Here is a 144,179-nt window from a genome sequence, read left to right as displayed (position 1 = left end):
TGCTACACGCAGTATTAGAAAAAAGAGGGATCATCTCTGATTTCTTAGACACAACTACCTTTCCCTTCTTTCCCATTGTTTCTAACAATTCTCCCAGTGGATTTATCCTGAAATGGAGAAAACGTTATCGGATAAACACAAGTAAGAATGAGAATGGGAATGAATGATATAGATAACCTGAAAAGCTGACAAGAAAGGAGTTTTAATCAAACACAGATGAAAAGATATCATATCACATCGAGCCACTTTTTAACATATATGCCATTAACCTATATTAAATAGCCACTAATGGTCCCTTATCGCTTCCTATATTTCTCATTAATGTACCACATCACAAAACAGGAAGGAAAACTTTTAAGGTGATCGACTTAAGTTGTGAGAATGTTGATTTTGCAATTGCAATGCAATATCGAAAATCACATTATCACATATTTGATTGTGTGCTTTCTCAAAGTTCTTTAGGATTCTACGAGATGTAGGATAAGCAATATATTCTTTTTCACTTAGAGAATAGCTTTTTTGAAAGAGTAATTACCTTATAAAGTTCTTTTCACTATGTGGTGGACTTAAGTACCATTTATGACATTGGCTTCTATCGGGTCTGGGATTTTATCGCATTTCACAACATCATGTAGTTCGTAAGATTTATACCTTTTTTGAAAATCTTGACGCGATGCGGTAAGGTTGAATTGTCCTATCGCAATATCACATTTTGCATGTTTCAACATGCATTGTGGGTTTGTGTCCTTTGTGAGTGTCAATGTGCGATACGGGCTTTATTAAATAGGAAATTCCATAGGTATTTTCTTTAAATGAAAATCCCAATGATATCTAAGTTAGGCGTGGTGATCCTTTTGATTGCAATTTGCAGGTTTTGCTTGTTAACAAGGCTTTTGACACACTTGGTTTAGCGGTATGCGAAAAGGTGAGAATTGCTAATTTTCAAAGGGTTTTGATTTGATATCTTGATTTATTCTTTAAAAGCTTAAAAGAAAGTGTCTCAGTGTTAAATTTCTTTTTGAAGGATTTTATCAAGGGTCCCTATTTATTAATAGAATATTAGCTATTACATCAATAAATGGGGGGGTAATTTAATAGCACGACAATTCCTCAAAAAATGGTCTAGTCTCTGGTCAATGATGGACACCAAGCTCACTAAGTCCATAGCTTTCCATCCACAAACTAATGCCCATACAGAGATTGTGAATAGGATGATCATACACATTCTATGCATGTACAACTCAAAGCATCCATGAACACGAGACGAGAGCCTCCCTTATGTCCAACACAACTATAACTAGGTTCTCCACTACTCGATTGGCCACAACCCTTTTCAGGTGGGCTTGGGATTCCAGCCAGTATGTCCCCTTGATGTGGCCATACCGTTTGTAACAACTCATGAAGATTTGGCTCATGTCTAGTCTGAAGCCAATAAGGAAAACAACTTCATTGAGAAAATATAACATATCCACTAGTAGGTCCATGAAATTCTGGAGAAATCAAATTCCAAATACAAGTAGCAACATGATCAACATCGAGTGCCACACAAGTTTTAGGTGGGTGACAAATTCTGGTTGCATTTGCAGAAGGAACACCTTATCGAAGCCTATCGGAAACTCAAACCACTCAGATATGTTCCTTACACCATTACCAAGGTTGTGGGAGATAATGCATTTGAGCTCAGAATTCCCCCATTCCTTGGCCTGCACCTAGTGTTGAATGTGGATTTCCTTCAACCATACTTCCCACCAATGCTAGACACATCAAATATTGTCGAGCAACTCACACCCATAGAGTTAAATGTAGATTGCATGGAATAAGCCATAACTGATTGGATCATTGACACACAGATCAAGAGCACCCGACAACAAAGGATCCAACTATATTGAGTTGTCAAAATAGGCCAATGCGTTCACCAGTGCAAGTGGCTCATCAAGCACCAAACTCAGTAGAAGTTTCTTCATCTCATGGAGGAACTCAACGCAATGGGTACCATTGCTTCCTAAGGGGGGAGGAATGATCCAGGTTGATATTGGTGGCCACCTGCCTATTCCACTTCGACCCCCACCATTATTTCTTTTAGTTTCCTTATTTGTAGCATAATTTACTATTTTTGGCAGTTTTTTCAGGTCCTGAACTTCCAAAACCTTTTTTAGGCTCTAAACAACGTTTCTGGGGGAAACTAGGACATATCAAAAGTTGTAGTCCTCGAATAGAGATTTCTAGCGAGGTATTGTGCATGTCAAACGAAGATCGTATGCCAAATTTATGACCCTAGGAAGTGGATGTACAAATTTACCCAAACAGGGCCCATAGTTTGGCCCTTCATCTCCTATGGTTAGGTTTTTGGATTTTTAGGGTTTTCCATTATTTCTAAATAATAAATAGGCCTTTGAGCTTCATTGTAACATAGTTCAGAGACAAGTAGCTGCCACATCTCTTCTCAAAGATAAGCTACCATTGCCCATGCTAGTCTTATTTCCATTATGTTTGTAAGCATATTTCAATATTTGATATTAATGAAATGAAGTGTTATTCCTACTGCATCCTTGTATTTATGGTTATATCTGTAATTTTTTCCATTCCTATTTAAATCTGGATTATTATGACTTGTATTGCAAGGACGAGGATAGTGTATACCTTGCATGCCTTGTTGATATGGCCTAGTGCCTTGTTGCCAACTTTGGTTGGTGAAGTAAAGTTACTCCATCCCTCCTTCTACTATTTTATACACCACTTTCAGACTTGGAAGATAGGGATATTTTTTAGTTGAATGTTTTTCCTCACATATAGATTATTTTTCTATAGCATTCAATGCGTACTCATTTCTATGGTGTCCCTTAATGCATCTAGGGTAAAATATGGTTAATTCCCTCTTTTCCTCATGTTTTTTCTTAATTTGCATTATGTCCATATGCAAAGAAAGAGTATGTATAATTTCACTTTCAAAATCCACTAACATACCTCTTATTTCTTTCTTAACAACTGAAGCTGAAGGTGAAGAACTTACCAAACTCTGACTGGATCTACCTCTTTTCCTTGCAACTCTAGAGAGGTTTTTTAAGACTGTCTTGATGTCTTAATAATTGAGCTAGTAAATATATCGATTAGACAACATGTTGAGGGTTTCCGTCAACTCTTCTTTGACCCCTAGGAGTAGTACTAGAGTCATATGTTCTAGATCAGGGGTGTAGTTAGCTCTCTTATAACTCAACTAAAATATTTCCTCAAATTACTGTAGGGACTCATCTGGCCCTTGAGTCATCTAGAATATTTATTCTTTTGTGTCCCTTGCCTTGCAATAATCTATGTATTTTGTGTTGAAATCTTGCTGCACATGAGGCTATGTAGCAATGTTTCCCCCTTCCAAACTCATGAACTAGCACAAGGATGCATCTTTAGGGGTACAAAGGAACAATGTAATTTTCCCCTCATCAAAGTTATAGTAATATGTCTTGTAGCCTACAACAAATTCAAACATGAAGGTTTCAATGTGCTCAAAACCCATTCCATGAAAGTGTGGGAGAGTGGTGGGGCTAATATTCTTAATTTTAGCTTCCCCATTTGTCTATTTGACTTGAAAAATTCAAATTGCCTATTTCCAGCCATATTTTATATGGATGATGGAAGTTCTTCCCCTCTGGGCTCCTTAAAAATATTTGGTTTCTCACCCAAAAGGTTCTCCAAATCCTCTGTGATCAGAGTAGGAGGTCCATAGTCACCAATAAGTGAATTTTGGTTGCTTGTATAAATGGGGGTCTTAGGAAAAAAATTCCATTATTTTTTACTAGCTCTATAAGGAATGAAATGAATGACTTTTTTTTTTTAAATAAATATTGATGCAATTTTGGTTTTTGTTTTTAGGAAATGCAATGAAAATAGAACAACTTAAAGCATAAAACAATACCTACTTCAACACCTCCTTGAAAATGGTGCCAAAATGTGATCAACCTTAGTATTACAAAAAGAATGATGCAACTACCAAGGCTACAAACTTTAATTACCAATATGGAGTTTGTACAAACTTAAGAGGTTTCAATACTATACACACAAGAAGAAAGATTCTACTTAATTTGATCTAAAGTAATGAAGTGAATCAAGATGCACAAAGACCACTTTGGGAGATTTAATAAATGGTAAACAACTTATATCAACTATGCAAGGAAATAAATGTCTATAATATATATTATCCCACTGCAGAGATTTAAACTACATGGAAGAAACCCAAAGTTGTTTGCATGAAAGTAAATTCCAGAAAGAGATTCTAATCTATCTTGCCAAAAATAGATGGGAGAAAAGTAATCCTAATCTATTTTGTAGAAAATAGATGACAAAAAATTAATCATAATCTATGTCATAGAAAATAAACCTATTCTATTGTAGAAAAATTAAATTATATTCTACTCGAAAAAAGACAATCAAATGCTTGAAGTTGCTAAAGGTAAATTAATTTCATTATATCTAACTCATAATAGAAATCATATAACTTAGTTGCATTATTCAAGCTACAACTATCAAAATAAATAATATAGGGGGTCTATCACCTTCTCAAATCCATATTCAAGGCTTAAAGGATGTTGTGGAGTGATGAGAAATGAAAGGGAAGATTTCAAGGAAATTCTAGAAGTGTTTTGAAGAAATTTGTGTACTACTATAGGTTTGGTACAAGATGCCCTGATTTGCTAAATGAAATAATCTGAGAGAAATCTTATGGGATCTAGGAGTGGTATGAAGATGAGAGAGGGTTTTGGGAGGATATGGAAGGGTGCAAGAGAGCTTATCAAGCCGAAGTTTACTCAGTAAACTAACTTGTGCAAGGAAGGAGCAGGACTATAAATCTATGGTAGCTTGGTGATGCAATTTCTAGCGCAAAGAGAGGTTGTAGAAATGAGGGGTAATAGAATGAAGGATGTTGAAGGAGGTTATGTTCATGCATGAAAGATGATGTCAATATAATATATGAACCAATATATTCCATCTACACACAAACCACATGTTTAGCTGCTAAAAACAAGATGATTAAATGACTATCAAACAACTAATTACAAAAAAATATGATAGCGAAAGGATGATTTGAATTTGGAACAAAATATACTTGTAACATAAAATAAAACTATTTTTTGTTCTTTTCAACATATGGTACACAACCAAGCTTCAATAGAGAGCTCACTTATCAACCTACAAAGACAATGTTTTTCTTATAAACTTGATTTGTAGAAAACCACAACTAAACATTGTGCATGCAAAATAAATGTACAAAGGAAGGGGATTGAGAACTTAGGTTGGATTGTAACAGAAGGAGACTTAGGTCCCTTGAATAAAACATAGGCTAAGAACAAAACTATGCCTCTCAATAACCTAAAAAATGTGTTAACATGTAACATAACAATGGAAATAGCAAATATATTCTCCTCCAATAACCACTATCTTTCCTCTAGAGTTTGAATCCCTACTGAGCTACTAATTTCTCTTATTTATAGAAAAAATTATTTACGGGAAAATTCCTTCAAGGGAGGACCAGATCCCTCCAAAACTCTTAAAAAGGTGGATCTGGTGTCTTGGTGTACTCGTAGGCATTGAGATGTAGTAATTGCTCATGAGCCAACTGAGTTGTTGATGGGACTATAATAAGGAACAAGCCTCCTTGGGTTTCTCTTGTTGGTCTCCAACCTATTCTGAAAATTAAATCCTCAACATCTTACACATTTAATGCAGTATGCCACAGGATATAACAAATATGTCCTAACTTTCCTAAGAACACATTATAACTTGAAAAATATATTATCAAATCCAAAAAGAGAGGTTAAAATGTGCCAAAGGATGGTCAAATGTGCCTTGAGTTATACCTATTTGGGAGGCCCATCATACATATGTATTTTAGTTTTGGTGTGGTGTGTCATGCGAGTAGTTTTCTATTATTATATATATGCCAAAAGTACAACAAAATTAAAAAACCCAAAAAAAAAAATATAGCCCTTTTTTAATCTAAACCATGTTTAGTTTGCTTCATTATGTGATTTAACTATGGGCCTAGCCTTTTTGGATGGCTTTTACATGATACAATGGAATTTTTATTGTAATTTCTATAAGACCTTTGGTGTGTTAGTATTGAACCTTACATGTAGGTGTAGGTTTCACATTACGATCATTGTTGCATTATAAACCATCCTCACCATTTTTTTATAATTTTCCTTAACTCCTATGTAGTCAAGTTGCGATATTAACATGTCTATTTGTGCATGTTGTAACTTGTAGGTGGAGATTTACTGACAATGGATGACCTATATTAACACATGTCTTCATTGTTGGTGTCCATGAAACATTATTTTCCCATCCAAAAATTCCTTCTTTTGTCCCTCCATGACTTAGAATCTAAGCCTCGTTTACTTTTCTTCATCATCTTCTGGCTTTTACTTCTTGAGGATTCCACTGTATTTCTACCTTGTGATAGTTTCTATATCTTAGCCTCTTTTATGCATGCTGATAGGCCCTAGTCTCATTCCACCATCATTGTTACATTAGTCTTGGCCTATTGGTTACTTTCACTTGGTGTTCTTACCTTTTGTGGAGGGGTTGTTGTGATGATTGGTATGCTTTTCCAACCTCTTTGCTTCTTTATGTTTAGGTAGGTTCCATTAGTGCATAAATAGTTGCTTCCCTTTATACCACTCATTCCTCCAGGAAAATATTCCTTTTTTTCATTCTCATGCTCGTTAAACACTAAAAGGTTCATAGTATCCTTTTATGTCTTTTTTTGGTTGGTTAAATCTTAACAAGAAAGGAACTACAAAGCTTACTTGTCTTCTCTTTCATGATCATTAAACTATGAAGGAGACTAAAAAGATAAAAGAGAAGGGATCTCAATTCATTGATTTATCAGTCAAAGTGATAATTTTAGTCATGTTTTCCTTAGACATGCCACAAGTTTATACCATTTTCTCAAAATTTGGTCTTGACTTGCATAGAGTCTATACCATACATATCAATTTGTCTACTCTTTTGGTTGTTTACTCTTTTAGTCACTATGGAATGTTCTTCAGTACCTCTTGTATTATTGCATGGTATCATGTGTTGCTCATTAGTCAATTCTACCAAGCCACTTTTGTGTTGTGTAGTTATATGTTCAAGGGAAGTCTCATCCTCAGTCAACCATTTATATACCTTATTTGCCTTTTTGTGTCTTCCATCCCTATTCATGACTTCATTTGTTCATATCATCTCTTTATTTGTTGTGTGTCAACTTATGGGGTTAAGGCCCTCCTTTGATGGATGTTCTCCTGTCAACTATAGTTCATTATCCAATAGCTTGATATAGGAACTATCAATACATTTGAGATTGTAGACCTTAGTGGAAAGTTTCCTTGTGATCAACAGTAGGTTTACCTCATTGAATCCTAGTAGGTCAAGTTTGTGAGTGTTCAATTCCATCTCATTTATTCACACTTAGTGGAATGTTATAGGTACGTTGGGGTCCATTGTAATCATTGTTGGGTCGTCTTGTACCTATTAATCGTATATATTAATGACCAATAATTAGGTGGTGTCTTCCATGATCAAAATTATCACATATATTTGAATGTTGTAGATTCAAACTGTCTGGGTTGTGTAGAATACCCTAAGATACCGACATATCACTCTTATATCAAACCTTTTAGACCTAATTTGCATTGGAGTTATGTATCATTTTATGTACATTCATGAATATTGTAGGGAACCTCTCTTATTTGTTTCCATAGTCCTATTCATGTATTCTATGACATAGATCTACATTGTATTTGTTGGTGCTATGATATTTTTAGTTTGTCACATTGATCCACATGTAATGGATCTGCAATGTATTGTTGACAACCATGTTTATTTTCTATTTATATCAAGCATGGGTATGCCTCACTTGGGGATGATAACATTATGGTTAAGGCTTTAGTATTTGAGTTGTTCCAATTTAGCTCCTTAGTCATGGATCCTTCCCTCCATTTTGAGTTCTATGGTTTTCATCATTTGTTTTGGCCATCGGTTTGTCTTTTCACCTCATGCATTAGGGAGCATATGTTATAGCCTATTTTACCCTCCTTATGTTAGCAAGAAAGACCTATGATCATTTCTTATCTTGTTGACCTTAGTGCACACTGTTTCCTCTTTTTATTTTCCCTTTAAGTAGGATAGTCACCATCAAGTCACTAACATCTTGCACTTAGTCATTGTCATGCAGCGTAGAACCTAGGAACTTAGTTGCAAGGCTTATTTTACTAGGAGTGGATTCAGTCCAACTTCTGGAGTTTTTCATTACCAAGGAGATTAGTTTGACCTACTTGTCCATGAGTTGGCTAAGGGTAAATTATTGTGGAGTTTTCCTAACTTCTTGAGCCCCTAGGTGTCTAGATACATTATCCTAGAGGACACAAAAATCCTATATAAATTGGCCATATCAAGAAGAAAAGAGTCAGTGGAAATTAGTTGAAGAGAGAGCTCAATTATGCTTCTGTGTGATGTGAGACTATCTGTTTCCTAAGAAGAGGCCAAGGTTGGAGTCTAAGGAGGAGAAATTAATAGTGAAGGTATATTACTTTTTTTTTATTGTTTAATAAAATTTCATGATTTCCATTCCATATATTTTGCGTTTATTAGATATATGTTAATGTAATTATGCTTTATATGCCTTAATTTTTCTTCTACAAAAAGAAAACATTTGTTTGTTTGGTAGTGCTTGTGTACAAATATTTGGATCCAAGTAGCTAGGAGTGATATCTTCATGTCGAAGTAGGTTCTCCAACATTGCTTTAGATCCTACATTCTTCACCAAGTTGTGGGCATTCAAGAACCCATATTTTGGCTCTCTAAGTTGAAATTTTATGCATGAGTTTGATTAGCATTTACAGAATTCTTCAGTCTATCCTCCAAACACCGTGTTGGGAGCGAGATCCACCAAGGGTAGTTTTGGGGATAAAAGCCCATGTTTTAGTCAATTTTTTGTAATATTATTGTAATGACTCCGCATTTTATGGTCGTGGAGTGCGAAGGTATTATATGTCACAAAGGGTAGACTACCCTTAGTTTTGTAAAGTAAAGTTAGCTATAAGAGAACTACCCATGGTCTATGGACCATGGGATTGTATAAAAAGAGCTAAGCTCTAAGTAGTTAGAGGGACATAAAAGGACAACAAAAGGAAGAGAGTAATAGATTTAGAGCGAGAAGTCTAAGTATTGGGTTGTAGTGTAGGTAGAGGATCTACAACTGAATGCACAGAGGCCTAGAGTAGAATTTTGAAACTAAGTGTGCAGATCACTGTAGCTGTGTGCGCAGAGTGGACAGAGTCTATAATACTAGGAGTTATTTGTTCTATTAATTGGTTTGGACATGTTGTGTATGAATTTCATTTATTATGCTTATATGGTGCATGAATGAATGCAATTACATTGAATAATTGAACACAATCACGAATATCTTCTTATGTGGTGATAACTTTAAGTATCTGACAAGATAAGAAGATCACTTAAGATAATTGAGGAATCTACATGGCACACCGCTATAGTAGTGTGAAAGTACTTGAGCTTGAGGTTAGAGCTACGCAAAGGTTGATTGTGTACTTTCGTGAAGGTATTAACAACCAGAACAAAGGTTTCTTCTTACAAGACCTAGGGTAAGATCACCTACACGAAGGCAGGGATAGAAGAGATCAAACGACATCACAACCATCTCAAGGGTGCGGAAACTTGGTTCCACCATCCCCCCATACTACTTCGGGTGAGACTTCGGTTCGTACTCCGTAGGCTAATGCCGAAAGGGCTAGTAGTGTAGGGATTTGTTTGGCTAATTAACGATAAACCTAGATTATACCCCCTTCAAGCCAATAAATGGTTCCATTGCTGGGACTGGAATCTGCATAAGAGATGTGTGATGTCATATCACTGGAAGCCAACTAAGAAGGAGATTGGAGACTGGTTGGATAGAAATATCCATGAATTTGTGGCACAGGGGAATAGAAACCTGTGACTATCGAAAAAATAGTGGTTGCACCAGTACCTATATATAAAGATCCATGAATTTTTTTTTTGCTCTTTCCATATTGAGCTATACAAGTGGATCGCAAAGCTAGTAGATAGCTAGGGAAGATTGAAACTTAACGGTCCTATTGTGTGGACCCTGTTATCACTCATAATTTTCCATAGAATTTATCAAAATAATGAAAAGATCGAGGTAACTACAAACCAATCTTTTAAGTATAGGCTCTAGCCAACCTATGACTCAGAGAGGGCTCTCTCTATATGTTTTAGCTTTGTTTGTTGAGATTTTAGGCTAGTTCTTAAAGTTCAGGGAGGTTTTGGATTTGTATTGGAAGTTGGATGGTGGAATCCTTAAACAGATGGAGAGAATGGTGTCTCTGGATATTGTGCTATGGAGTCAAAGAAGGGTAACAGAACTGGGATCAAATCATTAAAGGGAGTGTTCAATGGGCAAGCTAGTAGAGTGAACGACATATTTTCAGGTCGAACGGGTGAAATGATATTAACCAGGGTGAGAGGGAATTTAAGAATCCTCAAACTGGGACTAAAAGGAGGAACAGACGATGATCCTGAGCAAAGGGAAGTTAAAAATCCTTTACTATAGACCAGAGGGAAACTACCTGAACTATGGAGCAATCAAGATTTCCTTAACTCAGATAATTTTAGTAGAAAACATACAAAATGCCTAATAGTAAAAATAGAGTGCAGTGAAGCAAGTTTTAAGATATCATTCAGTATTAAAGAATTTAGATTTCAGATACATTTAAGATTATGGAAGAAATTTTAAAAAAAATGACAACACAAAGAAGATACTTGTCTGTATTTCACACTACACATGAATCTAGTGAAATGTTGTTGCTTTATTCAATAATCCAGCTTGCTGGTCCAAGAGCAATACAATAGCTTACAGTCTTTGATCTAGAAACTATAGAAATGTCTGAGAATCCACACTACATACTTCAAATTGTGAAGTATTTATACAAAAAATTATTATAAAATATCTCAAAACAACTTGAGATTTAATCTAGGAAATACAAATATCTTCTTGCAAGAGGATAGAGACAGCTAATGAATTGTTTCATGATGTCCCTTTTATTAAGGTTGTGTTGACCTTTATTGTTGAAGTGTTAGCCTTTTAATCTGGCTTGCAGTTGTGGAGTTTCATGCTGGAGTCTTATTTACTTTCATCTTTCAACTGATACTCTTTAACTCTGATACTCTTTAACCCTGCTACCCTGCTTTCACCTGTTTTACCTGGCTACCTTCATTTTTACTGTATAGTGAATTTCTGCTGTAAATTTATCATAGTAAATCTGTAATTTTCTCCCACCATTCAGAATATGGTAATTTCACATTCACCATTCTCCTGTAGATTTCATCAACCTCAACATACTTTGAAAAAATTGGCTTGGTGAGGAACAAATGTCTTACCTCATGCTCAAGCAAAAACAAGTTTTCAAAGGTGTCATATAATATTTTGCCTATTGGCAGGGCTTTTATGGATGAAGAACTGGCCTGTTCCTTAGCCAATTTTCCGAGTCTATCACCATAGTCCAATTGTGTCATTAGTTTATCATTGATGACCATAGGACTCAGTAGACCTTTCTCCCTCAAAATCTGGAATTTAGCCATGAACCTATCAATGGCTACCTGCATATTGTGGAACTTTTCTTCCAAATTAAGCATAAGGTTCATTTTAGAAAGGACCTTCCTTATTTCTAAAATGGCAGCAATCCTATCTTCTATACTTAGCTCTTGGAGCTCATATCTGTTCTTACTATTGAGGAAGTGCATGAGTGTATTTGCATCCTCTAGCTTATTTCCTAATTCCTCCTTCACATTCTAGATAGCTTCTGTAGCTATCTTTACCAGCTTTGTTTGTTCAAAAATTACTTGGATTGATGGAAAAATATCATTAACAGAGTCAATGATATTGGCCCACAACATTTCTTTAGTTTGTCCAAGTGGTTTCTCTAGTGTTAAATCCTTCTCTAGGATTTTGATTCTCTCACCAATTCTCAAGGCCCTTTGTGTTTCTTATTTTTGCTTCAGTTGGGAAAGTCTGCAGTCTATTTCCAAACTTGCAACCTTTTCTCTTAACTTGCTCATTTCAATAGCCTGGATAGACATGTCTTCCATGGCTTTGAAAAGTTCTACTGCTTTCTCCCCTGATGCACCTACTGCTGATGTAGAATCTGTTGTTGCTGGCAAGGCTGTTGCAAGTGGAGCTATAGGTGCCAAAGATGCTGCTACTGTGGATGGCACTGCAGTGGAGACTGTGGGGATAATATTTCTTGAAGAGGTGGCCACATCTACCTATTTTAATTGGATTAAAGCATCCAATTCCTTTTCAGTTTCTTTAAGTTGGTCATTCAATTTCAAGACCAAGTCCATTAGTTCTTCATGCCCCTGCTGGGCTTCTAGGACTTCTAATGTTTGTGGATATTGTAGCTGAGGTATTTATAGTTGTTTCTTTAATGCAGCTATGTCATCGTTCTTATTTTTTATTAGATGTTCTGTGGCTTTTATATCCTTGGGATCGTATCCCAATTCAATTACTAAGTCCTCTAAGGACTTGATCCTTGTGTCCTTGGCCTATGAGGAGGCCTTCTTTGACTAGAATTATGTTGAGATATTGTTCAAGGAATTCTGCAGTTGATGGGTAGTGATATCTTTACCTGTTAGGTGGAGTATATCATCTCTCTAGCCTATTTGTGCAGCTCAATCTAGTCTATGGGATGAATATCCCTTGCTAACACTTCAAAATCTACCCTTTTGAAATCTAATGTTGTCTTTGGTTGCTGGGATGTAGCCTTCATAAAGGTCATCTACAACTTCCCCTCTTTAATGTCAAAGGCTGACATCAACCATGTTTGATTGGTACGAGTCAACTTTAGATATTGTGCATATGTTTGGGCGTTAAGCCTCTCATTTCTAGCCTTGATTTCTTTATACCTTTCCTTGATATCTTGGTCTTTTTCAGCTGGCATTCTGAAAGAATACACTTCAGCACTAAGCTACCTTTCCAACATCTGAGTTTGTGATGTGGAAGGCTCTTGTCTACCTCCAGATGGAATGGTAGGACTAATTCTTTCTGCTCCTGTATTAGTGACCTCCGCTGAGTCTTCAGTATATTCTTCCTCAGAGGCTAGATTTAGCCTTTGCCTCTTGTTTTATTCCTACTAAAAATTAGAGGTGGCTCTTCCTGAAGTGGAAGCCCCTTCTCTATTTATTTTTGGGATCTTCTCCTCATTCTGAGGAGTTTGCATGACTAGAGGGGTGCTCATGGTAGTCTCTGGTCTTTCTGGTACCTGCAGAAAAGAGTTGTCATCAAGCTGCTTTTCTAAATCAATAAGAGCATTCTCAACATCTATTCTGGTGTTGTCCTGGTCTACTAGGGTACCTTCCACCCATTCTGTCTGATTTACATAAGCTTCTATCTTAGGTATGGGATGGTGAATGAAAGGTCCTAGATTGACCTTTTGTCTCTTCTTTGTGATGAATTCCAAAGGATCATATCTCCAGACAGAACTTCTTTGGAACTTCATATTCTGTAACATCAAGTCTGCCTCTTGGCCAACCTCTCTAGAGTTGCATATGAAGGGGCCTAGTTGGTCTTTTATTTTGAAATTGGCCTTCTTCTTGGCATTAACAAAGTTTATTTCATTTGCATTAATAATTTTCCTACAGTATTCTAATGCAAACAACCTCATTAGGAGATATCTTGGTAGCTTGTATGGTGCCAACATGCAACCATAAATCCTTATTTCTGTATGGTTCCGGTAAAGGTATGAGTCACCAACTTCGGTTTCTTTAGATAACTAGAGGACTCTCTTTATTTCTGGATTGATTCTTGGAGGAGCGCTTCCAGTCAACATTGTCATGACTGGGTGTACAAATAAATCAATAAAATGAGACTGAGTATGGAGACTAGTATTGGTGGATCAATGGGGTCCAAAAAATGACTGACCTGGGCTGGCCCTTGGTGTGCAGCTTTTGAAGGGTGAATGGGAACTTCTCTGATTGATAATATAAGAACATATGGTATAAAACTGAAGGTGACTACAGAGTTTCATATGGTACTGGTATAGACTGGTGAACGAGCTGGACTGTCTATAGCGTCTCTGGAGTAATGGCAGAGGTTTATGAGTAATTCAGATATTTGCAGGGGTCACAATGTATTTCTGAATTCTCAAAGGCAAAATGTGTGAAAATATTGAAAAGAGGGGTATACAAGATTTTATAAGGAAAATGGTTAATTTTGGCAGGTTTCACTATTTGATGAACATTGACGTTTTCAGTTAAAAAGGGGGCAGTGGTTTTAGGGTAGCCATCGCACCGCTTTTGTGGCGCAGGTGGTATTCGAGAGGGGTTGCATGATTCCATTCAATGCTTGACACGTAACGTCGAGGGCTGGGGGGAAACCGCCTTATCAGGTGGGTAAAAGGTAGACGTCAGGCTGGCTCGATATGCTTGTGGGGCATTGGATGTGGAGCAGGGATGATCGACAGTGATCGGGAGATGGGAGTTGCGCGGGGTTGAATGATGTGATTTGCCGGGGGGCTTGGGGACTTAATCATTGGTGGTATGGGATTAATTTAGAGCCTAATATCATCGGGGACCTTCTAACACAGGATTAAGGATCGAGGGTGGGTTTTTAAAAGTTTTTTCGGGATAAGGGGTAGTAACTTAGTTTATAAAATAAACTAAGGGGTGGGGCTATTTTATATAAGGGGGTTAAATATATATACAGGGTACTAGATTTTTTGGTAATTTTATATATTTAATTAAAAAAGTTAATATGAATTGAAATGAGTTGAAGGGGCATTGTTCCTAGGTGTATGAAATGTTGTGTATTTTCCATATACCTAGTACTTAGGATAAATGTATTTGGTGGGTTTTCTGTACATAAAACATCTTTATGAAAGGGTTTTCCTAGGAAAAAGAACTTAACCTTACGAAAAGGGATTTTGTGAGGGGAATGAATGAATTATGATGGAATTTAATACCTTCCCTTATTAAGTCATCAAGCTAAAGGTTTGGTCCCACCAGAAGTCAGAGAAATGCTCTGAGCCTTCTTGACATAAAAACTATAGGTATTAATATTTTTCTTATGGAAGGGGAGTTAGTGAGTGTCATTGGGGTTAAACTGAATGAGGGGATGTTAAGTAAACCACATTGTGAACCATTGCCTTGTTTTGTTTACCACTTATGCATATTTAAATGATGCATTTGGAATAATGACATAAGTGTTTTCTGTATCAATTACATGACATTTCTGCAACCTTTCTACTACTTACCCATTTACTCATCCTACCCTTTTTTCTTCACTTTAATTAGGTGCATATAGACTAGAAAACCATTATCAATCTTTTCTTTTCTTTACAAAATAAACTATCTAAGTCTAACACTATATCCTCCAAGGGCTCAAATTAAACTGATGAGCTCCTTTATTCATTCTACCTATCTAATGATCTGCCAAGATTACACTATTTGGTCAGATTTATTGACTACCTATGAAACATAAAATTGAAAGCATGAAATAGCCAAGTTTAAACATTTTGACTATTCATGGATTGTGGCATAAGTAACAAGCTGCACACAATAATTTGGTATGCATAAAAAGTAAATGGTAGTGGCTTTTTGACTTGTACACTTTCTGTGCTCTCTTTTGTCTTTTGGGGTTCATATATTTCATTTTTTTGACATATTTTCATTCTTTTGTCCTTTGATCATTTTTTTAGGACATACCCTCTTTACATTTTTTAATTTTTTAATATGGAAAACATTTGTAGAAAGCAAAGGTATGTACAATATTACAAGGCTTAACCTTAGTCAATCAAAATTATGATTCCTATTGGTATAGGAACCTAACAGACCCCAGACCTAGTGGGAAGACTGGAAGAATCAGAGGATAAGATCACCTGTGATGTCGATCATTGGCTTGATCACGTCATAGGGGGATTTGTGACTGAATTTGCAGTCAACACCTCAATCAGCTATAGCGAGGCGGAGCAAAGATTTTTCAAAGGATTGTGAGGTAAGTACGTAAAATATTTTAATACTTGGATTAAAATGTTGTTATGTGAAAAACAAGTTATGTAGCTACCTTGATGTTAGGGACTACGCAAAGTGGAAAAATTTACAAAAACAAAGGAAATAAGGGTCCGTAGTATATCCCCTTGATTTCACCTCCACGAAGAGACAAAGAAGGAATAATGAAGGATTCTCCACGAAGTTTTATTCAGTTAAATAAGACAAGGATTCCCGCGAATACCACCTCCACCCACACCATCTTCGACTTGACCACCATCACCTCCAACTTCACCCGTACCAACTCCACCTCCATCGCGGTTCAGTATGGCAAATACAATGAAGTTTCCCTTATTCAAAGGCTTGGGAAATGAAGACTTGAACCAATTCTGGTTCATTGAGAGGGTTGTATGGGAAGCTCAAGGTGTTATAGATGATCATATAAAGAAGGTGACACTGGTTAGTGCTCTACAATATCGTGGCTAACCAGGTATATTAAGTACTCTAACGATAACCTGAATGCTAGAGTAGCCAACATCCGGGCGGCACTAAATAGGGAATTTAGTAGGCCTAAATCTAAGGCGTAGTCAATTGTGGGGTTCAAAGAGATTGCGATGCAACTAGGTGAGATGCCCTGGGAACTAGATCAGAGGCTAAAGTGTACAACCTATGAAGCCAACATGAATTTGACAGATGGACAGCATGTGATTGGTTTATGGCTTCGCTACCACCACACTTACGGAGTGCGCTATCACATTAGAATATAAAAACTCAAGCAGAGGCCTTGGAGATTGCCATGAGACTACATGAGACTCCCATGTAAGATCGTAATCTAGGAGTTTCATAGATCCATGTGTAAATGAAGAATCTGTGCCTTGAGATGCAAAGTCTGATGCAAGACAAGATGGTTTGGCCAGAGGTACGCGAGGAGGTATGGTGCTTGAAATGCAAGAGTCAGGGTCATGATAGAGACCATTGCCCCGTCTTTGAAAATTACCTTATAGCAGGAGGACTGATGCCTTTAAGGCTAGAAGCTTAAGCTGGACCTAGTGTGGGGCCTGCCTTATGGTGTGCTATCTGTTAGGTAGCTGGAAAACATGCCACAGATAACTGTCACTTACTACAGATGTATGTGCAAGAACCACAAAATCTGTTCTGCAACTTTTGTAGGTCAGTAGGAAATGATGAGCGTACTTGCAATAGCTATGAATTAATGATGGATAGAACTCCCCCCTATAGGGTTCAGGCTGAAACATGGCCCCTTGACAAAAATGCAGGGATGGCATGGACAAGATTTCAACGACGTGGATGAGGCCGAGGTGGAGGAGGACTTGGTAGAGGTTGAGGACAGTTGATTTTCTATAATTGCAGAGGACTAGGACACTATGCCCACGATTTCACCAATCCAACGTGTCCGTCATGCAAGTATTGCACATTATTTGATCATGAAACATAAGATTGTCCTACACTGATAGCTAGGATATGTGACAAAGGGGCACTACCAGCTCTGCTGACTCAGAACCTGCAGATGATGAGGTCTAAGCCGCGTGAGGAAGATCCAAATGTAAATATAATACTTAGGAGTGGGATCACGACACGAGATGTCAAAGGGAAATAGCCAGAAGATAGTAGATAGGTTCGCAAAGCCCCGACAAAAGAGTTTTAGTTCGATTTGGAGTGCGCTCGTGAGGCCTTCATGGAAGCTAAAAATAGCTTCGCTGAGGCCTCCACCTCAGGAAGCAAGGATAAGCTTGAGCCGGAGATGGATCCCTCTGTGCTCATAACTTTCCTAGAAACCTGTATGAATTTACTACATGACAATAAGGATATGAAAGGTTTACAATAACTCATCAATAGATGCATTGGAATCACGCTAGGTGAGCCGCACGTAGTACGAAAGATTGGAAAGCATAAAACAAGGACAAGATATGAGATGAGACTGACCACACAAATAAGAGAATATGAAATGGATCAGGTAATTTTGGACCTAGGGTCAGATGTGAATGTCCTACCAAAACAAACTTGGAGCAAATGGGGAGACCTGTGCTGTAATGATCTCCGATTCAGCTAAGAATGGCTAATCAACAGAAAATCATCCCCATGGGGTAGTCGTAGGGGGTGACCATGGATATTGAGGGAGTGAGCATGCTGGCAGACTTTGAAGTAATAGAGATAGTGTATGACAGTAATCCCTACCCTGTGCTCCTGGGAATTGACTAGGCTACTAATATGAATGGGGAAATCAATATGAGGAAGAGAAAGATGATCTTTGAGAAGAAATTTGTATGCATAATAATTCCCCTCTATCCTATTGAAGGATCGCGCTATATTGAGCATGTCCATGATTATGAGATTGATGATGACCTGGACTATATCTATAAGATAGCAGCGTGAGACTAAGATTGGGTCAATCCCATTGCGGATGGATGGATCACATGGGATCAAGAGAGTTCTTGCACTTCGGACTCCGATGAAGAAATAGAACGCTGGTAGAATCGGTTACATGAAGTAACTACACTGAATTGCAACATGATGACCCTGTCCTTGCACTGTGTGTCATCAGAGGTAATAAACCTGCCTTCTTATGATGGTCTAAATGAGGTAGATATATTTTTGGATGCATTTGAAAGTGAGGTACCAGAAAAGCAGCGCTTCCGGGCCTTGGACTGGGCATTGCGCGCTATGCCCACGAGATGGTGGGGTACGCACAAGGTAAGATTTGATGATTAGCGCGAATGTAGGAAGATGGTGAGAAAAAGATTTTGGAAGCCTAAGATGCAACTGACAGAAAAGTATGATGGGAAGAATGATCCGCAGGCACATTTGGCCAAATGGATGCAGGCTTATGGAGAAAAGAACCAACCTGAGTGGGTGTACCTGTTCTGTCAAACCTAGGATGTTATCCAAGTGAATTGGTATATAGAAATAGAGCTCTGCCATGGGACAGGTGAATGGGATATCCTGTACAAAATATTCATGATGACATTTAGTTTTGAGGATAGATTTGATAGCATTGATGAAGCGCTACAAGAGGTGAAAGTATCCATCTTTAGGATACCACAGGATCCTTTAGACTTGATTCAGCCTAAATCGGATACTCAACTGAGTCATGTGCTCGAATGTTATAATATAACTACTGAAGTAGAGGATGAGGATCCGTGAAAGATTAACATTCTAGAAACAGAGGGACACCGCAAGGTTCAAGGAGCGCAGACTGAGAATCCTGATATAACCGCACCGGTGAAAACAAAACAAGTAACATCGGTACAGAGGTAGAACCTAAATTTGTGAAGATTGGAGAGTACTAGAATGATGTGATGGTGGATAAGGTCACTGAATTGCTCCGCGAATATCAGGACTTATTCCCTACCAAGTTTACATATCTGAAAGGATTAATCGGAGACCTAGGAGTGATGAAGATCACGTTAAAGCTCGACGTGAAGCCAATTAAGCAGAGGCCTTCCCACCTCAATCCAAAATACAAGGAGAAGGTCTGCTTAAAGCTAGACAAAATGCTAGCGGTAGGCATGATTGAGTCTATGGAAGAATTCGATTGGGTAAGCCCAATGGTGGTGCAAGAGAAGAAGTAGAAGGATGAGATCAGGATATACGTGGATCTCAGGAAACTTAATGATGCTTGTGTGCATTATGCTTTCCTGAATTTATTCATTGATGAAGTTTTGGACAATTTAGGTGGCCATGAAGCATATTCCTTCACTGATGGGTTCTCTGGGTACCACTGAATCAAAATCGCACCGGAGGATAGGAGTAAGAAAACCTTCTCGACTGAGTGGGGTTGTTTTCAGTACACTGTAATGACATTTGGATTGAAGAATGCACCTGCAATCTTTTCATGTGTGGATTTTTCAGAATTCAAGGAATTTATTCATAAGTTCCTGGAGGTATAGTTTGATGACTAGATTGTATTTGGGTTGGCTAAGCACCATGTAGCAAGCTTGCGCTTGATGCTAGATACCTGTCGAAGATACCAGATCATGCTCAATCTCAAGAAGTGTCTATTATGCATTCCTTTTGGGAACCTATTGGGGCATGTGGTTTGCAGACAAGGACTGATGGTAGACCCCACGAAGATCGCGATGATACTAAACTTGGAAGCACCAAGAATTGTGAAATAGTTGCATGCTACTCTAGGACATACGAGATATTACAGAAAGTTTATCAAAACCTATGCCTAGTTCACCATGTTGATGGAAAAATTGTTGAAGAAGTATGTCACATACTGTTGGAACGATGGCTGTAAGAAAAGCTTGGATATATTGAAAGAAAATATCATTACTGTGCCCATTTTAGTCTTCCCATATTAGAAGAAGGAGTTTCATGTACATGTCAATGCATCATGTATAGCGCTGGAGGTAGTACTAACATGGGATGGCAGAGAAGGTTTGGACCATCCTATTGCATTCGTAAGCCATAGATTATCCAAAGCAGAGAAGAACTACTCTACCACTGAATGCAAGGGGCTAGCTATGGTGTATATGCTCCAGAAATACTAGCACTGTCACGCGGAAAGAGTCAATTTTGCAGACAAAACCGACCTCCCTAGAAGCTAAGGCTTTCTAGTGACAAACAAGACAATTAAGCACTATCTTTCCCTAAATATGCATTAAAATACAAGCAACCAGGTGTTTAAAGCATACCTTTAGTCCAACGTTGTTTGTAGCAGTCCAGCTTTCTCCGATCTAGATGTGCTCCTCCTTCTCTTCGAAACCTGCATTCACTAACAAGCAAACGATTACATAGCACCTGAATAACTCATAAAATAAAACATATTCATCATAAAGACCAAGGAGTATATGAAACAAATTATATATAACAACTTGTTGAGAAAAATGAACTTAATTGTATTAAGTGGAAACAAAAGAAACCATTACAACCAGTGCCTTGGTGTTGTGCAGGTCCCTCCCAGGGTCCAGCAAGAGTTCCCCTTTACTTTGATCAGCTCACCCACTTCCAAATGAAGCTAAGAAAGGATGGGAATCTCTCCTCTCAAGCTCTATAAGGGAGTCCTAATTTCAGCAGCATCTACCCTTAGGAATGTTCAGCTTTCAACCTCCCCTCCCTCTGGCCCAATGCCTTTATTTATAATGTTTTGGAGGAAGTTAATCAGGTCCACCATCAATGGGATAAGCCCCTCTTTCAATGGGATAGCTCCCCTCTTGATGGGATAAGTTCCTCTTTCATAGGGATACATGAACCATCTGGAGGCACTCAATACACTTCAAACCATCTTCTAGAATACTCTAGATTCGACCACAAGTAACTTTTTTGAAGTAAAACTCACGCCTTTTGACCTTTATAGGAGTACGCACCCACCCCTTTACAGACAGAGCGTACAAATACGCAAGTATTGTGAACTTGAGGTGCGTACACGCAGGTAAGGTTAAGAGAAACTACGTAACCATAGTTAATTGACTTTTTAAGGACTTTCTCTCTTTCTTGGAGTTTGACATGAGGAGCAGAGGTATAAGACTTGCCAAGGAGGATAGTATGACAATTGATGGAGCCATACTAACTGCAAATAGTCATGGTGACAAATTTTAGTGTAACAGATTGCCCCCTAAAGTGCGAAGGCTGTAGTAGATTAGGGTTTCATATCATCTAGGAAGGGTGAAGTACTTTATCATTTCAAGGATTATCTTGTGGACAGCCCAGTCGGAACCTGCAAATATTCAACACAAAATACATATATAAGATCATATCATCGCTGAGGTAGGCATTCCCATACTCAGATTAAAAACTTTAACTAACAACCTAACTACTGCTCTGATATCGGAATGATTTCGCAGTACATCATAATCATAGACTCTTGTAGACACAGTATAGACGTAGCCATCTGTTTATGATTAGTCTACTATATAATGAATACAAAACTCCTCGCAGCCTGGATGGTGGAAACTAGATCCAGGGTCTTCATTTCTACTTCCCGAAATGGTACGATTCTATCCATGCGAATAAATGAGTTGATGTTAAGCATGGTAGAAACCACTTGATTACCAGTCGATGATGTAAACTGTTAACAAGTGTGAGAGAGACCACCAGTAATGTCAATGATTCTCAAAGTACCCAGTACAATCCATGAGATGTGAATGAATGTGTTGATGTCGAACATGTCACGGAATCCTTCGATCGAAAGTTAATGATGTAAACTGTCGTCAAAGGCGAGAAACCTGCCATTGATGCATGCAGATTTCAAGGTACTGACGATTTCTAGGTCATCTTTCTAGATAATGTGCTGATGTCGATAGAAAGCAACCCGTTGCAGGCAAGCCCACAACACGAAATCATAGATCAAGTTGAAAAAATGTAGCTATAAGGACTGACTCAGGGATGGTCAAAATGGATGACGGGTATTTTGTAGATGAATGGTTTATTTGCAGTGAACTCTTGAACACATAACGACACGACAGATGGCTTGGTGACAATTGACCCAAAGTTAATACCTGGAACTGGTTGAAGATTTTCAATGTGGTTTGATCAACTGTTAGGCAAAGGATTTCCCAACCCAGGTGAATGAAAAGTGTCGTGTTCAAGAGTGGTGATAAGGTTTCTTCTGAGACAAAGGATAACAAATAGGCTCATTTTCCTCTCTTTTCCCCCACCATTTCTGGCAAGTACCTCTTTATTTTTTACAAGCTTGAGGAGGATAACATATGCTTGATTATAAGCTCATCCTTTGGATGAGTCCAACTTAGTTTAGATTCGAACCCTAAGAAGGAGTGGTCCGTTCCTGTTTGTAATCGAACAGGTCCTTTACTGTGAAATTTTAACGAGTCCAGTATAGGAGAAACTCGGTGTTTTTCAATTTTAGAGAGTCTGAAAAAACTTAAGAAGACTCTAGGGTTGAACTTTTTCGTAAATTTGTGTCTCCCAAGCCCGAAAAAGTATAAAATAATACTTGAGAGAACCGCTTGATCTTTACGATCAAGGAGTGCTTTCATGATTAGTGTCTTTGACCTGAAAAGTAAAAAGCAATCAAGGACACGTCGTTTTATTTCCAGTATCGAATTTGAAACGACAAAAATCCGGCAATCTTTTCCTATTTTTACGGTCAGAAAAGGGCTATAAGGGGACCGTCTTTTAATCCTGTTTTAGCGAGTGTAAAAGAAACACTCGGCAATCTTTTCATGTTTTAGGAGTCAGAAAAGGGCTTAAAGATGACTCTGATGTTTTTGTTTGTGAAAAATGACAATTTTCCCTGAAAATCCTTTATCCTGCACAAAAACCAACACATTACTCATACCTGTTTAAGATAGATAAAAATACTTTGAAAAATACCTTTTCATGGTGAAAAATAAACAAATTTACCATTTATTTACCCAAAAAACCTGTAAAAAGGGTTTTTACCAATTCATTTTTACCATTTTACTGTTGAGGAGAGAAAAAGGGCTTTTGGCAAGAAACTTCCCGTGGACATTGCGGAGAATCCGATCGTCGAAATCGAATGCCGTCTCATCAGGTATTCCACATCATCCTCCTCTTCATTTCCATCCATTTAGAATTTGTTTTTAGGCCCTAGCTTCATTTTTTGGAGGCTTTGGGGTTTCAAGGTCCGCCTTTCGGGGTACGCAAGTGCTCCACTGGTGACCCGCGTACCCCAACATTTTCTAAGTTGGGAAAATGGTGGGTGTACACACCTTGCCTTAAAGGAACCCGCGTACCCACGCTCTGTTCCTAAAGGCGGGGTGCATACTTCGCGCAAAGGGTTTACAAACCCCAAATTCTCCAAAATGGACCAATAAATTTTGATTTTATGGATTCTAATGGATGTTTTCTGGTGTGTAGATTGCCCACCATGCTTGATTGGCGCGAGAGAGAGCACGGAGATGTTGATTTGGCCGCCATTAATCATCAACCATCCATTGATGCTTTGAAGGCATGCGGCCTTTACAAATACTGGGCCATACCTGGCATGAGGGCCCAGGTGCGCTTTCTAGAGTGGCTGGTAGAGAGATGGAACGTCCAGGACCAGTGCTTTTACATTGGAGGGCACCAGCTCGAGATAGAGCCCTCAAATATCTACTTCCTCACTGGTTTGCCCAAGAGAGGCGAACACTTGACTCTGTTCGGGACTAGGCCGGGTGGCCAGTCCATCGCTAGTCTCCGACAAGAGTGGTGTAACACTCAGTCTCAGGAGAAGGGGATAGAGATCAAAACTATATCCCGACCTGAACTTATGGTGATTGCTTTTACAGTTACCAGACTTTGCGGGGCTGCCGCTTTACACATTGCCACTGGATCCCAGATGCGGATGGCGATTGATTGCTATCGGGGCACCATTTTCAACTGGTGTGATGCTGTGTTGGCCAACTTAAAGGGCCAACTGACTAGAACCAAAAACAGACAGCTAAAGACTTTTGGTTATGGGCCTTTAGTTGTGAGTTTTGCCCTAGAGAGGGTTCCGATGCTGATCCCATAGCAGCTCACTGTTGAGGTTGGGCCTCCCCGAGAGCCTAAATTGATGCGATGGGTTGCGGTTATGGCCCGTCATCCTGATGAGGGCACGGAGGTTGTCCGATTTACTCCGGAGTATTTTCACTGGTTGGAGGACCAGATCTTTTCTATACAGGATTTTCCTTATGCCGGAGTTGATTTTCGTGGAGATCCGGACATGGTTCTTCCACCGGGAGAACAATGGGATGACACAGGTAATTCATTTTTCACAAGTTTTTAAATTATCTATTTTTTTTTGTTTTTTATATCATCTCAAAACTGACAGTAACAATTTTCAAAATGCAGATGCAGGCCCACGTCGTCCAGCCAATCTCCGGCCTTTCGAGAGGAGACTACCAGTTGCAGCGGCACCGGCCCCATGGGACGAGGCCACAGAGACCCTAGCTGAGTTGGAACAAGACCTAGAGCATATTACAGCAGACATACCAAAGACTACTATAGATGATATTCCTATCAGGCTACAGCGCTATGTAGTCGCAGTCCCAGGACCTTTTAGGAGGTTCTTGTGTAGGGTGGCTTGTGCAGTGGTGTCGTATAGAGAGCATCACCAGTGATTGGATGGTCGTTTTTGTAGAAACATGTGACATTTTGGTTTTTCGTACTCATCATTTTTGCCGATCATAAGGTGTTTTTCAACCTATGATCGAAGACGATGTATTTTTTAACACACTCCTATCTATATATATCATTATTACCGGCTTATCTTGTTAAACATGTGTGATGAAATGTTTTTAAATTTACATGTATGATTATTGCAAATGTCTGTCTAACATTCGAGAAGCGATTGCATCTGCTAATGTATTTAAAGACCTTGGAATATGCTGATATTCAATGTAATCAAATTCACGTTCTAAGAGACGCACTCTCAAAAATAACCTTAATAACACTAGATTTCTAATGGCATATACTCTATTAAGCTGTAATACAACGAGTTCAGAATCCAACCTCACTATCAAACTCCAAATCCCAAATGAAATAGATTCAGATAATAACTCAATCACTGCACTGTACTCTGCAATGTTGTTTTTTGTTTGACCGAGGCTTACCCCATGCATAGAAACTAACTCGTCAGAGGGAAAATAGATAACCCAAGCTGCGGAAGAGATATTCCGTGTACTACGACAAGCACCATCAGTAAATCCAATGTATGTTTGGAGAGGCATCGACATCTGCAAACATCAAGGGTAAAACCAAGATAAGCAGAATAATGACGAAAAACACGATGAAAAACACACTTTCTAAGCTAAGCACACTGTCTAAACTAACAAACACACCATCTAGAAAGAAAAACCTAACCTAACCTAAATCTCCATACCCATCATTTAAGCATAATACCTCTTAAGGTAAAGTCCATTTCTGGGTTTACCCAAAGAGTCCCCGTCAAAGTCTACCAGCTCATAGGCCCCTTTTGCTAGCTTTCGCTTGACAATGTAGGGCCCATGCCACATAGGAACGAATTTTCCAGCACCTAATTTATCGTTAGCTTGATCATATAATAGCACTAGGTCTCCTTCCGAAAAATTTCGAGGGGTCACATTTCGATCATACTGAGCTTTCATACGTTTTCCGTGAGTCTCGATTGCCAATGTAGCATCACGTCGAGTCTCATCTAATTGAGCTAAGTATAATAAACGCTTCTCCTCTTCGGAAGTAGCTGGAAGTAACTCGATGGCCATTTGAAGTGACGGGATTTCGCATTCAATGGGCAGCACAGCTTCCAAACCATAAACTAGTTGGAAAGGAGTGAACCCTGTTGATGTTTTCACTGAGGTTCGATATGCCCAAAGCGCGGAAAATAACATGTTGTGCCAATTCGACCGATGAATACCAATGATTCGTCGGATCATGATAACTAAAACTTTGTTGATGGATTCAACCAGACCATTCGCTTGTGGATAATAAGGAGTTGAACTATCGTGATGTAAACCAAGCTGGCCTGTAAGTTCTGTCATCATAACGTTTCGAAAATGGCGCCCATGGTCAGTGATTATCACTTGTGGGACACCAAACCTAGCAATAATGTGATTGAATATGAAAATTGCAACTGTCTTGCCGTCTGCCTCGAATGTAGGCATCGCCTCGGCCCACTTAGTAAAATAATCTACCGCAAGGATGATATATGCATGCCCCTCGGCCGAGTGAGGGTTACATGTAATAAAATCGATGTCCCATTTGGCAAAAGGACCAACGACAATTATAGGGTGGAGAGGAGAAGGTGGAGTGCGCATCTTGCGATCAAACACTGGACAGTTGTGGCATTTCCGGACCGCAGTAATACAGTCTTTAAATAAGGACGGCCAGAAATAGCCAGTGCGCAATATCTTTTGGGCTATGGCATGCCCAGACATATGACTGCCACACGCTCTAGAGTGACAGTCATTCAGAACCCTTTCAGCTTCCTCGTGAGTTAAACAACGTCGAAAAACCAAGTCCGCCCCACGGCGATAAAGAGTATCTCCAATAATTTTGTACTGTTGGGACTGGAATCAAATTTTTCGACGTTCCGACTTTGAAACTTCGGGCCGAAAGGATTGGGTCTGGAGATAGACGATGATATCTCCATACCACGGATCTATAGTGCTGATGAGAAACAAAGATTCGTCTGCAATGGGCTCCTCTACCACAGTTTCTGTGTCAGCACGCGGGAAGTCACACATTAACTCTGCAAAAACTAAAGATTTCTTAGACTTAGATTTCTCAAACTCCAAGTTGAACTCCTGCAGGATAACAATCCATTTGGAGTACTTGTCCCCCAACAATTGTTTAGTCAAAATGTAGATCATAGGGTTGCAATCCGAAATGACTGTAGTTTTGCGGAGTAGAATGTAGTGACGAAAACGTTGGACAGCTTGAACAGCTGCCAATGCCAATTTCTCCACATGTGAATATTTGAGCTCAGTTGGATTTAACGTCCGACTAAGGTAATATATCACATGTTCCGTTCCGAATTCATCTTCCTGAACTAAGACCATTCCGATGGTGGAATGGGCGGCGGCGAGGTACAAAAAGTAATCCTGGTTGTAGTTGGGAGGATGCAGCAACGGTGCATGGGTCAACGCGTGCTTGAGTGCATCAAAAGATTTCTGAGCTATCTCATCCCAAGAGAATTGAGCATTCTATTTCAACAACCAGGTAAAACCCTTGGTAATCTCGGCATAGTTAGGAATGAATCGTCGTAAAAAGTTTGCTTTCCCCTGCAAACTTTGGAGTTGGCGAAGACTCGAAGGAGGAGGCAATTTAATGATAGCTTCTACCTTCGAGGGATCGACGCAAATGCCGGCTTTCGAAACTACAAATCCTAGTAATCGTCCTTCTTCTATACAGAAGACACATTTGTGTGGGTTCAACCGAATATGATAATGCCTAAACCTCATGAAGGTTGCTCGTAAATGGATAAGGTGATCAGCTTGATGTAATGAATGAGCAGGCAAATCATCGAGATACGGTTGCACAATGTGTTTGATGTCATGAAACGCATAAGACATCGCCCTTTGAAAAGTGGCTCCGGCATTCTTAAGCCCAAAAGGTAATTTGCAATAAGCAAAGGTCCCCCATGGACAAATGAAAGCCGTTTTTGGTTGATCGGCAGGTAGAATATTGATTTGGTTGTAACCGAAAAAACCGTCCATAAAGGAAAATATTTCACTGCCGACACAATCATCAATTATTTGATCGATATAGGGTGTTGGGTAGTTGTCCTTGGGACAAGCTCGATTAATATCCCTATAGTCGATGCATATTCTTATTGTTCCCTGTTTTTTGTTAACCGGAACAATATTCGATACCCAATCCGTTAACGGGATAGGATAAATGAAACCTGCTTTCAACAGCTTCTTGACTTCGGCTTTAATTGCAGCCACTTTTCGTGGGTGAATCTGACGCAAACGTTGCCAGACGAGTTTAGCGTCCGGGTAAGTCTTGATCTCATGGACAACAATCACGGGATCAATTCCTGGCATTTCCTCATAAGACCAGGCAAACACGTCGCGGAATTCTTGAAATAGGGCCTTGTATGTCTGAATTTCGTCATCTGAACACGAGGCACCTATATGAATGTGCTCAACAATTCTGGGCTTGACTGAAATGTCAATGGAAATAGTGCAAGAAATGTTTCCCAAATTCAGCTCTGAATCAGGATGTTTCATTGGATTCTGAGCTTCTTTGACATATTCATCTGTAAAGATTGATGAGAAATCGTTTTCAAAATGATCATCCTCAGGTAAAAATGAAGATCTGTGATGGAGATCTTCCCATGGTAAATCATCTACACATAGGACTTCACGAAGTTTCTCGTTAGATGATACAACTTTGGGAAACACTATTAACTCTGAGGTTGACGTGAAAAGTGATTCCTCACGGACCACATTCATTTGGTCGATTTTGGTTGAACTCGGGTCGGTAAAAGACTGCACGGTTTCATAGGCAATTTCATATGGACTCAAAGGCATAGCATCACCAAATGAGTCTATCTTAGATTCAAAAGGAACGATCCAAGGATCATCATAAACAATGGTGTCTGAAGTAATCATATGAATAGATGCAAATGAAGACAAGGCGTTGATTGGAGGAAAAGGAAAAGTTCCCAGTAAACCGACATCTTTAACTAATCCTACTCCAACATCCTTATAAGGGATAGTTGTTTTACCGACATGCTGGATACTCTCTGAAGAGGCTGGGTCGGATGAAAAGTAGGCCAGCTAGTCTATTGTTACGATCTTGCCATTATGTGGAAACTTTATTACTCTGAAGACCGATGAAACGACCGCTGTCATAGCGTAAGACCAACTTCGACCCAAGAGAAGGTTGTAGTCTAGAGGGGCATCAACCACCTCCACATCTAGACTAACGGTTTTTCCTTCAACCCCTATAGGCAAATCCTATAGAATGCCAAACGGATGGAACCCACGGCCATCAAGGCCTTAAGAATTGTCGGGGATTGATTTAGTGAAGGAGAACCAAGCGATCTCCAACACTGTATCGACATAATACACGTCGAAGCTCCCTCATCAATTACAGTCTGATGAATAGGCTTGTTTTTTACTATCACTGGGATCTGGAAAGCCATTTGATGAGGTAAACGTGGTGTACTATTTTCTAGATCAAAGATTATTAGGTTCGGGTCCTGAACATCAACAGCTCCTATAGCCGACAAAAGTAATTTGCGTTGTGCTGGGCATGATTGCAGCACTTCCAAAGCTAACATTGTTGAGGGGGAAACAGCTAAATCCTCAAAAATGTTGTAATTCTGGGCTACTCTCGCATGTGGATTGAAAGTAGACCTTCGAAGTACACCCTTGGCGAGCGGTTTGATTACTAAGTCCGGGTTAGGTTTCTCGATCTGTAGTGGATCGGAACCGGGAGCTGAGGTTGATGGATTAGAATGAGAAGATTCTGCTTCTTTGCCATCAACAGGACTTTTACTACCATAATCTTGCGATCGAGTCGCAATCCTTACATGAGACATCATCAATATGGGTTCTTCACTGGCACTCGAGGAAGAACCTATCATCTTACTCTCCTGCTTTGGAAATGGATCTTTCAAAACAGCAGGAGTTGGGGAACCCTTGACGATTTTCACAACCTCGGCCGGATGAGGGCAATCTCTTGTAAAATGATCCTCTTCACAAATAAGACAAGGATATTGAGGTTTGCATTTTTCGTCATTGGTTTCCGACTTTTCTGTTTTCCCCTTTGGAGTTTTGTCTGCTTTATTCTTCTCCTTGCCTTTCTTTTTCCCACCGGATTTTGATTTAGCCATAGATGACTCTACAGCGTGAATATCAGCGGAAACTTCAGCAGAAGATTCTCCTGTCGGGGAGTCTGGTAAGGTTATAATAGGAGAAGAATTCTTTGAGGATTTCTTCTTACTTTTAGTGTTCATCGTACCAATCATACCATCAGCAGCATGAGACCCCGAAGGAGCAGCAGCGATTTGATTTGACTTAGGAAGATCTGGGATCTTTTCGTGTAACGTACCTGACTGAGTATAAACTAAGTCAAGGTACTACGCTTGAGCAATCACTTGCTCCTCAGTAACTACTCCGGCCTTAGCTACGTCTTCAGTAATCTTCGGTAACAATGATTTAACAAACCATTCAGCTAAGATTTGGTCCGGGATAAAAACTTTCACTAACCGCCTTCGACGTCTCCATTCATGAATATGATTGGAAATATACGTGGACGTCGATTGTTTTAATGAAGTTAGTAACTCCATGCCATTATCATATCTGACCGGCAACTGAAAATGAGTTAAGAATGAGGTAGCTAACTGGCTAAAATTATAACAAGAGGCCCGTGGTAACTCAATGTACCACTTGGCCGCGACACCAATGAGAGTACACTGGAAAAGTTGTAAGCAGATCAAATCATCCGAGATGGAATTAGAGGCACACCAGAGGTGGTAAGTCATCACATGATTCGACAGGTCCTCTCCAGACTTACCTTCGAACTTGGGTATGTCACTGGGCAACTTATTTGGCATTGGCGACCAAAATGAAAGATAATTTATTGGATCGTTCGTTAGGCGTGACAAGTCTGGTAAATCCAAAGTTGTGATAAATGGTAATTGCCGATTAGGATCCCTAAAACTCTGGGTCATGAGACCAGTCCCAGGAGGAGGATATCTAGGATAACTAGGAATAGGAATCGCGTTCGGGATATTATATCCTCCCGGAAAACCAGGATTAACTGGACCGTACTGGGGTTGTTGTGGTTGTTGATAAGTGTACCCAGGATACGGTTGATACTGGTAAATTGGCTGCTGGACAGCAGGCCCGTATTGGTACTGTCCCTGGTATGGTTGATAAGCGAATTGTGGTTGACTTGTGACAATCGTACTTAAACCAGGCTGTCCTATAGGCATCTGAACCGTAGTTTGAAACGTGGATCCAGACGATGGTAAAGATGTCTGAGGAGAAGTTACAGAGACAGTAGAAACTGGAGCTGTCGATACTCTAGAAGTAAGTGGGGTAGATTGAATAGATGTTGCGGTAGTTGCAGTAGTTGTTTGAGATGGAGTACTCGGTGCAATAGGCCCAGACTGAGAAATTACCGAAGGTACAGAAATTTGAATATTAGACTGGACTGGTTGCTGGGGTGAACCAGAAACTAAGGGTTGTCCAGTTTGAGATGACAACTGTACACTTGGCTGCAAAACCTGTTGAACTTGCTAAGGATCCCACACTATGTTCATTCTGGGGTATTGACCCATGCCAGGTTGAGGATATTGAGATCCATAACCGGATTGAGGGTAGGATTGATAATTGAAAGGTACATTTCCCGTACCTTGAACACAAGATTGACCTTGGGGTGGTTGATAACTTTGACTCGAGTACTGACCTTGGGGTAGATACCCTTGAGGTAGGTACTGATACTGGGGTTGACCTTGAGGTATAAATTGATACTGAGGTTGACCTTGGGGTACATATTGAGGCTGGGGTTGACCTTGAGGAATGTATTGCACCACGGGTACATACTGTCCTTGAGGTTGCCCCCCAGATGCAATTTGTGTACCTTGAGGTTGCCCCCCAGGCGTTAATTGAGGCTGCCCCCCAGGCGGTAACTGGCCACCTTGAGGTTGAGAACTGGGAATTGAACCTAACATCATGTAAACGTCTCCTACGCCCAACGGTTTATTACCATTGTTTCCAGTTAATAACCCATGTTCAATGGGTTGAGGAGACGCTCCAGCAAAAGTACCAGAAAGTGACTGATACCCAGAGGGAACAGAAGGACTGTCGTACAAAAAAGATTCAGGAGATTGAGTAAACACGGACGACTGACCAAACATATTTACAGGAGTATAAATACCTCCAGGTGGATAAGGAGCACGAGGTGGAGAAAAACTTAACCCTGAGTTGTCCAAATAATTAGTTAACGAAAGATACCAAGTAGTACTTCTAGGTGGACTGTAAAAAATGGACTCACGCTCCCTTAGATCAATAGTAGGTTGATTTTCAGGGATAGGGACGCCTATTTCTTCTTCTGGAGCAAGTTCTTCAATAGCTATCAAACTAGAAGGAAGATTTTCGGTGATGACTCTTTCTACCCTAGGTGAATCAGGAGCACTAGAAGTTGGAGTAACAGGTTCAGATATTTCAGGTTCTTTGCCTATATCACTAGTAGATGAAAAACTACCAGCAAGCTAGGAAACTGCAATAGCTTCAAGATTATAACCTGTTTCTAGACTTTGGTAATCAGGATGAACTACCAACGAAGACTCTCCTTCTTCAAGTGAACCTACTTTACTGCCACTAGGAGTTACAAGGACTTTCAAACCTTCGTAATGACTCGGGACATCTTTAGGAGGTTGGCCCCGAAGTCTACGGGACTTCCTCAACAAGTCGGCCACGGTTACAATCTCAGGAGACTGGTCCCGAAGTCTATGGGACTGTCTCGGTAATTCAGCCACAGTTAAAAACTTTTAACTACTGCACATGCAAACAAAGTAAAATCTCAAAGCAAACCGTCTAAAGTCTCTATAGAACCAAACAAATTCAAATCACACGCCTAAGAATCTAGGGCATCAAACCATACACAAACAGTAGCCTTCCGGACCGAAAACACTAGTTGGTGATGAAACCCAACATCGTCGAATTCAGTACAGAAGTGGCGGGTGGAACAGTTACCCTGACAACCTGTTTAATGAATAGACCGGCACAAGTTCCTCCACTTTAACCGTCTCGAGTGAAGTGAACCCCCCGGAAAATCCAAGTGAGTCTAGCCGATGTCTGCTCCAAGTACAGTGGGATCTTCCCTTCACCGTCACCTTGGGTAGAACCCTAAAGATAATGGTCACTAAGGTCACCAACAGCAACAAATATACCTGGGGGAACAGTCTACGATCTGATAGCACGCAAGGGCAGAGTATCAAGCTCAATCCCCTTGCTGGCTCCTTGACAATAACCCAAGGTTTACCGACAAGTGACCCCAGGCTCCTCGACAATAATCCGAGGTTTACCATTTGTAGTACGTGCGTATCTAGCGTCGTTTCCAATGAAGGAGGATTGATCCCCTCACTGGTTCGGACACGATCTCATGCTTCTCCTTTAATAGGAGCTTTCCCAGAGCATAAATGTAACAGCTAGATTTATCCTACCACAAGATGAGCTACTTGTTTGGTTTTTCTATCTTGGAGAGTTAATTACTCTCCTACTCCAAGACACTAGCCTGATCTATATTGGTGTTTTAGAGCCCTAGTAAATAAAAAGTTACTAAGTAAATTTTACTTTAAGCGTTAATTTTTATGGCTTTTCTTTAGGACAAAAGGTAGTGGAGATGAAACTGATGGTGTGTAGACTCGACTCAAATCCACTAAAAAGATGCACCTAGGATGATTTATATTATCTTTCCTTTTCAATGAATTCCCTAGCTAAGAGAGTTGGAGAATGCAAAATTGAAATAAAGACAACTTTCTTGGCAATGAAAATCAAAGAAACAATCTCTTTATCTTTTCCAAAGCATACAACACATGACCACTAATTATTTCACGAAAATTCCTTTCTCTTTTCAAAGACTTCAAATGCTACTAAAACAAACTTTTCTTCAAAAGAGATTTTTGTATTTTTTCCTATATTAACAAAGCATGTAAAACTACTTAACAAAAATCAATTTTAAAAAATCTATGACAATCAAATCAATTTTACCTAAAAGCAAATCTAAGAGAAATTCACCTAAAAGCAAACCTAACGAGGCAAAAGCCTACAAAGTATAATTCCAGGATGTTTTACTCAGTTACAATTCAACCAAGGACTAGTTCATGCAGAATCATAAACCAGTCAAAAACAAAAATCAAAATCTTTTGTTCTTTTTCTTAAGAATGAAATTCACAGCTTTAACAAACAAGCTTTGTTGAAATTCCGCAAAGAGACAATACAAAGGTAGGTTTCTCACATAGGTAGATTTTATGAAAGGTCCGACTCCTAAGAAGACTGAAAAGACCAGGGAGATCCAAGGTTTTACAACTTCTAAAGCCAAAGTCACTACAGGACCAATGCAAAAATCAAACCTAGGGCTAGAACTTCTATGAATTTCACTAAAACCCTTGATACTAATGAAACAAGCTTAGATGAAAACTTTTGATAGGTAACCAGTGGATCTGGGCAGCAAAAAACAAATTATAAACAAAATCTAAGAGGCAAAAAGGAAAAAATTGGAAATTTTCTCAACTTTTGACAGGGTACGCAGGCAACCTGTTTGCACAGGTGCATGTACGCTCTGTGTACAAAGCTGCAGTGCGTACAAGTACGCACTGTGCTTAACGCAGAGGGTGCGTACTGCTAGCAAAACCAAGAAAAATAAAATCTAACTTAACCCTAAGCTATTCCACCCAAATTCACAGTCAATCAGTCAAAAACCAGAAAGAAATCGAATTTTCTCAAATCAAAGTATCAATCAAAAGAGAAATCAATCAAATCCATGGATTCCCCACCGGAGTCGCCATTTTGTCATGCGGAAAGAGTCAATTTTGCAGACAAAACCGACCTCCCTAGAAGCTAAGGCTTTCTAGTGACAAACAAGACAATTAAGCACTATCTTTCCCTAAATATGCATTAAAATACAAGCAACCAGGTGTTTAAAGCATACCTTTAGTCCAACGTTGTTTGTAGCAGTCCAGCTTTCTCCGATCCAGATGAGCTCCTCCTTCTCTTCGAAACCTGCATTCACTAATAAGCAAACGATTACATAGCACCTGAATAACTCATAAAATAAAACATATTCATCATAAAGACCAAGGAGTATATGAAACAAATTATATATAACAACTTGTTGAGAAAAATGAACTTAATTGTATTAAGTGGAAACAAAAGAAACCATTACAACCAGTGCCTTGGTGTTGTGCAGGTCCCTCCCAGGGTCCAGCAAGAGTTCTCCTTTACTTTGATCAGCTCACCCACTTCCAAATGAAGCTAAGAAAGGATGGGAATCTCTCCTCTCAAGCTCTATAAGGGAGTCCTAATTTCAGCAGCATCTACGCTTAGGAATGTTCAGCTTTCAACCTCCCCTCCCTCTGGCCCAATGCCTTTATTTATAATGTTTTGGAGGAAGTTAATCAGGTCCACCATCAATGGGATAAGCCCCTCTTTCAATGGGATAGCTCCCCTCTTGATGGGATAAGTTCCTCTTTCATAGGGATACATGAACCATCTGGAGGCGCTCAATACACGTCAAACCATCTTCTAGAATGCTCTAGATTTGACCACAAGTAACTTTTTTGAAGTAAAACTCGCGTCTTTTGACCTTTACAGGAGTACGCACCCACCCCTTTACAGACAGAGCGTACAAGTACGCAGGTATTGTGAACTTGAGGTGCGTACATGCAGGTAAGGTTAAGAGAAACTGCGTAACCAGAGTTAATTGACTTTTTAAGGACTTTCTCTCTTTCTTGGAGTTTTACATGAGGAGCAGAGGTATAAGACTTGCCAAGGAGGATAGTATGACAGTTGATGGAGCCATACTAACTGCAAATAGTCATGGTGACAAATTTTAGTGTAACAAGCACTACTTGTTAGGAGGCCATTTTAAGATGTATACAAATCACTCCACACTGAAGTACCTGGTTAATAAGCTTTTGTTAGGGGGGACATCTACAAATGGATCTTATTATTCCAAGAGTACGATTTTGAAGTTGTTGTGAAGCCTCGACGATTGAACAGGGGACCAGACCATCTATCACACATCGAAACAGGGGAGGAAGCTACTAACTTGGAAGAAGGATTGCCTGATGCGCAACTATTTGTAGTGCTTGTAATGGATGGTTGTTTCAAGGATATAATACACTTCCTAACAACAAGAGCTACACCATAAGGATACTCTATCCAGCAAAAGAAGGAATTAATGGTGCATGCGGTAGATTTCTGTCATTACTGGGAATCTGTACAGGATGGGGATTGATGAGATATTGTGATGGTATGTACTTGAGTTTGAATGAAGCAACATCCTTACAGACACTCATGGGGGCACCACGGGAGGACATTATGCAGGGAGAGCAACCACGAAGAAGATTCTACACACAGGGTTGTGGTGGCCAACCCTTCATCAGGATTCAGAAGCATATTGTAAGGCGTGTGATGTATGTCTATGAAAAGGCAAGCCATCACAGAGGGATGAAATGCCTTTGAATCCAAAAATGACATTGAAACCCTTTGAGAAGTGGGCAATAGATTTTGTAGGACCCATTCAGCCACAAGGGAAGACATTAGGAAGGTACATTATCGTTGCAACGGAGTATTTGACTCGTTGGGTAGAAGTGCAGTTGGTGAAGGATTACACGGGCACAACAGCTTGAAGTTCCTTTTTGAGCATGTACTGACGCGATTTGGATGTCTAAGGATCTTGATGAGTCAAGGTACACACTCCCTAAATGAGACGATCAACGCACTAACAGAGGAATTTCAGGTATATCACCAGAAGAGCACACTTTATCACCCACAGGCTAACGAGACAGTGGAAGCATTCAACAAAGTGCTTGAAAATGTGCTAATCAATGTTTGCAATGCTCAGTGAAGTGATTGGGACCTACGCATACCTATAGTATTGTGGGCTTATCGAACGACATGCAAGAAGTTAACAAGACAAACCCCTTTTAGGCTTGTCTATGGTGTGGAAGCCGTAATTCCTATGGAATACATTGTGCCTAGTCTACGAATAGCAGTGCTCATAGGTATGATGGATGGTGGAGCCCCGGAAGAGAGGTTCACGTAGCTGGATGAGCTTGAAGAAGAAATATTTTTGGATGGATTTCACTAGCAAGTCCAAAAGTAGTGTGAAAAGTCATGGCATGATCGACACATCAAGCTACGCATATTTAAGGTAAATGATCTGGTTTTGTTGTATGATAATAAGTTTGATCAATAACCTGGAAAATTTAGGATGCACTGGTCAGGGCCTTATGATATTAGGGAGATTACCGACGGAGGAGTGGTAAAGTTGGTCAAGTTTAATGGAGAACCCTTCCTAGGAAAGGTGAATGGTAGTTGCTTGAATCCATACACCGGCGGTCCAGCCAAGTGACTAAATGAAAGTAACACAGTCTTAGTTCTCCAGGAAGTTGAAAGGAGGGACGGGACTATAAACTACACTACCCATGTTGGGGGGTTGTGTGATTGGGAGATGGTGTGAAGAAAGGACGTGTCATTGGGTCTGTGACAGAGAGAACTAGAGAGAGCCAGAAAAGGAAGGGTCCAGAAAGAAGTCCAAGGTGACGAAGACCTCGCTGGACCCCATCACACTAAAAGAGGGAGACTTATACGGCATCAGTGACATAGTTAGAGATCTCACCGCAGAGGCCCATGCAAACAATTTGAAAAGAAATAGTAGATCATCCTAGGGGCCATACAGATAGGACTGCAAGAGTTGCAGGCCCATGCGTTGCAAGTTGGTACGATGTCTACCAGCTTGGCTATCAGCAAATTAGAGGTTGCTAATATGCTGCGCATGAAGGCTTCTAGTGTGCTAGTGCTGCCGAACGGAGCACTCACAACAAAAAATGAGGCTGACAGGCCCATTGTCAGTGCCTTGAAGGGCATAGGATTGAACTTGGCAGCGCTCCCACGTGAAGCACTCCGCTCCTTGTAGGATGGAGTAATTGCAAAGCTAAGGGCTTGCAAGCACCTTGCCCTCCAAGTGATCACTGAGCAAAGAATAAATAATGAGAAGATGGCCTTATAGAGGAATGTTGCCATCGTTACTGAGGCCCAAGCAATCAACCAGAGACAAAAGATCATACAGGTCATGGAGGAGGCCTGCAAAATGGTCAGGGAATTAGCCATTCTGGAGGAGGAGCCAACTGAGGTTCACATCTATAAATCAGCCACAGGGGTGCGTGACACTTGGATGAAGATGGCACGAGTTCAATTGGAGCTGAACTTGCAGATTACAGAGCTTCAGTTGAGGGCTCAGCCTTCAACACCAGAAGAGTTAAAGGAACAATAGGTATCCGCTATCACAGAAGTAGTCACAGCAGTGGAAAGTGCAGTAGCAGACTACACCCAATTGTTTGAACAGTCATTTGAGGTCTTGACTAGCTTGCAGGAGGACCCAAACATCCAGAGGTTCGAAATGGAAGTGCGCAAACTCCAACAACACTATGATGAAGTAAATGGCACAATGTGAACCATCACGCTAACATAGAGGTTAGCCAAGTTGTAGGAAGCCAAGTAGCTGAAGGAATAGGTGGATGCAATGATGCACAAGGAAGCAGTGTTGAAGGTGTGAATAAAACCCTAGCTGGAGGAAGCTTATGTAGTGAGAGGAAATATTGAAGGCAAGCATGAAACTTTGCAAGCGACGCAACAATAGCTTTAGGCTGATAGTGAAGGGGTAGTAACTAAGAAGATAGTCAAAGATAAAAAGCAGGCAGCAGCTCAGTACACAGCTGAAGTTATGGTCATCAAGGTCGAGTTAGACAAGCTTTGCACAAAGATATCTACACCTACTGAGTGACTTGAGGGAGAGTCACGATGTTTTTTTTGGGGGCCTGTTGGGAGTGGGATCCCCCAAGGGAAGTTTTGGGGCTAAAAGCCCATTTTTTAGTCAAATTTTTATAATATTATTGTAAGGACTCCACATTTTTTGGTCATGGAGAATGAAGGTATTATATGTCATAAAGGGTAGTCCGCCCTTAGTTTTGTAAAGTAAAGTTGATTGTAAGAGATCTACCCATGGTCCGCGGACAATGGTAATGTATAAAAAGAGCTGAGCTCTAAGTAGTTAGAGGGACATAGAAGGACAACACAAGGAAGAGAGTCATAGCTTTAGAGTGAGAAGTCTAAGCCTTGGGTTGTAGTGTAGGTAGAGGCTTTTCAGCTAAGTGCACAGAGGCCTAGGGTAGAAGTCTGCAGCTCAGTGCATAGACCCTTACAACTGTGTGCACAAGGTGGACAGAGTCTGTAATACTTGGAAGATATTAATAAAAGGAGTTATTCTGCAAATTCTGTGTATTTGTTCTATTAATGGGTTTGGACATGTTGCGTATGAATTTCCTTTATTATGCTAATATGGTGCGTGAATGTGAGGCCCCTATACTACTAGTGTAACCCCTTATTGTTATTAGTACAACCCACTTATTGTATTGATATACCCATGTAGTGCCCATATTGTTACTATTGTGCCACATAGAAGCCCACTATTGTTATTATTGTGCCCTTACATTATTATTGTTATGTCGGCTCTGATTATGTTATGACCCCTTAGACTCCTATATATGAAAGGAGGTCTTTTCATTTGTATCATCCAAGAATTGTTCATTTTTGTAATGTAAAGGAGATTGCCCCTTTGAAGAGGCTGAATTCTAAGGCGTTGATCTATCTTTTCTATCTTTTCTTGAGCTAGTTTCATAACAATGAATGAGTGCAATTACATTGAATAATTGAAATCAATCACGAATATCTGCTTATGTGGTGATAACTTTAATTATTTGAAAAGATAAGCAAGTCACTTAGGATAATTGAGGAATCTGCATGGTATGCTACTATAGTAGAGCGAAAGTACCTGAGCTATAGGTTAGATCTGCGCGAAGGTTGATTGTGTACTTTTGCGAAGGTATTGAAAGCTGGAACATAGGGTTTAACTTATCAGACCTAGAGCAAGATCACCTGCATGAAGGCAGGGATAGAAGAGATCAAACAACATCACAACCATCTCAAGGGTGCAGAAACTTGGTTCCAACATCCCCCCATTCTACTTTGGGTGAGACTTCGGTCCGCGCTCTGTGGGTTGATGCTGAAAGGGTCAGTAGTGTAGGGATTTGTTTGGCTAATTAATGCTGAACCTAGGTCAGGCCCCCTTCAAGCCAATACACTGTCAATGGATTCTGAGCAAGATCCATGTAGAAATAGCTCCTCATGTCAAGATAGTTATTGGTACAAAAAATAGACCAATTTATTGATCTTGGTAGGATTCATTAAGGTGCTCAGAAATGAACTCTCATTGAAAAATAAAGGACCAAGTGGAGGGATGGATTCATAAAAAAAATGTAGTTTAAAGAAAGTTATTAGGACCTCTTTTTTTACTCTAGGTATAAGCACTTTAAAGGTACATTTTACACTTGGATGGGATCATATGAAATTGATACAATATTCGATAATGGTATTACCAAATTAAAAAATGATTAATGATGGTAGAACTCCAATTATGGCTAAAATCCATTGGTTGTGATTGTACCAAAAAATAACATCCATAGAGAATTTTATTTAGGATATACTTAGACAAGTAGATATTTAGGTAGTAAATAATGTGGTAGGCCCACCAAAACTTACTTCCTCATCTTAGTTTTCTCTTATAAAAAGAAAAAAGAAAATGAAAGAAAACAATCATATAGAAATGAAAACATGTTTCAAGCATCCTTGGACTTTGTGACACAATCCATTAAGGCAAAAGACATTTTGCAAAACTAGAGACAAAGAAAAAAAGTTCATAACAATAAAGACACAAATAAAAATCATTTGGACTTAGAGTCTATACCTTAAACTACACTAAGTACCTTGTTGCTTCCACAAGAAAAGATAGAGCTAGGGGGTATGCCAAAGTGTGCTTCCATACAAATTTTTCTATATAGGGATTGTAAAGTAATTTTCATGTCATAAGGCATAAAAAGAATCTCGTCCTTAGCCTCATTTCTATCCAAAAAAAAAAAATTCCCAGTAATATATTAAGGTGTTATATATAATGGTTTTACCTACCACAGATATGACCCTTGCTAGGTACCTAGTCACCAACATCTTTTAGAAATTTAGTTTTTGAAAGAAAAACAAAATTATTTAAGAATTTTGTAATAGTCCTGGTAAAAATTCCATATAATAAAGTTAATAAAGGAAAAATAATAACCAAGGTCATGGGACACATATTCCATGTTGATTTTTGGGAAAAACATCCTATTGGGTATTCATTTCAGTTATTATGGCTAAGGAAATTGGCAAAGGTAGGGATAAAGGCTTTGCAAAGGCATGAGGCATTAATTGACATTTTCTTTATGAAAATAAAGGAAATTAGGAGAAAATGAAGGTGAAAGGTCATAGGTTGGATGTGAGGAGGAAAATGAAGGAAAATAATGGAAAATTGAAGAAAATAAAGGTCTCATTAATAAAATTCTTCTGAGGATCAGTTGGCACCTTTTGTCAGTTCATTGTTGGAGCTCTTTCTCTCTATTCTCTCTCTCACACTCTTGGACGTAGATAATTCTTGGAGCACTCTAGCATTAGATCTAGGAAAGGAAAAGGAAGTACCAAGAAGGAAAATATAAAGCAAGGAAGAGCAGGATCAAGTAGCTATAATGAGATTATTGACAGGTATCAATTCTCATGTGTGATTTCCTTGCTAGTTTTGTCATGAATGGTACATGGATTTGTGTATTTGGTTATCTTACTGTCATTGGCATGGGTTTTTCTTGGTGTGACAATGTTCTTCAACCTTGCCTTTCCAATTCTAGATAGCCATGGTGTGATGGGTTCTCTTGGATTTGGTTAAGCTGGATTGCTGGATGGTTTCGAAACTGAGTGAGGTGGTCTTTGAAAGAAAGAACACAAGGCCTAAGAATCCCTATAATGGACTTGGATTGTGGTAAATCCTTATTTTTTGTGCCTTAGTGGGGCTAAGAAACCTTGAAAAGTGAATGGTGGGATATACGGTAAAGCCTAGAGATACTTTCCCTCGATCAAGCCTAGGAATCCTTGACTCGTGAATGGTGGGATATACGGAAAATCCTAAAGAGTGAAGTATTGATTAGGCCTAGGAATCGTTGACCATTGTATGCTGAGATATACAGTAAATCCTAGAGAATAGGAGATAGGGAAATTAGTCCCGGTGTAGGTGGAGTAATATGGTGGCATCCATGCTTGTGTAGGGCCTATTGATTTGGTGGTGATTACAGTAAAGCCCGAGGAAACCTGGTTTGGTTTGGTTTTGAGTCCCACATTCATGCCCAGAATATGGCATGAGGGTGATTGGTTGAAATAAATATTTGGTTCAACCAATCTATGGTCGGGTGTTTCGTATAAGTCCCATACTTGGTTGGGATTTTCATTCATTAATATGATCTCTTTCTCCTTGCTATTTAATATGTAAATATACTAGCTTATATGTGGATTTTATGATTGTTATATCCTTATTATTTATGTTGTTTATATGTTGGTTATGAGCATATTTCATGACAGACTTGAAGTATGGCTTTCATTTAGTAATTGAAAGTATAATGAATGCATGACCTAATAGATGATAATGGAACTATTATGATATGGCAACAATGCTTCTTTGCAAATATTGCATAGTTATGAGACCTCTATGCTCAGATCTGATGTTATGACTTGTCGATTGCATATTTGTGACATAGTTAATGAAATTCCTATCATGACTAGTAGAGGTCCAAACAAGTCGTTGATTAAGTCTTTACATTAGTGCCTTTGTTCCAATGTTATTTATCATTTTTGAAAATTTTATGAAGTTCTAGGCAGTGGCCTAAGTCCTGGCACTAAAAAGTGGCACAGGATTTGAGGTTGTTGGCTTCAAACTAGCTGGAAAATTCCATAGTCAGTATCATGCCCTTGTTGTGAGAGTGACTTGAAGGCCTTAGTCACATGCATGGCTTGTCATGGGAGTGACTAGGTGTCTAGATCAGTGAAATGTCATGTTTCCTCAGGGGTTGGTCACTTGGAAGGGTTGGTTGGATTGTGAATCTTCTGTAGCATGTGTGGAAGGTCATATTAGGTTGGGTTTATCGATTCCACTTCTTTAACTATACATGGGGAGTTTAAGCACATCATAGTATCCTCGCATGACATGTTTATCCTAGCGGACCGGTTAACTTGGGTAAATGTGGGAGGAGGGCATTACAGAGGGGTACCACAGCATGGTTCAACACTTGGACTAGATGGGTGGAATGTGTTTATCATGCATGCATGTAAGTTCTATATGTGCTTGTTATGTATGTGTCATGTTGGTCATGGTTGGAGTGGTGTCTCCATGTGAAAGTGGATGGTGTGTTGTTGGATGTGGTTATCATGACTATATGTCGGTTATGCATTGGTTATGCATGTCAGTGATTATATATTGTTATGAATACATTGATATGGTTATGGTTATGCATGTATAGTAGGTCAAACATTCATTATGAGGTCATTGTAAGTAGTTTGTGTCATCATGATATGTTGGTTGTTATGATGCTAATGTGTTGGCTGAGATAGAGAAGGAGAAGGATAATATTAGAGTGTGGTTGTAGTACTGCACCTTAGGGTAAGAGTAGATCATCATATAGTTTTGTATGTTGGGCATGCAGGTATGTTGTTAATGATTAATATATGAATTAGTGTTATAAACATGTTTTTCATTCTATTATTATTATGTTTACATGTATGATAAATTCTAATTTATTAGTGTAGTCATATACACATGTGTCAGATAGTCATGAATGATAGTAACATGTTGTTGTATGCATTGTGGTCATATGCCTAATTATTATGGTCATTGCAATTGAGGTATTTATGTTATTATGTTTTCTATTAATTTGGATTGACCTATGGAGATGATTATGGTTATGACATTCAGGTATGAGTTAATATATTATGATATTATGTCATACTAATCTAGACCGAATGTGCATATGTGATTGTTATGCATGAATGGAAATTTCTTATGAGTTTATAATGTGAACTTGTTAGCTAGTTATTTTTATGAATACCATGTCCTTATTTATGTTTGAGTTGATGTATTGTGAAGTTATATCATGCTAAACTAGATTTCTTGTGAAGACAAAATAGCCTCCCCTAAGATACGTTAAGTTATGAGTTTGATTATGTCATCTATTTGGAGTTTGAGTGTTTCATTATGTCATCTAGGTTATTTATTTAACATGGCATGCTTGCAAGTTTTGAATGTTTAATTAATTACATGATATGAGTATGTATTTGTAATATGGTATGAATGAGTGCTCTTGTTTTAAGATGGTTGTAATAACTCATATGTGCTGAGACAAGTGATATGTACTTGAGCGCAAGTAGGTGATAGTTATAGTATTATGATTAATGACTATTAGTTCATTATGACATGGTTGTTAGTCTTGGTAAAAGCTGATTTAAAATTAATAGAAATGATGTCTTGATCTTTGGAATGTGTGACTAACATAAGTGAATGTTGGCATTATGACAAATGTGTTGTCCTTGATGGAAACCTACTTGATGAAGTATGTTAACATGATGTTAACACAATGATTTTACAAGCTAGTACACATGTGACAGAGACTTTTGAAAAGGTGTATCAGTCCAAAGAAGAAGAATGATGAAGGTGATGTTTTGATAAATACACGCAAGTTCTATGAATAAAATCTACGTACATATGTGGATATGGAGAAGAAAAAGCATGAACAAGTTCTACACCATGGTATCCTAAATACAAGGGATATTTACCATGGTATTGGCCCATAATAATGAGCATGGAAAAATATATTTGATCCCATCTAAGAATACCATCGAAATTACTAAATATTTGACCCATGGTATTAGATAAGGCCTAAGTTATATAAGGAGATGAAGATCAAAGGGTTTTGTGTGCAAGTAATGAGATATTGGTGAATTGTTTAATATGAAATAAGGTTGCATAAGGAATGTGATGTGGGATTAGATCTTGTAGATCAGAAATGACTACATGATTTTCTTATGGTTTTATTTTTGATAACAATGTTCTAACATATGTTTTTTACTAGGTTTGCTGAGATTTGGGTTTGACTAAAGTTCTGTTGTGCAGCAAAGGAATGAATCAATAATTAGAGATATGTATGCAAGTTTTTCTTAGAAAAGGTGCGTACATATGTGGGTTTTCCTCTATATATCCGCGTATTTATTCTATATGATGGATAGATCTCTGTGCGGATATGCTTCATGAAAGTCGTGTACAGATACAAATTTATTTTTTAAGGGTTGTTTACATATGCTAGGGTTTCTAAAGTATGTGCAGTTAATGATGTCTGATCAGTCTTGTTGTGATTGTTGTTGTCAGTTGATGATCTATTCTTCATAATAATCTATATGTGATAGTTCTAATGAATTTGAATGGTCTTTGAATGAAATATCGAACTAGTATGAATGATATATAAGTAGCTTAGAAATCTGTGATGAAGGATATATGTTTCTGTGACTGATTTCAACAGTGCAGTGATTCAGTCTGAGGGTTTAGTTTTTTGAGATGTATACATAGGTATGTTTCATTGAAACCACATATATACGCAGATATGCTTAAGAACAACAATGTATATACTTTGAGATATTGTTGATTAGGGTTTTCAATGGAAATAGTTGGTTTTAGAAACAGCGTATGGGTTGATGATTGATAGTACATTCACATGATCTTTTCTGGTTTATATTGATTGGTTGCAATGAGATTCAGCGATTGATTCTTTTAGTTGATTTAGTTATTTGATGAGGGTAGTGGGTCCAATATGAGAATTTGATGAAACGTAACCTAAGGGTTGATCAGGTTGGATCCAATTTGAAACATTCAGAAAAGTGATCCACAAGGAATTGAAGATAAGGGGGTTGTAGCTCCCTTCTAGTAGGTGTTGGAGAATGAGAGAAAATTGTAGCCTTTTCATGTGGGTGCCTATGTACTGGTATGAGTCTATGCTAGTACAAGATTTTAAAGATATTTTTTGTTAAGAACAAGATAAAGACATCAACAATGGTGGTATTTTCCCTCATTGGGTTTCCACCTAAAAAATTTCTTGTTCATATATGTTGACTATGTGTGTTGATTTATTTTGTTCTTACTGCACTTGATTACTTTTTAACCAATTCCTTATGAAGGAGTTATATAATGGTTCAAGTTAAAATGATGGAGAATTAATTGAAAATATAGTTAACTGGATATACACTCATTGTTTGCATAACAATAGCATACATATGAAGTTTTACTTCATTAAAGTCACGTACAAAAATCTTAATAGAAAACAAGAAGGTCAAGTAAGTTTTAAACTACTGAATGACCCTTTTATATGGAATTTGCATCTACGGATAAACACATTTCCCCTAGGTGGGTGACTACACCTAGAACAATAGAAAGAAAGTAGTTTAACCTTTTCCTATAGTAGATAGATGAGATGAAGGAACTTACTTGTAGTCTTTCACTTCCTTGATCTCTTTTGAATCGCTCCCATCGCTCCCACTTGAACTAAATCCACTCAAAAGGTACTTGTATCAAGAGAAATAGAAACAAGAAATGATCAAATAATACATGATCTATCTATTATAAAACAATGGAATCGAAGACATTGAAACATATAATCACCATAGATATTAACAATAATATGAGAAAAGGAATAAAATCTTTATTAATGTAGAAGGAAGCGTATCACCCAATACAGTTCGATCCTGTGCCACTCCTCCAGCTTCAGTCCAACCCTCACCACATCAAAAGCACACCAATCCAGCAGCATAACATTACTTAACATGAACTCAATTCTCAAACCAACAGAATTTCCTTACAAACTTTAAATTCTAGCCCACTTGATCACTATGATGAATGCTAATTTATAGGGAAATGGAGGTGGTTTTGTCATAAATGAGGGTATTGAATGGCCTTCCAAACTTGGATTTAGTTTCCATGGAGCAAGGGATGATAGGATAGGAGGTTAATTGATCGTTAGCCTATCCAAATTCGAGCTCATAGGATGAAATAAGGGATGGTATCCTTCTAGAATGATCTAGAATCAAGGAATATTCCTAGAATCCAATGTGAATTTCGCTCAATCTCACCCAACGCAGGTCTAAGAGGGCCTAAGTGCACTGCAGTGCAGGCTTGAATGGGCCTACCTTCTCTACAGCACAGTTACTGCTAACCAAGGCTACGCTAGTGTCCCAAGGAGGCATTTCATTAGAGTTTTAGGCTAGGAAGCTTTCATGGATAGAAGCATTCAATTTGATGACTTGTCTAGGGCATGTAACAAATGGATTGGGGTTTGATGAGCCCTAATTGTACTGATCTAAATGTTGGGAGTGATGTGCCCAAATAGACCTATAATAGTTGCCCCCTAAAGCATGAAGTCGAAATGATAATGTCGATTGATATGCTTTACGATGTGACGGGGAGGATCTAAAGCGGATGGTGACCTGCATCAATTACAATACATAACATCATGATATTTTTAAATTTTTCATGAATTGTTGAGGGAGGGCATACCCATACTCAACATATAAACTTTTCATTACATGTACATAAATCAGATAGTCACATACAGATATAGACCCATGATAGGATGACCATCTATGTAAAGCCATCGTACAGATGATTTAGTACTCTTGTGAATTGGCAACCCGGATGGATCAAACTAGGTCTGGTGTCTTCAATCTCGTCCAATCATTCATTCAAGTATGATTCTAGCCATGTGAAAATGTGATTTGAAGTCGAACATGGGAAGACATCGTTTGATTACCAGCCAATGATGTAAGTTGTTAATAGACACGAGAGAGATCACTAATAATGATAATGATACTCAAGGTACTACAATACATTCTGCATGGTGTGAATAGATGTTTTCATGTCTAACACCATACAAAGTCTTAGTTAAAGGCTAGTGATGTCAACCTATTTCTAGAAGCGAGAAACTTTTCGTTGATGTATGCAAGCCTCAAGGTACTGAGAGGGTGTTTCTAAGTCAACTTCTTGGATAATGTGTTGACGTCAACAAGAAGCGACTCGTCACAAGAGGGCCTTGATGTATCCCACATCAATGACACGAAACAAGTGTAATGATTTTGGAGACAGAATGTGATTGACGACACAAGGTTCAGGAATGGCGGTCATGAAAATGAAGGTTTATGAGTATTGCAAAGGACGAATTTTACTGAGTGGATTCTCTTGAACATTTTGGCGACATTGAATGAATTGGTAGAATTGAACCAGAAACAAAGTGAGATGGTGTGATAGACCATAGGTATGATAACCATCAAGTAGAGAACCCAACCCAAATAGTCACAGAGATGAAGTGAAAGTGTTGTGTTCAAGAGCGGCTTGCTACAATAAAGTGATTTATCCCTTTTCCCATTTTCCCCAGTCATTGCTAACCAGTACCTCTTTATTTTTTAACAAGATTGAGGAGGATAACATATTCTTGGAGTATAATTCCACCCTTTGGGTGAATCCATCGCTATGTGATGTTTTAACGAGCCTAGTGAAGGTGAAACTCATTCTTGTCATGATGGACAAGTTTGTTGCTATTTGATGCTTTAACGAGTTTAACGACAATGAGAACTTGGTCGTTTTCATGTTTAGAGCATTTGAAAAGGGACAAAAATAAACCTCCACAATTTCTTTTTCGTAAATTTGTCTCTCAAGTCCAAAAAACATAAAGTAATACAAGAGAGAACCTATTGACCATGTTCGATCAACGTATTCCTTTTTCATAAGTAATCTATCTCAGTTTGGAAAAGGTTTAAACTTATACTAAGAAGATGTTGTTTCAAGTCCATTTACGAGCTGAAAAGGACAAGAGCTCGACAATATTTTCATATTTTGAGAGTCTGAAAAGCGCTTAAAGAAGACTCAACTTAGAGGAACGAGTGGTTTCTAGGATAGAAACTGGTTCTGGTGATGTTTGAACATCTCAAAACATGTTGATTTATGTGAAGAGGTTGGCTAATAAGACCACTCATTCCAATTGTTCCTCAAAAAGGGTAAAATAACCAAGTGAAAGCATATGATCAGCCAAGCAGATAGTGACAATGGAAGGAGAAAAACCAAGGCTCACATGATGGAAGAGGTTGATAGAATGGAAATCACGAGGGTTAAAATGGAGATGGGTTCATTTTTACACAAGCTTGAACCATAGGGAACTATGATTGGATTCAGTTTCATGTTTACACAAGCTTGAAACGAAAAGCTATGGTTGGGATTGGTTTACATGCCCCCAACATGATGAATCGATTCTAGGTGCATCCCCCCCAAGCTTCATTGCATTCACCTAAGTAGACTACTTGTGGCTATTAGGTGGATGGAATGAAGGTTCATTTATGAGATCAAGTGAAAGACTCGACTGGGATTTTATGACATCTAATCAAATACTCGAATTGGAACTTTGCTCCAGGGGACCTTCTTTCATTTTCTTATGAGCTTGACACAAGACAAAGAAATATGCTCTAGGACCTGTTTCCTTTTTTAATGAGGTTGACATAGTGAAAGAAATATCCTCATATTCCTTCTTTCATTGTTTAAGGAGCTTGACACAAGACAAGGAACTATGCTAATACCCTTTCTTTCATTTTTTAACGAGGTTGACACAAGACCAGGAACTCTCCTCATATTCCTTGTTTCATTTTTTAATGAGCTTGCACAAGACAAGGAACTGTGCTCATATTCCTTGTTTCATTTTTTAACGAGCTTGACACAAGACAAAGAACTATGCTCATCCTCTTTATTTAATTTTTTAATGAGGTTGAAACAAGACTAGGAACTATCCTCATGATTCCTTGATCACGACCCATAAGAGGTCATGACTTCCAAGAGGTTCTCATCAGATGGGAGAACAATGCGTTGGAAGGGATACATAGCAGGGAATCCATTAGAGAGGTCTAGTTCCAATGCCCATAGTACATATTGCACAACATCACAGAATTGATTATCAGTTGATGTAGGCATGGAACGGGTTGCCACATAATTGATCTGTGGCAGGGAAGATACCATTGGGACAAAAGGACCATTTAGGGAGGATTTCTGACTAGAAGCCATATTTGGTTCGGGAAATGAAAGCCGGTCAACAGTGACAATTATGTCTTCATGCGAGAAACACATCACTCGAAAGAGTGTTGAAACAATAGCTCCCATGTCATAAAACATAGTTGTGCCCAAGAAGTAAATTGTAATCTAAAGGGCTTGGGACTACCATCACATTGAGATAAACAATTTTTCCTCCCAAAGTAATAGGCAACTGAGGAAGGACCCCTAATGGTTGACTAGTTCCTCTATTGAAAGCCAACAAATTATGGATAACAAACACAAGTGGAGCCAAACCGAGCGCTTGCTAAGCAGTGGAGGAAAGGATACTCACAGATGCACCTTCATCTATAATAGTGCTAGATACAGTCATATTATAAACATGTACTATAATTTGGAAAGGCACATAAGAAGGAAGACGACATCCTACCTGTCAATTCGAATCAAAGGAAGTGACCAGACTACTTAGAGGGGGTACTGTAATAATGGGATAATTACCCCTTTGAGTTACGAGAACCAGAGGATTTTCCTCTTGTCTTGATGGAACATGGTGGTTGCCTCCAAGCTCATTGGAATCTGAAGAAATGAATAGACCCTGAGTGGTATCATACTCACTCTCTACAAGAAAGGTACGATTAACTAAAGGTGAAATCGGGTCAACTATTTCCTTGACCTATGATTGGTTAGGTATAGACTCATGGGATTCACATTCAGAGAGAATGGGTTTGACCAAAGGTTGATTTAGGCCAATCACTTCATCAACTAGTGAAGGATTAAGGGAGAGTCTCCTGTAACTGTGAAGAAGCAAGATGGTTATCCAACACTTTTTGGGATTCATATAGATAAGGACAAAGGTGAATGGGGTGATTCCCTTCACATAACCTACATGGAAACTTAACTTTACCCTTCTTTCCATGAACTTTACTACCATTAGTTGATGGTGTGTCACCAGCATGATCTCTAGAAGCTGATGACATAGGATGATGTGAACAAGAAGACCATTCTTCTAAGATCTGAGGAATACCAGAAAAATTTCGAAGAATATGGTCTCCCGTACAAAGTTTGCACATATATCGAAGTTTGTGAGGCTTATCAGAAGGTTTCTCATCAGAAGTTGCATTCGAAGCAATGGTTTCTTGGTTGTCCCCTACTAAATTTTCTTCTTCTTCTTCTTCTCATCCACCTAGTTACTAGTGCCAATCCTTTCACCAGGCAAAGAGGAAAAAGGTGAGGAAGAAACAATCGACAAAGAAGGGAAAGGGTTAAATTTAGGATCACCTAGAGGTTGATTTTGTCGAGTTGTAGGAATATTCAGCTGTGGGGCCAAGGAGGTTGAGAACAACCATACTGGAAATCTGATGGTAAGTCCTGGAAGGGACAATGTAGCCATATAAGGAGCACCAATATTTCTGAAAGGAGGAAAAGGACTAGGATTCCCATCAAAAGGAATTCCTTGATCGGTGGACTCAGGAGTTATTGCCATATGTTTCAACCTAAGATCAACTAAGGAGTGATGTGGAGGATGTTATCCATGGTAAATTAATTTATTTTAATCAAAATAACATAACAAAACAAAATAGGGATAATCTAGACAAAAGGATTAGTAAGCAACTATGAACTACAATATACTGCCTCAGTAAACCAAGGACTTAACATACGTGCATGAAATCTCCCTGAATGTTGTGTTTGGTGTATCACAGTGTACAAGGTAGCCAATGCAGTTACCTATGGATGGCTATTAACCTAATGTATTCCTCCCATATATACCTGAAAGTACGTGGAGGTCCAATCCGTATTAGCGTTGTCTAATGTGAAACCGCATAGTGAGAGAATTCCTTTATACTTTTTGTACTATAACACCACTCTATAAACCCAAAGGTACATGGATGAGCTACAATATATTTATGTACGTGGAATGAGGTATCACACTTGGAATGTATAGTAGAAATTAATGACAGCTGCTATGTTTTACGACATTGGAACCCATCTCTAGCCGATAACCTATAAATGTTATTCGTTAGGTGACAATTCTCCATTAGGTTAATTAAGATAAATTTTAAGGATATTCTTAAGAATTTTCCTATCAAGGTCCACCACGTGATGTTTTTGAAACTCCTAGAATGCAAATAAGATGATAAAAATTCTTTTCATTTGATCTCAACAATGAAAATAGTACCTAGTAAGGGATAGAGCAATCAGATCTTTGACAAAGAGAAAAGAGCACACCTAATGCAATTCCCCTATACTATTCCAACAATCACACACAAACCTATAGATGCATAATGCAATTTTTTCTTTCCAATTCCCTTGATGTTTAGATGAAAAAAAGTAAACTAAATGCACATACAATCAATCAATACTTTTCGCAAGAAATGAAGACTTTATGACAATTCCTTTTTGAAAGAAATGAAGACTTTATGACACTTCCTATTCAGAAAAGATCAATTGACTGTAAGCTAACTTTGACAATGGGTTGACAATGATAAAGAAATCATTTAAGAAACACTAAAAAATCAAGGCCAAAGTAGGGCTAGGAGTTGAAATACAACTTGATTTCAGAACCACAAGAATCATTCATCTTTCAGCAAACAAAAACATAAGCAACTTTGGAAAAATCAAACCAAAGGTGGGTTTTTATCCTAATAGGAATCAACGCAAGCCAGAGTGGGAGATATTGCACTGCATTACACTATCTCTAAGGTAAGGGTTTCTTTGTAGCACACTGTGTTGGTGCCAGAGAGTCAAATGAAAAGACATTTAAGCACAATTTTTGACTAAAAACACTTTAAAAAGACTGAAATAAGATCAATAAAGCCAAGAAAAGTCTACTAGGGTGTAACATGATGAGGGTAAGTCACCAAGAATGACAGTCATTCCCCAGTATGGTCACCAATTGGTTATATGGAATTTTCATCTACGGATAAACACATTTTCCCTAGGTGGGTGACTACACCTAAAACAACAGAAAGAACGTAGTTTAACCTTTTCCTATAGTAGATAGACGAGATGAAGGAACTTACCTATAGTCTTTCACTTCCTTGATCTCTTTTGAATCGCTCTTGTCACTCCCACTTGAACTAAATCTACAGAAAAGGTACCTGTATCATGAGAAACAGAAACAAGAAATGATCAAAGCATACATGATCTATCTACTATAAAACAATGGAATTGAAGACATTGAAACACATAATCACCACAGATATGAACAATAAAATGAGAAGAGGAATAAACTCTTTATTAATTTAGAAGGAATAGTATCACCTAGTACAGTATGATCCTGTGCCACTCTTCCAGCTTCAGTCCAACCCTCGCCACATCAAAATAACACCAATCTAGCAGCATAACATTGCTTAACATGAACTCAATTCTCAAACCAACAAAATTTCCTTACGAACTTCAGATTCTACCCCACTTGGTCACTGTGATGAGTGCTCAATTTATAGGGAAATGGAGGTGGTTTTGTCATAAGTGAGGGTATTGAATGGCCTTACAAAATTGGAGTTAGTTTCCATGGAGCAAGGGATGAGAGGGTAGGAGTTTAATTGATCCTTAGCCTATCAAAATTTGAGCTCATAGGATGGAATAAGAGATGGGATCCTTCTAGAATGATCTAGAATCAAGGAATATTCCTAGAATCCAATGTGAATTTCTCTCAATCTTGCCCAGTGCAGGTTAAAGAGGGCCTAAGTGCACTGCAGTGCAGGCCTGAATGGGCCTACCTTATCTATAGTGCAGTTACCTCTGACCAAGGCTATGCTGGAGTCCCAAGGAGGCATTTCAGCAGGGTTTTAGGCTAGGAAGTTTTCATGATGGAAGCATTCAATTTGATGACTTGTATAGGGCATGTAACAACTAAATTAGGGTTTTATGAGGCCTAATTGTATTAATATAAATATCAGGAGTGATGTGCCCAAATAGACCTGTAACAGACCTCCCCTCTCAGTATTATTCCTAACAATTGGTATAAGAGGAGATCCTTCAAAAGAAGCTTGATTACTTGAAGGAAAATTCGTCAAGATGAACAACCAAGAGGAAGCAACATCCATCCAACCACCATTGTTTAATGGATCCAATCTGGTTTTCTGGAAGGTCAGAATAAGAGTATACCTAAAATCACTTGGATCTGATGTTTGGGGAATTGTTGAAGGATGATATCAGTATCCAATTGTCATTCCCGTAGATTAAGTATAAAATAAAAGGTATGAGACCAATGCCAAAGTTGCCAATGTTCTATTAGGAAGCTTGGAAGAATCAAAATTTGTCAAAGTCATGGAGTTGAATACTACAAAGGCTATATGGGATAAGATCATCCAAAGTTATGAAGGAAAAACCAAGGTAAATAGTGCCAAAATTCAAACATTTAGAATTCAATATGAAAATCTCAAAATTCATAATGAAAAAATCATTGTAAGTTCGTTTCTTAAAGTAGATGAGATCGTTAATTCAATGAGAAATCTTGGCGATGAAGTAAAATAATCATCTCTGATTGAGAATATATTAAGATCTCTAACACCAAAATTCGATTCAAAAGTATTAGCTATTGAAGAAATGAAGGATTTGAAGAACCTTACTATTGAACAACTTCATGGGATTCTAAGAGCCTATGAAATGAGAAAAGGTGGTCCCTCAGATATCAAAAAAGATGCATTCAAGGCTACTTCTAAAGGAGAATAAAAGGAGTAACTTAAGGAACCAGGTTATGTATCAGATGAAGAAGAGGAAAATTTTGTGAAGAAACTTTAGGTAGGTACTGGTAGATTTAGAGGTAAGCTTCATTTCAAATGTTTTGCTTGTGGAAGAGTTGGTCACTATGCCGCCAAATGTAATTATAGAGAGAATCATGAGAAAGGGAAGAATTTGACAATTTTTTTTTAGAGGAAAGGTTGAAAACAAAAGACGCTTCTACACTCACAAAGATAATGATGGTCTTTCAAATTGTTAAAAAGGTGAGTCTGATCAAGAATATCAATTACTTATTACAGTTGAAGATAAATGTATTGATGATGTTGATGATGTTTTTACGGATTCCCTCAGAAGATAAGGATCATTTTATTGAATAAATAATTCATCTTAAAATATGTTTTGAAGAAGCTAAACTAGGAAAATAATCTCTTGGAAAGAAACAAATCCTAGAACAAGAGAAGCATAATGAAAAGTTGGAACTTGAAATAGTAAGTCTAAGGAATGAACTTGAGAAAACAAAAAGTATAAATATTACGTTTGCTAAAGGATCTGAAACCTTATATGAAATCATCAAAGTTTAACACTCTCCTCTCACAAAAATAGGTCTTGGATACAATGGAGAATCATCAAAGATTGTAATCCTTTTGAAATAGGTACAAGAAGCTATCTTAATGCAGTAAAAGGAAGGAGTCAACGAAACTCTAACCACCAACAAAAGAATAAGGATCAAACACTTATAAAGTAAATCTCCCTTACTACAATCAAAGGGAAAATTGCACAAGAAGGTACTATACTCCCAGAAACTCCTATTTTAATGGCCAATTCTTCACTTGTCATAAGTTTGGTCATAAGGCTGCTCAGTGTGTTTCTTACAAAACTATCATGATTATAGAAGAAAGAAAACAAAAGAATGAGTTTCAGGTAAAGAAATACTCACAATAATTTCTCACCTCTTCAAGATGAAATTCAGTGTTCCATTTGAAATAACTTTAGGCATAAAGAATCTAAATGTAGAAGCAAAATGTGATCAACACTTGAGAATGAACACAAGGAAACGACATCTAAGGTATGGAAAAAGAATACCATGGAATCTAAAAACTATGGTCAATGTTTATATGGAGGAGATCAATAAAATCTATGGCACATTGACAGTGGATGCTAGCATATGACAGGTGATAAAGATAATTTTATGTTCTTTAATGAAATAAATAAAGAAAAGAATGTTACCTTTGGAAATAATTCATCTACTGTTATCATAGGACAAGGAACTATTTTGCTGAAAGAAAAATTTAAAGATGGGAATGTTTTGTCTATTAATGGATTAAAACATAACTTGTTGAGTGTTATTCAGATGTGTGACCAAAAGCATGAGGTTATTTTCATATCAAATAACTGTGTTTCGGAATCTCGATATAGGTAAAATCATAATAAAGGGAACGATAACTCCAGGTAATGTCTATATCTTGGCAGGTAGTTTGGAACATTGTTACTTAGGAAAATAAAAAGAAATTTGGCTCTGGCATAGAAGATCGGGACACCTAAGATTCATTTAAATATAGAAGTTATACAGAATGGGAGCAATTCACGACTTGCCTAACATCTCTGTACCAGAAAGTACCATATGAAAATCATGTCAATTTGGTAAGTAAACCATGGTGCAGTTTAATGCCAAAGAAGGAACTTCAAGTTAGCCACTTGAACCTATTCATACTAATTTGTGTGGTCCTATGAGAAAGAAGTCTCCTTAGGGAAAATAATACTTCATCTTATTCATTGATGATTTTACTCGCATGTGTTGGATTGGATTATTAAAACATAAAGATGAAGCATTTGATAAATTTGAAGTCTTCAAAGATCTATAGAAAATGAGTTAGATTTGGAAATCAAATGTGTTAGATATGATAGAGGAGGAGAACTTATATCAAATTATTTTTTCGACTTTTGTGAACATCATCGCATAAAGATGTAGTTTTCCATACCTAAAACTCGTCAACAAAATGCAGTGGCAGAAAGAATGAAAATAAAAATCCAACAAATGGTACGTGCCATGCTTGATGAGTCTGTAACACCTCATACATTCTGGGGGAAAGAAACACATACAACAGTGAATATACTCAACAAATCTCATGTTCAGGTAAATAGTGACAAAACTCCTCATGAAATATGGTTTCTTAAACCTCGAACTATTAATAATTTTAGAGTTTTTGGAAGAAAATGTTACATAAAGAATAACAATGACAAAAATGGAAAGTTTGAAGCTAGAGATAATGAAGGAATTATCCTTGGATACTCCTCTAGAACAAAAGAATATAAATGCTATAATAAAAGGGTTCAAAAGATTTGTGAGTGCATTGATTTTGTTATTGATGAAGAATCCATAGATACCAAAAAGGAAGAACCAACGGATGACGAAGATACTCCTACAACAAGCCAAAAGAATGTTGGAGAAAGGATCAATGAAGCATAAGAAGAAGGAAGTGACAGTACAAAAGCATCAAAAAAGAATCCATCATGGTATGTTCAAAAAAATCATTTGGAATCTCAAATTGTAGGTGATAAGGAAGTTGGAGTTAAACTAGAAGAACTCCTGGTGGAGCTTCTAGTTATCTAGCCTTATTATCCACAATTGAACCACAAAATGTAAATCAAGTTGGAAAAGATGAATCTCGGGTGAAGGCTATGGATGAAAAACTTGACCAAATAGAAAAGAACCATACATGGGAATTAATACGAAGACCTCATGATAAAAATGTTATTGAGACAAAATGGGTATTCAAAAACAAATTAAATGTAAATGGAGAGGTAACTAGAAAAAAAGCAAGACTTGTATGCAAATGCTATGCACAACAAGAAGGAATAGAATTTGACGAAAAAATTGCACCTATGGCCAGAATTGAATCCATAAGAATGTTTCTTGCCTTTTCAAGATTTCATAATTTCAAAGTCTATCAAATGGATGTTAAATATAAATTTATAAATGGGAACCTACAGGAAGAAGTCTATATTAAACAACCTAAAGGGTTCATTCTAGGAAATGATAAAAATCTTGTTTGCAAACTCAAGAAGGCATTATATGGGCTAAAACAAGCTCCTCATGCATGGTACAATTGTCTTGATAGGTATCTTCATTAACAAGGTGTCACTAAGGGGTCTATAGATAACAACCTATAAATAAATATGTATGATGGTAAAATTTTAATTGTTGTTGTTTATGTAGGTGGCATCATATTTGGCAGTAATGAAGAATCCACGAGTCAAAAATTTCCTTCTGTTATGCAGTAATAATTTGAAATGTCCCTATTTGGTGAACTAACATATTTTCTTGGTCTACAAGTACAACAAGCAAAAAATGGTATCTTCCTCTCACAAACAAAGTACCTCAAGTAGATTTTGAAGAAATATGGAATGGAAGACTACAAACCTGAATGCAATCCAATGGTAACAGGATGTAATCTCAGTTCACATGATGATTGTCCCTAATCAACTAACCAGAATACATATCTATGATCATAAGCTTACTTGATCTTAAAGGCACAAGACAAGGTATCATGAACGAATTTGGAATTGTTAGATCATTTCAAGAAAATCCAAAAGAAGCTCATCTTCATGCAACCAAGAGAATATTTAATTATCTACAAGGAACTCAAGACTTTGGTTTATGGTATCCCAAAGATGTAGATCTTACTCTTCAAGTTCACATAGATGCATATTGGGAAATAAATTTTGATGACCAGAAAGGCACTAGTGGAGGAGCATTCTACATGGGACACTGCTTGGTATCATGGTTCAAAAAAAAAAAAAAAAAACTCCATTTCTTTATCTACTGCAAATGATGAATATGTTGTTGTTGTATCTTGCTACACACAACTTCTCTGGATGATGCAAACATTGAAGGATATTCAAATCAATTTCTCCCCACCTATTCCCATTCTATGTGATAACACTAGTGCCATAAGTATTTCTAAAAATCCTGTGATGCACTAAAATATCAAGTAGATTCAAATCAAATATCACTTTCAGAGAGAACATGTGCTTGAACAAAAGGTAAAACTGGAGTACGTTTCATCAAAAGAACAAGTTTCAGATATATTTACAAAGCCTCTTCCACACAATTCCTTTGAATATCTCATACAAAAATTAAGAGTGGTCTTTCCTTCATCATTCTGTTAACCATTCTGACAAGTCCTTTAAGTTCAGGGGGAGATAAAACTAAAATTTATTACAATTTACTATCAGTATGCGGATTTGATGAAGAACAGTCGCATATATGTGTATTTTGATCCCTACAATTACGTATGTTTCCTTTTGATGAAGTATTTGTAGATCTAACTCAAAGAAAAGTTATGATATGCTTCTGATAAGTGTTGTCTGTTGGTTATGATATTAGTTAGATACAGTCTGTTGATGATCAGATTCTTATGGTTTATGAGTTGCTCCAATATGACATTGATACTTTGATGAATAAAGTTGCTTTGATGACCTGGATGATGAATAAGTTGATATAATCAGATCTAAAAGTGAACATTTGGCACAGGTTTAAGGGGATAATTTTTCCTTGCTTCTTATAGTACATTGTTGGTGTTATGATTTCTTGATTATGCTACTGAAGAAACACATGTTCTTGACTTACTTTTTGATGAGGTTCATGATGCTATTATCTGATGCTTATAATACAAATCCTATATGGTATATAGTATTGAAGACTATCATGGTCTTGCTACCTCACTATTGAGGTATTTGGTCTGGGTTATAAATGTCATTTGGTGTAGAGGTCATCTAAATATCCATGATGTAATAATTGTAATATTCAGTCATGAATGAACTATTGGGGTTAAGTCAATTATGTATGTCATGCCATGTTGGATACTTGATGCATTATGTAACCCCGCTACATTGGGAGATTGGTCAATATCAGTTATTAGTGATAGGAAAAGTCATGTATAGTTACTTCTTTGTATATCTTTAGAAAATTCAGCATGTGCTCAAGGGGAGCATGGCCATCATTCAGTGATCAATATTCAACAACACTTAATTTTGTGATCTACAACACTTCATTCATCATTGGTTAGCCCTTTTCCCTTGATGTCAAAGGGGGAGAATAGCTTGGTGTTTGGAGAAAGCTTGCTTGGATAGCAACTTGTTATATCCACAAGTATCTATAGAGGGTTGGTAACCAAACACCAAAATGGTTGGCTTCAAGTCCAAAGAGGAATATTTCTAGAATTATGAAAAATGTGTTGTCCTTGATGGAAACCTACTTGATGAACTTGATCAACATGATTCTAACATGATGATTTGACAAGCTAGTACAGATGTGACAAAGAGTTTGGACAAAGGAATTGCAGTCTAGAGATAGAGGAATGATGAAGGTGATGTTTTGATAAATACATGCTAGTTATGTGAAGAAAGGCTATGTACATGCTTGGATATGGAGAAGAAAAAGCGTGCACAATTTCTACATCATGGTATCTTGGGATATTTACCATGATATTAGCCCATAGTAATGAGCACGACAACAGATATTTTATCCCATCTAAGAATACCATTGGCATTACTAAGGATTTCACCCATGGTATTGCATAAGGCCTAAATTATATAAGAAGATGAAGATCAAAGTGTTTGGTGTGAAAGTAATAGACTATTGATTAATTGTTTAATTTAAAATAAGGTTCCACAAGGAATGTGATGTGGGATCAAATCATGTAGATTTGAAATGACTACATGATTTTTTATGGTTTGATTTGTGATAACAATGTTCTAGGATATTTTTGTTACTGGGTTTGTTGATATTTGGGTTTGAATGAAGTTCTGTTGTGCAACAAAGGAATGAGTCAATAATTAAAGATCTCTAGACAAGTTTGTCTCAAAAAAGGAATGTACATATGTGGGTCTACCTCTATATAGTTGCGTATTGATTCTGGAGGATGGACATATCTATACATGGATATGCTTCGTGAAAGGCATGTACACACATAGATGTATTTTGTAAGGGTCGCGTACATATGCTAGGGTTTCTAAAGTATGTGCAGTTAATGATGTCTGATCAGTCTTGTTTTGATTTCTACTATCTGTTGATGAGGTATTCTTCATAATAATATGTATGTGATAGTTCTGATGAAGTTGAATGGTTTGTGAATGAAATATTGAACTGGTATGAATGATCTATAAGTAGCTCAGAAATATGTGATGAAGGATATATGTGTCTATGATTGATTTCAATAGTGCAGTGATTTAGTTTGAGGGTTCAATGTTTTGAGATCTGTACGCAGGTATGTTTCATTCAAAGTGCTTATATATGCAAATATCCTTAAGAAAAATAGCATATATATTTTGACATATTGTTAATTAGGGTTTGTAGTGGCAAATATTGGTTTCAATAATAGTGTATTGATGATTGATGTACATTCACATTATCTGTTTTGGTTTAGATTGATCGGTTGCAATGAGATTCAATGATTAATTTGTTTTAGTTGATTCAGTGATTTGATGATGAAAGTTGGTCTAGTATGAGAATTTGATGAAAGGTGGCTTGCAGGCTGATCAGGTGGATCCAGTTTGAAACATTTTGAAAAGTGATCCACAAGGAATTGAAGATAAGGGGGTTGTAGCTCCCTTCTAGTAGGCGTTGGAGAACAAGAGAAGGTTATAGCCTTCTACAGTGGGTGCATGCATACTGGTATGGGCAACAACAATGGTAGTTTTTTCTCGCATTGGGTATCCACCTAAAAATATTTGTGTTCATATGTGTTGACTGTGTGTGTTGATTTATTATGTTCTTACTACACTTGTTTACTGTTTAACTAATTCCTAATGAAGAAATGATACACTGGTTGAAGTTAAAAGGATGAATTAATTGAAAAGAGAGTTAATTGGATATACATTGGTTGTATGCATAACAATAGCGTACGTACATAAGTATACTTCATTAATGTTGCGTACAAAACTATGAATAGAAAACAGGAAGGTCAAGTAAGTTTTAAAATAATGATTCCCCCCCCAAAAGTATTTTTCCTAGCAATGAACAGTTGCAGGGGAATATGCTTGGTATTAGCATTACAAGGTAATAGTTGATGTGTGTATATAACTAATAGATGGGTGATGTGACAGTACATAGTAAGGGTCAATTATAGAAAGGAAAAAGGTAAAAGGAAGGAACTGGTTAAGAATTCCTTTAGCAATGTTTGGAAACCGCAGTTCCAAAGGAATGAGTGCTTTGCATATAGGAAGTTTTCTTAACCTTGACTTTTTCTGACATTATGTGGATATTTTCTATATTCATGAACATGTATTTGACACATTTATTAGCTAGCTTCTAGTTGTAGCTGGATTCATTAAAGGATTGGAGCCCCTTCAGAGACAACATGGATGTGTCTAGTTGCAGTCAAATTGTTCTTAGCACAACAAGGTAAGATAACTAGTATATTGTATAGTTATTTATGCACTGACAATTATCTATTTATGGAAGTATGATGCAAGGGATTTCATGCCAAGAGATTGTGATGAAAGCCTGAAGAAGGCTCAGGTTGAGATTTCCTTTGGAAGCACTAGGAACTGTGGGGATTGAGTCATCATGTTTCTTTCTAGTTTTGTTCTTTTGGTGCTTTGTGATTTGTTTACGCTTGATTTGCAATTTTAGTTATGTCTAGTGTATGGCCATACCACTTTGCCTATGGTGTCATATTGTATTGGTTTTCATGGTTTTCTTATTGTTGTTTCTTCTTCTTACATTTTCATGTTTTGAGGGTCTTGGAATTGGTTGGGGAAAGAGGAAATTTAATGGAGTTCAGAAGAGCTGAAAGAAACCCAATAGGTAATGTAAGACCTAGATGAAGCTCAGTGCATGTATAAGGGAAGTTGAAGGCAAGAGTATGACAGTCAGTTGATTGGATGGGTCCACTGGTATAAATGGATGATGGAATGAAAATCATTAGAAAGGTAACATGAAAGGTAAAGTAACCAGATTTGAGGCTTCAAATGCTTTGATTATGTTGGGACCTATTGTTCTCAATGTTGTGCATGTTGTGGACACATAAAATGAGTTTTATTAACCTAGACCTTGCGATATTTGGTAATTGGATTATATATCTATATATATATATATATATATATATATATATATATATATATTTTTTTTTTTTTTTTTTTTTTTTTTTTTTTTCTGTTGTCTGACAGGGTCATCAAGAATCATTCTTATTGAGGAATGATTTCTTATGCAAGTGAATGGCATGAAGAGGTTCTAGGTCTTATGAGGAATCAATTTGGAAGAGTAGCCTTGATAGATCTATGAGGTCAGTATCATGTGGATATGAATTGATATTATATGATTGTAATATGCCTATGTTTATGTTATGGTTAGATAGTATTAAGGGATACATCAGCGAAATGAAATCAATGTGATATGTGTCATGATGGAAAAGCATGGATAAGACACTAGAAGCAGGCTCGTTTAGTAAGGATTCTGTGGTTTTGGAGGTGTAGTGCTATTTTTTTGTATATGTTGTGCATATTGTATATTCAGTGATTGTACCTATGGTGTTGTGTGCCTGTTGTATATATGGTGTTGTGTGCATATTGCATATGCAGTTCTAGGTATAGATGGTGTTAAGTACATGTTTCATATGCGGTGATGTGTACATATTGTATTGTGTATATGATGGATATGCGGCATTGTGTGCATATGGTGATGTGCGCATGTTGGATATGTGGTGTTGTGTACATGTTGTACAGGTGGTGCTATGTACATGTGGCATTGTGTACACATTGTGTAGATGATGCCATTTACATGTGATGTTGTGTACACGTTGTGTAGGTGGCGCTGTGTACAAGTGGTGTTGTGTACATGTTGTACATGTGGTATTGTGTGCATGTCATACACATTGTGTTGTGTACATGTGGTACTATGTATGTGCATTGTGTAATCACGGCATCATGACATGCGTAATCAGTGTGTTGTACTATGTGTACTGATGTGTATTGTGTTGTGCATCGGATGTAGGAGTATGTATTGTGTTGTTTTCTACACCAGGTGTAGGTGTATGTGTCATGATGTATATCAGGTGTAGGTGTATGCATTGTGTGGGGTCGTATGTTATGTGTGGATGTATGTGTTGTGATGTACATTGTGTATGTGTATGTGATTGAAGAAAAGAAAAAGGCAATGGGTGTTTGCTGGATGTGGCAACCAATATGGTGTGTGTACAGAAAGGACAAAGGATAAAGGTAGAAGCAAAGGACCGATTAAGGAATTAGTTTTAGTATTTTTTTTTTTTTCAATTATAAATGTGATTTATGATTCTAGTTTATGATGATGGCATATGGTTCATGATTTTGATCTATGATGGTTGTTCTTTGAGCTAACTAGATGTGATATGTTTGTACATTATTACTTGTTCAAGAGCTAGTTTCACTTGTTGTGATAGTAAGTAAACATAATTGTAAGTGTACATTATTGATGAGATACCTGAGGTATGATTTGAGTTTATTTCAATCTGTTTGGAATCTAATGGAAGTTATGTGCTTGGTATTGGAAATCATGAAAATTCCCAGTTTAGGTGGTTGAAACTGACGACAAGGATTAGTAGCAACAACACAAGGAATTGGAATAGGTAGGAGTATGCTAGTACAAAACTTCAGGAGCAGGGTCATTATGGGGCACTAGTACCCAATAGTGTCCATTGATTTTCGTGAGCATGATATGATTGACATGATGGTTTTGAGGAAGGTATTTATCTTACTTCTTGACCTTCTGATGCGAGGAAGCCTTGCCAAGGGATGGATCACCTGGGATAGGGGATGAAGGGGAACGTGGACAGTGAGTAACTACACAGAAGGGGGTGCCTGGATTTCCTGAGGGATTGTATAGTAGAGATGGGAAGGTTGGGGAATGGATTTGTTTGGTCATTAGCATTACCAGATGGAATCAGATGCACATTGGGAGTGTTCCCTGGAACAATGAGTCGGTAATTGTTCACTGAGAGGAAAAGTGGCACAGGCTTGTAGTGTTGGACATTAGATGCAGATTTTATTTTGAAAGTGGATTATGGACTTCCTGCGAAGGAGGTGGATCCTGGTATTAATTTGAGGGTGGAGGTGCAATTGTCTAGATTCCCTTGTTACTGAAGCAGGTATGATATCATTTTATTTGCTTCTTAGAGAAAATGTGCATATATGCACGTGTATATCATTGTAAATATTGTATCAAGTTGGATTTATAAAGATCCATAAACAATATGGTTATTTGTTGGTTCAAGAAAATGTGCATAAGTATATGTGGTTGTTATTGTAAATACCAGAATGAGCTGAGTTATAAATCTCTAGTACATGGTATGATTGCCATGATTTCAACAGAGGTCATTGTAAATACTACAATGAAAAAAGCTATAAAGCTCCATGGACACTATCATTTTCTTTTTAGTGGCCTTGTTGGTTGTAGGTGTCATTGAACATTGAGGATGGTGTTCACCAAGGGAGAGGGTTCTCTAACAACCCTGGTAAAAAATCCATGTAATAAATTTAATAAAGGATAAATAATAACCAAGGTCATGGGACATGTATTCCATGCCGAGTGTTAGGAAAAACATCCTAGTGGGTGTTCGTTTCAGTCATTATGGCTAAGGAAATTGAAAAAGGAAATGGTAAAGGCTTTGGAAAGGCATGAAACATTAACTGGCCCTTTATTTATGAAAATAAAGGAAATTGGAGGAAAGGAATGTTGGCATTATGATTCTGGTATGGCTTTATGATACATATGTTGTACTTGATGGCAACCCACTCATCTCAGATGATAAATTATACTGCAGAAAAGTTCACGCACTTATATGCAAAGAAAATCTTATTCTATGTAGAGAAAAGTTCACGCACTTATATGCAGAGAAAAGTTTATTTCATGTAGAGAAAAGTTCACGCACTTTTATGCAAAGAAAAGTTTATTTCATGTAGAGAAAAGTTTATTTCATGTAGAGAAAAAGTTCACGCACTTTCATGTTGGAGAACTTACCTTTGGTCCATGGTAGTTAGTCCTTGGTATTTGAACCTATGGTTTTGGACCATGGTACCTTGTCAAAAGTGTGTATATGTTGGAGAACTTACCTTTGGTCCATGGTGGTTAGTCCTTGGTATTATTGAGCCCCATGTTTTTGGGCCCCTTGTATTGGTTATCTATGGTATTGATCCATGATTTTAGGAAGAAGCTTGCCTATATAAAGCAAAGGAGATCACTTGGCTAACTCATTCTTGCAAATCAAATATCTTAAGATCTGAAATATTGGGTTATTGTTTTAAAAGTTTGATCTATGAAAGGGAAGTTGAAAGCAAATCTGTGAAGGGTGATCTCTCGAGCGCTGCAGCTGCAGAAGTGCGGAGGCGCCACAGAAGGCGCAGTGCGGAGACGCCACAGAGGCACCACAAAAGGCGCAGTGCGGAGACGCCACAGAAGGCGCAGTGCGGAGGCGCCACAGAAGGCGCAGTGCGGAGGCGCCACAGAAGGCACAGTGCGGAGACGCCACAGAAGGCGCAGTGCGGAGGCGCCACAGAAGGTACAGTACGGAGACGCCATAGAGGCGCCACAGAAGGTGTAGTGCGGAGGCGCCACAGAAGGCGCAGTACCGAGGTGCCACAGAAGGCGCAGTGTGGAGACGCCATAGAGGCGCCACAGAAGGCGCAATGCGGAGGCGCCACAGAAGGCGCAGTGCAGAGGCACCATAGAAGGCGCAATGCAGAGGCGCCACAGAAGGCGCAGTGTGGAGGCGCCACAGAAGGCGCAGGTGCGGTGGTCGCGGCGCCACAGAAGGCGCAGGTGCGGAGGTAGTACAGATATCCGCAAATCTATACCAGTGAAGTTGTGATCCCTGCTTAAAATTTGTTTTAACTGCCTTTGACTATTCTGCAAGGTTTTGGGTGCATAACTGATGTTTGGTTACTGGTATTGAGTTCAGATAACAGCATGATTAATGACTTATCTTTATGTACTAGATCTGGTTGATAACTCTCATAATATCATTGTATATGTATGGATCTAGTGATTGGGTGATTCAGAAGGTTGTTTGATTATGAGCTTCAATGTTGTTGTTGGATCCAGTTTGAAAATTTATGGAAAGTGGTCCTTGAAAGAAAAGAAGTAGGGGGTTGTAGCTCCCTTCCAGGAGAGACTGGAAAATGAGAGAGAGTTGTAGCTCTCTGCAGGTTGCAACCTGCGTACTGGTAAAGGACTGCACCAGTACAAAATCATTGTGACAGGAGTTTCTAATTTGAAAGAAGATAGAGACATATTGCAGCAGGTGGTTTTCACCCACATTGGGTTTCCACCTTATATCTGGTGTTCTTTGGTGTGACTATCTGTTTTTCTTGTTCATGCTCATTATTTTATGGTACTGATATGCAAAAATAATTCAAAGTGTAAATAAGGAAGATTTGTTAAAAGAACTTGATAATACTGATTCACCCCCCCCTCTCAGTATTATTTTCAACAATTGGTATCAGAGCCAGGTTCTTCAGAGAAGCTTGATCGCTTGAAGGTAGATCATTCATCATGAGCAACTACGAGAGAGAAGCATCAATCAGGCCACCAATTTTTGATGGGATGAACTTCAATTATTCGAAGATAAGAGTTACTGCCTATCTTCAATCTCTTGGTACAGAAGTTTGGGATATCATAGAGACAGGCTACACTTTTCCTTCAGCTACTCCTACAGATTCGGCCGAGAAGAAGAAATATGAAACAAATGCGAAAGTAGTCAATACTCTATTGGGATGCTTATCCCAATTGGAATTCGTGAAGGTAATGCACTATAAATTCGCAAAAGAAATATGGGACAAAATTGTCACGAGCTATGAAGGAGACGAACAAGTAAAGCGTGCTAAACTTCAAACTTTCAGGATTCAGTATGAGAATCTCAGAATGTATAATGATGAAAGTGTGGCTAACTATTTCCTTAGGGTAGATGAAATTGTTAACTGCATGAAAAACTTGGATGAAGAAATAAAAGAGGCTATTGTGGTTGAAAAAGTCCTAAGATCCTTGTTCCCCAAGTTTGAATCTAAAGTGTCCGCTATAGAGGAAAAAGCAAATCTACAAACTCTCACCATGTCTCAACTACATGGAATTCTAACTGCTTATGAAATGAGAAAGGGAGATCCATCAAACAGAAGAGAAGTGGCTTTCAAGGCTTCAGGCAAACGAGATTACTATGAAGCAAGTCACGTGCCAGAAGAAGAAGAAGAAGAATCAAATTTTGTCAGAAATCTTCAAAGGGGTTCTGGAAGGTTCAGAGGTAAGTTACCTTTTAAATGTTTTTCTTGTGGAAGAGTAGGTCATTATGCTGCAAAATGTCCTTATAAGGATAAAGGAAAGGAACCTGCTCGATGGAACAAGAAACAGAGTGCAAACAAGAAAAGTTACTACACTCATGAAGATAGTGATGGTCTATCGATTAGTGATGAAGATGAACAAGGTAATGACTATAAACTGTTAATGGCATTTGAAGATGATGATTATATAGATGCTATAGATGTGGATAGCCTTTTTGAAGAAATTACTAGACTCAAGAGATGTATAGAAGAAAAGAATATGATCATTGATACTCTACAATTTCAAATTGATGAAAAGGAAAAACATCTTGAAAAATTAGAAGGTGAAATTGTTGGTCTTAGAAAAGAGATTGAGAAAACAAAAGCTATTAATCTTAAGTTTGTCAAAGGATCTGAAACTTTGGATGAGATTATCAATGTACAACGTTCTCCACTAAACAAGACAGGTCTGGGCTATAATGGAGAAACTTCTCGAGCAACCACTTCAAAAAGTTATCTTGATGCAGCAAGAAGGAATGAGCAAAAGAACAATGAAGACCATCAGGAAAGGCAGGGACGAATTGCAAACAGAGACTATCAAGGGCAATCCGTTTTAAGGGTGAACAAAAGCTACAACCAGCCACAGGTAAAATCTTCTCAATTTAGTTCAAGAATGGATGACAATAGAAATTACAATCATTTGGCCGGTAGATTTGATAACCGCAGAAATTTCTTCAATGGACAATGTTTCTCTTGCCATAACTTTGGTCACAAAGCAGCTCAATGTGTTGCATATAAAACAATCATGACTAGAGAAGCTCAAAAAAAAAGAAGTATGATCGGGATTACAAAAAGGACCTATAACAACTTTTCGGCTCTTGAAAATGAAGTTGAATGTTCTATTTGCAATAACTTTGGTCATGAAGATTCTGAATGCAGGAGCAGGTTTCAGCAGACAAAGGAACAAGCCTCAAACACCAAAACATGGAGAATAAAGGAACCACAAACAGAAAGATGTGGGATAGCATTCTATGCAGAGGGACAGGAAAATCTATGGTACGTTGACAGTGGATGTTCGAAGCATATGACAGGTGATAAAGAAAAACTTGAGTCATATTCTGCTCTAGAAAAGGGAAAGAAAGTTTCTTTTGGAAATGATACTCCTGCAACTATAAAAGGAAAAGGCACTGCTCAGTTAAAAGAAAAGGTCAAGGCTGGAAATGTTTTGTATGTTGATGGATTGAAACATAATCTTCTAAGTGTCAACCAGATGTGTGATCAAGGAACCGAGGTGATATTTAGAACAAATGGATGTCTTGTTCGTGATCTTGATACAGGTAAAACGGTGATCAAAGGTAAAAGAACTCCAAATAATCTATACGTATTTGAAGAAGGACAACAACAATGCTATCTAAGCAAGGATAATGAACACTGGCTATGGCATCGGAGGTTGGGGCATCTAAGCTTTTCACAAATAAGGAAAGCATGCAAATATCAGGCAGTTCGCGATCTTCCAGATATCAAAATTCCAGACAACACCATATGCAAATCATGTCAGTTTGGAAAGCAAACCAGAACTAATTTTCCAGAGAAGGAAGGATCAGCTAGCATGCCTCTTGAGCTAGTACATACAGATACATGTGGTCCATTCAGAAAAAGAACACCTCAAGGAGAAGAATATTTGATATTATTCATTGACGATTTCTCCAGGTTTGTCTGGTTAGGACTAATGAAGCACAAAGATGAAGCATTCGAAAAATTCAAATCCTTCAAAGCCTTGGTTGAAAATGAATCAGGATACAAAATTAAGTGCCTCAGATCTGACAGAGGTGGGGAGTTTACCTCAAATGAATTTTTCGATTTTTGTGAAGAACATGGGATAAGAAGAGAATTCTCTACAGCTAGAACTCCTCAGCAAAATGGAGTTGTGGAAAGAATGAACAGAACAGTCCAACAAATGCCTCGTGCTATGCTTGATGAGTCGGGTACTCCCGCAACTTTCTGGGGTGAAGCTGCACATGCTGCGGTTGTTATTCTCAACAAAACAAATGTCCGTGTTAACAGCACTCAAACCCCTCATGAGCTCTGGTGTGGTGAGACTCCTTCGGTGAAGCACTTCAAAATGTTTGGGAGCAGATGTTATATTAAGAATACTGATGAGCAACTTGGCAAACTTGAACCTAGAGCAGATGAAGGCATTCTTCTTGGTTATTCTCCACATAGCAAAGCATACAAGTGCTACAATAAAAGACTTGGCAGAATTGTTGACAGCATTGATGTAGTGGTTGATGAGAAGGGATACATTCCTAGGCAGGTACATCATGAAGACATCGAAGAAGATGAAGGCTACCCTCAAAGACAGAATGATGAAGAAGAAGAACCTCAAGAAGAACCAGAGGAGCAGACAAGAATAGAAGAGAAGACTCCATCCAGATATGTTCAGAAGAATCATCTAGAATCTCAGATTGTGGGGCAGAAAGAAGCAGGTGTACAAACAAGAAGAACAATTGTAGAAGCTTCAAGCTATTTGGCATTACTCTCTTCCACTGAACCACAAAATGTGAAAGAGGCATGCAAAGATGAATGTTGGGTCAAAGCAATGGATGAATAACTTGAGCAGATCGAAAAGAACAACACTTGGGAGTTGGTTCCTAGACCAAAAGATAAGAATGTTATAGGAACAAAATGGGTCTTCAAAAATAAATTGAATGAAAATGGAGAAGTAATTAGAAACAAGGCCAGACTTGTTTGTAAAGGGTATGCGCAGCAAGAAGGAATAGATTTTGAAGAAACCTTTGCTCCTGTTGCAAGACTTGAGGCCATCCGAATGTTCCTTGCTCTCTCAAGCTTTCAAAACTTCAAAGTATTTCAAATGGACGTGAAATCAGCCTTTCTGAATGGAGACTTAGAAGAAGAAGTATATATTGAGCAGCCAGATGGTTTCATTCTTGGAAATGATCCAAATCTTGTATGCAGATTGAAAAAGGCTCTCTATGGTCTCAAACAAGCTCCAAGGGCTTGGTACTATCGTTTGGACAAATATCTTCATCAACAATGTTTTTCAAAAGGATCAACAGATAGCAATCTTTATATAAAAGTTGAAAATGACAAATTGCTAATACTTGTTGTGTATGTAGATGACATTATCTTTGGCAGCAATGAAGAAGCTATGAGTCAAAGCTTTGCCTTGGTCATGCAGAAAGAATTTGAAATGTCCTTGCTAGGAGAACTGACATATTTCCTTGGTTTGCAAATCCAACAAAAGGAAGGAGGAATCTTTTTGTCTCAAACCAAGTATCTCAAACAGATTTTGAAGAAATATGGCATGGAAGATGCAAAACCAGTATGTACACCCATGGTCACAGGATGTAGCCTCAGTGAAAATGATGAATCTACAGCAATACATCAACCAACCTACAGATCTATGATTGTAAGTCTACTTTATCTGACAGGTACCCGACCGGACATCATGTATGCAGTTGGAATAGTTGGAAGATTTCAGGCAAATCTGAAGGAGACTCATCTTCAGGCAGTGAAGAGAATTTTCAAATATCTTCAAGGGACTCAAAATTATGGTTTATGGTATCCTAGAGATACAAATCTCACACTTCATGCTTATACAGATGCCGATTGGGCCGAAAGCGTGGATGACAGGAAGAGCACAAGTGGTGGCTCATTCTTTATGGGTTCCAGACTAGTATCTTGGTTCAGCAAGAAACAGAGTTCGATTGCCTTATCTACAGCTAAAGCAGAATATGTTGCTGCTGCATCTTGCTGCACTCAACTCCTTTGGATGATGCAGACCTTGCAGGATTTTCAAATCACTTGTACACCACCTATCTCCATCTTATGTGATAACACAAGTGCAATCAGCATCTCAAAGAACCCAGTCATGCATTCAAAAACCAAGCACATACCAATCAAGTATCATTTTCTTCGGGAACAAGTGCTTGAACAGAAGGTCAAGTTGGAGTATGTTCCTTCTAAGGAACAAGTTGCTGATATACTCACCAAACCATTGCCCAGGGGGACTTTTGAATACCTCAGGCAAAAGCTGGGGGTTGTTGATGCATCATCTTGTTGTTGAATCTCTTGTTGTTGATGCATTATGATTCTGGTATGGCTTTATGATACATATGTTGTACTTGATGGCAACCCACTCATCTCAGATGATAAATTATAGTGCAGAAAAGTTCACGCACTTATATGCAGAGAAAATCTTATTCTATGTAGAGAAACGTTCACGCACTTATATGCAGAGAAAAGTTTATTTCATGTAGAGAAAAGTTCACGCACTTTTATGCAGAGAAAAGTTTATTTCATGTAGAGAAAAGTTTATTTCATGTAGAGAAAAAGTTCATGCACTTTCATGTTGGAGAACTTACCTTTGGTCCATGGTAGTTAGTCCTTGGTATTTGAACCTATGGTTTTGGACAATGGTACCTCGTCAAAAGTGTGTATATGTTGGAGAACTTACCTTTGGTCCATGGTGGTTAGTCCTTGGTATTATTGAGCCCCATGTTTTTGGGCCCCTTGTATTGGTTATCTATGGTATTGATCCATGATTTTAGGAAGAAGCTTGCCTATATAAAGCAAAGGAGATCACTTGGCTAATTCATTCTTGCAAATCGAATATCTTAAGATCTGAAATATTGGGTTATTGTTTTAAAAGTTTGATCTATGAAAGGGAAGTTGAAAGCGAATCTGTGAAGGGTGATCTCTCGAGCGCTGCAGCTGCGGAAGTGCGGAGGTGCCACAGAAGGCGCAGTGCGGAGGCGCCACAGAAGGCACAGTGCAGAGACGCCACAGGAGGTGTAGTGCGGAGACGCCACAGAGGCGCCACAGAAGGCGCAGTGCGGAGGCGCCACAGAAGGCGCAGTGCGGAGACGCCACAGAGGTGCCACAGAAGGCGCAGTGCGGAGGCGCCACAGAAGGCGCAGTGCGGAGACGCCACAGAGGTGCCACAGAAGGCGCAGTGCGGAGGCGCCACAGAAGGCACAGTGGAGAGGTGCCACAGAAGGCGCAGTGTGGAGATGCCACAGAGGCGCCACAGAAGGCGTAGTGCGGAGGCGCCACAGAAGGCACAGTGCAGAGGCACCACAGAAGGTGCAGTGCGGAGGCGCCACAGAAGGCGTAGTGCGGAGGCGCCACAGAAGGCGCAGGTGCGGTGGTTGCAGCGCCACAGAAGGCGCAGGTGCGGAGGTAGTACAGATATCCGCAGATCTATACCAGTGAAGTTGCGATCCCTGCTTAAAATTTGTTTTAACTGCCTTTGACTATTCTGCAGGGTTTTGGGTGCATAACTGATGTTCGGTTACTGGTATTGAGTTCAGATAACAGCATGATTAATGACTTATCTTTATGTACTAGATCTGGTTGATAACTCTCATAATATCATTGTATATGTATGGATCTGGTGATTGGGTGATTCAGAAGGTTGTTTGATTATGAGCTTAAATGTTGTTGTTGGATCCAGTTTGAAAATTTATGAAAAGTGGTCCTTGAAAGAAAAGAAGTAGGGGGTTGTAGCTCCCTTCTAGGAGAGACTGGAAAACGAGAGAGAGTTGTAGCTCTCTGCAGGTTGCAGCCTGTGTACTGGTAAAGGACTGCACCAGTACAAAATCATTGTAACAGGAGTTTCTAATTTGAAAGAAGATAGAGACATATTGCAGCAGGTGGTTTTCACCCACATTGGGTTTCCACCTTATATCTGGTGTTCTTTGGTGTGACTATCTGTTTTTCTTGTTCATGCTCATTATTTTATGGTACTGATATGCAAAAATAATTCAAAGTGTAAATAAGGAAGATTTGTTAAAAGAACTTGATAATACTGATTCACCCCCCCCCCCCCTCTCAGTATTATTTTCAACAAGGAAGGTGAAAGATCATAGGTTGCATGTGAGGAGGAAAATGAAGGAAAATAATGGAAAATAGAAGAAAATAAAGGACTCATTAATAAAAAGGTTTCTAAGGATTTGTCGGTACCATTCGTTAGTTTAGTTTTCGAGCTCTCTCTCTCTCTATTCTCTCTCACACTCTTAGACACTTGAAGAATTCTTGTAGCACTCTAGCATTGGATCATGAAAAGGAAAAGGAAGGACCACAAAGGAAAACATCAAGTAAGGAAGACTAAGATCAAGCAGCTACAATGGGATTATTGGAAGGTATTGATTTGTATGTGCCTTGCTAATTTTAGCATGCATGGTACATACATGTGTGTATTTAGTTCTCTTTCTGCCATTGGCAAGGGTTTTCTAGTTGTGAGAGTGTTCTTCAGACTTTCCTTTCCATTTCTAGATAGCCATAATTTGATGGTTCTCTTGTATTAGGTTAAGATGGATTACTGTATGACTTCAAAACTAAGTGAGGTGGTCTTTGAAAGAAAGAACATAAGGCCGAGGAACCCCTTGATTGGACTAGGATTGCAGTAAAGCAGGATTTTGTGTGCCTCGGTAGGAAAATGAGCCCTTGACTGGTGAATGGCCAGATATATGGTAAAGAATAGATATGTGTGCCCTTGATCAGGCCTAGGAATCCTTGACTGGTGAATTTCGGGACATATGGTAAATCCTGGAGGGTGGATTCTTGATTAGGCATAGGAATCCTTGACTATTGTATGGTGGGATATATAGTAAAGCCTAGAGACTAAGAGAGAGGAGAATTCCTCACGGTGAAGGGGGAGAAATCTGGTGGCATCCATGCTTGTTTAATGCCTGGTGATCTAGTGGGGATTACAGTAAAGCTTGAGGAAACCTAGATTGATTTGGTTTTGAGACCCACATTCATGGTTTGAATATGGCACGGGGATGATTGGATGAAAGAAAGATTTGGTTCAGCCAATATATGGTCAGATGGTTCATGAAAGTCCCATACTTGGTTGGATTTTTCATTACTTAATAAGATATATTTCTCCTTGGTATTTCATGTGTAAATGTACTCACTTATATGTGGATTTTATGATTGTTATATCCTTGTTATTTTTGTTGGTTATATGTTGGTTATGAGTATATTTTATGATAGACTTGAATTATGGCTTTCATTATGTTTTGATTAGTAATAATGTGTACAATGAATACATGACTTAACAGATGATAATGAAACTATTATGATATGGAAACAATGCTTCTTTACGAATCTTAGATAAGAATGAGAACCCTATGCTCAAATATGATGTTATGACCTATAGATTGCATATTTGTGACATGTTTGAAGAACTTTATATCATGGCTAGTATGGGTCTAGTCAATTAACTTACCAACTGTTTTCATTATTACTTTTTTTCCAATGTTATTTGTCATTTTTGAAAGTTTCATGAAGTTCTGAGAAGTGGCCTAAGTTCAGACCCTGAAAACATGGCACAGAATCTGGGGTCATTGGCTTAGAGCTATCTAAAAATGTCCACAGTCACTAGCATTCCCTTGGTGTGAAAGAAACTAGAAGGCCTCAGTCACACGCATGCCTTGTCATGGGAGTGGTTGGGGTTCTAGACCAGTGAAATGTCAAGTTGCCTCAGGGGTTGGTTGGCTCTTGAATGTTCTCTAGCATGTGTGGAAGGTCATATTAGATTTCCTTTGTTGGTTCCACTTCCTTGACTATATATGAGGAGTTGCATCACATTATAGTAGCCTTTCATCATATGTTTTACCCAATGGACTGGTTAACTTGGGTAAATGTGGGAGGAGGGCATTACAAAATTTTCCTTCATCTTGCTTGATTTCAACATAATTGGGAACTCTCCTGAGCACATTGACAGGGCACAACCCTTCTAACCCTCATTCTTAAGTGAGGCTTAAGTGATAATGAGTAGGAAATAGGCTATCAGAGGAAGAAGATATGGAAAATAGAATGCATAGGGGAGCATAGCTAGAAAACGAGAGGGAGAAGGATAATAGAGAAGAGCAGAATGAAAATTAGAAGAAGAGAATAGATAAAATTCCATAAATGGTGGCACATAGGATGGGAGAAATATAAGTAAAGGATGAAAACTATTGAAATATTACCAAAGGTGGCTAAGAGAAAAGGGGGTAGAAGAGGAAGGGGCTAGGAAATGAGGTGCATCATAAGAGGGAAGAGGAGATTGGAATAAAGTATTCCAAAGCTCCCACATTAAGCCATAAAGTTTTAAGATCAGAAAACATCTGAAAAACAATATGTGTGTGTGTGTAATTAGAGTGGGTTCTCACTACGATATTCCATTGTTAGAGACCTCCTTCTCCGTGAAGATATATAATGACACCAAACAAGTAGCATTGATTGACATAAGATTGCAACTTTCCTGCTATCTGAAGCCATACAACCAAATCATTACCCTTTTCCACATGAAGCAACATTCCTTTAAATTATTTTTCCCTATGATAGGGCCTTTTGATGACCATGGTTCATTAATAGTATAGACCATGGATATATTCAATATACAACCAAACTAAACATTTAACACTATACTTTGAAATAAAATTGCCACCCTTAAAATCCAACAATTGCTCATTGTTAAGGGTAGTGAGGCAATAATTCTTAAGGGGTGATGTAGTGCCATGTATTATCCATTAATACATGGTGAGGTGGTGATAGTATGACTCCCCACGTATCGACTATTGAGCACCCTATCTGGGTGGATATATATCTATATATATATCTATATATATATATATATATATATATATATATATATATATATATATATATATATATATATATATATATATATATATATATATATATATATATATATATATATATATTTGTTTATTTTTTTTAGATATAAGTGTAACATGAAATCCCAGTGTTTGTAATTTATCTTTAATTATAGCTTTTTCTAACCCTTGTAAAATAATTACAACACACAATATACTACTTCAATAATAATCTTACCCTAGTTAAGAAAAACTACATGTTAAGTGAGGATTTTCTTTTCCCCATTTTATTATCAAATTTAAACATTTTGTTACTAACTCTATATCTAATTTTTTCATTCATTTTGTTATGAATAAGAATGTTACTAATGGAAAAGTGACAGATGGTTACTCTTGTTGCAATAATTTGATATCACAAGTAAAGATAAGCTTGGAAAAGAGAATGTGTATAAGTGTAGATGTATTTCTCTCTATGCTTACCAATGAAAAGGATACTAGACTCTGTCTAGTGGAATATATTTTCACTGATGCCAAATTATATTCATTACCAATTAATACACCATAGCTTGCAAATATTTTTTCTTCACTTTCTTGAAAGCAATATTCCACAACACTTGTGACCAAAAGAGCACCCAAATGTCATTAGATAATGTTACAACTATTTGTGGATCAAATGGCATCACTTTGACATAGGATTGGAACTTATTATCTAATAAAATGTGAGGAACGATAAGATCTATGATACTATTAAAGATTTCCATGATGAACCTTCTTGTGGATGATTCTCTAACAAGAGAATGAAAAACAAGTTTCTACATTTGAAATAATATTAGCCCACCATTTACTAATATGCCAAAGAGTATGTCAAGAGTTGTGAAAGTTGTTAGCAAATGGTTTAACCAATTTAGTCAAATGAGAAGCCATTGTAACCTTATATATTAATTGATACATTTGAAAAATATGCTCTTGAATTTTTGGGACCTATAAACCCTCCATCAAAGAGAAAAGGTATACATATTGGTATGTGCAAATTATGCCACCAAATGGGTTGAGGCATAACAATTATAAAAATACACTAAGTAGGTAGTATTTGAATTCCTCTATGAAGAATTTTTTTCCCTTTGGGGTACCTTGTGATTATTTTATTGATCAAGGAGGTCGCTTTTCATATCAACTTATTTGAAATGCTACCGAATAGTTCCATATTAAAAATTAAATTTCCATCTTGTATTATCCATAAGCAAATGCACAGGTGGAAAGAAAAATTGAGGTATTGGAGGCCATCTTCATGAGGATTGTTTAGCAACACAATACAGATTTTGTAGAGAGGATTCTAGAAGAAATTTTGGCTTCTTAGACCACTTGGAAGAAAATTAGTGGATTAACACATTAATTATGTATGGTAAGCATGTATTTATTCCCATTGAATTAGAAATTAAAATACTAAAAATTGCAATACAAGTAGGGTTGGACCTATCAAAGGAAAAGATGCATTAGTTAGATCAAATAATTGATCTTGATGAATATCATCAAGATTCTCTTTAGTAAAAAAAATTCATTCAACATAAAGGGACAAGTGGAATAGTGGGTTCACTGAGAAAACAAGGTTTAAGGAAATTTATAAGGCCCTCTTGTTTTACGCCAAGCATAAATACATTAAAGGTAATTTTTTCACTTATTAGATGGGACTGTATGAAATAGATATAATATTTGATAATGGTTCTATCAAATTAAAAATAATTAACAATGAAAGAAATCCAATTATGGTCAATTTCAATTGATTGTGATGGTACAAAAACCATCCAAATAAGATTTTGTTTAGGATATACTCAACAAGTAGATCTTGAGGAAAATAATAATCTATGGATGAAAACTTATATCAAGCATCCTTAGACTTTATGACAGTAGAAAATTTTTACCACTACCTCTTAGTCCCTATGCTTCAATAAACGTGAGTTATTATGTAGTTGAAAGTTAAAGTGATCTTCTTTAGTACTCTTCAAATATGTACATTATAATATATATTTTAGATTTCGTGTAGCATTAACTTTGTAGTAACACTTTTCCTTTACTACTACAATTACTCCACCTAATCATGATAATTCTTTTGACATCCTAGCTAGCATACCTGAAGTCACACATGGTCCCACTACCTCTTAGTCCCTATGTAGTTAAAAGTTAAACTAGTGATCTTCTTTAATAGTCTTCAAAGATATACATTATAATATATAATTTAGATTTTGTGTTGCATTAACCTTGTAGTAACACTTTTCCTTTACTACTACAATTACTCCACCTACTCGTGATAATTATTTTGAGATCCTATCTAGCATACCTAAAGTCACACTTGGTCTCATAGTTTCCAAGTTTGGATGTTTGATATTACTTACCATTTCTTACCATTTCAACACTAGATATTTTAAACATTATATATTTGTTTCTGAAAGAGAAAAACTATACTACAACATATCCTCTTTTTCTCATAGATATGTTACCAGATCGATTTGTAAGCATTGTTCATCTTCCACAACCATGGCTTGTACCTAGTTAATCCTTATTGATTGGAATTGAGATCATTTACAATTAAATAGATACCCAATGAAATAGATTATAAGGCTACATATTTTTATGAATTAATTAATTGTGGTGCTTATCTCGAAACTATGGTTCTAGGTAACTTGAATAAGATAGAGATAGAGGTAATGAGATAGTATAAAAAATTATTTGGGCCATTAAGTAGATAAACTAATGGATATGGTAAAAATATAAGGATACCTAAACCAAAGGTAGGGTTTGAAAAATCATATCAAAAGATATTAATGATTTGAAATATACATTATTTGAAGAACTCATACAAATTTACAAACATTGTTGGGAACTTTTCCCGCCAGTTACCTGGTTTTCAAGCAGAGTCCCTACCCAGTTGCGTCGAAAAAGCTGGTTTTCACAAAAGGACATATTTTCTCTTTACTATCTTCATTTATTTATTTACAATACAAACTTTCCTATTCTGTTGAAGAAAGGGAGATAAAATCCTTCAAGTGAAGGAGTACTTCCAATGAAGCCTTTTGCGGAGCAGGTACAAATAGATATTCATGCTCAGATTTAACATATAAACTTGGAAGTGTACATGCGAATGGAAAACAAACAAATGTACTTGATATGAAAACAAGAGTTTTAGAAGAGGAGAATACTACCTCGCTTGAGTTGTTGTTTGAAACCAATGCTTGATGTAATCATGCTATTCTTGGTCCATTTCTTGATTTGGCCCATGCTGCTAATCCTATTCTTCCATGTCATGTTGATTGTTCTCCGTAGAGTGAGTAGTCTCTTGATTACATTCTAGACCTGTTGATAGACATGTCAAGAACTCCTTAATCTCAGGTTCCAGTGGATGTTCTCCATTGATTATAGTAGACGATTCATTTGTCTCCTTAGATGAGTGGTAAGGGAAATCAAAAGAGACAGCCAAATCCTCTTGTCGTGGTGGACAAATGGACAAGTTCTTGAATATTTTCAAGAAGTTCTCTTCCTGAGAGGTAGAGGTCAATATCCCAGAAAATGCTAGGGCTTGTGAGAGGTCCTTCATATTTATCATCTTCAAGTCTATCTACTTGATTGATAGTCCCTGTCTCCACACACATATTAGTAACGAGGGTTCTTACAACACCCTAAAATGATATAATGTTAAAGATTGGAATCTGAAGATGAATTTAAAAGCTATATTGATTGAAATAAAACTCACCACATTTGAGAGTTAATCAGAATACTATTTAATCTACTTAAAGCAAAACAATTTGGAAATTAAATATCTGACAGAGTGTTTCAAACTATTCTAAGGGATATGTTGCTTGTGAGGCTTAGCTATGATTCCTGTAGATGTGTCTTACTAAGTTTTTGATATTTACAAACTTTTGCGAATTACATGAAATACGGAAATGAAATCAAAATACTACTTCTACGCATAAAGATAAAGGAAATAAAAATTAAAGGACAAGCAGTGATCGGTCAGACTTTGTTGAAACCCCAACAAAAGTGGATGCATGGCTCTTCACTCACGTCTTACCGTACACTCTCCGCCCTCTGGTAGTCCTGCAAGATCCTACAACTCTGATAATAATGGTTACCTGAATAAGAAATGACAACTTCCCCAGCAACGACGCCAAAATGTTAAGAGATTAATTTGTTCGATTAAATCTCTTAATATTAATTATCAACCTAGGTTTCATAAGCACAAATTGCCTTGCGCTTTCTCTGTTCAAGGATAGGTCAGAGTTTAATCATTTCCTTATAATTATTTATGAAATAAATACTCGCAAACCATATCATCTAATGAGCAAACCAAACAATCAAATTTAATCTAAAACCTTCACAAATTCTAGTATTCAAATCTGTACTCAACTATGTATTCCTAGTGATGAAAATGGACTTCTATTCACACCAAACTCTATTCAATAAAATCTTTGAATGCTGGTACTAGACTCTCTATGAAAAATCACTCAATCATTCTTCAACAAGCATTCTATTATGATAGTTCCTACTGAAAGAAATCAAACAACCTGTGATAATAACCACTCAACTTATTAAACTATTGATAAAAATTCATTCCCAGAGCAATAATGACAACTAATCTACAACAATCCAACTACTAATTAAATGAGTGATCTATCCTAATAGTACTTCAATCAACCAATCGTTCTATACTTAAGGGTTCATTTTCAGATCAAGACTCAGGGTTTAAGTACCAATTTGGAAGAATTGCTTTGTTTTACTCTATCTTGTTGTTCAGTATTTCAATGAATCGCTTACAGGACTTAATGTAATGAAAGAAACTCTAATTCCTATCTTATTTAACACCGAGCTATCAATTCTAGAGAACTATACCTAATTCTATGCTGAAATCATACCAATCCCTCTAACTATGCTGTTGTAAATCCTAATGATGATCTAATTATGAAGTAGATACCCTAAACATATGAACCGAGAAAGGAGTCAATCATTCGAATAAGACTAACGTTTGCACAGAAGCAGGTGAGAGTAATCATTTCAATTCACTACTGAAGTTGGCAATTATATGAACAGGAGGGGTAAGTGTTAACTACAGAATTGGTCTTTCGACAACATAAACATCCCTGCAATGTTATGTACCAATCCACAGCACATCAATCCAAAGTGAAACAAATCAATTAATCATCTGTGCAAGCCATACATCTTTACATTTAAGTTACCAGTCCAATTTGTTTAATCAAATTCGTTAAGTCTTCGAACAATCGATACAATGCTAGCCTATATTCGAGTGGCCCCTGCAATGCTACAGTTTGGATCGATTCAAGTCAATTCCTTTCAAAGAAACAAAGGTCAATTTGGGGAAATAGACCAAACCTGTCCTATTCAATTAAGATCATTATTCAGCTATGATTGTTGAAGGAATTAGGGACTACCGGCATTGACTATAGGTGACAATTCCAATCAGTTTGTCAATCGACCATATGATGCATTCACGGTGAGGGTAAATCAAGACAATGGAATAGCTCTGGTTTGGAAGGCACAAAATTCACACTAATTACAACTTATGAAAATGATAAGGACTTTGCAATCATTCAATATACCTATTAATTAATCAATCAATGAGAAATCCGAGTGAAACGACTTGCAAATAGAAAAGGAAATCGACTGTAACTAAGTTCACAGTGTCACTGCTCATAACAAATACAAAACAATCCCAGATAGGTGGGCTCGACTGCACCTGGGGTTGATAAACTTACAGTAACTAAATGATCTTGATCACAATTAAAACATGAACTTCAACATTCCAATGAACACATTCATCCCAAATTCAAATCATAACCATTGTCGATATCTTCGATTAAAAACAATCCATGAAATACATAGCAATTATTTCCATGTTTGAGAGCTTCCTCCTTTCCTATGCTTGCTGCTTTGCTTTTATACATGCTATAGATTAATTACAAACAAATTCATGCCCTGTTTGAGTTCTCTAGATGGCCTTCAAATAGCTAATGGTTGTTGTTGATGTTGATCAATATAGGGATGGAGGACAAGAACTTATCAAACTGTAACTGTGGCATAAAAATAGGCAAATTCGAATTTGACTGTTAAGTACAAATCTGGACATTTTTTACAAATTGGCCACACAAAACTCCACATATCTCCCAAACCGTAAGGAATTTCAGAAAAATGCTTTAGGGTTAGTAAATTGGCTATGCTAGGACCAACACCCATGTGCCACATTTTCTTCATTCACTTTCATTGGCATGAAAATTGATGCAGAAGTTTGTAGTTTGAACGTTATTGCAGATTTGGGCAAATTTATGAATTTCCTTCTATAGACCCACATGAGTGACTTGGGTGAAATGCAGGTTATGGAAAGGTATTACAACATCATTTTTGACAATAACCTCTCTCGATTTCTCTGAAAGCATGCTGAAAGTGTCAAAAGCCCCAAATTGGCCATTTCCATACTTAACTCACTTGTGTAGAAACTTGGCCATAGAACCCTGTGAAAATGAGCTTAGCGAAACTGTCATTAGTAAATCATGTCATAATCATCTTTAATCATAGAAAATCTAATAAAACCAATGATAATGAACCACAAGGGATAGGATGTGATTTGGTAATAAATGATGGAATTGGGGTATAGAACGGGTTAAAGACCTAGGGTTTTAGAGTATGAATGGTGATATTGCATGATGAAAACGTGGAATTTTCAAGGCCCATCATCCCCCCATAACTGATATTTTGCATGTCCTCATGCAAATAAATACTTTCCTCAAATATAGGATCTTGTGGGACAACATTACTTGGATATTTGAAGGTGTTGGTTCTTGTGGAGTAGCACTTACTTGAATGTTTGGAGGTGTTGGTTCTTGTGGTGAAACTCTCTTTATACTTAATAGGTCACACTAATTTACTGAGCAATACAAATTGAGGACAAGAAAGGGATGAGTGAAGGAGAGATGAGTGATGGAGATGGTGAATGGGCGACTGATAATCTGTCTTCGTAAGACCAATGTCTATAGGTGGTTTCCTTTATCATTTTGTAGCAGTAATGACTTTATCCTAATGTTTTTCATCATGGAAGGAGATGAAATCATAGAGGTTGCTTTATCAATGCACCATAAGGTTTTTTCTTTTAACATGGTCATGTAATCAGAGTATATGCGGAGTGAATGGAAGGATAATAAAAGGATGATGGTTTATGAAAGATGAAACGCATGGAATGAGAAGTGGTGAATCATTAAGTGTATTTAACTTTCTAATGAATTAGAGAATGAAAAGCCAAATTTACCTCAAGTTTTACCTTTATCATTGATGTGTCTAGTGCTGCAAGATGAAGTGGAAGATTAATTGGAACACAACTGAAGGTTGGGGTTGGAATGACTATTATTGATGTGTATATGGATATGCTGAAGAAGGCCAAAGTAGAGATAGTAAAGAAGGTTGAAAAATGAAGGTCCCCTTCTCCCCCCATGCCTAAGGAGTTGTATGTCCCCAAACAAAGAAGGAAGATGACTGCTGCAAATGATGATCAAGCTGCTATATAGCAACCTTTATTGAAACAAGATGACTACTACAAGAAAAGAAAATGTTGCTACAAATGTCAACAATGCTACAAATTTGTACTGAGATCACAAAACCGTATAGTCTTAACCTACTACACACCGTGTGCAATCCTGCTTATTTGAATAAATGGTGTTGATTTCGAACATAAGCAAGAATCATTGGATTACTGACCATTGAGGAAGTCATTAACCAATGTGAGATATCCCATCTGTGATGTCAATGGGAGTCAAGGCACTAGGTAAATTCTACTAGCCATGAATAGATTTGTCAAAGTTGAATGGACTGCAGAATTCATCCACCAAGAAACATTGATGTATTCCCTTGGTAGATGACAAGGATACCTGCCATTAAGGCATGTAGGCTCCTAAGTACCTAATCTAACCCTAGCCTTGGTCCCAAATAATTTGCTCATGTCGATGGGACAAAGCTTGTTGGTAGGTGGACTTTAAGGGATCCCACATCAACCAACACGAGTATAAGACATAATGATTTGAAATATACATGATTTGAAGAACTCATACAAATTTACAAACATTATTGGGAACTTTGCCCACCAATTACCTGGTTTTCAAGCAGAGTCCCTGCCCAGTTGCGCTAGACAAGCTGTTTTCACAAAAGGACTTATTTTCTTTTTACTATTTTCATTTATTTATTTACAATACAAACTTTCCTATTCTACTGAAGAAAGGGAGATAAACTCCTTTAAGTGATGGAGTACATCCAATGAAGCAATGTGTGGAGCAAGAACAAATAGATATTCATGCTCAGATTTAACATATAAACTTGGAAGTGTACATGAGCATGAAAAACCAACAAATGTACTTGATATGAAAACAAGAGTTTTAGAAGAGGAGAATACTACCTCGCTTGAGTTGTTGTTCGAAACCAATGTTTGATGTAATCATGGTATTCTTGGTCCATTTCTTGATTTGGCCCATGTTGCTCATCCTCTTCTTCCATGTCATGTTGATTATTCTTCGTAGGGTGAGTAATCTCTTGATTACATTCCAGATCTGCTGATAGACATGTCAAGAACTCCTTGATCTCAGGTTCCACTGGATGTTCTCCATTGATTATAGTGCATGATTCATTCGTCTCCTTAGATGAGTGGTAAGGGAAATCAAAAGAGACTTCCAAATCCTCTTGTGGTGGTGGAGAAATGGACAAGTTCTTGAATATTGTCAAGAAGTTCTCTTCCTGAGAGGTAGAGGTCAAGATCCCAACAGCTACTAGGGCTTGTGAGAGGTCCTTCATATTTATCATCTTCAAGTCCATTTGGTTGATTGATAGTCCCTGTCTCCACACACATATTAGTAACGGGGGTTCTTACAACACCCCAAAATGATATAACGTTAAAGATTGGAATCTGAAGATGAATTTAAAAGCTATATTGACTGAAATAAAACTCACCACACTTGAGAGTGAATCAGAATACTATTTAATCTATTAAAAGCAAAACAATTCGGAAATTAAATATCTCACAGAGTGTTTCAGACTATTCTAAGGCCTATGTTGCTTGTGAGGCTTAGCTATGGTTCCTGTAGATGTGCCTTACTAAGTCTGTGAGATTTACAAATTTTTGCAAATTACATGAAATATAGAAATGAAATCAAACTACTTCTACTTCTACACATAAAGATAAAGGAAATAAAAATTCAAGGACAAGTAGTGATCGGTCATACTTTGGAGCAACCCCAAAAAAAGTGGATGTGTGGCTCTTCACTCACGTCTTATCGTACACTCTCCACACTCTGACAGTCATGCAAGATCCTACAACTCTGATAATAATGGTTACTTGAATAAGAAATGACAACTTCCCCAGCAATAGCGCCAAAATGTTGAGAGATTATTTTGTCCGATTAAATCTCTTAATATTAATTGTCAACCCTGGTTCGTAAGCATGTATTGCCTTGCACTTTCTCCATTCAGGGATAGGTTAGATTTTAATCATTTCCTTATAATTATTTATGAAATAAATACTCACAAATCATATCATCTAATGAGCAAACCCAACAATCAAATTTAATCTAAAACCTTCACAAATTCTAGTATTCAAATATGTACTCAACTAGGTATTGCTAGTGATGAAAACGGACTTCTATTCACACCAAACTCTATTCAATCAAATTTTTGAATGCTGGTACCAGACTCTCTATGAAAAATCACTCAATCATTCTTCAACAAGCATTCTATGATGACAGTTCTTACTGAAAGAAATCAAACAACTATGATAATAACCACTCAACTTATTAAACTATTGATAACAATTAATTCCGAGAGCAATAATAAAAACTAATCTACAAGAATCTAACTACTAATTAAATGAGTGATCTATCCTAATAATACTTCAATCAACTAATCGTTCTGTACTTAAGGGTTCATTTCCAGACCAAGGCTCAGGGTTTAAGTACCAATTTGGAAGAATTGCTCTGTTTTACTCTATCTTGTTGTTTGGTCTTTAATGAATCACTTACAGGACTTGATGCAATGAAAGCAACTCTAATGCTTATCTTATTTAACACCCAAATATCAATTCTGGAGAACTATACCTAATTCAATGTTGAAATCATACCAATCCCTACCACTATGCTGTTGTAAATCCTAACGATGATCCAATTATGAAGTAGATACCCTAAACATATGAACCAAGAAAGGAGTCAATCATTCGAATAAGACTAACTTTTGCACAGACACAGGTGAGAGTAATCATCTCAATTCACTACTGAAGTTGGAAATTATATGAATAGGAGGGGTAAGTGTTAACTATAGAATTGGTCTTTCAACAACATAAATGTCCCTACAATGTTATGTACCAATCCACAATGCATCAATCCAAAGTGAAACAAACCAATTAATCATTGGTGCAAGCCATACATCTTTGCATTTACGTTACCAGTCCAATTTGTTTAATCAAATTCGTTAAGTCTTTGAACAATCAATACAATGCTAGCCTATATTCGAGTGGCCCCTACAATGCTACAGTTTGGATTGATTCAAGTCAATTCCTTTCAGAGAAATAGAGGTTGATTTGGGGAAATAGACCAAACCTGTCCTATTCGATTAAGATCATTATTCAGCTATGATTGTTGAAGAAATTAGGGACTACTGGCATTGACTGTAGGTGACAATTCCAATTAGTTTGTTAATCAACCATACGATGCATTCACAGTGAGGGTAAATCAAGATAATGGAATAACTCTAGTTCAGAAGGCACAAAATTCACACTAATTGCAACTTATGAAAACGATAAGGACTTTGCAATCATTCAACATACCTATTAATCAATCAATCAACGATAAATCCAAGTGAACTGACTTGCAAATAGAAAAGGAAATCGACTGTAACTAAGTTCATAGTGTCACTGCTGATAACAAATACAAAACAATCCTAGATGGGTGGGCCCAACCACACCTGGGGCTGATAAACTTATAGTAACTAAACGATCTCGATCACAATTAAAACATGAACTTCAGCATTCCAATCAATGCATTCATCCCAAATTCAAAGCATAACCATTGTCGATATCTTCAATTAAAAACAACCCATGAAATACATAGCAATTATTTCCATGTTTGAGAGCCGCCTCCTTTCCTATGCTTGCTGCTCTGCTTTTATACATGTTGTAGATTAATTACACACAAATTCATGCCTTGTTTGAATTCTCTAGATGGCCTTCAGATAGCTAATGGTTTTTATTGATGTTAATTAATATAGGGATGGAGGAAAATAACTTATCAAACTGTAACTATGGCATAAAAATAGGCAAATCCAAATTTCACTGTTAAGTACAAAACTGGACATTTGTTGTAAGTTGGCCTCACAGAACTCTGTATATCTCCCAAAATGTAAGGAATTTTACAAAAAAGTTTTAGAGTTAGTAAATTGGCTATACTGGGACCAAAACCCATGTGCCATATTTCTTTATTCACTTTCATATGCACAGAAATCGAGGCAGAAGTTGGCAGTTTGAACATTATTGTTGATTTGGGAAAATTTATGAATTTCTTTCTAGATACCCACATGAGTGACCTGAGTGAAATCCAAGTTATGGAAAGGTATTACAACATAATTTCTAACAATAACCTCTCTCGGTTTTTCTATAAGCATGCCGAAAGTGTCAAAATCCCCAAATTAGCCATTTCTGTACTCTACTAGCTTGTGCAGAAACTTCGCAATAGAACCCTGTGAAAATGAGCCTAGCGAAATCGTAATTAGTAAATCATGTCATAATCATATCTAATCATAGAAAATCTAATAAACCATTGATAATCAACCACGAGGCATAGGATGTGATTTAGTGTTAAATGATGGAATTAGGGTACGGAACAGGTTAAAGACGAAGGGTTTTAGGTTATGAATGGTGATATTGCATGATGAAAGCATGGCATTTTTGAGGCCCATCAGAGGTCCCTAGTCTTGCAATAATCTTGATATTTATTTAAGAATACCTTTCTCATTTCCTCCCAAGTTGTAATGGAGTTTGAAGCCAACCCCATAAACCACCTGAGAGCTACATCGTTCAATGTTGCAGGAAACAACTTCAGATTCTAAGCATTGGAAGAGTAGTCATAACTCCTACATAACACATCGAACTTAAATAGAAAGGCATCATGGTCTTCACTGGGAACCCTGTGAAAGTTAGGAAAGCCTGAAGGAGGAATATTATTCATCTAAGTAGCTCCACCAGCCTTCCTGATAGGGAATTCGAATATGACCAGTTCTTCTTCCTTGTCATCGTATCCATCTATGTGACCAGTCCCTTCTTCATGATCCATTCTAGACCAAAGGGAACTGGGGCCTTTGAAAACTATATATTTTGCGGAATCAATGGTTTGGAATTCTAGTTCTTGAGTAGGATTTCCAAAGAATTCCTTTTCAGGCTCACCACTAAGAAAAGATGTTGTTTTTCTTATGACAGGAGATTCAAAATGGGCAGAAACAATAGATTTTTTTGCAGAAGCTGCTACTGTAGAAGCAAGAATATATTCTGGGCTCTTCTTAGGACCACATACCTCCTGACCAGACTCTTCTTCTCTTGCTCTTATATCTTGCAGACTTCTTTTTCTTTACTAGTGTATTATTAAATGAATTGGTGCTCACACCACCACAAAAGACATTTGTAAATGTTGGACCCAATCATCTTCTATGCAAAAAAAATCAAAAGCAACTACTTACCAAACAATTGAGACAAGGCTTTGGTGAATTTCTGACCTCCTCCGGTGCATGGACTTTGCCCTTCGTCTTACCAATTTGACTCCCCTAGTCCTGAAAAATCCCAAACAATGCATGTAATAAAAAAAAGCTTTAGTATTATCCTTTTAGCATCTCCTCGAAAATGAAATTTTTGAGTCAAATTATAGCCTTATAATTTGATTAACATAAATCATCAACCTAGGGCAGGTAAGCTTGTGAGAGGCTACACAAAATATATGCATGCTTAACATTGTAAGTGTTGATTAGTATTACTAGCCAATCATTCAAAACCAATGACTCTTTCTTGCATCAATCACTTAGAAGCAAAGGCTATAGAGTGGATCAAACATCCCTCTACAACTCTTAAGATTGTTGATGATGATTAGGAAAAGATACAAAAATCAACTTACAACAAACTCAGAAATTCACTCAACATTAGAAATCAATTCTTCATTAAATGAATTCCACACATTAACAAGAAACTATTCCATTTAATCAAGTGTTGCTGATATATTAGAAAGAGTGCATTAGTTTTAAAAATGAATTATTATTACATAACATAAATAAAATGCATAAACACTAAACTACGGGAGTTGTGAGCAAAGGGGGCCCTCCCTTACTCACAACCCCTTCGAATTAGAAGAGCTTGCTCACTGAAGTAGACAAAACATATATCTTTGTATTAATCTGAAAAAGATACAGTCGAGTACAATCTGATATACATTCTTAGCTGAAACCAACCCAGAAACCCCCTATCATAAAAACTAGAACATAATTTATACATTCACAAAAGCCCATATATGGCTCAAAGTAAGGAAGACTACTAATCTAAGACATCAGCTAACAATACTATTACAAAATATCGAATTTAGCCATACTGGGTCTAATCCATGACTGAAAGCATGGATTAGAAGAAATTTGTTACATTGTTGTAGCTTTCCTTTAAACGGCCAATGAGAGAAGGTTTATGAATCTGGGCGGTATTGTTGGCAGATCTGAAGCAGCCAATAGGACAACATCCATATGTGATATATTCCCCAAAAAACCCATGTTCTCGTTTGACTTAGATATTCGTGGAGCATAGATAACATCGATGTTGGTGCAGGAAATATGGGCGGTTACAGGAAATTCACGACTGCAAGAATTCCAGAGTGTTTGTAGGAAATAGGATCGCACAACTGTCTATAGGAATTACAGGCCTACTTCCAAATCGAAACAAATCTACACAAGAACTCTAGATTAGTTGGCATGGTAATTAAATAAAGAACAACTAGTTATAATGAATACTTAAAGTTAAGGTAAAAGACAGTTTTTCATGTTAATTTGCATACCTTCAACCTACCATGAGGGCTTCACTCAATGAACCTTTGATGTATCACGTGCGTTTGTGGCATATTAAACAATACCCTTAATTTGACTATATATTGGAAAATACCTCTAGAAATCACTTTATTTAACCCCCTACCAATACAAACCCAATACACCTTCCCAATTTAAATACCCCTACTTTCACTAGATATTGTAAGTATCCATTTTTTCATTAACATTTTTTATACCCCTTTATATTTTTCATTAACTTTGGCCTCCATTTTTTATACCTTCCAATATAAAAACCCTCTACCCCCTATATATCCCCCAATATATTATGTCATTTTTCCCTTAATAAATATCCCCCAATATGAACCCACGTGGTATGGTATTGCTCCCCCAGTGAAGCCACCGTGTAGCCTACGACACCCTTTTCACAAAAACATAAGTATTATAACCGAAATAGGCATAATAGGGGTTAAAGATGGTTCAAAATGGGAGAGTTAAAGTACAGAAAAGGGTGTCCAAATTGGGAAAAACCAAGCCCCAATAGATCCTCAGGTGTTTGAACAGTTTCCTGATCAGAAGTGAAACCAACCTCAGCACAGCGAGGAACTAATATAACCATCGGCTCGGGCTAAAGTGCCTTGAAAGTCTATAGGGTTTTGAATTCGTCGACAGATAAATCATCATAGACTGTTGTCTTAGAAGGATTAACAACAATTGAATCAACATCCTGATCGGATGAAGAGGTAAAGTGATCACGACAAACAAGATCAGAAAAATCTGTATGTTTGTAAGCATCCTCATGATTTGATGAATCACACAGAGGGGTAGATGAGAAGCAAGAATGTTCACCCTCTATGTTTATGGAAAAAGTAGATTAAAGATCAAGTGGATTTTCAATGAATGATTGGTTCTCTCCATTGTTGGATGATGGGCTAAAATACAGTGTGCCCTGCAAATTATCAACAATGGGTGCATTTGTGGATGGAGATACACATGAAAAATTAGGGATGGCAGGATCATCAAGGATGTCAGAAAAAATGAAGGAGGTACAGACGAACAGGGATGGTCCTCTACTTCCACTGGATGTTCAAGATCCTAGTCATACTCTTTATGAATGACAACACATGTTGGTTGTGCAAAACCAACTCTGTTGATGGCTTTATCCTCATTCACAACAAGTGTAGAGTCAGAAATGGAAGAACACAAGACAATGTCATCCGTAGGATCATTTGGGTACGAAGATGGAGGTTGAGGTACAAAACACATGTGATAACCCAATGGAATTGCAACCAGGTTTGTGCGACATTTGAACGAAGTGATGTTGGGAGGGTGTGAAAATTGAACAGATGTGTGTGCATGGTCTCCCACATCACTTTATGATGGTGGAGTTGTTTGATGAGGGGACGATAGACAGTCACTTGTGACAATAACCGTGTCCATCCATGATTGCACAGATCCATCCCCGAAGTATGCTAAGCGGGGCTTGATCTCAAACTTCTTATTCGGATTGAATGATTTGTTAAGACAGTATTAGAATATATCCAAAAGATATGGAAATTTCATCTGACTTTTCAGAGCTTCAAACTACAAATCACGGAAGTGCTATCAAAAATCCATAGGCGATTCATGCGGGGACTTCGTTGTTATAGAAGTTTTTGGTCAATATGTTCTAGATCAAAATCATGGAATGTATATTTGATGAGATCATAAAACTATTCAAGTGAGTGCACGTTGCTGGGAGGAAGACTCCAGCACCACCGTAGTGGGGATTCATGAAGTGTGTATGTAAGAAGCAAGCTGGCCTCTTCATCAGAACATTCATCTGCCTTGTCAAGCATGGCAAAGAAGTCTTGTAATAACACAGGCGAGGCCACTTCGCCTTCACCATCATACGTGAATTCAAAAAAGAGATCAGAAACTCCCTCATTATGTCGAGAGGTTTGGCATGTGAAAAGAATCGTGGAGGGGTAAGTATGACAGAATCCATGATAGATGTGCAATGGTTCAAAATAGGATGAGTACTCAGCTTGTCATTTAGCACTCCTTCTAGTGCCAAAAATGTTGATGGTGCTTGTTATAGACATTTTTGGGCACTGCAACCCCAATCAAACATATCCATAAACCAAGGGCTCCTAAGTCCCTAAAAGTGTTGTTTCATACCCTAAAGGAACAAGGTCAACTGATTACATCATCTCCTAGAAGTTCTCCACAAGAAACTGCTTAGAAATGTCAAAACTGGACCATACAGGTTGCTCTGTGCTAAGGGTACGATGCATCCCACCTGCCCAGTGTAAAAGGTGCGATGCATATTGAAAAGCCCTTCTGTAGGGTGCAATGGGCAAGAGTGGACAAATGGCAGAGACAATTTTTGAGGTGGATGATCATAGAATCTTCCAGAAACTTCTCCTATGACACTTGCCTCTCTAAATTCGCCCAGGGATGAGTAAGAGATCATCAATCTCCAAGTGGAATCAAGAACTATCAGAGATAGGACACTAATCAAAATCCCAGAAGCTGACTCAACCCCCTGCAATCATCTATATATGGATCCCTCATCCTAGAGATCCAGAGGCAGGAATTTTGTATCTTGTAAGGAAGTGTTGTTGGTTTCTTGTTGGAATATCATAGTGTTGGGTGATCTAAGATTTTCATGAGGTGAAAGAAGGGCTTTCATGCTGGAGGATGACTCTGGGTCAGAACAGCTAGTTGTAATCCTCTTTACTATTCTTAATATTAATAAAGCTATTCGAGTTTTCCTCCACATACTTGTATGTTTGATGATATATGCATTTGTGTGGTCAATATATATCTGGTCCTATATTGTTTATGATTGTAGGTCTCTGTTCTTCGATAGTGTTATGCTACTTTGATTCCACAGGTGCTCTTTGAAGCTGGGTAGATGAAGGAGATGTGGCAAGGATCTATCAGAAGGGAGAGGAACTGAGCAAGGAACCAAGCGCAAGACTGAGGTTGGTGTCCTTCGTTCCACTCTTATCTACTTCTCATAAAGGAAAATGAAAGTAGTTTTAGTTAGTTTGTTTCTAAGATAGCTACCAGTCTTAGTGGGACTAGCAGCTCCGAGTGGAAACTAGATTTCGCGATAACAAAATGGCGACTCCACTTGGGAGAGAATAGTTTGTTTGTTTGTCTATATTTGTTTGTTTTATAAACTTACAGACGAAGCCTGAAGTCAAGCCAGCTAGCCTTCGAACTACATTTGCTATGCAAGTGAAAAGTAGATCAATGCTGCTTCAGTCTATCTCCGGGTTTTTTTTATAAACTGAACAATCGATTTGCAAACCTTCTAGTTGCCCTAGTGGTGGCTCTAGTAACCTCATTAGATCAGCCCCTGTGATTTCTATTTATTGTACATCAATTGCTCAGCCTGAATCCTTGAACTGAGCTACAAAATGTGACCCGGAACCCAGTTGAAGTCTCGTCCCTGGACCATCGCACCTTCTCCTCTTGGGAATCTGGATGCATCACACTTCCCATGTGCAGTAGGTGCACTGCATCGTACTTTCCCTGTGTTACAGGTGTGCTGGTCAGACAAGACCTCTTCTGCTCTTAGATTTTGGTTTTTGTGTTCACTCTCTTAAGCTCTATTAAGGAGTTTTTCCGTATGTGATCAGTATACCACTGTTGAAACCCCCTTCCTTTCCATCATTCTGCCTCAATTGTGCAAATAACTATGAATGTTTTTATGTATTTTGCGTCATTTTCAGTTCTCTTTTACAAAATAGTAGCATAGTCGAACTATCGTCTTTTGATTTGAAAGTGTCATTTTCAATCAAAGAAAAGAATTCTATTGTTCTTGATGGTTGATTATACAGTTACCATTGTATTTGATTTGAATTAGTAGTTTTTCAAGTGTCGAAGGCAGTTTTCAATTCAAAATTAGTAAAGTGTCGTCATTATCTTCCTTTCGTTTTTGAAGAGAAATTTGTTAGTACTGTCGCTTTAAAAAGATAATTTGGATTTGTACTTAGCATTCTTCTTGTCATTCACACATTAAGAAAGCTGAAAACAAATACATGCATGGGAATTTGCATTTAGACTACTTGTTGGTTTGATTTAGGACAGTGCATCTAGTGTGTGCTCTCTGCTCTATGTTGAAAGAATACCGTCTCTCTTTCTTTAGTAGCTAGGATTTTCATTGCAAAAATAAGATTAAACGATTGTTTATCATCTTAGATTGCATTTTAGGAATTGTATATCTACATCATGCAGTGAACCTGAAAGGAAAATTTCTTAAGAAAGATCAACTGTAAAATAAATTCAATGAACATAAAAACGGTTTGGAACCTAACGCACAACATCTAGAAGTCTAGGCTAGAGACGTATTCCAGCATCGTAAAGCCTGGTAACTGTCGCTTTCACTATTGGCTGGGTGATTCCTCCTCTTTGAGATGACAAGTGCCAGTACAGACTTGTGCTCCCACGTACTTTCGAGTATATATTGGGAGACCACAATAGGCTATATCCTTTATCCATAGGAAGCTGTGTCTGCCGCCCTATCAATCGTAATGCACTGAACACAGAATTCGGGAAGATTGACTGCCATACCGTAAAAAGTATTCTGCAGTTTTGCGATTGGTTTGGTAATCCATGTGTCTAGATTTCCAGAGTAGTCTCTCTCATTCCTTTTCAAACTCCTTAAAGGAAAAGGTCCATCTGAGCACTTGTCACTTCAGGCTCATTAAAAAACGAAGGCGACTAGAGTCATCTTTTGTTTTTTCTCGACTCTTAAAAATTGAAAAAACAAGTTGTGTCAAAGCGTCTAAAATTCATTTAATTTGGAAACATTTTCCCCTTTATTTTTAGTTGATCGAGTAATCCGCAATCGTGGAAGAAAGTCAATTGAAACCCTGTCGTTTGTGGAGGCTTACGAGTCAACCATCTTTGTCTCTAGAATCAAAAATATTCCAGACAAAGCGAACTTGTTTAACCAATTCAAAGTCCCTTGGTCGAGTTGGAATAAGTGTTCCGACACCCTCGGAGACTCCGGTTACTCCAAACATTTTTGGTACCCTTGTCTTTACAGAAGAAGTTCCGCAGCACTAGAGGACTGTAGAACTGATCCTAGTATACCTGAACCAGCTCAATCTATAGATGATTCGGAAGGTGTTGTTCCCCAAACATCAGTCGCTGCAAAATCTATACCTTCTTTGGCACCAGAAATATTTTACGAACCTGACGGTCTACCTCTTCCACCTGGTTTGATTGCCATAGAATAGATTGTGGAGGATCCACCATCTACTACTCCATTGAAATTTGGTGTTGGGGTCACTCTATATCCCTCTTCATCAGAAATTAGTCTACCGTTATCGGAAGTTCCTGTAGAATCGCTAGGAAACTTTTGGATAGACAAGAATTGTCTGAACAACCGTCAACATCTAGGACTGTGTCATCTGACACAGTAGTGGCAGAACTTCCTGTTGCTACTCTGACAATGTTCGTCAGTGTACCATCTATCACAACTAGCTCTCAATCGATGGATGGAATCCATCTAGAGGTTGTTTCGACAGTATAGTCTGTTCCTGTTTGTTCATCTGGAATAATATCTGGAATCTCTTATGTTGCGTCCTAACAAATTGATCCTTCGCAGTGTCAATTTGGGCAGTTCGGTCTTCAAAGGAAAATCATTCCATTAAGCACCGGACTACCGTCGTATCGGGGGAAATATGCCCTTTCATTGTCTCCTCTGGGAGTTCAAACATACGAGGGTTCGCAACAAAATTCAGGTTATACTAGAATTACATCTAGTGGTTGGATACCAATACTGCCTCAACAACCAATAGTTGTATACTCAATGGAACAAAGTATGCCTATGTCCAATATCCCCACTACACCGGCTATTGTGACGGTGTCACAAGTACAAGCGTTACCTGTTGTATGCCAACCTCAGGTCTCTCAGGTCGCGATCCAACAGCCCCTTGTCCCTGCGTTTCCACCACAATCATCAGTTAGTGGCTCCTTAACTGGAGTGACCCAAGCTCAAATGGGTACCATTACCCCTCATCTCGGTCAAACAGCCAGTATTGGACAATAGCACATGATCTCACAACCATGGCTGGTGCAATATCAACAACCACAATTCCAACAAGTTTACCAAGGATCTGAGCACCAAGTCTTTGCAAGTAATGGGCAGCCGTATATTCAAAATGGTCAACGTCAACCATTTCATAATGGTTATTCCCATCAACCTTATCAAAGTTATTAACATCAAATGCACTATGCTGGTATGCAAAGACCCACTGCTTAGGCAATCCCATCTTATCCTAGGTATGCTTCGCCGAACCTGAATCAACAGTTGCCCTTCGTGGCAACTTTAGAGTTACCAGATGTAAATCGGCTAACAAACAATCCAATCACTTACGCCCCTTGGTGGCCAGTGATTCCTCATAAACTTTCGTCAGATATTCCTAAATTTAATGGAAATCTGGGTGAAGACCCATCGAATCATGTGATGACCTTTCATCTATGGTGTTCATCTAACACTCTAAACGATGATTCGATCAGGCTTTGCCTTGTTTAGTGCACATTAACTAGTCCGGCAGCAAAATGGTATATTGAATTACCTAGAGCTTCGTTTGATAACTTCAGCACCCTAGCCACAACATTTTTAACCCATTTTTAGTTACCCATAAGGTACGAAATGGGAACAGAACTTCTTACCAATTTCAAGCAAATGATGGCCACTCACATATCCGATCATATTCATGAGTGGCAACATCATCGTAGAATGGTAAAAACATATGTTCCTGATCAGCTGTTGGTTGAATGGTTTATTAAGTCATTGTTACCTTCTATTACGGAAGATGTGGCAAAGGGAGGAGTCGTCACTGAAGAGCAAGTAATTGCTTGTGCACAATATTTAGACTTGACCTATACTCAGTCTAGCACACTCTACGATAAAATCCCTGATGCTCCTAGACTGGAATTTTCCATTCCTCCCTCTCCTAAATCAAACAAAGACTCTCATGCCGGAGATGGCGTGATAGGAACAACCAGCACAAAAACCATAAAGGCTAAGTCGAAAAAGGCCCGTACAGTTTCAGGTCAAAATGAAAATGAAGAACTTCTCGCCTTGGAAGTAAATGCCGTATCGAATGACAAAGGCAAAGAAGCCAAGCAACTAGGAGGCAAGAAGAAAAAGAAAGGGAAGAAGAAAAAATAAGAGGATTCATCCCCTGAAAAATCTTCCGCAAACCCTTCTGGAGATAGGAAACCAAATCGTCCATGCCTAATATGGGATGAGGATCATTGGACAAGAGAGTGTCCGTATAAAACTGAGCTTAGAAAATTCTTCAAGAATTCAAAAACCTCGGTAGTATTGACTGATCCATTTCCAAATCCAGGAACAAATCTGGTTGCTAGTGACAATGCTTCCCCGTCCCAAGTGCTAATGTTGTCGGTTTCGAAGCAACAAAACGATGCGTTGATATCAACAAGGAATAAAGATTACGGGAATCCATGGTTGTCAGACAACAAGGTCAATGATCAACCCAGTAGTTCGACAACAACTTCAACCAAAGTTGTGCCACCCATCATTCCTGAACTAACGATAAAGCCGCCAAAGGGAGTAGTACACAAATCGACATTTAATCCTCGTGCCAGAGCAGCACAACATTATAATATAGTGGAGGATCTAGCCCAATCACCATCCGCTATGTCAACACTTGAGGTACTACAAAATTTCCCCTGTCAAAAGCAGGCTTTATTATCAGTGATAGGTGGGATTGACCCAACGGATTCCAATATTGTGTCCTTTAATCACAAAGGATATGACCCTCAGTTGCCAGCTCAACTAGCTTTCCTCATTCAAGTGAAAGCCCTCAACAAAACTATTCATCGAACAGTTATTGATGAGGGGGCATCTACATGTATTATGTCGATGAGTTTCTGGAAAACTTTAGGATCTCCACCCTTGTCGCGATCTTCGATGACATTAAAAGCATTTGATGAATGAACATACACCCCATATGAGATTTTAAGTAACTTGCAAGTTGAACTGGGGGGAAAAACAGTAGAAATAAATGTTGAAGTAATTGACGAAAACCTTGATTACAACATCCTACTGGGAAGGCCCTGGATATATGCTATAGCTGCCGTTGTGTCAACCTATTTCAGGAAGATTGCATTTCCCTTTCAAGGAGGAATTACAATTTTCAATCAACAAACATTTCTCCCCAACAGTTCACAAGTTACAGGAAGCATTCTGATGATCCACGGAAGCCCACATTCGCTTCAAAATATCGGAGTAGGCCTACTAAAATACCCTATATTGATGGGGACTTTTTCCCTACCGCCACCAATCAATCTGGTGGAAGTGCCAATGGTGGGAACCTGCAATATGATATCTTCTATACAAAAGATCTCTGAAAACGATATTAACATGGATCATCTGCAGGTATTGCCTCCAAGCCCAATGGAAATCTTGTAGCAATCAATGTTTTCGGCATGGGAGGCAAACCCAAATCAATGCTCATCAAGCGTTTGGATAGATAGGTCTAAGGAATATGGTACCCCTTTAGATCCTTGGTTGCAAGTACACTATATAGATGAAGGAATTGTTCAATCAATGATGATTGACGGGGCACCATGGGAAGATTACCACCATCGTTCCCATCTTTTGGATTACAAAGAAGATACTCCTAGTGACCTTCATCATCCCTCAGTTTTTGATTTTCTATCAAACACTATAAACACGGTGGATTCCGAGCGAAACTTGTCCAATATTGAAGAGACTATCGCCATAAATATCTCGACCAAAACAAATGTTGTAGAGAATATTCATGTCGGCAAATCTTGTTCTCCTTTAGAACTGGAAATATATAACTCTCTTTTTCGTGAATTCAGAGATGTCTTTGCTTGGTCGTATGATGAAATGCCAGGCATTGACTCGAGCATAGTTGAACACGAAATTAAGATGTATCCAGATGTCAAACTGGTATGACAACGGCTACGGCAGATGCACCCCAAGAAAGCCGCTACCATCAAGGTAGAAGTTGAAAAACTTCTCCATGCTCGTTTTATTTACCCGGTTCCTCTAACCGATTGGGTATCGAATATTATTCCTGTAATGAAAAAACAAGGAACGATTAGAGTGTGCGTCGATTATAGGGATGTAAATCAAGCTTGTCTGAAGGACAACTACCCTACACCCTTCATTGACCAGATAATTGATGAATGCGCTAGATGTGAAATCTTCTCATTTATGGATGGATTTTTTGGGTATAATCAAATAAATATCCGCCCACAGGACCAGTCAAAGACTGCATTTATTTGTCCGTGGGGCACATTTGCATATCGCAAGCTACCCTTTGGTTTAAAGAATGCAGGGGAAACATTTCAGAGGGCAATGAATTATGCTTTCCATGACATCAAAAACATTGTTCAACCATATCTCGACGATCTTCTGGCTCATTTGTGAAAGCGGACCGATCAACATTTGAGAGCGATATTTCTACGTTGTCGACACTACAAGATACAGCTCAATCCACGCAAATTTGTGTTTTATGTCAGTTCTGGTCGTTTACTTGGCTTTGTGGTCTCAAAGGATGGGATTCGTCTCGACCCATGTAAGGTTCAGGAAATCATCAATTTGCCTCCACCTTCAAATTTGCTTCAGATTCAGAAACTCCAAGGGAAAGAAAACTTTCTGAGGAGGTTCATTCCAAATTACACCGAACTTACTAAAGGTTATACTCGTCTATTGAAAAAAGAAGTACCCTTCGTCTGGGATCAGGTCGCGCAAGCTTCCTTTGATGCTTTAAAGGAATCCCTAATAAAAGCATCATTAATGTATGCTCCTGATTATCAAAAAGACTTTAACCTGTATCTGGCTACAGCGGATACAACCATCACAATGGTTTTAGTTCAAGAAGACAATGGAATTGAACATCCTATATATTATTTAAGTAGAAACTTAAATGATACATAAAGCAAGTACTCCTACGTTGAAAAGCTAGCTCTCGCAGCTATTCAAGCGATACAAAGATTTCGACACTATATCCTCTTTCGAAAAACTACCATTCTATCAGATTGCAACCCCATGACTTATATATTGTTGCGACAATTGCTGGGGGAAAATATTCAAAATGGATAACAATTCTACAAGAGTTTGATCTAGAATTTATAAAATTCAAATCAAATAAATCCTTGGTTTTCACGGAGTTACTATGCGATCTCCCATCGTCGTCCAACGATGTCACATCAGAAGAAGTGATCGTGGACGAATCTTTGTTTCTGATATCTTCAAGCAATCCATGGTATGGAGACATAATAATCTATCTCCAAACCCAAACATATAGGTCTAACACCTCTCGCTCAGAACAATGATGCATTTGATACCAAGCAAAAGACTACATGATCGTCGGTGATACACTTTACCGTCGTGGTGTCGATACAGTTATGAGCAGGTGCCTCACCCACGAGGAGGCCGAAAAAGTCCTGAATGATTGCCATTCAGGCACGTGTGGGGGGGCATCAATCTAGTTACGCTACGGCATAAAAGATTTTACGAGTAGGATACTTCTAGCCAACAATGTACAAAGATTACATAACCGCAGTCAGAAGTTGCCATGCATGTCAAATCTTTGATCGGAAAACCAGAATACCACCCACACATCTGGAACCAATAGTTGCTGTTGGGCCATTCGCTAAATGGGGCATAGATTTCATGACATGTAACCCCACCTCGGCTGGGGGGCATGGTAATATCATAGTCGTAGTAGACTATTTTACCAAATGGGCCGAGGCGATGCCTACATTAAACAACAGCGGCGAAACGACTGCCCTCTTATTTTTCAATCATGTAGTCTCCAGATTCGGCGTTCCATAGGCCATAGTCACATATCATGGATCGCATTTCCATAATCACATGATGGTTGAATTGGCTGCCAAATTAGGGTTGTCCCACAATAGCTCTACTCCATATTATCCGCAGACCAACGGACAAGTTGAGGCAATCAACAAGGTCTTGAAGCGAATGTTGCAAAAGATGATTGGAGTCCACAAAGGGAGTTGGCACTTGATCCTGTACTCAGCGTTGTGGGCATGTTGGACATCGGTGAGGAATGCGACCAGGTTTACACCCTTTCAATTGGTGTATGGACTAGAAACAATCTTACCGGTTCAGTGTGAAATCTGGTCCCTCAAACTCACAGTTGACCTTCTCCCCGGAACTTCAGAAGAGGAGGCTCATTTCTTGGAACTAATCCAATTGGATGAAACCTGTCATGATGCTGCTTTAGCTAATGAAGCCCATAAGAAACAAGTCAAGGTGCAGTTTGACAAGAATGTCATACCCCGTGTCTTCTCAGAAGGTGACTTGGTCTTACTTTACAACCAGGAATCTGACAAATTGGGAGCAGGTAAGTTCAAATCCTTATGGATGGGCCCTATATTGTTAAACGTGTATTAGCAAAAGGAGCCTATGATTTAGTAGATTATGATGGGATTCCACTGGCGCAACCTCGCAACGGGTTGTACCTTAAGCGTTACTATGCTTGACTCAAGATAGTAACCCCTATGCTTTTGTTACATTTTTGTTTTCACTAAGGGTAATTGTTTTGGTTAAGTGATCCACTTTTACGTTTGTTGTAGATGTCAGACCTATTGGAATCATTTGTTGGATATGCCGACGGAGCAAGTCGTAGTTCGCAGAACCTATCTTCTGCAACTTGGGCCATCTTCGATCCAAGCGGTGAGTTAGTGAGTTTCAGAGGGGTATGTATTGGTCCATAAACGAACAATATTGCTAAATATAGTGCATTGATAGAGATCCTCTCTAATGCCATTACGCGTGGCATACGCCGACTCGTCGTCAGGCTAGACTCACAACTCGTCATCCTACAGCTCACTGGTATCTACTCCGTACGGAATCCAGCTATCTATCGCATGTTCCTAAGGGTCAAGATTTTGGAAAGGCAGTTTAATTCTATTCAATATCAGCATATTTCCAGAAACTTAAACACATTAACAGACTCATTGGCAAATTATGTGTTTGATAGACATTTGCAACATTTATAAAATAAGCATTTCATCAAATATTTGCATCAAGATCACGTAACTCAACCAAAATAAAACTCCGAAAATAAAAAATATATATATAACTGTTTATGGTTCATACATAATGTTCTATTAGCAGGACAAAATGGGTCAAATGACCCAAAACCCAAAATGCTAGGGGGCACCCTAGTCTAATGATGCTGGTGATAACAAGTCACCGCCTGTGCAATCATGCGCAAAAGCCTAGTCCATCGACTTGGCATGCCGGTAGTATGTCACTGCAACCTCAGGGGCAGCTCATCAGTCCTCACATTTGGAATACCAAGAGTGAGGCCCCCAACCTGATCCTGCAATGCTGAAAGAGTCTCGGCCACGTCAAGGTCGCGAAGGATAGCCCTTCTCACAGCCTCTCCTGCTGGAGTGGCAGCTGGTACTCTCAGACGTACTACTGGCCGAACTGGTCCAATATCTGCATGAGCACATGAGTTTTGATTAGTCATGATAGAAGAAAGCACAAGAACATTATAAAAGGAAATGATAAACAGAGATATGGTCAAAGAATTTACCGATAGCACCCCAATGCTCACCAGCCGGCAACGCCAAATCCGGGTCACCCCAGAAATCCACACCAACATATGGATAGTTGGAAAAAACCATCTCCTAACGATTGAACCACTCGAAGAAGGTATTAGAAAATGAAACCTGGGACTCACCAGCATGTCGGGCCATAAGGTCGACCCATCTCTGCATTCGTGGCTCAGTCGGTGGAGGTAAGCCAAGTGAAATATATTGCGGCTGCATCAGTGGGATATTTTCCAAGGTGAAAGCAGTCAAAATAGAACCATAGTCGAAGTTCTTCAACTTTCCGTTTTTTTACCTTGGTCAATTGTTCTTTCATCACAGGGATTAATACGTCACACCAGTTGAACACCTTTGGTTTAAGGCATTCCAAGGTGTATTGCATATAGGACCTGTTAGCCACAGAAGAGCCGCACTACTAGCCAGTCTAGAAAAAGTGAATAGAATGGTCCTCAAGGACCGGTCATTGACATCTCGAATGTTTATCTTGCCATCCCTACTCGGCTGAGATCCCTCTCTGCAATACCGACGAATATAATCTGTCACAGATTCACCCCCACGGGCGGAACCTGATAATGAAAGAGGGGCACCACGCCTCGATAAACCGGTCAAAAAATAGATGTCCACAACAGTCAAGGGGATAGATTTGCCTCTAATTTGAAACACCTAGTTGGTAGGATCCCATGCATCGAGAAGATATTGCAACAATTTGATTTGTTGCCTCATGCTAGAGATGCGGAAAAATTTGAACAGGCCACAGTTCCGTAGTGCAGTTACCGTAACTGAATCATGTAAAGCAAGCATGTCCTCTTCTTCATGCATGCATTCTCACCATGTAATAACCATTTTGCCCCAATAAATTTCTGCAAAACAAGCAAGAGAAGAGTTAGGATCCTGATTTGGCAAAAAACAGGCAAAAATTCCATGAGAAAACAGTGCAAAAATTTCCCTTTTCATGCCCATCGCACCGCCAACAGTGTATTGGGTGAGATGCATACTGATTGGCAAATGTCCAAGCCAATATGCATCGCACCTTTCGATGTAGGAAGGGTGAGATGGAGCCAGGTTGAATTTTTCAAACCCTAGAGGCTCAGGAAAATATGAAAACATGCACAAAATTCAAAAAGGAAGGAATGCAACTAAAGAGCTCAGGTTTAGCTCCTACCTGGTCCAGACGGCACCAAGAATCGTCCACAGAATCTCCTGAAATCAGCTGGTGAAAATCAAGGGGGAAAAGCACCTCCAGAGCTCCAACAAACCCAAGTTCAAATGAAATGGTAAAATGAGGGGTAAAAACCCCTTTTAAATTACTTTTCACGTAATTCAAGTAAGATATTAGTGTTTTAACTCATTTTTGAAACATATATTGTTCATTTCTAATCGGTTTGATGAAGCAATTGAACAGGCGGTACAACCTTTGGAGGAACAAAGTGATTAACGGTGAAATTAAATCGATGACCATTATCACGAGCAATTTTTATGTGGAGTTCAAGCTCATTAAAAATTAAACCTAAGCAATGAGAAAACGTTCCCCCAGAGTTTAAGCTCATTAAAAAATGAACCAATTTCCGGTAAATAACCATTGTGAATGCATTATCATCAGCTTTTGAGCCTTGGTCGTGTTCTCATCATCACCTCCACTTTTTTTTAGCCAATCATTCACCTCCATTTGATTGTTTACCCCTTTCGAGGAACAACTATGAAGAGTGATCTTGTTAGCCATCCTTGTGACACTGTCGTGATTGGAAAATTCCAAACCTTACCTGGAATCAGCTGCTACCATAAATTATCACTCGTTCCTAAAAAACGAGTCTCCTTTAAGCTCTTTTCACTTGACTTGTAAAACATGAAAATATTGCCGATCGATTGGCCTCTCTAGCTCGTTAAAGCGACTGGAAGTGCTATCCCTCCTCTAGATTTTAATCATTTTGGACCTAAGGGATTATTACACAAAAAGATCGAGCGCTTGTTTTGTTCGGCTCATTAAAATTATCGAAAATTCATCCCTTTTGTATTATTTTATACTTTTTAGAACTTAAGGGATTACATGATGAAAAAGGATTATTGGAGTTTCCTTTACCTCCCTTTCAGACTCTCTAAAATTGAAAAGGACTAAGTTATCTTTTTCCTTAAACTCGTTAAAACCGAATAGAGACAAACTTGTCCATACCGACAAGAATGAGTTTCATTGTCGCTAGGCTCGTTAAAACATAGCAACGGGTTTGCCCGAAGGGCAAATTATAGAACAAGCATATGTTATCCTCCTCAAGCTTGACAAAAATAAAGAGGTACTGGTCAACAATGACTGGGGAAAAATTGGGAAGAAAACTTGAAGAAACTTTATTGGTAGCAAGTCGCTCTTGAACATGACACTTTCACTCCACATCCGAGTCGGGTTGGGTTGTTCCGTTCATCGGTCATATCACCATTGGTCCACCGCACCATCCATATTTGGGATTAATGCTACCAATCCATGTCAGTGTTGCCGGTATGTTCAAGAGAACTTGCTCAGAGAATTCACCTGTGTCTCATCTGCTGCAATACATTCACGCTCCATTCCTTCATGACCACCACCCTAAACCCTGTATCATCAGATCGTTTTCACCTCCAAAATCATTTACTCTGTTCCGTGTCGTAGATGTGGGATTCATTAAGTCCCTCCTACGACGAGTCGCTTCTTGTCGACATCAGCTCATTATCCAAGAAGTCGACTTAGGAACAACCCTTTTAGTACTTTGAAGCTTGCATGCCCCAATGGCAAGTTTCTCATTTCCGGCGACAGGTTTACATCATTGGCCTTCGACTGAAAGATTTTGCGTGGTGTTCAATGCCAAGTCCCTTTTCACACCACGCGAATTGTACTGTAGTACCTTGAGGGTCATCACCATTATCGGTGATTCCTCTCGTGCCTGTTAACAACTTACATCATTAGCTGGTAATAAGGCGATGTCTTTCCATGTTCGACTCCAGAACATCTTTCACATGGATCGACTTGTACTCTGAGTGAAGATTGGACGAGTTTGAATACCCCGGATCTAGTTTCATCCATCCGAGCTGCGATATATTCAGGAAAATAAAGACTTCAAATGTACATTGTTGCCGCACAGATGATCATCCGAATCAAAGGATGATGACTCTATCAGAATCATCAGTCTCCGCACAGATGGTTGTCTGGCTTATGTATAAGAAATTGAATTTATAAAGCTGAGAATGGGAATGCCCGCCTTAGCTAGATCATGAAAAATGTTATGAAGATAATTTATTGTATTGTATCTTATTACAGGTCGCCTTCCAGCTCGAAAAAACTTCGGATCCTCATGATAAAGCATTTCACCCGACATCAAAAGATTAACGACCTCATGCTTTAGGGGGCAACTGTTATAGACATTTTTGGGTACTTTAACCCCAATCAAACATGTCCATAAACCAAGGGCTCTTAAGTCCCTAAAAGTGTTGTTTCATACCCTAAAGGAACAAGGTCAACTGATTACATCATCTCCCAGAAGTTCTCCACAGGAAACTACTCAGAACTGGTCGAAACTGGACCATACAGGTTGCTCTGTGCTAAGGGTGTGATGCATCCCACCTGCCCAGTGTAAAAGGTGTGATGCATATTAAAAAGCCCTTCTATAGGGTGCGATGGGCGAGAGTGGACAAATGGCAGAGACATTTTGCGAGGTGAATGATCATAGAATCTTCCAGAAACTTCTCCTATGACACTTGCCTCTCTGAATTCGCCCAGGGATGAGTAAGAGATCATCAACCTCCAAGTGGAATCAAGAACTATCAGAGAGAGGACACTAATCAAAATCCCAGAAGTTGACTCACCCCCCTGCAATCATATATATATGGATCCCTCATCCCAGAGATCCAGAGGCGGGAATTTTGTATCTTGTAAGGAAGTGTTGTTGGTTTCTTGTTGGAATATCATAGTGTTGGGTGATCTAAGCTTTTCATGAGGTGAAATATGGGCTTTCATGCTGGAGGATGATGCTGGGTCAAAAAAATTGGTTGTAATCCTCTTTGTTATTCTTGATATTAATAAAGCTATTCGAGTTTTCCTCCACATACTTGTATGTTTGATGATATATGAATTTTTGTGGTCAATATATATCTGGTCCTATATTGTTTATGATTGTAGGTCTCTGTTCTTCGATAGTATTATGCTGCTTTGATTCCACAAGTGCTCTTTGAAGCTGGGTAGACGAAGGAGAAGTGGCAAGGATCTGTCAGAAGGGAGAGGAACTAACCAAGGAACCAAGCACAAGACTGAGGTTGGTGTCCTTCATTCCACTCTTATCTACTTCACATAAAGGAAAACGAAAGTAGTTTTAGTTTGTTTGTTTCTAAGATAGCTACCGGTCTTAGTGGGACTAGAAGCTCTGAGTGGACACTAGATTTCCTGATAACAATGCTAGACCCACCAACATGTCAGGGGATCTCCCTGATAAGAAGTCCCAACTAGACCTCAGACTGATTGGTGTAGGAATCCCAGTAGTTGGTTGTATATTATTGCCTTTACGTGGTTGCGTGCATAGGCAAGTAAGATGTCCCTGCTTGTAGCATGGGTGTGACTTATGCAACAAGTCAAGGAAGGTGCATGAGCAGTTCTAATACATGGAGGGTGAGGTGAGTGTGTCCCTTCAAAACCTATGAAAGCACACTGTTAAGAAGGGATCACATGAGAAAATATGCATCACAAAATGGAAGGCAAGTAAGCTAGAAATCCAAGGTGATGGTTAGACCAACAACACATTTCAGTAAGATTCATACGTACTTATATAGGAAAGCCATACATACATGTGTAAGAAAATAGATACATATATCATTTAGAGTAAACAAGATAGATGAAATACAATATGACATATGCATGCAACGTGTTGGCTCTATTACATTAAGATGTGAAAGTTCCAGTCATACAATACAACCATGACCAACAACTAGTTTCGATAGTAGAACGTTACGGTCACTGCAACCTGCTCCTCCAAAGAGATATACTAGCTCTGCATAGTGGAGAAGCCAAGGCTCATTACAATACTCTCCAATATTTCTCTAAGATACTCCTATTGGAAGCTTGGCTAACTAAAGCCTCTACAATGAGTTATGAGGGACTATTTATAGCAAAGGTTGGGGTGGCCCTTGCATTCCCCTTTGTGACTGTTCATCTACCCTCATGACCCTTCAACTACTCTATGACTGTTACATTCTAATGTCGACACTTGAACTTCCACTTGAAAAGACGTTACATACAATCTGCACATGTACCCACATGAGACAAAATGACTTGAGGAAGCCATGAAAGACATCACTAACACTCGGACCATTGTGGCAAGACCAACTCTTTGACTTCCTCATGATGGTCGATGGTGGCAACTGGTGCCAATCTTGGTCATATGTGATGGTGTCTATGCACTCAATGGTTACATCCTACTGAAAGTGAACTCTTGCCTCCATTGCATCTTGGTACACTGATATGGCTCCTTTTTCCAACTTGTCTAACAACATGCACATCATTGTTTTGAGTGAAGCTGGACTAGCAACATACTAATGCACAGTTCCTGTGCTAATCTCTGAGTGTGTTCTAGTGGCCATGCACATCAACTTGTCAAAATACATGTTCAGCTTCAGTTGGACTTGCTTCTTGTCTCCGCCTCGGTGAGTGTGGTAAATGGTTGGGATCGCATGCATGCGCACAATGACATCCATGCTCCTAAATATCCTTTGCATGCGATCAACAACATTTCTCACCCTATTTGCTCCATTCCAGCTGTTGTATGGGTCCATAACCTGTATGGGTGCAGTTTCATCAATCTGTTCATGTTGCACCTCCTGCTATACTTGTTCACGCTGCAACTCCTTCTCTTGTCTATGCATCTCCTCTTCTTTTTTGAGTTTCTGCTTGAGAACCTCCAATGCCTTCTCTGTTTCACTATCTCTGACTTCACGTGATCCTCTTGTCACATCGTCGCCTCATAGCCTTAGTCTCCAAAGTTTATTTCATCACAAGTGGATCTGCTTGAGCTTGCAACTTTGTTCCTCCTTTGTGTTGTCAACAACCTTCCTTTTGCATTTGTCACATGCAGGTGTGCTACCTTATGCTGCTCGTTGTGACACTGCTTTTCATATTGATATCCTTGTCCATGAACAACTTGATCTCTTCATATATAGACACGTTCCTAGACACTTGATCGACTACATCACCAGTTGTGCTCTTAATGATGTCTTTGACTCTGCTCTCCTGGAAGCCATTGTACATGTGCTTCTGAGAGGTAGACGAACACCTATGATACTTGGAGACATAGTCACGCTCATAACAAGAAATCTATCAGTCAGAAACCAAAACAAACTGAAGGACTGACATGCAACATACCTGTGTGACTGTCCATGATGATTTCACAATTTTCATCGGGAGGCTGGGAAAATAACTGCCAAAACTACACAAGTCACAGACCGGGTTGTCAGGAGGTTGACTGTTTGTTGGAACTATGCAATCCACAATCCTTCCTAGCCTATGGGATGCTGAGATTGCGCAATGCATAATTTCAGTTGGCAAGTGATGCAAGCCCAGTGACTGCATTGCGCAATTTTCTGGGCCATCTATCACTACCTCTCAGAGTTATGCAAAGCAAGAATGGACGGCACTGACTAGCCAAAATTGCGCATTTTTTGGGAGGAAGGAAAAACCTTCCCTCTCAGAATTGAGCAATGTTATCCGGGAAAGGCAGAGTTTGGACCAAGGTTGCCCAGACCCAGTGACGGGTGACTAAAACATGAGAAGTTTGAATGCGTGGTGAAGCTAAGTGTAAACAAGAGTGAAAAATCACACATGCAATCAACAAGTGCAGGATTCAAAAAATTGGAAAACATGCATATGTGTGAAATGAGTCGCCACAATGACGACTGTTGGTACAAAAACAATGTCATGCATGCGACAATAGTAAGATGTGAACGCCAATTGAAATGGTGATTCTACAAGTTAAAAAACATCAAAATGACAACAAGCACTCATTGAAATCAAGCAGAAAACACTCACACAAAGAGAAACACAAGAAGCAACAGAAACAGAACACGAGACATGCAAAGCAGGCTTACCTCAAAACAACTGAGCTGAATGTGCTGATGACTCCTAGATGTGACTTGGGATGTCAGAGTTGCAAGAGTGATGTGAAGGTTGAGCTCTAAAACATCCAATTTACAAGTTTTGATAAAATCGAGGTTATGATGCACATGACACAAATCTAGGAAAAGTGACACTTGGTGGGAGGTTTCTAAAATGAGCCTTGCATGTAACCTCCAGCTGCTAAAAATAGGTCCCTAAATCTAGGGATGCCTTTGCATGTTGCCTTGGGAAAAGGAGTCCATCCATACAAATCAGTTTTGTTCGGTCTTGGAGGGAACTGGTCAACCTGAAGAAACATGCATCGGTCTCCAAGCCTGGGATGAAAATTTGTGCAGTTTCTGGGCTGAGCTAGGCTAGCTGTCCCAGAGGGATTACACAATTTCTGGGGTCAGCAGGTGACTACCTCCCATAATTCTGCAATTTCTAAGCTGAGTAGCAGTGTTGGGTCAGATTGTGCAGTTTTCTGGAGGAAGATTGCCTAACTTCTCTGCGTAATTCTGGAGCCCAGTAGGCTGCCAGGCTAATTTCTGAAATTTTTGGAGGGAAGGTTGGTTCCCCTCCAGAATTGCGCAATTTTATGAGGGAAGCCCGACACACTGATTCACGCAATTCTTGAGCTCAACAGGCTGGCCTACTGATTTGGGCAATTTCTGGAGGGAAGGGTAGTTCCCCTCCAGAATTGTGCAATTTTTTAGGGGATCTTCTTGGCCAGTACATGGTCTAAGTCCGGAAAGACGGTCTCTGAGGGGTGTGAATCAAATTGACATGGACAGGATGACAAGACACTAAGAAACAACTGAAGCCTATATGTTTGATGGTGCAAGACATGTTGCTGAGGATGGTTGGTAAGGACACTCCAAAACTAAGCTAAGGAAAAATTTTGGAGGGTGTTTGTAGCCGCTACAATAGGGCCAAATTTTAATTTTTAATAAATTTGTGCTTATAAATTAAAATCATAACCATTCTTTCATAATTTTTCGAAATATTGGAGGGGAGATGTGTAGAAGAAAAATTTACTAGGAAATATTTTAGCGGGAGTATATTTTTTCTAAACAGCAAAATTTGTAAGGAAATTTTCAAATATATGATTTAATTTAATTTATTGTCCCAATTTTTCCCTTATTCCATTCAATTTTTTTTTATTCCATTCTCGAAAAAATAGAAGTGCTTTTCATATTTTTAAATTTGTATTTATAATGAAACCCTAATCATTATTTCACAATTTTGCCAAAGCTTAGAAAGAATATTTGTGTTACAAAAAAGATATACCAACAGATACTTTGGAGTAGGCATATTCTTTTAGATTCAAATTTTTGGGGATGACCATGGATTACATACTAATTTATAAATAAAACATTTCAAGTATGTCACTTCATTTCCCTGATCATCCTAGTGTTTCCCTTATTTTCTTCAAATACTTTTAAAAAAAAGGGGGTGTCATAATTACCTTAAATATTACGTTTTAATAACACTATTTCATATGGTTTTTAGTTGTATATGGCACATTTAGTATTGGTTGCAATTGGCCCCTAATTGCATTGGATCTAAAAAGGTAATGTCACTATGAGGGTTTTCCAATAAAATTCTTCCATGGCGATTGGTGCACACATTATAGTGAATGTGCACTAGTAGGTATGATATATCAACCCACATAGAAATTTAATTGCTAACTAAAAACATTGGCTTAAATTTATTCATAGATTTGGAGTTGCTTAATAAATAGTGAAGTGGAGGTCAATTTATCATTTATTTTATAAATAACTTCTTGAGTATAACAATTTGAAAAAAAAAAATATTCCAATGTGCAAGTCAACAATATTCCTACATCGATGCATATATATATATGTATAACATGCCAATGCTTATATATGTCTAATTCACCAATGCGTAGTATGTTATCATATGTGTCATTATGTGACTGTGGAATAAATTTTGATAATGCTTATATATGATAATTTTTCATTTTGTTTTTTACAATATGGTCAGTATAAGTTCAAGGAAAACAATTTCTTCTAGTGATTGTGATGGGAGCTAAACCAAACAAGAAAATGAGACAAGTTCTTTATGTTTTACTAAATATTTTATATAAATTTTTTAGGGTTTAAATTAATGATATGTATTGGTTAATCCATGTCATGTAGAGAAAAAAATTAAAGAAATTAGATAAGATTGTTTGCAATCTAAATGTGAAAGAGCTTAAAAGATTTTTTGGAAGGTCATAATACAGGAATTAGGTGGAACAAATGGTAATCAACATAAAAAAACATTATTTTATTTTCTATGAAAAATGATTTTGTTAACATTAACCACTAACATGTTTTTAACACTCAAGTTCACATTTTTAAAGATCTTGTGCAAGGATCAATAGTGAGGGAATGGAATGTCATCCTTAGAAGAACAACTAAATGGAACAATAAAAATACGCCTATATTATTTAGCATATGCATTGTCATGGTGTATAATTAAACATGTGGGAAACATAGTATGGTGTGGAGCTAGAGGAAGATATTTTGAGAGAAGACATTCATCTCGATTTCAAAACAATGTGTATTATTTATGAATCACTCACTACTACGAAACTTACTTAATCATGTAAATTCTACTATATAAATGTAAATATACATTAAACTTTGTTTTTATGTTTGTAGATGGAACATGTAGAGACAAAACATCAAAACAAGTAGATTATGAAAAAATTAGGTTAATAGCCTAAGTATAATATCACCTATAAGTGATGAATAAATGAGGCATGTACATATCTTGAGAGATTAAAATAGTTCAAATGATGATTGAAAATCAATATAATTGAATGTCACTGTGGGTTAAATGTTTTGGAATATTTCTATGTGAAAAAAAAAAATCATTTTGTAATGTACTCCACAACATATTGTCCCAATTAACTAAGGATATGTTACCAATAATTGTAATAATTACATATTAGTACTTTATTTAATGTATTCAACATATGGTTCCAATTGGCTTTGTATACATTACCCATAAGTGTAACAATTACATATTTGTTGAATTTTGATTATTGTGAGCTTTTACATTATCTCAATTGGTATGATGTTGGGTATATTATTTATATATAATAAAATGAATTTCTTATGTTATTACATTGTCCAATGATGTAAAATGTTGTTATCCTAAATATTTAATACATTGACAATTTACATTATTATAAAGAATAAAGTTGCAGTTTAATGGATAATAAATATATGCAATCATCATATTAAATCACAATAGTTAACATATAAAAATCAATATTATTACAAAAATTATTTGATTTTAGATTGTTAACCTACATAATACAATGTATTCTTTTAAACTCACTCAATGTTGTAGCCATAAAATATACATCAATGAAATTTAACATGTAACTCACTCTAGTTATCCATATTTAAAATATTTTATGAATGATTAAAAATGTAAAAAAACTACTATTTTAAATGGCATACGTATAATTAAATTTTTCTATTTAAAATGTTATATGGCACCTTATTAGTATACACAATAAATATATATATTCATACATGCAATAATACGCATGCACTGATGCTTAGTAACCAAAAAAAGCCAACATTTCACCTCAAATATTCAAAATTTCATATCCCTCTGGTGCAGTATAGGCATTGGTGTGCCAAAAAAATGGCGGAAAGTGTAATATTAGTCATTGCACTGATGTGTCCTATAAAAAGGGAACTGTTGCCTCATATAAAAATACGTATCCCAAGCATAATGTCTGCATAAGGTGTTTTTCAATAATGTACAAACTAGTGCATAATATATGTAATGTCATCCATGCGTTGAACTTTGTTTATGCTTCAGTGCCTTAAAAATTGTCACACTAGTGCATTTACAAATATACAAGCATTGAAAAAACCAGAAGAAAAAATCTTCTACAAAAACCTCCACCCACATAAAATATTTCTTAGTTCCTGTGAACATTTGTTTAAACCACCACAAAATCATCCATTACAAATGTCGGAGGTTGCAGTGGAGATTGTTTTGAAAATTTTGGCTAACATTATAACGCTAAAAGTCTTCATAGAAAACTTGTTACAAAGTATTTTCCTTGTAGTGCTATTTTTAATTGATGTTTCGACTACAACCTTGTTTCCAACATTGAGGAATACCAAAGAATTATAGCCTTAGTGTTGTGTTTGGACTAAAAAAGGAAGACAATTAAATTGAACAAGTAATAGGGAAGTGTGTGGAGGATATGTTAAATCGTTGTCTCGACCTCCCAATTGACCATGGTGGAATGCAAACCTAGAGCATGGTATTCTAAAAGCACTGCAAAGTATTAATTGAGTAGGTATGCATTAATAATTGTAGAATATGCAAAAAGGTGGACATGCAGATGTGTGTAATGGTATATTGTGTATAATATTGATGAAACTTTGAAATGCATTAGTTGAATGCATGGATATGTCATATTTTCATGAAACGCATTATGCTAATAGACAAAATAATGAAATTAGTGATAATCATGAATATGAGTATATTCTAAGATTTGTTATATAATTGGAATAGAGAATTTGCTCGTTAAAGTGGTCATAGTATAAGGACTACTTTGAAGATATGTTAGGAGGATAGAAGTATAAAAGAAAAGATGGTTAAGAGAAAACAATCTAAAGAAGAAGACCATAATGATGACATTGGACCTTATGGTTACCATGGATTAATGAATAATATCTTCTAGTGGATGTTAGGTAGTCACAGTTAGTGCTCTCCTTGCATGAGAACACCTTGGAAATTGATGGATTTGCTAAAGGACTATACTGTAAATATGGAAACACATAATATTCAAGGGTGTTAATGGAAAAGGAGAGGAAAAGCAAGAATCAATGTGGTTGGAATCATGGAGAAGTGTAAGAGGTTGAAATATTTCCCATAGAAACGTTTTAAGGAACAACACATCCATAAGAGAATTCTATAAGAGTAGTTGAAGAAGAAAAAGGAATGAAGTGAGTACTTAGAAATAAGTTTGAGCTCAAGGATAAAAATAAGTGAAGAGAAAATTTACGTCTAAGGGACTTGTTGTGGCTCGAGGGAGCAGAGATGGAGTTGAGGACTCCATTTTTGTAGCTATATTTCATAGAGCCAAAAATCTAACATTTTCTATTCTTCCTATGCTAGAGGTAAGGGATATTATATGAAAAATGAAGAACAAATGCATGAAATGATTCCTTTGAAACAGGACAAAACTTAGGCCTAAATATAAGGGAAAACAGTATTGAATTCTATCACACTTCTTATAGCTTAAGGGAGGAAGGTGGGAGTTGAGGAACCCATTGACAAATTTCATTTCCTCGAACCACAAGTTTAAGACTTCTTGGGAATCCTATGTTAGAGTAATGTAAGGGTAGTGACAGCTATAGAGGCAAAGAAGGGGTTGCACTACCTTAGGTTACACAGGATGACGGGGAAGGAGAGATTGTTGCTTGGAAATGTTGTAGAAGCTAGTGAATGTAATTTTGATGTAAAAAATACATACATTTGTATATAATGGATTGAGCATAGTGCATAAAAAATGCAGAGGGAAAAGAGCCCCAAGGGATAGCTCAATTGGTCGAGTTCCCGTTGCTAAGTACTTTCCCAGTTGGGAGGTCACGGGGTCAAATCTCCTCAATGCCCTCGGGGTTAGGCCTGTTAAGATTGGCCGACGAGCAGATCCCTTTGGGTGGAACTGCCCCGATATTTCCCGTGGATGTAGCGACCACTCAGTGATCGTGAACCACAACTTAAAAAAAAATGTAGAAGGAAATGTAACACAACCAATATTTTCATCAATGTATTTTCACATTTTATATTAAGGTTGGTGAAATAAGAATGTTTTGGGGTTATGTGTCTATGTATATATGTTTTAAAGTTAGAGTACCTATTTTATGTAGGCTAGAATGTTTATGAACTAAAAGACCAATGAAAGTAGTAGCATAATTATGTAATCACATTAATTTTAATAAAAACATAATATTGTTATAGACTAAGCTAGACAAGAGAGATGGGGGGATATAACTATTGAGCCTCAGTATTGCAACAAGAATGTTGTAACTCCCAAGGATGCCAACTTAAATTATTGACCCAGGGTTCGTACAAACTTAAGAGGTGTCAACATTATATGTGAAACATGCAATGTGTCTTTCTTTCATTGATATGATGTGATGAAGTGAATTCCATGAAATCCAAGCCTAAACTAATTACAGAAATGGAAATGTTACTCTATTTGTAGAAAGGAAACCTAATTAATTTTGCAGAGAGAAAATCCTAGATAGTTTTACAGAAAGGAAAGTATATTATACTTTGCATGAATGTAAATTTCAATCCTATTTGTAGAAATGTAAACATTAACCTATTTCCATCATGTAAATGGTACATCAAAAGGAAGCCTAGTCTATGCAATAGGAATAACAATGTTGGAAATGGAAACTATAGCTTAAGATGTATGAAATAAAATGAAACCATTCTCAATCATTGCATTCAGGATAGACTTTGTCAACGAAGTTCATAAGTTTCTTCATAAATTAATCATGAAAATCATCATTATGCTCTTCAAGTCATGATTTTGTTGACTAACCATAACTGTAGAGGTGAATTGCAATGGAGAAGAGGCAAGGCTTAAGAGGTTCTTGGTCTTACTCAATCATGGTTCAAATCCTGGACATAATTATTTAAGACTAAGGGAAAAAAACTAAGATTTTGGAGTAGATTTGGTGAAGTTTACACATGATACGAGAGTGCTAGAGGAGGTGCTATAGGAGGTGCTACATGAGGCCATATTTTTCTACATGAACGAGATAACTTGTTGAATTCCCAAGTAAATCAAATGAAAATATGATGGAAATTTTTTTGTTATTAAGTAGGACATATTAGGACTCCATTCGTTGTGGAATCACTCCAAAATATCCCTATTAACATGTGCTAAAAAATAGCAAAAAGATACTTCTCTAAAAACTAGCAATTCAAGAATTAGTGAGCTAGTTAACCTACCAAATGCCTAACCTAATCAAGTTCAAATTCTATAGGGTAAATCTTTTCATTAACTTACATTTTTTTACAACCCAATATAAGTGTAATAAATTGAAATGAAGCTCATTTACATGTGCTAAAAATAGCATAAAATTAATACCATTTTGCTACAAGGGATTTCCATATTTTCTAGATTTGTGAACTAGTAGACCAATCCACATAGCTCAATGATGAATATGACTTTTCAAAGTTGTTCTAAAGATGAATAATGCTTGTGAATCTATAAATAACCTGCAAAACAACTCACTTCAATCATTTAACTAATGTAACCTACAACAAAAGAAGCATGAATAGTAAAGGCAGAAATAAGAGATGCAAGTGAAAAAGGCATTCAAAGGAAATAAGGAAATTGTAAAGGAGGACTCTGAGGCTCCTGGGATGGCCAAGCCTAAGGAAAATCAGAGTCCTATGAAGAAAGCCAACCTTTAGAGGCTAAAAAAGGCACCAAACTTCATTATTTGAATGAATCCAAGTACATCCCTACTAGAAATGAAAGTGGAGCTGCTAAATAACATGTTTTCTCCAAAAGAAGACTAAGAAATACATGCCCCTAGAGGAAAATTAGAATTGGTACTTATAAAAATATATGAGGAAGCATTCTCCTTAAGAAGATGGAACTTTCCCCTCCAAAATACCTCAAAAAGTGGATTTCGTTCCCAACACTAAGAATCTTCATTAAATGATAGGGAACAATTTCCTAGATTTTCTCAATAATTGGAGCTCAAAATTTTTTCATAATTCCACGATATTCAATTCATTTATTATCTAATCTTGTTTCATCCTATAGTAGGGAGAAAGTCTCTATATTATCCCATTCAAAATTTACTCCATATTCTCTCAATATTCTACAAAAATAAGTAATATCAAGCACATAATACACAATTCCCTTTAAACCTTCCTAAGAACATATTAAATATAAAAAAAAATTATTAAGTGTAGAAGGAGAGATTTAAATAGCCTTCTTGTGCCTAGGAAAGGTGATATGGGCCTTAATTTATGTCTGATTTGGAGGTCCATCAAGAACTACATGAGTGGGAAAGGGGCTTGAGCCAAGGGGCTAAGCCAAAAGATTGAAATATAAGCCTAAAGTTACCATGCACATATTTTACCAAAATCCCTCAAGGGATATGTGAAAGTCACCAAACTATTGGGAAGGGGATTCTTTAATTTCCACTTATCATGTTGGGCGCATGTATATATAAAGTGATAAACTAGTTTATTTTGGGGGTACCTCCATTATTTCATGATTTTTTTATCATTTTGATGACTACAATACTTGTTCCAAGGGGTGTAGTGACCCCTTGGTACTAAGTTACATTTTGTGTCTTAGGCAAATCTGGGAGTGCATACTTCTTTTTAGATAGCCATAGAGTATGTTGGAGGGTATCTAGAGACTCTTAAAGGCAACTAAAACTCGTGAAGTCAAAATTCTCTATGACTACTTAGACAACTTATGCTAGAGCCATGGTATATTAGTGGGATAGCTTGAAGGATTCATAGGTAGAGAAGGCACTACACTACCTTGATGTTGTATGTTCCCTGCAACAAATCTTAGCAAGAAAGATAATTGCAACTAGAGCATATACAATTGAGTGCATTATAATAAAAAACTAGTTTAGTTAGATGGATTGATAAATCAATTTGCAACACTCATAGATCTAAAATAAAAATAAAGTTACAAGAGCTATCAAAAAAAAAAGAAGAAAATTAGATAGATTAATCAAACTCACATACCTAAAGAATAAGATTTTGATTGTAGGAATAAGCTTTTCATGGAGAATATTTCACTTGATATAATTTTGAAGAAAAAAGGGTTCCTCTTCACCTCCATCATGGGGGGGTTCTTGATGATCTTAAGCATATATTGGTGATCCCTTTTTCATTGTGTCTGAAAGCAATGGTTGTGGTGGTTGAATGACAATCTCTCTCAAAAGGCATGAAAAAGAGAAAAAGGATAAAATGGTTATGTGCGATAAAAATGCTTCATAAAGTGATGAAATAACCATAAGAAATTGAGAAAAGTGTCTTGTATTTATGGAAAAATAATACTTATAGTTGATATGGTTATATAATAAAATATGATTATTTGACCAAATTTAGATCTAACCAGCTTTGTTTTTATAATTATTTTTCTTTTTTGGGTTAAATTAAAGATGAAGAAAACGTAAAGTGGGCTTAAGACTTTAATTAAGGGTAAATAACTTAGAAAAAATTGGTTTTGGGGTTATTTTTATGGAATATGGGTAAAAATAAAGAAAATGACTTAGGAAAAGTTGTTCCTTATCATACTTTCATGGGATAGTGATGAGAATGTGGGTTTTAACATAGGGAAATCCATATTATAATAGCATATTTTGGTAATCCTACAAATTTGGGGTAGGTGATTCATTTTTAATTGATAATAAATTGCCACTTAATGTATGAGGTTAGGAACACATCGAAAGACCAAAATACATTATATTATTCTTTTATGGGGGACAATGTTGCTCAAGAGATGGGTGTAGCCACCATGAGGATTATGAAGACTTCAAAGGGGGCTTGTTTGGAGGATAAACCTAGCAACAAAAGGGTATCAAAGTGGGTCTACATGATCTCAATGAGACAAACCAGATATACCCATACCCATTGAGATAAATCAATACAATGGTGCACATACTATAAAGGGGGCAAGAAAAGTGAGACAAATGAGGTCTCAACTAGAATGCATTAGCTGGTTGGAATCAAAAGGTCATAATATGATACAATGAAATACATCATCGCATATACATGGGCTTAGAGAAAATAAGGGCTAGGAATAATATTGTGAACATTAATGATTTGAGTAAATAGGACCAAGTTCTCCTTCATTAAGGGAGGTGGTTGAAACAACTTGAGATTCCCTACTAAATATGATGGGCTTAGAAGATTTTAATGAGTTAACTAGAGGGAAGCTCAAGTGAAGGGGTCTAAGAATAGAGAAACAGAGCCTTTCAAATCAAAGGAAATACATATGAGGTTGTATTATGAACTCCTATAGGTAACACATGCCAAACACTATTTGAAGGAAAGCTCCCTCACGAGGTCTTAAACAACTCACATATGCTCGACAAATTTGGTATAATTATCTAAAACATTGAATGATTAGGTGTATGAGTCTTAGATGTGTGATGATGAGCTAGAGTCATGCTCATGAGAAGAAATGAAGATAGAGAGCACCAAGGTCTCTCTTTGCTTGTCATGAGGCACCTACCAATGAGGAAGATGAGCCCAATATCTAATGTAGTTGAGGTAATGATGTGTCCTTGAAACTAGGGAAAGGTAGAAAGTAATGTGATTGAAAATGACTGACACTAAAGAGGGATGGGAAGGAACTACAAGGTGGACTTATAAATTTCCTTATTGAAAGCATGAACTAAAGGATAACATCCAAATAAAAAAACTCCATAGTGAATGGTCAATTATTGGGTGAAATCTATTCAAAGACATATCAATAAACCAAGGAAACAATTGGCAGTCAAATATTAGAAAAATAAGATGACATGATGGTCACAACTCAGTAAGGTGTTGGCAAATTGTAATGGGACTCAATGTGAAACTAAATAGACTCCACGAAACATAAAGGTGACTCATATAAAATGCTCTAGAGAAGCAAAGCAAAATGATATTGCCACTAACAAAACCAAGTATATGAGAAGCACAAAGCTCTTCTAATAAAAACCATACATAAAAATGGAAATATTTAAGGGTAAATATGATGTCACCATGATATGCTGCCCGAACAGAAGAAATACATGCTGCTCCAACTCTAATATGTAGATTGATATGACTCACAATCTTAAAGGAATTAAATTACACAAACACCAAAATGCAACAAAGGTCATTATTCTAATTTAACTGCTTTATAAATTATGATTATATATATTTAAATATACCATTACATTATAAACCACTCAATCTATTTTTGTTAGAAAAGACGATGTATTATTACCAGCTAAATAAACCATTAAATGTGCAAACTGTATCTGCTTTCTTAATTGCTAACACTCAGTTTCATTTTAACTCCCCATTTATCAAATCCATAAAGAAGTAAAATCCCTGTTGTATTTCATTTTAACTCCCCATTTATCAAATCCATAGAGAAGTAAAATCCCTTTTACTTAAAATACAAAAACTGAATACAAACATACACCTTTAGACATCTGAACTCTCAATAAACTTCTCTCCGCAAATGAAAATATAAAGTTAAAGGTTTCAGTGCTATGTACTGCGAAATTAAAGTTTCGAATTGTTTTTTGTGATTACAATAAGAAAATTTTAAACAATGTTTTTATGTAAACTTGGATTATGTGTTGATATGTTTTTGGATCCACGGCAACCCTATACTGAGTGGGTCAGCTTTTTAATGTATCGTACTTTGTAAAATACAAATCATGGAACTTGTCTTAACTGAAAAATATCCCTTCGGCCACCTACAAACTCATGAATGGTCAGATTTTCAAAGGGTCGTACTTCGGATAACACATCATAAATCTTATACAGGTATGAACAGTCTTTCACTTGTAGAACGACAACGTCCCGTGTTCAATTCCTACTACACAGATCCACATGTTATTTTCAGTTCGACATGCCTCATAACAATGCTGTGAGAAGTACGCATTCCAAACTATTCTCCCACGTGAATTCCATTCGTTCAGTCCACCGGGACCTACCTGCATAGTACTGTACATTCAGCTGCTCACATGGAACTTCATAGGTAAATTGTTTGGTCAATTTTCTTTTAAATGGTCAATTATTTAACTTGGCAATCCTGTGTATCTGAACTGCTCAGGGATAAACTTTGACAAACAAATTACTACGCAAAAGAATTGTCTAAATTATAAGTTCGTCTCTCATCCAACAAAGTCTACAATCATAACTATTAAGAAAATATTATTTATTAGTTTAGCAGTTTTATGAAGTGATTAATTAATTATTTTGGTTTCTCAAATTTATAAATAATTAATAAATTAAATTAAAATTAAAATGAATTAGGTTTATAAGTATTATTATTTCGGTATAAGGTTTTAAGATTAATAAATTAAATGAAAAGTAAAATGAATTACGTTTATAAGAATGTCTATTTTGGTATAAGGTTTTAAGAATTTTGCAGCAATAGACACACTCATTCAGCTAGTATGAGGGGATACTATTTTTTTTGGGAATGTATCCTCCTTAAAATAAAGTATTTTTTATATAAAAATATTAAATAGGTTATAATAATAAAACATAGAAATTTGTACTTTCTAAAATAAAAATAAAGTGTTCTTTATATAAAAATATTAAATCAATTATAATAATAAATAATAATGAATATACATGTTTGGTTAGTTTTAATTATTTTACTATGCTATTGGTTAGAGGGGCTCCATCCTAGTATGGAAGAGATCTTGTAATGTCCTATTATGTTATGTTATCTAAGCATTTTGACTTATAAATATTGTGAGGTACTTTAAGTAAAATTGAGGTCATAGAGTAAATTTACTATTTGTGGTTTTTTGGCTATAGATTTTGACAACCCATGGTTTTGCCAATGACATTATATATATATATATATATATATATCTATATCTATATCTATATATATATATATATATATATATATATATATATACTAGATCCATCTTAACCCGAGATCTATCAAGCGTCTAAAGGGATTAAATCTCTTGGGGTACAAACCTTTCCTTATATTTTGCACTCACAAAAAAAGTTTGCAACTTGAGAGATTTCATCTATCTTGGCGTTTGATAGATCCAGAATTAATATGGATCTAGACTTGTCAATGTTACAATCCAATACAAAGGAGATGTAAAAAACTTTCACTCTCACTCTTCACCAGAAATAAAATAATTTGATATTCATATGAAGTAACATAGCTTTTTGATTCCCTTGATCTCGATGTTTTTGCATCAATGAGGGGCAAACAATTTTGCATGTTAGCGTTGCATGAGTCTTCAATGACAAAGGTTGAGCGATGTCGATTCTCTGAACACATTGAAGGTCACATTCATTGTAGATACATGATGGAGGATCAAATGAGAAGAAGACATTTACTGGAAGTGAGACATGAATTTCATCATTAACGGGTAACCTAGCATTCATTCCCTCATTTTCTCTACTTCGTGGGTAGTTGGTTGTTGGAGGTCTAGAAGGGCTCAAAGATTCAAGAGGTTTTAGGTTATAGGAAGAGAATTTACAAGTCTGATTATCATGGTGTGTGAAATGGGTCAAGTGACGAGAGGTGGCAGAGGACGCAAGAGTCAGCCTCTCCCTCCCTATCATGGTCAAGGAGAAAAATAATTTGATGAAGACATGTTGATGCATATCCATCACCTCATTGCTACCATGGAGGCTCAGGTGTGAAGGAATATAGGAAATGGCCACTAGGATGTCCGAAAGCTAATAGGCATACATCTTCGGGAATAAGACAAAGCTCGTGAGAGAGCAAGAGGCTAAACAATAGAAATAAACTCCTACCTAGTTCATACACACGTGGTCTTGAGGAATATATCAAGAGTCTTGGGAATTCATTTCCCCCCTCCTCCCACTCCTTCGACTTCCTTTAATTTGCATCATGTATAGAAGTAAAAAAATATTCTCATCAAGGACACAATCCTACCGAGCCAAAGTCTGAGGCTAAGAAACATAAGGTTTTTAGGTGCCATACCTCCCCAGAACAAGTAAGGAAAACTCCAAAATTAGCGAGCAAGACTGAGGCTGAGGGATAAACCAAGGGAGAACCCTCATGGAGGGAGGCAGACACCTACGGAGGAATAATGTATGTCGAGTGGGAGCGCCCTTCATGGCTTCCTAAAGGATTTAATAACTCCTTCCTCTATCTCTAACTATGGTAACAAGCTTAAAGGGACAAGGCTAAGAGGGAGCAAGCTTAACACAACTAAACCAAGAACGAATAGGCAAAGGACCAACTCAACCAAGCATGCTAAACTCCTAGGTTAGGCATACCCACTATCTCAATTTTCCATATTGTCTTGTTGCCTTGTTGACTTGTTATTTTCCTAGTGTCATTCATATTCATTTTGTTATGGAGAGCTACTATTACAATTTTGGATCAGAACTCCTTGGGAGACCATATTGTTTCCCTCTCATGAGCATATGATATCTCTAGTACTCTCCTCAAGATACACATGTTTTTTCTTTTGCAAACAACACCTCATCCTAGATATTGTCTACTCCTATTTTTCATGACTCTACTTAATGTAAATTTTTGTAAATATAAAGAATTTTGGCTTGATTATGAAAAAAACATATGAATTCACATACTTTCATTAAAAAAAGAAATGTAAATATAAAGAATTTTGGCTTGATTATGAAAACAAAAAACATATGAATTAACATTGTTTCATAAAAAAATTTAGAGAGAGATAAAGTAATTAGAAAAAAACTCATATTTTCTTTTTTGAGTGTTAAAAATATATAATTGTTATAATTTTTAAAAATTATTTCCTACTAACTTAAAAAAATTATTTGAATATCAATGTGAATTAATTTGGATAGTATCTATTTCTTATATAGAGAGAGGGAGTAGAGAGAATGTAAGTATATATAGAGAGCATAATAAAATATTATATTTCAATACACAAAGTAAAAAAAAAACTAAGTACTTTATGATAAGAATAATAAAAGCCAGATGCATAATTCATTAAAGTTTTGAATATAAAATTAATTACGGAAAGTCGTTTTCAAAGCATTAAATCTATTTATACATTCAAAGATGCAATTTAAACAATATATATATATATATATATATATATATATATATATATATATAGAGAGAGAGAGAGAGAGAGAGAGAGAGAGAGCCCCAAGCACGTAGAGGGATACAATCTCTAGATATGCAATCATTTTTTCAAGTTTTGCATTGTAAAAGTGGTTTTCACTTCAAAAGATTTGATCGGTCTCATAGTGCATGTTAGGCATATTTTAAAACAAAGTTATGCCCTATTTACATTTCTAATTAAATTGATTAATGGAAGAAAAACTCATGAGTTATGGTTTTTTTTTGACATGTGGTATTAATAATCCATGGCAACAAAGTATATATATGGATTAAGAATCTTCATAATAAAATAAGTGAGAATGAAGCATCATGGTTGACAATTTTGTTACATATAATTTTAAATATATATGTAACTCATATATTAATTCTTTTAATAATAATAATATAGTTAATATTTTCATACATCATCATATAAGTATTTTGATGCTTGTGTTTATTAGCTGTTTAATTTATATAATTATATTAATAAATAAAAATTATTAAATCTAACAAATTAACTAATTAATTAACTAACCAATTAATAAAATTTCCTCAACTCTTGGTCCAGTCAAATTTAGCTATAGTCCAGTCAATTAGCCATTTCTTTCTAGCCTTTTGATTGATGGGTCTGTCTATTTAATTTGCTTCCATGATCTGGTTATCGCCAAAAACATTTCTCATAAACTTGTTATAGATCACAAAAACCTCAATTCAATAATAAATATATTATTATAAAAAATAAAACAAATAAAACAAATAAATAATTTAAAAAAATTATAAATAATTAACTAAAATTATTAATTTATATTGAAAATACTATGTAAAATTGTTTTTTCTCAAAGTTAATTTTATTCATATTTGACTAAATAAACCAATTAAAAAGGTAAAAACTATGAACCACCAAGGACTTGCCTCCTTACAAACCACTCTATTACAACTAATAACTTAACAACTAACTAATGATAATTTTTTCCCTTTCCGGTAAGTCTGCTCTTGCTAAAATCATAAGAACTTAGTATACCCTACTTGTAGGTGGTTGGTTATGCTCTTAGTGTTATAGTGGCAGTTATGAGGTTTGATCCTTCGTCTCCCATAGATTAGGCCTGACAATTTCCGATTCACCATATAGTTAAAAAAAAATAATAATAATTTTTGCAACTCTGATTCAAACCGTGAATATAATGATATGTGTATCTACTAGCATCATAAAACAATTGCGTTTCGTGGAAGGATAATAATTCATTGACACTGCCACACCCCATGAATCGTCACGAGTAATGCTTAACCAAGCAAACCATGGTAAACATTAAACCATCAACACACGCTCTTGATCGGCCAACAAAATCTGCAGGCTCTGGATCATCCAACAAAGGCTGCAGGCTCTGCTACGCAGCTGTGAAACTCCCATTCAAAGGACTATAGAGAACAGCTCAGTTTCATGTACTACGAACCATCAGCCTCCTACCTAAACCTCTACAAATTGCAGGCAAGCTTCACGCACGAGTAGGATGACATATACATGAGAGCAACTACTCAGGTCAGAGTACAGTTGCATACGTTGAAGAGCTGATAAGTCTCGGGCAGAACAACGCTTTACCACAACTATATTTTTGAGGTATTAATGAGTTCAAAACAGAATCTTTAAACTATTTATTTATTTAATTAATTAAATTGATTTAAATGATTGATTTCAGATTTTTGTGATATTTGTATGATTTATATATATTTTGATAAGAAAGAAGAAATTATTGTTTTTCATATTCATAGTCATGTTTCAAATTATTTAATATGATTCATTTTCACCATAAAAAAAAGTTCATACAATTTTTTACTTTTTATAATAATTAAAATATTGATACAAAATAATAAATTTTACATCCCTTGAAATTGAAAAGAGGCCTGGCAATCTCAATAGAGAGGATGGCTGGAAGATTAGTAGTTGTTGGGTCCCAGCACTCTCTTCCTAGTCGTTTTTTTCTGCCCCACTCTTTTTTTGACTCATCTATTAATTTTAACGAATAGAAAATATAATTCTTGCATAATAATAAATTAATTTAACATTTAGATATACAATTATTTTATGTGATTATTTAAAATATTTTTTCTTTCCAACCCTTAACTTATTATAATATTTTAAACTATTAATACCTTTTATAACTAACTATTATTTTAATAAAATTAATTTATTTTATTATATATATATATATATATATATATATATATATATTAATTTTTATAAGGTTGTTTAAACCTTTAGGTATATTCATATAAACAATTAATTAAATCTGGATAATTTATTTATTTACTTTTCTTCTTTTCTTTTTTTTAATTATCCTCTAAGTTAATTTAACAATTAGATATTCAATTAACTTAATATTATTTTCTTATTCTAATATTTATATTTTTATGTATTTATTAAATAATTAATACCTTTTTTAACTATCATTACTTTCTATATATATATATTAAAGGGAGGTCACTTAATATAACTAATTTCCAATTTAATATATTAATTAATTTATTTTTATGATACCCAGTTAAATTTAGTCATTGGAGGCTCTGCTTTGACTATTTAACATGCAAAGCTGGATCTATTCTTCAACTTGTACTCACAATAAACTACACTGGTTGGTTCGAAACACGTGGACAAATGAAATATCATGTGATTTACACTGAAAAATCTCTCCTAAACTTGATATGGATCACAAAAGCCTCAATTCAACAACATTACATATATCATTACTAATAATTTAAAAAAAATCCAAATATGATCCTAATTTCTCTAAAACCCAGGACTTTGAATTTATAAATAGCATCTTTTCTATCATCTTTAACAATGGGAACATCAGCTACATTCCAATTAATTAAGACAGCTTGCAACGTCAAAATCGGCATAATATTTTGTAGAACATTTTATATCAACACCACTAGGATCCAGCAAAACAATAATTTCTCAGCAGCAGTACTACACTAATGTGCGAAGCAGAAGCAGCCAGCAAAAAACAACGAGGAAAGGAGGATATTTTCATATGCTAACTATCTTTAGGAGATCTATACAAAATATATCTTAACTCGTAAATTAAATAAGTGATTTATTTCTTAATTAACAATACAAAATACTTATGGGCTGGTTATGACATGTAATTTGCAGAATATTTGTGTATTAATATAGCCTAATGCCTAGAGCACAATAAGGACTATTAAAAAAAATATGACTGGTTGTGAATGAATGTAAGAGAATTAAATTTGAAGAGTAAAGTTATATTTCAATTTGAAAGGATAATTTCTTTTTTTTTAATATTTATAATTTAAAATAAATTATTTTTTTATAAATTAGAAATGGGAAGTAATTTAATTTTATGCATATTTTATATACCATATTTTCTATTATATCAAATTTTATTTACAGGTCAGAATTTTAGCTATATTTAAACCAGTACATATAGATAACACTATTTTACCAATATTATAATTTATATAAGAATGATGTAAATGAAATTTAATAGGATTGTTTACTTTTATTCTATAAAAAAAAATTATATGAAAAAATTTCAATTGGGCTACTCACTTATAATCTATATAGTAACTATATTGAAGAAATTAAATAAGATTATTTATTTTTTATTTTTGAAATTCATTCTTAAGATACAATAAAAATTTTCTTCTTTTTTATATGGTAATTGGTAGAATCATCCAAGCAATTGCACTGATATTTTTTAAAAGAAATCAAAATATAATATTATTTTATGGATATCATTGCAAAATATATCTATATATATATATATATATATATATATATATATATATATAATCTTTAATTATACAATTTTCCATAAAAGAAACATAGCTTACATGAATGTTTTTCAGTAAAAATTATAAACCTAATAATTGGCTAATCTATGCATTATGATGCAAATTAGAAGAATAAGAAAATAATATCATTTTTTGTCAACAAAAAGGAATGTTTAAATTGAATATTGAATAGTAAGAAACCAAACCTAATTTGAATAATTTATTATTCCTAGTGTTGATTACTATGTCTTAATTTTAAGTAGACATAAAGAAGACATAAAATTAATATTAATAAATCCAAATAAATGGAAAAAATAATAAGTGCAAGATCTACATGTAAAGCCATGGAATATTTTTAGATACTATTTGCAAGGAGCCACTTTGAATTAGATTTTTTCTTCCGCTGTAATTTGCAAAACTTTTTATCCTAACCAAAATTTACTTTTGATCTCAATTCCCATAATTAAGATATAATTTCAATAAAATACATGGTACATGCATCCATGGTCTCCGTATAATTGTATTATATAAAATGATAACTTTATTTCTTTAGAACTATCCATGGTTAACATTCTTGTTTATTTATTTGTTATTGAATGTAAAACAAATAATCAATTACCAAAAAAAACTATAAAAATATGACCAACAATTCATATTATAAAAAATTAATTCAAAAATAAAGTTTATTTTAATTTTAATATACATTTACTAGGAAGCTCATATAATTTTATGAGCTGGAGAGTTCGTGACTGCTTAGGTTTTCAACCCTGGCTGTAAAGATTAAGTTATCACAGTAACAGTTACTTACTTTGGCTGATACTAAGATTTTGTCAATTGTAAATTTGGTCATCTAACGAATATGGAACCATTGACTTTACTCCATAAAAATTAGATGTACTGAATCTACAACTGAAAATAAAATGCTCTGATAATTCCTTCTCCAATTTAACACATTAATTTAGTTAATTTTCAATTAAAAAAAAGTAAACTACGTAGATAGGATTTAACTAAAAACTTGCAGATAGGATTTAACTAAAAACTTGCAATGAGGATTATTTTAGGCTTTAGTTAATTTTATGTGCACTTATTATTGATCGTAGAGCAGAGTCGTGGAGAATTACATTCCACCACATAGACAATAACTCTCACATATATATAACCCTGTCCATTTACATTAATACAAATTAATATATCACTGCTCGCAGGGCAATCGCTTATACAATGTCATATATTTTTAACAAGTAAATGTTTGTATTATCTAACGTGGAGCCACAGTACCAATGCCTTCTGTCAAATGCTTCATAAATGCAATGTCAAATCTTCTTGATAGGTATACGTTCTTAATTGACCAGCTTGTTTCAGCTGAAATCGCCAACACGTACTGTATATTAATTATTGCTGTACTCACTACTGTATATTGAGTAGTATTATTCTGACCAGAGTCTATCTACTACAGTGTATGTTATAGCTTTGAATTAAAATGATAAAAACCTTCAGTCGCACGCGTGTATAATGTCACAATTTACTAGGAAAATATCTAATTTTGAAAAACAATTGGCTGAAATAGCTTTCTAAGTATTTTTTAGTGATCAAGTGCCAAAACTCCATAACCATAAGACAAAAGTGAGTGTACTTAATCACCAAACCATGTTTGGTGTTGACTTTCTCAACTTTCTCTTTCTATGAAATTCATTTTCAACTTCGGCGTTAGTTCGCTGGCATGAACGACAGATAGGGCTCCTCTCCCTCCTAATCAACATGAACGACAGAGAGGGCAATAGTTTCTTGGGCAATTCATTTTTATTTTCAACTTCCAATTGATCTGTGAATTTAAATCATCAAAAATCTGATTGTCCCCGTTAAATGTGATTGTGGATTTACATCATCAAAAACTTAACTTTGACTTCGTTGCCTATCCCTCCAATGACTGAAATCTTCTAGCTACCAATATGCAAATACTTTGTCCCATATAAAACCGAAATAATTGAGTGAACCCTATGTCCTCTTCCTCTTGCATATTTCACTCCTCTCGACATCCCAGAAGGTAGGCCCAAGAATTTATTACAATACTTCTCTAAAGAAACGTTCATAGTTGGTAGGAGCGAATTGGTAATATCGATGTGAAAAGGTGTTCCCCTTTGTTAGCCCTATCATAACGCTCCAACCTACCTAATATGTTGCCTAGGGATAAATTAGAGAGTGTCCTTGCATAGAGTCTTGCAACCCCACATTATCATAACACCTAATCACACCCTCCATGTTCCACTTGCCGATTTTGTGGACTCCTTTCCAACACATCTCCAAATCTTTCATGGACTGGTGTCGTTAATTAAGAACTAGCCTCACAATTGCAATCAATCAACTTGACGTCCTCCAGCACTACGTTTATCACATCCATCTGCGAAACACAACTCCATGTTGAATAATTTGTTACCCATGTTCCTTCTAGAGGGGTCACAACTTGAATTAGGTGGACTTCGACTTCTTGTGTTACCCAACAACTAACATTTCGCTGCCATGAGTTTCTTTGCACTGGAGCTCTTGGATTTAGTTGAAACAAAATGTTCATGGAAGGCTCTCATTGCTTATCTAGTCAATCTCGTTGTAGGGTTTCACTTCCACGGACATAAAAATCCTCTCATCTTCTCATTGCTTATCTAGTCCATCTCGTCGTAGGGTTTCACTTCCACGGACATAAAAATCCTCTCATCTTCTCATTTCTTATCTAGTCCATCTCGTCGTAGGGTTTCACCTCCACTCACATAAAAATCCTCTCATCTTTTAACTTGACCTCCATTTAGCTCATACCTATCCATTGGGTGGGAGGCTTTTGATCGTCAAATGCAAATGATTAGAGATGAAAAAAAAATCTAATACTTTACTTCTTTCCTATAATCTTTCGTCATTGGTTCACCACCCCTTAAAGTCATATCTTTCAAGTTATTATTCACTTATTCAAGTATTTTAGACATTTTTCCATAAATGTAGTTAGCCACAAATCTACTATTCTTGGTAGAACTTGTTCTCTTTTAAACATAAATGATTTATATAAACACAAGTTTTCCATAGTATAACTAAGGAGGTAGACTTAGTGTGAATGATGGCCACTATCCCCCTTAACAATTTCAGAAGTAATTTCAGATTGCTAGTATGGTAATTTATTTAACTTCTTTGTTAGCCCTTAACTTATTCATGTATTTTAGACATTTTTCCATAAATGTAGTTAGCCACAAATCTACTACTCTCGGTAGAACTTGTTCTCTTTTAAACATAAAGGATCTATATAAACACAAGTTTTCCATAGTATAACTAAGGAGGTAGACTTAGTGTGAATGATTGCCATTACCCCCTTAACAATTTCATAAGTAATTTCAGATTGCTAGTATGGTAATATATTTAACTTCTTCGTTGCCCTTTTATTGACTCTTTAATAAAACAAAGTCAATTAAATGTCTCTCCTTGCCTAACTCTAATTTAGAATGGATTAAGAGGGGCTATTGATGAGTTTTCTAGTTTGGTGACATTTATAATTTAGTTTTTTTTATATGAAATATTTTTTATTCCTATTCATTGTTTAAATAATAGGGATATCAAGGTTTCAATATGATTGAATTGTTATGAATCGATGAAAGATGGTTATGATAATAGGATGGTGTGATTTGATTTTATCATGATAAATGTTTAGTGATAATGTTAACTATGTATGAGTTTTAGTAAATTAACACAACCAACATAACTTTTGAGTTGAGTAAATGGGACTTTCTTGAGGCATATTGAAACCAACATTGTTTTAATTGATTTCATAGTAATTGTACTTCATATCTATATTCATATGTTGTAATATTATTTCATTTATCTTAGTCATGAAAATAATAATATTGTGATGGTTAAAGTTGTTTATGACTATCTGAAAAAACTTTTCAAATGAGACAAAAAATAAAATGCATAAGGAGAAACTTATGAGGTTGAACATAAAAGTTACCCTAACATTTATGTTGTTTATCTAGTTGATATGCATCCACTATCTCAAGTATGAGGCCCATGAGAAAATCCTTATTAGACTCGAAATAGATGGGTGAGGGACATGGGTGAGAGAAATGGATTGAGGCACTAGTTTTATTTGCTTTGGGACTAGTGTGGAAACTTTTTTTAAACCACTTATGCATTAATGAATTAGTAATGGTGCTTATGAATACCCACTTGATCCTAGGTACATAGTATTGATGGTTACTAAATTGGCCTTAGGACAAGTAAGAGTGATTCTCTAACCAACTCAATGCCAACGATGAGTCATGGCATCTTAGCTTACCCATATAGTCCTAATGAAAAGGTGTAGGTGTTCTTGTAGGAAATAACGAATATGAGTATAAGTGAAAACTAACTATTATTAAATTATGACATACCCACTATTTGCTAGTAGAGGTAACATGCCTACATTGAATAAGGGAATGGATTTCTATTACATGTTTATGTTTAAATCGAGGGTAGGGAGCATGGAGTATGTTGGAATGACCTTACTCCTCAACGACTAATCTTTCCATATTCTAAACTATGTTAAATAATTTAAAGAGATCTTATGGTTAATTTGATTAGTAAGTTAGTTACCTTTTTTTATGGAGTTTTTGGATATATTGTTAATTTAAAGAATAAATGGGTTAAAGAATTAGACGAAATTTATATTGAAGAATTATTTCCGAGCAACACCTTAAAGAGGTGATTATTCACTTAATAAATACAAATAAACATTAAAAAATGAAAAAAATGTTCTTATAGGAGTTTATGAATAACCATTATTAAATTAAATAAGAAAAGCAAGGAATTTCACATCAATGGGGTGAGGTTGTTAGCTTCACATAGCTTATATATAGGAGTCAACTCTATGGGTTTTAAGGTATGACACAGAGAGTAAAAAAGTGTTGTATAATTTTTTCAAGAACCTAATGAAGAATGCATAATCCCTTTGTTAGGTTGTAGTGATTAGCCCTACATGTCAACTAACTAGCAAAGGCTACCAACATTACTAGAGGCATACCAACTATTGTTGTATATCTTGTTAACAAATATATCTTTTATACCTATGGTAATGATCCACATAGCTTAGGTGTCCAAGAAAGATAAGTTTTTTGTGGGAGTATTTGGGTGGGAATGATCGAAACCATATTACTTAGAAATGGAACTGAACTAGGTATTAGCTCATTTGTTGAAGTGGAGTTCATAGTCTAGCATAATGTATTCAAATATGCTATGTTTCATATTGTTTTAATTTGATCAATTTTTTATTTGTATATGCATCTTTCTCTCATGTTAAATTAAATAGGTATGAGAAAATTATTTGAAAAATAATTTTAAACTATGCTTGAGAAGTCACTAGAAATTGTCTCCCAAAAAATAAAATAAGGGTGGAAATGGTAAAGCAATGGATAAAAATGGGTTTTAGGTAATTTCCACCACGAAAATTGTGGTAACCTTTAGTTATTTGTTTAAACTAAATTGAATTAGCATTCTATTTCATTGGACATAGTGTTGATGGTTGTCATTTGTTCAAAACATAACATTAAAGGACATTTGTCAAGTTTTTGGAAAAATCCATAAAAGGAAAATATGGATTTCATTTTAGGAAAAATTGGAAGAAGGTTCCATTTTTTCCATTTATTGTCATGCAACCCCTATTCGTAGAACTGGTGTACTTCCCTTCAACCCTAGCTCTAAGTGAATACTTGGATGGGTAACTACTCATCCTTGCTTAACCTAGGTTGTTGTTGCCACACATCTTCCCAAAACAAAGTCGACCTTCCATTTTTGATCTCTCAAAAGTAATGCTTTTGTATTACTTATCTATTTTTTGAGGCCATATTCCATATCGCCGAACCTTGAATTGACCCCCACAATGAGATAAGGTTGTATGGAGACTAGGGGCATATTTGTCTCTCCAAAGCTAGGCCAACAACATTCGACCCTCCTTTTAGCTAGCACCACCAAAGTTTAACTCCACTTACTTTGTTGAGTGTCTTGGGATTCTGTAAGCCTAGTCCCCGAGAACCTTTTGGTTTACATATAATGTTCCAGGCTACCAAGACCTATTTCTTCTTATCCTTAGCTCTTCTCCATAAAAATTCCTTTGAATTTCTCAATTTTTTTGCAAAACCCCTTTGGGAGCTAAGTATTGATAACACATAACCTAGAATTGCTTGTAGGACATCTTTAGTCAGGAGTAGCCTACCTGTAAGATACAGTGCTATGAAATTCAACCATTAAACCTACCATCCAAGCTCGCCACAACCTTCTCCCAATTTGATTTCTTCTAGGCTTGGACAGTCAGAGGGATACCCAAATATTTTGAAGGAAGAGTTTTCTTTTGAAAGTCTAGGATACAAGTCAAAATTCTCTAAATATAAATATGCATATTAAAGAAAAAAAATCATATATTTGGAGTGGTTTATCTTGATACCTGAAGTTGTGCAAAATTGTCCAAGATAGACTTGAATGCATAAGCTTCCTTCATTATAGGGATTCCACTACCTTACATTGGTTTTAATATTCCTCAACTTGGCCTGCAATTTAAACATCTTAGAGCCCTAGATTGGCAGTGGATCTTCCCACCATTTTTTTTATATTCTTCATAAATAAAGGGTGATCTATTCAGAAGACCTGAAATTTGAACAACGTATTTTTAGGTGTACCCAACATTGCAATTTTTGACACCACTAGCTAATGATACGAGCCCCCACAGGGGAGAATATTGGCTTCCATATTCAACCCTCACATTAATGAATCATTTGATATTAGGAATCTTTCTAGACTTGAAGCAACTTGATGCTCCCCTCCACGCTTGTTGCATCAGTTAAATATTCCATTACCTATCTCCAAGTCGATTATATTTTCTCCCTCAATGAACCTTTTAAAAGTCTCAGAATCTCTGTCAATATGCCTTTGATCACCCTTCTTCTCTACTAGAGAAGTGATCATATTAAAGTATACCCCTATAATCCACGAGAGATAACATTTATTGTTGATACTTAAGGGCTTAGATGAAACTTAATTTCCATCTATCCTCCGTGGACCATAAACATTTGTGAACATATCAACCCAAGGACTCCTATTATCTACATCTCCATAGGTAGGAAAAACCTAGAAGCTTCTACATCCACGAGATTCAAAACCCGTGGGTTCTACCAGGTCACCAAGCCCATTGCAGTGCCTTAGGATTCCACCTCTAAGTATGTGAACCCCCTTCCCAATTTCCTATTCACTTTCTTAATTTTCGCTATTGAAAATTTTGATTCTTGTAGGAACACAACATCTAGATGTTCCATTTTCGTCTTTTTTTATGGTCTTCATTTTTGTAGGCTATTGATGCCTATTTCATTCCATTTTGCAATTTTCATTTTTAACTACAAAGATTAGGTGCCGAGCTTAAAACTGTCATCTTACCTAAGTTGATCAGTGTTTATCCCTATTGCTAAAGGGTTGTGTTTTTCTACATCCTTCCTCTTTTCTTTGACGTTTCATTTAGTGTTGATGAGGTCTGATATTTTCAAGCCTTGATTAACATCACCCCAATGTCTTCATGTGGTTGTTTCTATCAATTTTTTCTTCCTGTTGCATTAGGTAGAGGTATTGAATATGATCCATTTGCTTTGCCTAAATGGCATCCAAACCATTTTTTCTCCATTGTTCCACCATATTTTGCAAGTCTATCCATTCCCTTTCCATTATTTCCTATCGATTTGAGTCCTCTTTTCTTACTTCACTTCAGATCATTTCAAATCCCCTTCAAAGTCTTTGCAAAGATCTGGTATTTCCAAATATTTAACAAGGTATTCTGGGGCATCCATCATTCCTTCATCATTTTCCTCCTCTTGATTCTCATTTTTATCATTTTCATACTATTTTCCTTTTCATTCCAGTTAGAAAGAATCCCAAAACTATTCTTCGATGTCGCTCTTTCTCCTTGAATTCTTTGATGTTGTCTGATGTTGGTTCATCCCCTTGTACTTGGCTTTACAAAGCTATTTGTGTCCTTCTCTTATTCTTTACCTTGCTCCTCAGTTCTATTTAGGGGATAGTCCCTGATCAGATGCCCCTGTTCATGGTAGCATTTGCATCTAAAGGGAACTTGTTCATGATAATCGACAGGTTGTAGCCATATTTCATCCCATAATTCTAATTTGATCACTTTTCATAGTGCTCACATCCATCTTAACACATTCTAGAGGCAAAGAAATAGGAACCTCCATCAAAGACTCAATCTGTGTCCTCTAGATAAGAAAAGGCCACTATAAAAAACCTTTGGACATGGAATGCAACTCTATCTCACCACGAGGATTCTAGTGGTGGTTGATCCAATCACATAAGACTTTCTTTGTGGGCCACAACCCCATGAACTTGTATATGATCACATACGTCTGCATGCGTTCCCTAAAGGCTTGGCTATGGGGATATGTGATTAATGCTGATTGAATTACATCCATTTTAGGCTTGGATGGGCCATTCCCATTAGCCCCTTTTGACTTTTGTTGTTGATCTAAATGGCTTCCTGTGGTACCTATGCCCTCATATCTTTTATGACCATTCCCACCTTGATTAACTACCCCTATCATTCCTTGAATAGTGCCTCTTGACCCTTTAGCCAAAAATATAAAACCTGCTTTGGAACCTTTTCCTTTATCAGCAACCACATTTTTGTAGGAGGGAGCCCTGCTCACCCCCCCTTTGAACACCATCGAAACCTTAACTTACCTACAAATGCTTACAAAACCTATCTATCCATTATGATGCACAAGTTCTTGTTTATATAATCATTATTTTAATTTATAAGGTAAAGTGGATATTAACTTATAACTACTACTTATATGTGATATATTTTAATGTGATATGTATATTATGATTTTCTTTTATCTAAAAAGTTATTCGTAATTTTATTAATAAAAACCAAATTGCAATATAAAAAATTCAATTTTATTACTTTTATTACTTTTAGCTTTTTACAAAGGCTACAACATCTCCATGAGGCTCTATATTACTTTTAACCTTTTATTATTATTTAATGGAGCCCACATGTAAACTTATAAATTTAAGATATTAATATAAATTTAACAAATTATGTTTACATACTTATATTACACCTACACATCTTCCCTATACTGGGTTGTAGAGCATGTGACAATAAACTAAAAATATAAGAAGATTATTAACCATGGATATTCACCCCAATTTTACCATGTATATTATTAACTTGTAAATTCTTCACTCATAATTATTATTAATAAATAAACATTAATTTATTAAATTTATAGAATCAAATTAGTTGTAATATTATTTTTATAATCCAATATTTTATGAACAATTTTTTTTATTATAGTTTGAAATTTTTATTTATTGAGAATGTGTTGCAACATAAGTTTTGAAAATTAATTGCAAAGCATAAATAGATATTGTCTAACTCTTGTATTATAGTTAGAAGTTACAATTTTCTGATTTCTATGTTTGACTATGACTAGAAAGGTGGTTTTGTTTAGAGGTTTGTACAATTTAATTGTGTGTAAAATTGATATTTTTTTTGTAGTGACTATTTTTCAGACATGTTCTATAAACACTATTTTTTTTTTCTATGTTTTCTATAGGCGGGGATTATGTTTTGAATAAGAATTTAATTAGAATGAAGATGTGTGAACTATTTCTGCAATAGAAAAGTATTTATGGTAATTTTACAATTACAGTTTTAACCATTTTAAACTTTGTAATTTATAAAATTATGTTTGCATTTTTTATTTAAAGTAAGTCTTTTGGCATGTAATTTCATATATAAAAGTTTGATTTAAGGTCACCAATACATAATCTATAATAGATGTAATTTCATAAAAATAGATATCATGATGATAACCATCTAAGAAACATAAACATCATCTAATATACACATTCAAATTCGTTAATATCATCTAATTATATACACCTCTAGCACATATAAGTGTCACTAACTAGCACACAAATCTAATAATCTAACAGGGCATCACCATTGCGATCACATCTAACAAAACACAAGAATTGTCTAACATCATCATCACACACATCCTCAAATATAAATCTCATATTTTCAAATAAATGCTATAACATATACTTCTATCTGCAAGCACATTAAATGAACATATCTAAGATGACCTAACAATATACATATCAACACCAACATATAAATTAAGCACATCAACATGCACAAAAAAATGCACCATACACACACACACACACACACACACACACATAAACTGTTGAAGAATGTAACAAGTGTTGGTCTTCATAATTGTACTTGAGTCATGATGTAATATATAGTTCTCAAAAGAAATTTTTATTATTATTAAATTGAATTATTAAAGCATGGGTTTCATTCTTGGGTTAATATTCAATTAGGTCAAAGTACCCATTCTGTGCTTTAGGACTTTTATTTTGTCAAAGTCAAAATTATTTTTGTAAGGAACCCTTCTTGGGCTCCTTAAGGTCAAGAAAGAAAATTATTTTTATAGTCCTATTCCTTCCCCATTAAGTCAGCATCCTCAACTATCTACTAGTTAGCATCCAACACAATGGCAATTTGACCTATCGTTATTTGAAGATGACCCCTTTTCAGTTGATCATGTCAGCTCATTTATGGGGGATCCAATAACTATTTATACCAGGTAAACTCGTCCCAGTTTGAGAGTGTGACATTAAAGTTCGGTTCTGAAATTCTATAGTGATAGAAGGAGGTCAAAGTCTGTAATTATACAATGATAGAAGGAGGGTTAAGTCTTGAATTTTACAATGATAAAAGGAGGCCGAAGTCTACAATTCTATAGTAATAGGAGGCCAAAGTCTACAATTCTATAGTGGTATATAAGTACCTAAAAACGAAGTATGTCAAACATCATTGTAGGGACCAATCCTCTTTCATTTGTCACTCATGCAAAGATAATGAAAATTGTATAAAGAAAGTATAGCAAACAAAAAAAATTGAAGCAGAAGGAAGAGCGAAATCCACATCATGAATATGTTGACCTTAAATTTCATTGATGTTATTTAAACATTATATAAGCTAACTTGATGGAGGAAAATAGGTTGTTGTACTGGTCTTGGTTGTCTCACTGTCATATGAATCCCCTGAAGGAAGAGTTCTTGACTGGGTTTTCCCCTAGGTATGGGTTTTCCCCTAATTCAACACCTATATCATGTGTTCTCTAGTTCTTTTGTGTTTTTGGAATTGTCTTGATGATAATAACATAACTACTAAGAAGAAAAAAATAATAAATCACAAGAAATTGTCAAATAATGGATAAATGCAATTAAACAAGGTTTCCCTAGATTTCTCAACATGGTGTCCAAGCTTGTTTTGATAACATAAGGGCAGTAAGAATATCACACACGCTTCATAACAAAGAAGAAACCCTAGACCTCGATGATCGAGCTCCTAGGAGAAAGGAAAAAAGAAAAATTGGGCACACTCCATTAGCCTTGCCATAGTAACTAGGTCGCATGCCTCAGCAAGTAATGGAAAGGGATTTTGAAAAGCATTAAATCTTAGCTTGAGAAATCCAAGAGACTAAGAAAATGGCTCATTCAAGGCTGAGTTTTTTGAAGGAGAAACCGAAGTACTGTGCTAATATGTTAAGGTCTAAAATTGCCTCCAATAAATATGAACCTTCTGTGAGATCCAAAATTTGAGAGGCCTATCCAAGAATTATCAGTAACTGTGTTATATGTTTGAAGTCTAGAAGTGACTCTTGAAACCTGCAGAGAATTTACTTGACCAAAATATCATTATAAAAACAAACCAAATACTTTAGTCTCCGCGATATCTACAATTATTAAGGATTGAAGTGGTCTATATATACATATAAATGAAGAATGTGACACATAAGTGGTAGAAAACTTGATCAGACAATATCTACTATAAGATGAGTGCGTAACAAATCATTGAAACAGGGAGGAACTTGTCTCAGTAAAGGAAGCCATCTTATTACATCATGTGGAAGAAGCATTGAAGATCAAGTATTATTATTTTGTGTTTTAGTTATGTACTAATATTCTTTCTGTCTCCAGGAAAAACATCGAATCCTATGGAACACCAATCCTTCAATCAAAAGAGCCTAAGGTATATCCGGTGTGTTTAGTTTATAAGGTATACAAGTTTCTCTTTGAGATGAAGATTGAATATATATAGAAACACTTACCCCAATACTCTTGTTTCTAGCTTAGGTTATCTAGGGTATGAAAATTTATTTATAGATTTGAATGTTTTGTAGATTTCCCCTCTATCTAGTAGGGATTAGTAATCAAAATTCCCTAATGAAACCCCTAGATGTTCTCCACCCTATCATATTTATAGTTTGGTTTTTCTCGTAAATTAATATTGCCAGAATGGTAACCTTATAAATCGAGTGGGTCCCTAGGGCACAAGATGAATCATAAGAAGATGGACTATGAAGATGCTATCATATTTAAGAGGGAGACTTTGAGGCATGTATAAAGTAGAACTCAAGGTATGTATAAAAGTTTATAATTGTTCTTCATATTACAGTTTGGGATCGTTTTGAAATTTGTTACTAACTCTTCTTGTATATGATTCTTTTATCATAATGATCCTTGTTAAGTGATTAATCATTAGATTGAATCTATCATCATTATATTATCATTATTGTGTAACCCTGAAAAGGTTCATTGCAAAACCCTAACCTAAAGGTATGTCAATATTGATTATGAAACCCTAGTTCAGGTAGGGTTATTGATGAAATCTAGAATTTATATTCTTTTGATGTTTAGGGTTTTGGTCTTGTTATGATGGAAACCCTAGTCCCTTATATTTCTATGGTATTGAAATCCTAGATCTTTAGGGTTTGGAAAATTAAGGATTATAAGAAATATTGTCGTATTAGCTAAAATGGAACCTAACCCTAGGTGTACATTCGTCTCTATGACCAAAACCCTAGATTCAATTGTTTATATATGTAATATATTATTGTTTATGTTTCAAGTTTATCAAGTAGATAAAAACATCACATATTTGTATATGCAAGTATTCTAACCTAATTTTTGATTCTCATATTTTAATTTTTCAATTCTAGGGTTTGTGACAAAGCTCTAGTAGAAGATTGATATTCTAGGATACGATCATATTTCTTTTGATATAATCTAGCTTTGATGATAAAATCTAGGGTTTGCTACAAACCCTAGTAGAAGTTTGGCATATTCCTTAGATACATAGTACTATGATTTGATTTTTATTACTAATATTTAAGTATTTATGTCCTCAAGATGGAATCTAGGGTTTAAATTAAATCATGATACGGTCCGTTATATATCCCTAGATACAATAAGTCTCACATTTTGAATGAGTTGCAATAAGTATCGATAATGTAGTCTAAGGTTTGTAACTAAACCCTAGCAAGAAATTGAGTTTGTAAATTTTGAGTCTAAATGCTTCTATTTTAATAATACAGTTAAGTCCATTCTTCTATATTTGTATTTGATTCCTTATGTTATGCATGTACATAACATTCAGGATGTTGAAGATATTCTTAAGTAAAGTTGACTTGGTAATAATAAAAAATGATGAAGGAAGTTATATGAATGATGTTAATCAAGATGTCCTTGATGTCATAAGAAGGAATATAGCCATGAAAGGTTCTCTGATGTTATAGAAAAAGAAAGGGGTTGATCTCCCTATAAGGGAGCCTGGATAGTAGAAATGGTGTATCTCCCAATTGAGAGGGAGGGCATATAATGACATTGAATATTTGAAGAGAGAAAAATTACTATCAATGAATAAAATACTTGAGAAGATTGGAAGATGTATTTGATGTTTCTAAAAGAAGTGAAAGAAGAAAGCATTTGACAAATTGTATATGGATAAATTGATGATGATAAAAGCATAAAAATGAATGGGGCCCTGAAGTTTTTTGTTTACCTGTATATATATTTGAAACTTTATTATAGGTTTTGGTTTGTGTTTGTACAAGTAAATCTCTCCATAAGAAGAATGAAAACTTTGGAAGTATGATTGACAAATGGATATATCCAGTTTGATAGGGAGAGCTGAAGCATCTAATGGAGGATTCTTGGGAGGACATCTGACCAACCTGTGTTTTGATTCCTAGATCCCAAAGAAGGAGAGTCGCATTGGTATTGGATCTCTCACCCGGATATGCACCTAGGTCCATGGGTTTATGGTTAGCAAGTAAGCCTGATGGTACCTAGATTGGCTAAAAGCTTGATTCCATCTTAGTCCCGCCAGGATAGATTACCCTCATCATGTATCTAGTCTGAGGCACTGAGTGTGCCAGAAATATTCCTATTTAGTTTTGGACATCCTCCATATACCTCTACATAGTTATAATTATGAATATGTCCCTATCTAAGAGGGAGAGTTAAAGAATGTAAATAGTGTCAGTCTTCATAATTATACTTGAGTCATGATGTGATATATAATTTTCATAAGAAATTTTTATTATTGTTAAATTGGCTTATTAAAGTACGAGTCGCATGCTTGGGTCAATAGTAAATAGGCCAAAGCCCCATTTAGTGCTCTAGGACTTTTGTTGAGTCAAAATCAAAATTATTTTTGTAAGAAACCCTTCTTGGGCTCCTTAAGGTCAAGAAAGAAAATTATTTTTATTGTCCTATTCCCTCCCCATCGAGTCAACCTCCTCAACTATCTGCTAGTTAGAGGCCAACATAATGAGAATTTAACTTAGCCTTATATGAAGATGACCCCTTTTTAGTTGATCATGCTAGCTCATTTGTGGAGGACCCAAAAACTATTTATACCAAGTAAACTCGTCCTAGTTTGAGAGTGTGATAGTGGATTTCAGTTCTAAAATTCTATAGTGATAGAATGAGGCCAAATTCTGCAATTCTATAGTGATAGAGGAAGGTCAAATTCTACAATTCTATAGTGATATAAGGAAGTCGAAGCCTCCAATTATATAGTGATAGAAGG

The sequence above is a fragment of the Pinus tabuliformis genome, chromosome 2_2 (assembly GCF_031772625.1).
Source record: "Pinus tabuliformis cultivar Carrire ecotype Pingquan chromosome 2_2, CPIR1, whole genome shotgun sequence".
Classification (NCBI taxonomy): Eukaryota; Viridiplantae; Streptophyta; class Pinopsida; order Pinales; family Pinaceae; genus Pinus; species Pinus tabuliformis.
The sequence above is the reverse complement of the archived record's forward strand: the minus strand, read 5'-3'. Positions refer to the sequence as shown.